The sequence below is a fragment of the Somniosus microcephalus genome, chromosome 11 (genome assembly GCF_052327205.1).
Source record: "Somniosus microcephalus isolate GS21.2 chromosome 11, FLI_Smic_1.0, whole genome shotgun sequence".
Lineage (NCBI taxonomy): Eukaryota > Metazoa > Chordata > Chondrichthyes > Squaliformes > Somniosidae > Somniosus > Somniosus microcephalus.
Window position 1 is genome coordinate 192629936 of NC_140997.1, and position 102207 is coordinate 192732142.

Consider the following 102207-nt stretch of genomic DNA (forward strand, 5'->3'; position numbering starts at 1 on the left):
TATCACATTCTTATTTTGTTTAAATTTGTAACGGTCAGAAGCTTCGATTAAGCTCTGGTCTTTGTACCATCTGACCATCTTGGGAGTAAGTGTAAACTCACAGCTCAAAATAGCAGAATGCTTCTCTTCCACTGTAATGTTCTGTAGTTCTTTGACTACCTTTGACGGAGGCTCTTTAATAGTCAGCCTTGCCTCAGATTTTGATTTCCCTGCAATAAACTGCAGCAAGCCGGTCATCTTACAAGTTGTTTTTTTCAGAGTGAGTCGATGAATAGTGCCACTATGCTCAATGTCCACATCTTCAGAAGCATGAAGAATTGCACCATTTAGTATCCATTTTGGAGACTTCACGTCAGCAACTGAAAGCTCACACTCAAAAATGGCGTCACTTGGCGCTGACACTTCCACATCACAAATGGTTTTAATGATGGCAATTGATTGCTCTTCTACATATAACTTTGCTGTGCTTTGGTCATCTATGGCGTCGCACATGTAGTTGCCTTCATCTTCAAAAGCGACATTATTAATAACGAGCTTCCTGTACACATCTTCACTCACAATCTCATATTTATTACTGGGATGAATCTCTTTGTCTTTGTAATACCACTTGACAGCAGCATTTGACCTGGAAACCTTGCATTCGAAAATGACATGATGTTTCTCCATGTTAATCTTCTCTTTCAAGGGTTTCACAATTTTAACTGGCAATTCTTTAATTCGAAGCAAAGCTCTGGAAGTAGCGCTTCCAGCAACAAACTTGATCTCTGCAGCATCTTCAGGTTTTGCCTCTGCACCCAATTCCCTGAGTGGCTTATTACTGCTGACACTGCTCACAAAAGGGTGCTCTTTCTTCTTAGCTTTCAACTGCTTGATGAATTCGACATATTCCCTTTCTTGCTCAGCTTTGATTCGTTTGGCCTCCTCGCGCAGACGGTTTGTGTGTTCCTGCTCCATTTTCTCAATCAGCTGCCTCAGCTGTCTTTCCAGATTCTCCCACTCTGTGTCAAAGAACTTTTTCTTTGCATTCATCTCTTGCTCAAAACGGTGAATCATTTGTTCCAATTGCTGTTGTAGTTTGAAATTGAGTTGAGTTCGAGCCCGGTGTTCCTCAGAAATGTGCATGTCTGTAGACTGGACAGACTCAGAATTCTCTGTCAAACTATGTTGTTGTTGTTCAGTGGAAATCTGTTCTGATACTTTGTTCTCTTCTGAAGCATTTATGCACTCCTTCGTTTTCCCATCATTAGTCTGCAAGTCCATTTTAGACTTGTCTTTTGCACATGGGCTGGTCTTACCATCATCGGTTCCAGAGTCTGAGCTGATTGTCTTCACCGAGTTCTCACTCTCTGCTTTGTCACTGTCACTGTTGCATATGCCCTCATCCAATATTCTGGACCATCGTGCAGGTTTGACATTTTTCTTTCCGGAATCTACTGTTATTGCTTTTAGGGAGTGCCAGTCCATATTTATTTTCCTGATCCACTCCCGTCCCAGAAGTGGTGGACCTCCCTCAGGTAGTACATATAAGTCCATTCCTTGGTGTTCTTTGCCCTTGTGTCTCACCTTGACTTTTATCTTTCCGATGGGGTATACTCTTTGCCCCGTGTATGTTTGCAATACTATCTTCGTATCCCGTAGGGGAATATGTGTGAATAACTTTTTGTAATCTTGTTTATTCATGACCGTCAACGCCGATCCGGTGTCCAAGTCCATCTTCACGTGGACTCCTGCTATCTGCAGTGCGACCCAGATAGTTTGTCGGTCAGCTTCCTTACTCACATTGTGAATTCTCAGACTACCCAGTTCCTTGCTGTTGGAGTCTGAATCCGAATTCTGTTCATCCGAACTCTTCTCAGCCACCTTGTGTACCTTGCTGTACTTTTCCTGCGGTGACTTTTTTTTGTTGCTGGTCTTCTTTCCTGACCGGCATACTTTAGCTATGTGACCAAGCTTGCCACATTTTCTACATTCCTGGTTTTTAAACCAGCATTGGTTCTGATCGTGTGTTGTCTTCCCACAACAATAACATTTCGTTGTACCCGAAGCCATTTGATCCACGCTGACTACCGCTGCCTTCAGCTGCATTTGTGCAGTGCCCCTCGCTGCGGCTTCGTGCGATGCTGCAATAAGGACAGCCTTATCAAGTGTAAGATCGTTCTCTTCGAGTAGTCGCTTTTGTGTTCCTTCCTTCGACAACCCACACACGAACTTGTCTCTCAGTGCCTCTGTCAGATTTTCCCCAAACTGACAGTATTTCGCTAGTCTACGCAGTTCAACCAAGTACTCCGCGTTGCTCTCCTCTTTCAGTTGCGTTCTCACATAAAATTTAAACCGTTCCGCTAACACCCTTACCTGGGTCTCTGGGACTTTTATAGCCCCGCTGCTGCTGCTGAGTTCCCGCCGATGCACTGAGGCCTTACCTGGGTCTCTGGGACTTTTATAGCCCCGCTGCTGCTGCTGAGTTCCCGCCGACGCACTGAGGCCTTACCTGGGTCTCTGGGACTTTTATAGCCCCGCTGCTGCCGCTGAGTTCCCGCCGACACACTGAGGCCTTACCTGGGTCTCTGGGACTTTTATAGCCCCGCTGCTGCCGCTGAGTTCCCGCCGACGCACTGATCCTCTGCCTGTAAACCCTGTGTTGGGGGTATCTCCTGCAGCGCGGTGCAGCCCTGCGCTGATGGCCTTTGCCCTGTGCAGCATCAGGTGGTTGAGGAGAAGGTTGGCACTCCTGTTGTTGGTGCCGATGGTATGCCTGGTTCTGCTGCTGCCGCGGCTGCTCTTCCTCCGATTCTGACGACCAGGATGAGAGGGTATAAATGGTTCCCATTCTGCTGGTACATATGTCATTTGAGGAAGAGATGTTATAAGCGCTCAGTCAATGTGGGGAGAGGGTATTCCAAGGAGGTCACAGTACATATGGATCTCAGATTAAACACTTACAACCTCAGTACACCTGCAAAATGTGTTCCAAAACCTCAAAACACAAAAGTTCTGGCATCGAAAAGTGAACTCATGTTGCAGGTCAGCTTATATGCTGCAGTTGCTGCTGTCAACTATTCAGCTAGTTGCTGAACCCGGCACAATCAGCTGGCGGGTTTGTCGCACGACATGCAACATGCTGAAAATGTTGCAAAATAGGAAGAGCCTCTTAAAATCGGATTATCCAGGCAGATAACAAGCTGTTAACTGCCTTAAGCGGCTCTCCCGTCGCTTGGTGTCGGGTCTGATTGGGACTCGCAGACCCGACACTCTGTAAAGTTGCGTGGAGGCGGGATGGCGGCGGGTTCGAAACCCGCCGTCAATCATTTGAACTTTAACTCCGGATCCGCCTCCAAACCCGCCCTCTGAGCGCCGGCAAAATCGCAGTCGGAGGATAGAATGTGTATACACATAACAGCATTATAAATTTTGTCAAAGAGAAGAATCGTTAGTGCTCTCAACAAGCACTGTGCGAGGCTTGCCAATAAACACAACCAAATTGCACCCTAATAATTTTTACACTATCAGAATTTAGCTCTTAAAGTTTTCCGGTGACATGAGAGGATGAGAGAGATGTGAGCAGTGAGATTGTTGCCACACCCTGTTAAAGAATGGAAAGGAAGAATTTGCACTTATGTAGTACTTTTCATATTCTCAAGACAACCAAAAGCACTTCACAGCTAATTAATTATTTTGAAGTGTGGTCATTATTGATATAGTGGGAAACACGGCAGGGAAACATGGCAGCCAATTTACAGCAAGGTCCCACAATGAGATAAATAATCAGATAATCTCATTTTTGGTTGAGAGATAAATGCTGACCAGGGCATTGAGAGAACTCCCCTGCTCTTCTTTGAATAGGCTCTACCAGGCATTCAGCGGGCGGAAGTTGGGCAAATAGCGCAACTCTCCACCCACAGAGGCCCATCTCCCGGGGATGCAGAGGATCTGTCACGAGAATTCTTGACATCGCAAGTTCCGGGTTTTAGTGCATACACTTCGCACACACCTCGTACGCACACGTAAGGGTCGCAAAATACGGCCTAATATTTTCTTTACAGTAATCAGCAAGTGGGAGGCTTGTTCAAAAGTCCCCTCTGAAAGATCTGTGCTAATACAAGATACATGAATGGGTGTAAGGAAGTCAGTGTTCTTGTTTCTTTTATTCAATCTGGCAGATAGTTTCACTACTGTATTTGGTCTCGAGTGGTCGGGGTTAAGGAACCAATACAGTGCGGAATTACCCTAAGGAAAGTTTCCTTTTTCAGTTTCAACCTACATGTAAATTTTATTCCCTTTTTGTATTTGACATATAATTGTTAAACTTGGAAACTATCAGTAATCACAACTCTTCTTGACCACAGCCTACTGCGGGTGGCAAAATAAGTTTGTATTTATTTCAAATTTGTGCCATTATTCAGAAATGTGCTTGTATTTCTCTAACAGTTTCTCTGAGCCTGTATTTACACTACAGGATTAGCATTGGTGCAAAGCAGTTTGACTTTGCCCTAACACTAAACTTGTTGGGGAAGAAATTGGTGCCATTCGCGCCTGAATTCTTGGCAGAACAAGGGTTGGAGGACCAATTTCTGGGTGCAATCGCCTGCGTCTAATCCCCCCCAGAAATTGCCAAATTGGCAGATGACGACTTGCGAGTGCCCAGGGCAATTCAGGGGCCTAACACCTGTTTTATGATCCCATTGGCAAATTTGGCAGAAACTGGACGCTCATTTTTTGGGGTCTACAGTGGCCTAACCAGCAGTGCTTAAAGGGACCACTGGAGGCCACCAAAGAAAAGTAAGTTCTCTCTTTTTTACTTATCTTAATATTTAGCCAAGAGGAGCAGGAGTGTTTAGCAGGAGGATTAGCCTCATGCTAATACATACATGCTAATGGTCAGTGTTTTCATAGAGTCATAGAGTTATACAGCACGGATAGAGGCCCTTCGGCCCATCGTGTCCACGCCAGCCATCAAGCCCTGTCTAATCTAATCCCATATTCCAGCATTTGGTCCGTAGCCTTGTATGCTATGGCATTTCAAGTGCTCATCCAAATGCTTCTTAAATGTTGTGAGGGTTCCTGCCTCCACAACCCTTTCAGGCAGTGAGTTCCAGACTCCAACCACCCTCTGGGTGAAAAAGTTCTCTTTCTCAAATCCCCTCTAAACCTCCCGCCTTTTACCTTGAATCTATGCCCCCTAGTTATTGACCCTTCTACTAAGGGAAAAAGCTCCTCAGCATCCATCCTATCTATGCCCCTCATAATTTTGTACACCTCAATCATGTCCCCCCTCAGCCTCCTCTGCTCCAAGGAAAACAAACCCAATCTGCCCAGTCTCTCTTCATAGCTGAAGCGCTCCAGCCCTGGTAACATCCTGGTGAACCTCCTCTGCACCCTCTCCAACGCGATCACATCCTTCCTGTAGTGTGGCGACCAGAACTGCACACAGTATTCCAGCTGTGGCCTAACCAGTGTTTTATACAGCTCCATCATAACCTCCTTGCTCTTATATTCAATGCCTCGGCTAATGAAGGCAAGTATCCCATATGCCTTTTTTACCACCTTATCCACCTGTTCCGCCGCCTTCAGGGATCTGTGTACTTGCACACCCAGATCCCTCTGACCCTCCGTCTTGCCTAGGGTCTTACCATTCATTGTGTATTCCCTTGCCTTGTTAGTCCCCCCAAAGTGCATCACCTCGCACTTTTCCGGGTTAAATTCCATTTGCCACTGTTCCGCCCATCTGACCAACCCATCTATATCGTCCTGCAGACTGAGGCTACCCTCCTTGCTATTTACCACCCTACCAATTTTTGTATCATCCGCGAACTTACTGATCATACCTTTTACATTCATATCCAAGTCATTAATGTAGACCACAAACAGCAAGGGACCCAGCACCGATCCCTGTGGTACCCCACTGGCCACAGGCTTCCAGTCACAAAAACAACCTTCGACCATCACCCTCTGCCTTCTGCCACTAAGCCAGTTTTGTATCCAATGTGCCAAGGCACCCTGGATTCCATGGGCTCTTACCTTCTTGACCAGTCTCCTGTGTGGGACTTTATCGAAGGCCTTACTGAAATCCATGTATACCACATCCACTGCGTTACCCTCATCCACACACCTAGTCACCCCCTCAAAAAATTCAATCAAATTAGTCAGACATGATCTTCCCTTGACAAAGCCATGTTGACTATCCCTGATTAATCCTTGCCTCTCCAAGTGGAGACAAATTTTGTCCCTCAGAATTTTTTCCAATAATTTACCTACCACTGATGTTAGGCTCACTGGCCTGTAATTCCCCGGTTTTTCCCTACTTCCCTTCTTGAATAATGGTACTACATTAGCGGTTCTCCAGTCCTCTGGCACATCCCCTGTGGCCAGAGAGGTCCTGAATATATGTGTTAGAGCCCCCGCAATCTCTTCCTTTGCCTCACACAGCAGCCTGGGATACATTTCATCCGGGCCTGGGGATTTATCCATTTTTAGGCCAGCTAAAACCGCCAGTACCTCCTCCCTCTCGATGTTAATATGTTCGAGCATATCACAGTCCCCCCGCCCTATTTCTATGTCTACATCGTCCTCCTCCATAGTGAAAACAGATGCAAAAAATTCATTTAGAACCCCTCCTACATCTTCCAGCTCCACACACAGATTGCCACTTTTGTCCCTAAAGGGCCCTATTTTTTCCCTAGTTATCCTCTTACCCTTAATATACTTATAAAACATTTTAGGATTTTCCTTTATTTTGCTCACCAGTGTTATTTCATGGCCCCTGCTTGATCTCCTAATTTCTTTTTTAAGTATCCCCCTGCACTTTTTGTACTCCTCTAGGGCTTCCTCCATCTTTAGCCTTTTGTATCTGCCAAAAGCCCCCCTTTTTTTCCTAATCCATTCTCGTATATCCCCTGACATCCAAGGTTCCCTGTGGTTTTTGGAACCACCCTTGACCTTTACGGGAACATGTTGCCATTGTATGATCTCAATCTCCCTTCTGAAAGCCTCCCATTGCTCCGATGCGGATTTTCCTACAAGTAGCTGATCCCAGTCCATTTTGGCCAGATCCTGCCTTATCCTATTAAAATTGGCCTTCCCCCAATTTAGAACCTTTATTTCCGGCCCATCCCTGTCCTTTTCCATGACCACCTTAAATCTCACCATATTATGGTCACTGTCACCAAAGTGCTCACCTACTAGCACTTTTTCCACTTGGCCGGCCACATTCCCTAGAATTAGGTCCAGTACCGCCCCCTCTCTTGTAGGACTTTCTACATGCTGGCTCAAAAAGCTCTCCTGGATGCACTTTAAGAATTCTACACCCTCTGAGCCTTTCACACTCTGACTATCCCAGTTAATATTGGGGAAGTTGAAATCCCCCATTATTATTACCCTATTATTTGCACATTTCTCTGAGATTTGCCTACATATCTGTTCCTCTATCTCCCCCTGACTGTTTGGAGGCCTATAATACACTCCCAGCAAAGTGCTTGCCCCCTTTTTGTTTTTAAGCTCCACCCATATGGCCTCATTAGAGGAACCTGCTAATATATCATCCCTCCTTACTGCAGTAATTGACTCCTTAATTAATATTGCGACACCCCCTCCTCTTATACCTCCCCCTCTGTCTCGCCTGAAGGTTCTGTACCCCGGAATATTGAGCTGCCAGTCTTGCCCCTCCCTCAACCATGTCTCCGTGATAGCAACAATATCATACTCCCATGTGTTTATCAACACCTTCAGTTCATCCACCTTATTTGCAAGACTCCTTGCATTAAAATAGATGCCATCCAGCCTTGCCCTTATATGTTTGCCCTGTCTACCAAGCTGACTTGTTTTTTTCTCTATAATTGGCAGCACATCACCCCCTATTTCAGCTCCCCTCTGTATCCCATTCCCCTGCCAAGTTAGTTTAAACCCCCCCCAACCGTGCTAGCAAACCTCCCCGCAAGGATATTTGTCCCGCTCTGGTTCAGGTGCAACCCGTCCAACTTGTACAAGTCCCACCTTTCCCAGAAGCAGGCCCAGTGATCCAGGAAAGTAAAACCCTCCCCCCTACACCAACTCTTTAGCCACGCATTCATCTGCTCTATCCTCCCATTCCTATACTCACTAGCACGTGGCACTGGGAGTAATCCAGAGATTACAACCTTTGAGGTCCTGCTCTTTAATCTGTTACCTAGCTCCCTAAATTCTTGATGCAGGACCTCATCCCCCTTCCTACCTATGTCGTTGGTCCCAATGTGGACCACGACCTCTGCCTGCTCCCCCTCCCCCTTAAGAATGCCCTGTAGCCGCACAGTGACATCCATGACCCTGGCCCCAGGGAGGCAACAAACCATCCTGGAGTCACGTTTGCGGCCACAGAAACGCCTATCTGTTCCCCTTACGATAGAATCCCCTATCACTATTGCTCTCCCACTCTTTTTCCTCCCTTTCTGAGCAGCAGAAGCGTCCCTGGTGCCAGGAAGCTGGCTGCTGCTGCCTTCCCCTGGTGAGTCATCCCCCTCAACAGTATCCAACTTGGTATACCTGTTTGAAAGGGGGATGTCCGCAGGGGTTCCCTGCACTTCCTGCCTGCCTCTGTTGCTCCGCCTGATGGTCACCCCCTGTGCAGCCCTACCCTGAGGCGTGAACAACTCGCTAAACGTGCTATCCACGACCCTCTCAGCATTGCGCATGCTCCAAAATTCATCCACCCGCAGCTCGAGCGCCGCAATGCGGTCTACAAGTAGCTGCAGCTGGATGCATTTCCCGCACACATGGTTGTCAGGGACACTGGCAGCGTCCCTGACTTCCCACATGGAGCAAGAGGAGCAGAACACGGGTCTGAACTCTCCTGCCATGACTTACTCCTTTAATTAATTAAAAAATTTATTCAATACCCCAGTTACAGGTACACTCTAGGGCGCTTTATTTACCAACTGTCCCCACTGCACCACAGAGACCCTAGAAATTTAACACCACAGAATTCAAGCTTGTATTGAAAAGAGAGAAATACTCACCAACCAATCACTTACCTGCTTCCTGCTGACGTCACACTTGGATTACTTTTTACCTCTCTCCTGGAACCTGGATTGGTATGCCTCTGACTGCTCCCTCTTATACTCAGCCGCCTCGGGCTGCTCCCGCGCAGGTCCGCTGCTTCTCCGGTCTCGGGGCTGTGGGCCTCGGTGCCTCTGACTGCTCCCTCTTATACTCAGCCGCCTCGGGCTGCTCCCGCGCAGGTCCGCTGCTTCTCCGGTCTCGGGGCTGTGGGCCTTTAAGCTGACAATCACCATTTCAACCTACGTGGTTACATTTCTCAAGAAAAATCTATTTTCTTACTGGTATTAGGGGCTAGGGTTTTTCAATGTGAACTAATCAGATCAGGTGGAAGGCAGGACTGGGGCTGTCAAAGGCAATCAACTAGATATTATTTTCTTCCATTGTTGACTGCACATGAAATTGAGGCAGGAACATTTTAAGATGAGCTGATGGTTGCTGAGAGTCTGTTTATTTAAGGTTTGTCCCCAAGGAAGTCACATACAAAGTTATAAATAAGGTAATAAATTGCAGCTTTTAATTTTTTTTTACATTTTGTGCAAAAGAATTTTTGAGTTATTGCAGTTGTCTTATTTGAAGATTTACTTTCTTCAAGGCAATCATTTCTTTCCAGATGAACATCTTCCCTGGTGTTATTTGAACATTCCTGTCAATGTGCTTGCAGAAATAAGATAGGGACTGGGGTTGGATTGGTGATGAGTTTTACAGGATGATCCTGGAGTGCAGTGTTGGCAAAGGAGAGTGTGACTTGAAAGTGCTTGATGTAATCCAACCAAATTCTAGTGATGGATGGCTAAACCAGTTGTGCGCCAGATGTGGTAAAGTCTGAGGCCTCTTGGAGTTGAGGGAGCAAAGAGGAGGGGGATCAACCAGGATGGGAGAGAGTAAATAATTTGCTGGGGACAAGGGCATCAAAAGTGGAAGTGAGAGAGTGGTTAAGCAGATCAATGGCTGCAGAAATATTGTGGTGAATGGAGGGCCAAAGGCTAGGCTAGGCGTTTAGAAAGTGCAGTTGTAAGTGATTTGGGGGAGAGTTCTCAGTAGTACATGTAACTTTTTTTTAACTTTAGATTTTTTTTGTCCTCATTAAGCTGACACCCTTGTATACTAATATTTATTTATAGTGCACAGCCAATGCAGAAATTTCACTGGAATGTTAAGTCCATAGTTGGGAACTGTCAGTTTCCAAGAAATTCTTGTTTCTGAAGCCACTTTCCACCGTTACCTATTTTGAGTGTGTGGTAAACCACTGTTATACCTGTCTGTATGTGTATGTGTATTCCACTAGGTACAGGTCTGGACATGCCTCGGCTGACTCCTCCCACTATTCCAGGTATATAAGTGACTACCTCCCAGTCCCTTAGTATTCTGGACGGGTCGACCACTCGAGACAAGACCTTCATTCTTTAGTTAATAAAAGCCTGGTTGTTACTCGCTTAACCTCAGTCTTTTGAGTAATTGATGGCGCATCAATTTTATTAACTAAATTTTTTATAATGGAGAAGATCCTCACACCAGCATGCCTGGACCTGGACAGTCGGGAAGCGGACGCTTCCACCAAGTTTGCTCTCTGGCTCACGTGCTTCGAGACATTCCTGACTGCCTCCACTGCGGTCGTAACAGATGTGGACAAACTGTCTGTCCTGATCTCCAAGGTGAACCACCGAGCGTACTCAGTCATCCGGGACGCGACCTCGTACACAGCCGCCCTCCAGCTCCTCAAGACCCAGTACACGCGCCCTGCGAACGAAGTATACGCCAGGCGCCTTCTGGGGAGTCGCAAGCAACAACCTGGGGAATCGACTGAGGAATACCTCCAAGCACTGTCCGTGCTTGGCCGGGCCTGTGGGTGTAAGGCGGTAACGCCCGCTAAGTACACGGAGGAACTGATCCGGGATGCCTTCGTAGCGGGCCACAGGTCCAACTACACCCGACAGCGACTGCTGGAGCAGAGTGACCTCACCCTCGACAAAGCCTCCGAAATCGCACTAACGCTGGACGCAGCCTACCGGGGCATGGATGCCTACTCCTCTGCACCGTGGACGCCGCGGGGAACGACAACCTGGGACACGGTAGGACAGCCCCATAGCACCGTGCCACCCCAGCCACAGCCCAACAACGGCCCAACTACCGCAGCAGTGTCCCAAAGCCAGACAGCAGTATCCCAAGGCCAGAAATGCTACTTCTGTGGCCAGGCCAAACACCCCAGAGCGCGCTGCCCGGCGAAGAATGCGACCTGCTCGGGCTGCGGGAAAAAGGGACACTACGCCAGCGTCTGCAAGGCCAAAGCCACCCCGAACGCCAGCAGCGCCGCGTGTGGGCCAGGCGAGCCGCCATCTTGGGCCCCCAACAGCGCCGTGTGTGGGCCGTGCGGGCTGCCATCTTGGGCCTCCCCAGCCATGTGCGAACCACCGCAGCAGCAGCCATCTTGGACGACTCCAGCCACATGGGAATCATGGACGCCGCCATCTTGGACACCAGCCGGGACGCAGCAGACCGCCAACCCCCCCCCCATCTGATACCCGCAGCGACACACCGACCCCTACGCTGGCCTCTGTTACGCTGGACCAAACGAGACCGCACCAACTAGCTCGGTCCAAAATGGATGTTAAGGTAAACGGCCATGCAATAAACTGCCTTTTTGACTCCGGGAGCACAGAGAGCTTCATCCACCCCGACACGGTGCGGCGTTGCTCTCTCCCAGTCCTGCCTGCGCACCAGCGGATTTCTATGGCCTCCGAGTCCCAGTCAGCGGATATTGGCGGCTACTGCGTGGTGACACTAGTAGTAGATGGGACTGTGTTCAATAATTTTAAACTCCTGGTCCTGCCCGACCTCTGCGCTGCCGTCCTACTGGGGTTGGATTTCCAGTGCCACCTCAAAAGCGTTACGATGGCGTACGGTGGCCCCCTCCCCCCACTCACAGTCCGCAGCCAGCAGCCTCCAAATTGCCCGCCGCGCACCAGATGCAACCTCTCCACACTCAGAGTCCCACCCCCCCCACTGTTTGCTAACCTCACCCCCGACTGTAAGCCCATCGCCACAAAGAGCAGGCGATACAGTGCCGGGGACAGGGTTTTCATCAAAACCGAAGTGGAGCGGCTCCTGAAGGAGGGGATTATTGAGGGCAGCTCCAGCCCCTGGCAAGCCCAGGTTGTGGTCGTTAAGACCGGCGAGAAACAACGCCTGGTCATCGACTACAGCCAAACAATAAACCGCTACACCCTGCTGGACGCCTACCCACTCCCCCGCATAGCTGACATGGTCAACCAGATCGCGCAGTACCGCGTCTTTTCGACCATTGACCTGAAATTAGCATACCACCAGCTCCCCATCCGCCCTGAAGACCGCCAGTATACTGCTTTTGAGGCAAACGGCCGCCTCTATCACTTCCTTAGGGTTCCCTTCGGCGTTACCAACGGGGTCTCCATCTTCCAAAGGGAGATGGACCGGATGGTCGATCAAAACGCGCTGCAGGCCACTTTCCCTTACCTAGACAATGTGACCATCTGCGGCCATGACTTGCAGGACCATGACGCAAACCTCGAGAAATTCCTCCGCACCGCCCAACTCCTGAACCTGACATATAACAAGGAGACGTGCATATTCCGCACAGACCGCCTCGCCATCCTTGGCTGTGTTGTGGAACACGGGGTCATCGGTCCCGACCCGGACCGGATGCGTCCCCTTATGGAACTCCCACTGCCCCACTGCCTAAAAGCCCTGAAGAGGTGCCTAGGGTTTTTTTCCTACTACGCTCAGTGGGTCCCCTACTATGCAGACAAAGCCCGTCCGCTGATCAAATCCACCTCTTTTCCCCTGATGGCAGAGGCCCGCTTGGCCTTCCACCGTATCAAGGAGGACATTGCCAAAGCCACCATGCACGCAGTGGACGAATCCATCCCCTACCAGGTGGAAAGCGATGCGTCCGACTTCGCTCTGGCCGCCACCCTTAATCAGGCGGGGAGACCTGTGGCATTCTTCTCACGAACCCTCCAGGGCCCGGAGACCAGACACTCCGCGGTCGAGAAGGAGGCCCAGGCTATTGTGGAGGCTGTGCGTCATTGGAGGCACTACCTGGCCGGAAAACGATTTACCCTGCTCACTGACCAGCGTTCAGTTGCTTTTATGTTCAACAACAAGCAGAGGGGCAAAATCAAAAATGACAAGATCTTGAGGTGGAGAATCGAACTTTCCACCTACAACTACGAGATCTTGTACCGGCCTGGGAAGCTCAATGAACCCCCAGATGCCCTATCACGTGGCACCTGCACCAGCGCACAGATCGATAGGCTGAGGGCCCTCCACAATGACCTCTGCCACCCGGGGGTCACCAGGTTCTTCCACTTCATCAAGGCCCGCAACCTGCCTTACTCCATCGAGGAGGTCAGGACCATGACCAAGAACTGCCAAGTCTGCGCTGAGTGCAAACCGCACTTTTATAGACCAGACAGAGCCCACCTGATAAAAGCCACTCGCCTTTTCGAACGCCTGAGCGTCGATTTTAAAGGGCCTCTCCCCTCCTCCGACCGCAATGTGTACTTCCTCAACATCATTGACGAGTACTCCCGTTTCCCGTTCGCTATCCCCTGCCCAGACATGACCAGTGCCACGGTCATTAAATCTCTGAACAGCCTCTTCACCCTGTTCGGTTTCCCCAGCTATATCCATAGCGACCGGGGCTCATCGTTTATGAGCGACGAACTCCGCCAGTACCTGCTCGCTAGGGGTATAGCCACAAGCAGGACCACCAGTTACAACCCCCGGGGGAACGGACAGGTGGAAAGAGAGAATGCAACAGTTTGGAAGGCCGCCCTACTAGCCTTAAAGTCTAGGGGCCTTCCGACCTCCCGCTGGCAGGAGGTGCTCCCCGATGCGCTCCACTCGATTCGGTCACTGCTCTGCACTGCCACCAATGCCACCCCTCACGAGAAAATGTTTGTCTTCCCAAGGAAGTCCGCATCGGGGACATCGTTACCGCCATGGCTGACGTCCCCAGGGCCGGTACTACTGAGAAGACACGTGAGGGCCAATAAAACGGACCCCCTGGTCGAGAGGGTCGACCTCCTCCACGCCAATCCCCAGTACGCTTACATTGCGTACCCGGACGGGCGGGAGGACACAGTCTCCATACGAGACCTCGCACCCTCGGGGACCGCTGTAGGGCGGGAGGACACAGTCTCCATACGAGACCTCGCACCCTCGGGGACCGCTGTAACCCACTACCCATTACCACCCCCCCCCCACGACCCGATATCCAACCCCAGCAGCCGGCTCGCCTTGGACCGTCACCCACGAGGACTACACTCCAGGGCCCCAGCCTACACGGGACGCGACGCCGGAAGCTCCACCACCCCTGCCGTCGCCACGTCGATCACAGCGGCAGACAAGACCTCCGGAGAGACTCCAATACACGAACTTTTAAATACACTTCACCCCGCCGGACTCATTTTTAAACAAGGGGTGAATGTGGTAAACCACTGTTATACCTGTCTGTATGTGTATGTGTATTCCACTAGGTACAGGTCTGGACATGCCTCGGCTGACTCCTCCCACTATTCCAGGTATATAAGTGACTACCTCCCAGTCCCTTAGTATTCTGGACGGGTCGACCACTCGAGACAAGACCTTCATTCTTTAGTTAATAAAAGCCTGGTTGTTACTCGCTTAACCTCAGTCTTTTGAGTAATTGATGGCGCATCAGAGTGGGGTAGAAAAAGGTTGTTTGCAAAGGTCGTGGCTTACATCTTGTAACTGAGCTTTGGTAAGTTTGAATAAATACAACTAAATGTTGATTGGATGTTTAACCCTTGGACTGCCTGCTGTCAGGGCCAGCCAGTTTTAGAAATATTCAGCTCCTGCAGTATGATGCTGAAAAATCCTCTGATATTACAGAAATAATACTACCTGGCTGCCATGAGCAGTCATATTACTGTAACGTTATTGCTACACATTGCCAAAATTTACAGCCTCTTCGTTTTTTTTGACCTTGTCTCTTGACCTTGCCCACTCTCTCTTCCTTTTTCACTATTTTTACATTTTTTATTCCTTAAGCTATGTGTTTTCCCTTATCTATTACTTATTTTACTTTTAAAATTCAATAGAATCATAGAACCATACAGCACTGAAGGAGACCATTCAGTCCACCATGCTTGTGCCAGCTCTTTGATAGAGCTATGCATTTAGTCCCACTCTCTGCTCTTTCACCATAGCCCTGAAAAATTTTCCTTTTCAAGTATATATCCAATTCCCTTTTGAAAGTTACTATTAAATCTGCTTCCACCACCCTTTTGGGCAGTGCATTCCAGATCACAACAACGCGCTGTGTAAAAACAATTCTCCTCATCGCCTCTCTGGTTCTTTTGCCAATTAATTTAAATCTGTGTCCTCTGGTTACCGACCCTCCTACCAGTGGAAATGGTTTCTTCTTATTTACTTTATCAAAACCGTTCATAATTTTGAACACCTCTATTAAATCTCCCCTTAACCTTCTCGACTCTAAAGGAGAACAATCTCAGCTTCTCTAGTCTCTCCACATAACTGAAGTCCCTCATCTCTGATATCATTCTAGTAAATCTACTCTGTACCCTCTCCTTGGCATTTTTCCTAAAGTGCGGTTCCCAGAATTGAACACAATACTCCAACAGAGGCCTAATCATGATTTATAAATCACAATCATTGCCCCTACACAAACCCAACTCCACTCCATCACACTTTTGCTGGCAGAGAAGGGCCATCAGAATTCTAGCTCCACGTTAGAGATTTGGTTTAACTGGTTGGAAAGAGCTCAAAAAGCTGATTTTTTTTACACAATTAATGAGCTGAACAGGCACCACTAATTAGGAGCAGTCTAATTTTCAGTACCATTTTGGTGGATCATTCAGTAGAAAGCTGGTGGATTTTTGTCTTCCCAAAATGTTCAAAATCCAGTCTATCAAAGCTGCCTTTACAAGTCCGTAACATGCTCGCAAAGACAAAGTCCACACAGTTTAATTATAAAATGCACTGTGTCAAGTTGTCTATGCATCTACATAAGAACATAAGAAATAGGAGCAGGAATAGGCCACTTGGCCCCTCGAGCCTGCTCCGCCATTCAATAAGATCATGGCTGATCTTGGGCTCAAAGCCACTTCCCTGCCCGCTCCCCATAACCCTTTACTCCCTTATCTTGCAAAAATCTGTCTATCTCCATCTTAAATGTATTTAATGAACCAGCCTCCACAGCTCTCTGGGGCAGAGAATTCCACAGATTTACGATCCTCAGAGAAGAAATTCCCCCTCATCTCAGTTCTAAAAGGGCGACCCTTTATTCTAAAACTGTGCCCCCGAGTTCTAGATTTCCCCACAAGGGGAAACAACCTCTCTGCATCTACCTTGTCGAGCTCCCTCAGTATCTTATATGTTTCAATAAGATCACCTCTCATTCTTCTAAATTTCAATGAGTATAGGCCCAGCCTGCTCAACCTTTCCTCATAAGTCAACCCCCTCATCTCTGGAATTAACCTAGTGAATCGTCTCTGAACTGCCTCCAATGCAAGTATATCCTTCCTTAAATAAGGAGACCAAAACTGTACGTAGTACTCAAGGTGTGGTCTCACCAATACCCTGTACAGTTGTAGCAGGACTTCCCTAGAAGTAAACATACGTCAATGGTGAAACAGCAAACATAAGAAAAATAGAAAACACCACAGTTCAACTTTTGTACTTTAATAAGATAAACGGAAACAGCTTGAAAATGAGTTTGAACTCAAACTTCCTCTTTATTGTGAGTTTGCAAAGACCAGCAGGTTCACAGCATCTCACCATCATCCATCTTTGCAATGTGTCACAGCACATTTACAACTGAAGACTGCAGACAAATGGGTTTGTTGACTGCTGGTTACATTGATGGTATCTATAGGACAGCAGTGAGGAAACTGCATTTCTGGTTGTGTTAGTTATGCTATAAAGAAATAGCTGAACCAATATTAAATTTGAATTATGCTATTGAACCTGATACTAACATTTATGCTTTCAATATGAGATACAAATTCTACTACAAGGAATGTTTCTGTGTGTTATATATATAATAAATAAATAACTATTTGGATTGGTAATGTCATGTTACTGCACATAAAGCATAACTGGCATTTAGCCCTCAAGTCTTAAGTCGATCTGTTCTATGAATAACTCATTTTCACCATTAGATATATAACACTCAAGGAAATTGACTGGGATGAGTTACTAAACCCAACAGACAGAGCCACAGAGCCATTCAGCCTCAGCTAGCTCTGTGGGTTGGTGTGTATGTTTTTTGGCACCAAATGCTGGCATGCCAACCCAGTCCCCCAAAATGCTGACGTTTGGCAGGTCTACTGCTGGCGTTCTCCAGGATGCATTGGAACATTGACCAAACTCTACGAGAGCAACACATACCAAATTACACTTGACGTTGAACCTAACCTGATACCATTTGCTTCAATGAAAGTACCCAGGTTAAAAATCTAAGTCCAAAAAAGGTGCAAAAACCCTTCCATTTAATGAAAATGCTGACATTACTCATTATTTCCATTGTGTAATAATATAGCTGATACACTCTGCTTTGGTAGAATTATTTTCATCTGATATAAATCAATTAGTGTCATGTAGAGTGATTCCACTCTGTGTTTCTTTGCTTCCTATTGCTTTCCTCTGTTTTCACTTCACCTGCCAATGAGGGCAGGGTATGCCAAGGACCCGAGGAAACAAAAAAGGAAATGCGTATCGATTTTCGAAGGAGAAAGTACTGATAATGGGATGTAGCCTTGAGAGAGAAATTGCTGAGTGCAGAGAAACATGACAAAAACAAAAAGTTCTGCTTGGACTGAAAAGTTGCAAAACAGGCTGTTGTAACCTCTAAGGAGGTTGAGTGACCCACACCAAACAGCCAACCGTCCAACATTAATGCCTCGCAATGGTGGGTAATTGGACAAAACGGATTTTCCTCTAACTTTTACTTATGCCTCAACTGGCAGAAACAACATAAAACTAAGATATCGTGGCAGGTCTGGGGCTGCAGTCAATGGGCACGCCAAGGTGCTCACCTGAAGAAGGATCCACCCACAGAAGGAGAAGTGACTCTTCCCCTCAAGTAGACACACTGGTACTTGTCAGAGGGATTGAAATTAAATTCAGGGTTGGGTTCCTTTGAGTTACCAATGAAATTGGGACAATTGAGGGTTAGGGAGAAATAATACTTAGCAAGGATTATCCACAAGATAATCTGATCAACCAGGTCCACTTGAAAATTCCAAGGCAGGTTGTATGTGATTACTAATGTGTGATTTGTGATTGCTAAATAAACATGATTTCTGTGTGAAATCAAGGTGTACTGATGTTTCAGGTTCACAAGCCACTCTCTGTGCACCCTCTGTGGGAGGTGCGGAGTTTAAAAATCCTACAAATTGTGCCATTAAACTATGTGATGCTGCTACAAAAAAAGGAAATGATGTTGTTTGTGTCATTTTTACTAAACAACAGATTGATGCACATGATTTACTGAGATTGTTTTAAAAACTTAATCATAAATTTTGGATCAAGACATTATAAAAATATACGTCACTGTAAAATACTATTTGGACTTCTCTTTGTGTCTTCTCATTGTTCCCTTTGGGGAACAGTGTGAAGTACTGGAAGGATCCATAGGCTGATCAACAGTCTAACTGGCTGCATTAACACTTCTTCCATGGCCGTAGTCATCTTTATACCAGCCAATAGGTTGGTTATTCCTATACGGTGGGAGGGTTTTATGGGCTCCCACAACCCATATGAGGAGGGGGGTGGGGGCACCCACACCAACCAGACATGAGTATCCTGCTGGATACTATATTAAACCCATACTAATAATTCTAACCTATGGGTGTGGTCCAACATTATAAACCATCTCCTACCATGCATGATTCAGACAGAGAAAATCATAGTACATCGTACAGAAAGCTACAGCGTATTATCAAGAAATCATGGACTTAAAAGGTTCTCCAGCTCTCCCTTTACTCTCCTCCATTTTGTGGATAATCCTTGCTAAGTATCATTCCTCCCTAGTCCTTAATTATCCCAATTTCATTGTTAACTTAAAGGAACCCAACCCTGAATTTTGTAAATCCAAATCTTGTGTCCCTCTTTTCTTTAATTTCAATCCCTCTGCTGACAGGTACCAGTGAGTCTAATGCTATCCTGATTGTTTCATCAATTACAGGAAACTCTCGTTTAAACGGCACCTAAATATCCAGAATTCTCTATTAACCGGCAAAATTCATACTCCGAAAATAACACCTCAATAACCGGAAATGTTGCCGAGTCCGAGTCTCCCGCAGTGGCCGAGTTAGTCAGTGGGGGTAGTTCTCCAAACTGCCACTACTCGGCTTCTTGGCACTGTCAGAAGTCCGAACACCTCAATAACAGGAGTCTGACTCTCCTGCGCTGCCGGTAGTCTCTTCCGATCTGCCATTTTTCTGTTTACTGTATAAGTTTTGTTTTACTGTTAAGTAATTAAAGAGTTATGCATTACCCTCAACTGGCAGTACTGTACTTAATCAAGCATCTTCCATCATCCATTTAACACAACATTCTGTAGGTAAGTACCCAATTACTGTATACTGCACATTTCTTGATTTTTTTCAATTTTTGTTTGTTAAAAATAGCCTCGGTAGATATACCTCTCCGTCATCTGGAATTTTTAATCAACCGGCACCATCCCGGTCTCGTCGGTGCCGGATACCAAAGAGTTTCCTGTAGTCGGTTTCTCTATGGAGCACGTGTCAGTGCCTTGATTTAAAACATTTTCTCACTCTCCTAATGTCAGGCTGTAGTCATCAACTGAGCATGTCTAAGACCTGTTCTTCAGTGCATCTTTAGAAAACATTTCCACACGTCAGTTGCCTCACATGCAGCAAATCACATTTGCTCACATATATATCCCAATATCATGGCACACGTGACATTGATACTAGTCATTCTTGGGCTTTCAGGTGATCTTATCAAAAGATCTGAGGCCGGGGGGACAGGGTGTCTGGAGGTCTTTGCTTATCTCCCCCTGTATAGTCCCAATGTCTAGGGTAGTGTCCAGGCTATCAAATACAGTTTTCTTATTGTTCAGTATAAACAAAGACACAAAAATCTCCAAGAGAAAGCTATCAATTAATTATTCTTACCTACATTTTCCTGACATTCACTAGAATGTATATTGTGCCCAGGTTGATATCTTTTGGTGAATTGTGCCCAGGTGATTTATTTCAATTCACCTAAGGATTTTAGAAAAATTCCCATTTGGTGGAGTAATTTTCCTATTTCTATCTTATATCCTCAATCACTTCCTCTTATCCAATTTTACACAGTAATTACCATTTCATCTCATTCATGAGCCCTGGAGGACCTTTCCTGTCCAATACAATATCATAATATCTTTAAAACATAGATCAAACATTGCCACTTGGTCCAAGTGATTAACACATCTTGTTTGTTATTTTACTTAACCGAAACTCTTCTTGGACCTTTTATTTCCCAAAGTAACCCATTATATTGTGCCTGAGTCCATTTTATCATTTCAGAATTATCCCAAATTCAAAGAGTAGTATTGTTGGACTAACAGATCTTGTCAATGTTCAATTTTATTTCCCCAAAACCTTCTTCCTTGATACACAGGGACCACCAAGACTACACCCCTCTCTTTTCTTTTAATGAAAATTCGATTATCACCTTAAACTTCAGGTAAATTTTCCCTTCTTGCGTGCTTGAAACTGCAACTCATATCAATTTATCTTATCAATTCCAATTTCAGAAACAAATGATGCCCAGGCTTGATGGTTTTACATTAGAGACAGAGGTGCTTGCAATTAATTTTGGAGGTAACTCCCATACCTCCCCCTCTTGAGCACTCTGTCTCAGAAGATAACAAATGACCCTGAATGGGTTAAGGCCGAGCCTTTGAAAGGTAAAATCTTAGTCTAAATCATCACCATGGTGTGACATTTGATATCTGCCGATGTATGTAGATACGGTCTTAAATTCTTAAAACTACTGGATCTCTTGCTGTGCCATCAACATCCATGCGGTCCAGAAAACCATGGTCCCCTGTTTAAAAGAAAAATAGAGAATCCATGTTACAGTGGGGAGATATCCACTCAAATTAAGAAGCTTAATGTCCAATATATGTTTACATTCAGCAAAGTTGTGTGGTGAATTAAAACAGCTGTCAGTGGAAAATGTTAACTTCTTTGCATGTGTTTAAGATATCGTCAGATGCAAAATTAAAATTTTGCAGAAGGCAAAAGAACCAAACTGCATTTTTTTCCCAAAGTCTTTCTACCTTTTAATGGCAGGGCCTCATTTGCATTTGGAATCACTGTTTCCCACCTGCAGCCAGCCAGATGGAGAGGCTGGCTGGCTGGCTGTCGGGCAGGTAGGCCTGCAACACCAGGCCGCAGAGAGGAGAGAGGGAGGACTCGGGGAGGGTCGGAGGCCGGAGCTGAAGGGGAGAGATCAGAAGGTCAGAGGTGATCAGGGGCCAGAGGTGGGAGGTCGGAAGTGGGAGGTCAGAAGGCCGGAGGTGGGAGTTCAGAAGTCCAAAGGTGGTTCAGGGGCTTGAGGGAGGAAGTTGGAAGGCCGGAGGTGGGATTGGGGCTGGGGGTTGGAAGGCTGATGGGGGATTGGGGTGGGAGAGGGGATTGGGGGCCGAGGATTGAATGCCGGAGGGAGATCGGAGGCCTTGCGGGGGGTGGGAGGTTGGAGATTTCGGGAGGATGTCGAGAGGGAGATCGGAAGCGTCAGGGGGCATCCGATCTGGGGGTTTGGCAAGGCAGGAACGGTGGATCCAACAGGTAAGTGGAAAGGCTGCTGAATCTAGCAGTCCTCACCTCCCTTTAGCTGGCAGGTTCTCCAAGGCCAGAGAAACCTGGCCATCCACAGTTAACTTTAAAATAGTGGATCATCATGAGGCAAGCAGCCTCATTATAATGGCTCGGAATTTGCAGTGAGTAATAACAACGAACGAACAGCGTTCGCTGTTATTACCACTTTGAAACTGATCGCAACTTTTAGCGTATCCTAACACGGGAATCCTGAAGTTGTGGTCAGTCATTCACTGTTTCAACACTGGCTGCGCATTGGCCCCGCCCACTTAGCCGGCAATCAGTGTAATCTGTGAAACTGACGAAAATGTTGGCTTTTCCGCAGTAACATCGCAGAAATATCCCATTAAAAGTGAGACCTTGTTGGATTTGGGTTTTAACAGCGTACTGACTGCTAAACAAAAGTTATGGCCCTGAAAACCTCATTTTAATTTTGTGGAGTGTCAAATTTATCCATTTTAATAAAAATGACAATTTTTAAGAAACTTTAAAAAAGATTTTTTTTTAAAGTTTGTTCATATTTATTTCAGGTTTACTTTTTCCCCATGCGAGAGCCCCAATTTCTGTTTTGCTCTCTAACATTTTTAAAAAGTTAGAATAAAAGGAGCTTCTTCACTTCCTGGTTCCCTGTCTGTGAGAATTCTGCATTGTGATTGGCTGCTTAGACAGCTTGTTGAGGTCACAGCAGCTCGCGCTATGGGATTCCCACTAAACTGCACTGATCTCCATTGAACGTCGGAAATGTAACATTTGCATACTGAATTATCATTGGCCCGTAGGCATCTGCAAGGAATACCTATTATATTCACATGTGATCACATGCTGAGTTGTCAGTGGCCTGCAGGCATCTGTAAGGACTGCTATTGTTCAGAAGACCCGGGGGTCCTAACTCCATCTGGTCCACACGGTGCTGTATTGATTGAGAAAGCTTACAGACCTGATGCTTCATTAAAAGCATTTAAACTGCAATACTCCTTTGTCCTGCAATTTATTATTTTTGTACAAAGTGTGCAAAACAAGACATGGTGTCAGAACAGGGATTTGAAATGGACATCGTTGGAGCTCCCTTACCCCGAATGAATTGGGAATCTTTGAACTTACCTAGAGAATGGAGCAAGTTCAAGCAACACGTGGAGTTGATGTTTTCGGGTCCACTGAAAAGCAAAGGGGAGGAAGAAAGATGCAACTACCTACTCCTGTGGATCGAAGAAAAAGGGAGAGACATTTTTAACACATGATCTCTGTAGGGGTTGTTGGTTGGGTGGTCGGTTTGGCCCGGGCCTGACCCAGTGGACGTTTTTGAGGCGTCCCCACACTCCCACTCAGTTCTGACACTGGGATCCTACCAGGCAGCTGATGCGCAGAATAACAAGCTCGAGACAGACAAGCAGGTGAAAGGTTCAAATAGTAACGGTTTTATTGAGAGAAAAATAAAACAAAACAAGCAAGCGGAGAAATTAATTGGTTCAACGATACTAAACCAAGGCTACAGCTCTATACACTTTAAAAAGAGGGAAAAAAAGGAATACTATATATTCAAAACAGAGGGCACGCGAGTGCGGGAAGGAGTACGACACATCGAGGGGTATCACACATTAACACTCCCCTTAGCCTTATCCCCACCTCCTACACTATCCCTAACCTAGGTCGAACTAAAGGGGGGTCAGACTCTCATGCTCACCCAATGCATTGGAACAAAGGCCTTTAGGTTGCCCTGGGACTGCAGCTTTAGTTGGTCTGGCCTGGTAAAGTTCAGTGTGCACTGGCCACACACTCTCCCGTCAGTCAGGTAGTGGATCTTCCTCCTTGGCTGGGCGAAAAAGCTTCCCTCCTGGGTCGGGCTGCGCCGTTTAGCGAGGCCCGCTCTGGGCTCCGGTCCGTACCGGGATGGTGCACTCCGTCCCGTGTCTTCCTGGTTCCACTCTGAATCCCTGCCTGAGGTGGTGGGCACGGGCGGGGGGGAACAGTCAGGTTTAAATCGGGAGGCAGTACGGACCGGGAGCTTCACCTGCTTACCAAAGCATGGGCCTGCTGCGCATAGCCTTCCCCGTCTTGGAGACTGCTTCTCCCAGTAGAGTCCTCAAAGTTTCCCTTTTGCAGCGAAGTCCCAGGATGAAATCGAAGTGAAGTGTAGAAGCTGTCTCTCCCGAAGTGTGTTCCAAGTCGAAGTGTCTCGAACTGCCCTTTCTGTCTGCTTGCTAAAAACAGTTATACTCTCTCGACCTGCCTTGCCTCCCCCAGATCGAGAGGTGTCCCAGGTTACTTCGTTAACTGTAAATGGCTGCAAAACGGCCGATTTCCCACTAACGGCCTTATCACCGGCCCTCATTGTTTTTGGTTTCAGTCACACAATGGTGTCTCTGGTGCCTAGTCCTCTAAAACGGTTTCTGATATGATTGGATCTGTTAGGATGGGCCCGATGATGGTTTTAACTAGCTTAACCCTAATTGCAGTGCAACCAGGTTCATTGTTCTTACCGGCCTACTGGCGACTTGCTATTACATATTCAATTCCATGTCTGGCCTGGAATCCACATAGGGACTGTGGAATTCCAGGCCCTGTCTCCAGTCTTGTTGCTGGGGAGAAAAATGACTCACTTCCAGCAGCTTTCTGGTCACGTGTCCCAGAACTCCATTTTGTACGTTTAAAAAGTGGCCAACTTTGTTTGATTCGGAAAGCAGGCGAGGTGGGGGAATTTTGCAAACTCCCTACAGTCTCTCACCGCGGATGAAGCAAAGGTACTGAAAAGTTATTTTGACAGTTTTGAATCATATGTGATGCCCAAGACAAATACGATATTTGCTAGGTACACGTTTCAGGAGAAAGTGCAAGGAGCTAGTGAATCGTTTGAACAGTTCGTGACTGAGTTAAAACTGCTGGTAAATGACTGTGAATATGCAGATAAAGATGAGATGGTCAGAGACCGCATCGTGTTTGGAATACATTCAGCTAAAGTGAGAGAGAATGTTGGGTCCGGGCTAACGCTGGACAAAGCTATGGACATCACGAGATAGCCCAAGCACAGTTGAAAACCATAACCGGCGCCACGAGCAGCTCGAGTGAACAGACAGTGCAGGCAGTTAATAGATACACACCAAAGAACACTGCCCAGAGAGCGTGTTCCAGAACAGAAAGAACAGCGAGAGTTCTAAAAATGGGCGACACAGACATAAAACGCTTCAAAAACTGTGGATATTGTGGAAACAAGATGCATGGAGAAAAGGTGCAATGCCCTGCCAAAGGAAGGCAATGTGCTACATGTGGTAAACGAAACCACTTTGCTAAAGTTTGCAGGACTGTTTTCGGAAAAACAGTACACACAGTGAGTGACAGCCAAATGCCAGATAGCGAGCCAAATGCAGAGAACTGTTTATTGATTCTGTGTCACAGAAAAAACAGATTTCAGGGACTGAGCAAGCCTATGCTGATATTGAGATAGGAAAACAGGGCAAAGAGCTTAAGTTTAAACTAGACACTGGATCTCAGGTTAACATAATTCCTCTGAGTGAGTATCACAGATTGAAGGATGAGTGTGAGCTACAGCCCACCTCACGCAGACTGACCGGCTAGGGGGGTGAGCAGCTCATTGTAAAAGGCACATGGGTGATGAAATGCAAGTACAAAGAAAGCGACATGATGCTGGTCTTTTACATTATTGACACTCAAGCACCTCCAGTGCTAGGTCTAAAGGCATGTTTAGACATGGACCTCGTCAAGCTAGTACTATCATTGACAGCACCAGTTGAGAAGCAGGCAGTCATGGAAGAGTTTGCTGATGTTTTCAAAGGAATCGGACTATTCCCAGGTGAATGCACTGTTCACCTTGACCCAGCAGCAACCCCTGTGGTTTGCCCACGGAGAAGGATACCCCTTGCTCTATGTAGTCACCTGAAGGAGGAGTTGCAGAGCATGGAGAATACAGAAATCATCGTCCGGGAAACAGAACCGACAGAGTGGGTCAACATGTTAGTAGTGGTTGAGAAACCACGTACAGGCAAGCTCAGAGTCTGTCTAGACCCCAGAGATTTGAACAAGGCTATCAAACGCCCTCACTACCCTCTACCAATGCTAGATGGCATCACACCCAAGCTAGTGGGAGCACGTTACTTCAGTGTAATGGACGCACGATCAGGATACTGGAATATCAAGCTCACGGAAGAGTCTTCTAAGCTAACAACGTTCAACACACCATTTGGACGCTACCGATTTCTGCGTTTACCATTTGGTCTTATTTCAGCTCAGGATGAATTCCAGCAGAAGATCGACGAAACCTATGAAGGCCTCGACAGAGTAGTCACAATCGTAGACGACATCCTCATCTATGGCAGGAATAGAGAGGAACATGACAGGAACCTCCGTGCGATGTTACAAAGGGAGAAAGGTATCCAGCTCAACCCCGAGAAAAGCATAATCGGATCCACTGAGATCAGTTATTTCGGGCATCGCCTCTCAACTGATGGCATTAAGCCGGATCCAGAGAAAATCTCCACCATCAAGAAGATGGAGCCGCCGAAGAACTGCGCAGAGCTAGAGACAGTACTAGGCATGGTTAACTACTTAGACAAGTTTGCTCCGAGCCTCTCCGAAATCAATGCACCCATGCGTCAGTTGCTCAAACAATCCAATGAGTTCCTGTGGGACAAACAACATGACACAGCATTTTAGAAAATGAAAGACCTAATCACCAGAGAACCAGGACCAGTTCTTGCCTATTTCGACCCCAACAAAGAGCTCAGACTACAAGTGGACGCGTCAAAGTACGGACTAGGCGCAGTATTACTGCAAGAAGGAAAGCCCGTCGGCTACGCTTCCAGATCTCTCTCAGACAGTGAAATCAACTATGCTCAAGTCGAGAAAGAGCTATATGCAATTCTGTTTGGATGCAAGCGTTTCCACCAGTACGTCTATGGCCGACAAGTCATTGTGGAATCCGACCACAAGCTCCTTGAGTTAATCATGAGGAAACCACTAGCCGCAGCTCCACCAAGGCTACAGAGAATGATCCTTCAGCTACAGAAGTATGACTTCACAATCATTCACCGTCCAGGCAAAGACATTCCTGTCGCAGACACGCTCTCCAGAAAGTCTCTTAGCTACCAGGACAGCAGCCTCAGTGAAGGCATGGATGTGCAGGTGCACATGGTGTACAACAGCTTACCTGTGAGTGACTCAAAACTGAAGGAGATCCGAGCAGAAACAGAGAAAGATGCACAACTCACACTGCTGAGCAAAGTCATACATGAAGGATGGCCTGAGGAAAGGAGGAAATGCCCTCAGAGCATATCTGAATTCAGGAACTACAGAGACGAACTGTCACAAATCAACGGAATCGTCTTCAAAGGGGAGAAAATCATCATTCCTACCAGTCTCAGAGAAGAGATGTTGACAAAAATTCATGCTGGACATATGGGCATGGAAAAATGCAAACAAAGAGCACGTGACAAAGGCCCAGTAATTCCGGGCACAACGCGTGAGTACGGACAGGGTACTCACGCATGTGCCCGGAGGAATTGCCGGTTTTCAGCATGCACAGCGCATGCGCTGAAAACCGGCATTTCCTGTCCTCTGACCCAAGGGGTTAAGAGGCAGAACGCGCGCGACTGCACAGGCAGCGCGTGCGCAGTGAAATTCCTTTCTTTTTTCAGAGTTGTGCGTGTGTAAAGGTCTCCAGTCTTTACGCATTGAAAAACCACACGTAAGTACTTAGTTTTTCAGGTAAGTGGGCTTTTAGTACAATTGACAATTTTTTTTCCCTCAGGTTTGTTATTTTTAAAGAATTTACAGTAAGGTAAGTTTAGTTTTAGCCCCGATTTTTTATATAAATTTTTTTTTCAAATTTTAAAATTATTGTTTAAAATAGTTTTTCAGAGTTCTTTATTGTTCATTTACGTAGTGCAATGTTTTTTAAAATTTTCTTTCAGGATTAAGTAGTGTTTTGGGGCCAGGAGTTTTCATGAGTTTGACAGCTCTTACTGTCAAACTCATGAATGAGTTTCCCCTCCCCTGATTGGCTGCACAGTGCTCACCTGATCCCAGCCGGCACATCGCACTAACTACGCCGCTGGATCAGGTAAGCACATCGCGCCGACATCTGAACCGAGCCAGTGACAGGAAATGCAAGCAGGCCCGGGCTTCAGATGTCGGTGCGCAGGGTGAGTGCACATCGGGGGCTTGCACGCGCGGCAACCTCCCGATCCTAATTTCGGGGCCATTATGTTTTGGCCCGGAATGTGCAAACACATTGAGGACATTGTCGGAAAATGTTCCATTTGTCTAGAACGCCGCCCATCAACTGTCAAAGAGCCAATGATACCTCACCGTATCCCAGACAGGCCCTGGCAGGTCGTCAGCTGCAAGCAAGTGCAGGCAAAACGTGTACAGAGACAGCAACACCAAAAGAGATACTATGACAGGTCAGCTAGAATACTGCCACCGCTGCACAATAGAGTTATCCTGGACTTGTGAACTGTCAAAGGGTGTAGACGGATCACTACCCTAAAAAAAACTGTACATCGTTATTGAAACGTTGAGATGTTTTCAGTGCTAGTTAAATGTTGAGTTTACTTATATGTTGATGCTACTAAGAACATTACGTAGAAGAAAGGTTCAAAAGTAATGCATAACATTTTTCTTTTAAAAGAAAGGGGATGTAACATTTGCATACTGAATTATCATTGGCCCGCAGGCATCTGCAAGGAATACCTATTATATTCACATGTAATCACATGCTGAGTTGTCATTGGCCTGCAGGCATCTGTAAGGACTGCTATTGTTTAGAAGACCCGGGGGTCCTAACTCCATCTGGTCCACACGGTGCTGTATTGATTGAGAAAGCTTACAGACCTGATGCTTCATTAAAAGAGTTTAAACTGTAATACTTTGTTGTCTTGTAATTTATTATTTTTTTACAAAGTATGCAAAACAAGACAGGAAAAGCTGAACTTCTCGCCATAGAGATTGCGAGATGTCTGTGTGCTTTTGCTTCATCGCTGACCGCAAATTATGGGCCAATATTTAAAATACCAACCCGCCTCCTGTGAGTGGATTGGCTACCCGCCCCCGTCCCGCCTCCGTTAAAACCAGAAGTGGGCGGGTTTGGTTGGGATTCAGATATTTAACTCTTTACCCTCCCACTTGACCCCAACCAACCCATTTTTGGGGGTTAAAATCCCCCCTCCCCGCCGATCGTCTCGGTCATGCTCATACTTACTAACCGCCTCCGCTAGTTCTCTAGATTTTACCTCTCCCTTATCGTCACATTCACCATCGCTACCTTCACCTCTGTTCATCATACAGATAATCCCTTTACCTGTTCCTTCGAACGATCAATAATTTTGTAACATTTGGTGTGGGAGATGTCAACCGTTCGCCGCGGCTGCTTGTTATCCTGCATCTGATGTTTCTGTGCTATCTTTAACTCATCTGACTGTTTGATACTCTTTTCGCGAAGCAGATTACAGGCTGCCTGCCACAGCATTGAATTAATCGCAACCAGAGCACACATTCGGTCTGACTACTCAACTTATCAACCAGAGCACACAGCTCGGTCTGACTACTCAACTTATCAACCAGAGCACACAGCTCGGTCTGACTACTCAACTTATCAACCTGAGCACACAGCTCGGTCTGACTACTCAACTTATCAACCATTGCACACAGCTCGGTCTGACTACTCAACTTATCAACCAGAGCACACAGCTCGGTCTGACTACTCAACTTATCAACCAGAGCACACAGCTCGGTCTGACTACTCAACTTATCAACCAGAGCACACAGCTCGGTCTGACTACTTAACTTATCAACCTGAGCACACAGCTCGGTCTGACTACTCAACTTATCAACCTGAGCACACAGCTCGGTCTGACTACTCAACTTATCAACCATTGCACACAGCTCGGTCTGACTACTCAACTTATCAACCAGAGCACACAGCTCGGTCTGACTACTCAACTTGTCAACCTGAGCACACAGCTCGGTCTGACTACTCAACTTATCAACCAGAGCACACAGCTCGGTCTGACTACTCAACTTATCAACCTGAGCACTCAGCTCGGTCTGACTACTCAACTTATCAACCTGAGCACTCAGCTCGGTCTGACTACTCAACTTATCAACCTGAGCACACAGCTCGGTCTGACTACTCAACTTATCAACCAGAGCACACAGCTCGGTCTGACTACTCAACTTATCAACCTGAGCACTCAGCTCGGTCTGACTACTCAACTTATCAACCATTGCACACAGCTCGGTCTGACTACTCAACTTATCAACCTGAGCACACAGCTCGGTCTGACTACTCAACTTATCAACCTGAGCACTCAGCTCGGTCTGACTACTCAACTTATCAACCTGAGCACACAGCTCGGTCTGACTACTCAACTTATCAACCAGAGCACACAGCTCGGTCTGACTACTCAACTTATCAACCATTGCCACACAGCTCGGTCTGACTACTCAACTTATCAACCAGAGCACACAGCTCGGTCTGACTACTCAACTTATCAACCAGAGCACACAGCTCGGTCTGACTACTCAACTTATCAACCAGAGCACACAGCTCGGTCTGACTACTCAACTTATCAACCAGAGCACACAGCTCGGTCTGACTACTCAACTTATCAACCAGAGCACACAGCTCGGTCTGACTACTCAACTTATCAACCAGAGCACACAGCTCGGTCTGACTACTCAACCTATCAACCAGAGCACACAGCTCGGTCTGACTACTCAACTTATCAACCTGAGCACACAGCTCGGTCTGACTACTCAACTTATCAACCAGAGCACACTACTCAACTTATCAACCATTGCACACAGCTCGGTCTGACTACTCAACTTATCAACCTGAGCACACAGCTCGGTCTGACTACTCAACTTATCAACCAGAGCACACAGCTCGGTCTGACTACTCAACTTATCAACCTGAGCACACAGCTCGGTCTGACTACTCAACTTATCAACCTGAGCACACAGCTCGGTCTGACTACTCAACTTATCAACCTGAGCACACAGCTCGGTCTGACTACTCAACTTATCAACCAGAGCACACAGCTCGGTCTGACTACTCAACTTATCAACCAGAGCACACAGCTCGGTCTGACTACTCAACTTATCAACCTGAACACACAGCTCGGTCTGACTACTCAACTTATCAACCTGAGCACACAGCTCGGTCTGACTACTCAACTTATCAACCAGAGCACACAGCTCGGTCTGACTACTCAACTTATCAACCAGAGCACACAGCTCGGTCTGACTACTCAACTTATCAACCTGAGCACACAGCTCGGTCTGACTACTCAACTTATCAACCACAGCACACAGCTCGGTCTGACTACTCAACTTATCAACCAGAGCACACAGCTCGGTCTGACTACTCAACTTATCAACCAGAGCACACAGCTCGGTCTGACTACTCAACTTATCAACCAGAGCACACAGCCCGGTCTGACTACTCAACTTATCAACCTGAGCACACAGCTCGGTCTGACTACTCAACTTATCAACCATTGCCACACAGCTCGGTCTGACTACTTAACTTATCAACCTGAGCACACAGCTCGGTCTGACTACTCAACTTATCAACCTGAGCACACAGCTCGGTCTGACTACTCAACTTATCAACCTGAGCACACAGCTCGGTCTGACTACTCAACTTATCAACCAGAGCACACAGCTCGGTCTGACTACTCAACTTATCAACCAGAGCACACAGCTCGGTCTGACTACTCAACTTATCAACCACAGCACACAGCTCGGTCTGACTACTCAACTTATCAACCAGAGCACACAGCTCGGTCTGACTACTCAACTTATCAACCACAGCACACAGCTCGGTCTGACTACTCAACTTATCAACCAGAGCACACAGCTCGGTCTGACTACTCAACTTATCAACCAGAGCACACAGCTCGGTCTGACTACTTAACTTATCAACCAGAGCACACAGCTCGGTCTGACTACTCAACTTATCAACCATTGCACACAGCTCGGTCTGACTACTCAACTTATCAACCAGAGCACACAGCTCGGTCTGACTACTTAACTTATCAACCAGAGCACACAGCTCGGTCTGACTACTCAACTTATCAACCAGAGCACACAGCTTGGTCTGACTACTCAACTTATCAACCTGAGCACTCAGCTCGGTCTGACTACTCAACTTATCAACCATTGCACACAGCTCGGTCTGACTACGTAACTTATCAACCTGAGCACTCAGCTCAGTCTGACTACTCAACTTATCAACCAGAGCACACAGCTCGGTCTGACTACTCAACTTATCAACCTGAGCACACAGCTCGGTCTGACTACTCAACTTATCAACCATTGCCACACAGCTCGGTCTGACTAACTTATCAACCTGAGCACACAGCTCGGTCTGACTACTCAACTTATCAACCTGAGCACACAGCTCGGTCTGACTACTCAACTTATCAACCAGAGCACACAGCTCGGTCTGACTACTCAACTTATCAACCACAGCACACAGCTCGATATGGGAGGCTTAGAGGTTCATTTCCAAGGACCTCAGTGCAAAGAAATGACAGAATAAGCTCAGTAATACACAGGGATAACACAGAAATTCTGATTTTCATATTCATCTGGTACAGCTTAATGCCACTTGATGTCCCAAGCAGAAGTTTTTTTACTGTGACGTGTGAGACTCTTTACTGCACCTGAAATAGCACCAGCTCTAATATTGAATAGCGCGAAGGTAAGTTCCCCCGTATCAGAGCCTGTGGGCACATGTTTGCCTTATTACAGGCCAGCCACACCTTGGTTAGGCACTAAATAATTTCCAATAAAATACTGCGTAGATTATACTTTCAGTTTATGGCACGCAATTCATTTCATAACAAGATATAGCTTGTCTCTTCCCAGTTTTACATCACATTATTAAAGCACTGCCTTAAAACATGATTTAGTTGCGGTCTGAAGTATCAGCATGTATGCAAATCACTTCTCCATTCCAAACTTACAACCTCTGCCCATTGGCTAACAAAGCAAAGGGAGGAAGGAACAGGGTAGTACTGTCAGTGCAATAAAGTGAGGCAGTTATAAGGGAGTTCTCATCACACCAATACGCTGCATTCTGAAGAGTATAGTAACTAGTCGGTGTCACACCCTGATAGATGAAGATGGTAAATATGCTGTTTCTCCATGGTGTTCTCTTTCTTGCCAGTTTTCATGGGATTCAGTCTCTTAAAATCTGTTCCTTTAATGTGAGGACATTTGGAAAATCAAAGGTTGCCAACGAAGGAATCCTGGATGTACTCGTGAAGGTGAGTTACAGACATTTCACTTTAGAGATTCCTGAATTTTTATTTTGTGAATCTCCTCAATATGATTTTAAGTTGATTCAATTTGTAACAGATTTTACTGATCTTGACTGAGCCAGATTAAGTCAGTCCTGTATCCTTGTGATATGTACAGAATTCCTTTATTGATCTTTCAAAGACTATCATATTCCAAAGCACAGGCTGAATTGTGAATGGAGAATCACTTATGATTCTGTCCAATTATTTCTGTATAAGAACCCTATAAATTATAGTAGAATGAAGAAAATGAGTTATTCCCATACTTTGGTTGGATGAGAGTAATGATGAAAACTCAAACTGGCATTAGTGTGTGATGTAAATTAATCCCTTTACCAGCACAGGTCTACACTGTTAACTGAAAAATACTTGCACACCAAAGGTTTAGTGAATGCTAAAGTCTCAATATTGTTAACGGCTAAAAATATCTCTAATTTCAGACTGTATTTCAACTCCTACTGATGAGGTAATCATTTTTATTGCTAGTTTCCCTGAATTTTCTCCCTGGCTCTCCTGAAGGCGCTGCTCTTGTTCTGGTACAGTTTCTTGGGTTCAAGAATTTCAGAAAGCTGTTCAATTGCAGAGAGCATCACAGCCAAATCCAACCCTCTATTCGCCTGCCACCCACATATATGCACCTTCCAGTCACCGGCTAGCAACCAAGAGTCCCAGATGATTTTTTGTTCTTTTCCAGCTTCAGAACCCTGAGAGTAAATAGAACATCTCAACTGCGCAGCTAACTCACCAATAAATGGGAATCCAACCTGGGTTCGACCTTCCGTTCGGAGTGTAATCATTTTCAATCCAAAGTTGTCATAATTCAATTACGTAAATAGAAAAGTTGATGAAATTTGTGGCAAAACAGGGCTCACAGTATCAAATTTACGCTTGAAGAAAACGCCTTGTGAAATCTGGAGTCTGGGGAGCAGTCGCACGCTTTGTTTGCACACAGCTTTCATGTTTTGCTCACTTGATGAAATGCCCCTCATGGGGCATCACGTGAATGGAATGCCTGGGGATGATTTCAACAGGAAGCTTAGGAAATCCAAAAAGAATGATCAGAGAAGCAGCATTTAAAAATAACCTCCATAATAATAACTACTTAAGTGGCACACTGACAGATTTTGTTAGGAAGTTTAAAGATTCAGGTTTTACAGCCGTTTGAGATCCCATATGCCCACGCTGTTCTTGAGTTGTGAGCTGCACAGCTGCAATTCTAAAGATTACACATACAAAATTGATAGACGTGGTGAACAGAAAATAATGGGCCATAGTTTGCTGTAGGAGTGTCTTTTTTTTATTTGTCCTGGGACCAGCATTTATTGCCCATCCCTAATTGCCCTTGAGAAGGTGGTGGTAAGCCGCCTTCTTGAACTGCTGCAGTCAGTGTTGTGAAGGTACATCTCTTTTTTTTAAATGCTAAATTCGGGTTGGAGGCTTCCCGCGGGTGCAAGCCCCCGACCTGCACTTACCTACCGCGCCGGCCGTTGAGCTGTGGGCCTGTGTGGGATTCCGATCCTGGGCCTCCTCCAACTGCTCACGCGCAGTGCTTGCGTATCCCAGCGGCGCAGTTAGTTCGAAGCGTCCCCTGGGATCACGTGGGCCATGGAGAGCCAATCGTAGCAGGGAATCTCTATTCATAGATTTGACAGGAAGACCTGTCAAATCTATGAATTAGAGATCGGCCCCAAAACCTAACTAAAATTTCAAATAATTTTTTTTTTTAAATCACATTTTTAAAATAACTATAAATTACATAAAATAACTATTTTAAACAATAATTTAAATTTTTGAAAAAATTAATTACAGTTTTTAACAGAGCTAAAAATAAACTTACCTTTTCTTAAAGTATTTAAAAATAATAAACCTGTGGAAAAAATGTTTTCATTTTACTTAATTCACCACTTGCCTTGTTAAAAGCAGGCCTTGCGACTGCTTTTTAAAAGCGTAGCTGCTGGAGACTTTATCTCCCGGAGAATCCTGTAAAAAAAACAGAAGTTCCAGGCGCACGCGTTCAACCTGTGAACCCCTTCCTTTAAGGGAACGGAAGTTCTGATTTCCCGTGCATGCACGAAACTGGCACTTTCGTTGGGCCTACGCGTGAGTACCCAGCGAGTACTCACCCGTGGGGACCCGAATTTCTGGCCCATGGCTAAAAAAAAGAACATGGCTTAGAGGTAATACTCACATCTCTGGGTCAGAAGGTTAAGAGACATTAAACTGAGGCCCCGTCTGCCCTCTCGGTGGGCGTAAAAGATCCCATGGCACTATTCGAAGAAGAGATGGGGAGTTATCCCCGGTGTCCTGGCCAATATTTATCCTTCAACCAACATCACTAAACAGGTTATCTGGTCATGTATCTCATTGCTGTTTGTGGGACCTTGCTGTGCACAAATTGGCTGTTTTGTTTCCAAACAACAGTGATTATACTTCAAAAAGTATTTATTTGGCTGTAAAGCGCTTGAGGATGTCCCAAGGTCATGAATGACACTGTATAAATGCAAATATTTTCCTTTATATAAATGCAAGTTCTTTCTGTTTCACGTGTCAGCTGTGGCTCAGTTGGTAGCACACTCGCCTCTGAGTCAGAAGGTTGTGGGTTCAAGTCCCACTCCAGGGACTTGAGCACATAAAGCTAGGCTGACACTCCAGTGCAGTGCTGAGGGAGTGCTGCACTGTTGGAGGTGCCATCTTTCAGATGAGACGTTAAACCGAGGCCCCATCAACTCTCTCGGGTCAACATAAAAGATCCCATGGCACTATTTCAAAGAAGAGCACGGGGAGTTATCTCCGGTGTCCTGGCCAATATTTATCCCTCAACCAACATAACAAAAATAGATTATCTGGTCATTATCACATTGCTGTTTGTGGGAGCTTTCTGTGCGCAAATTGGCTGGTGCGTTTACCACATTACAACAGTGACTCCACTTCAAAAAGTACTTCATTGGCTGTAAAGTGCTTTGAGACATCCGGTGGTCGTGAAAGGCGCTATATAAATGCATGTCTTTCTTTCTTTCTTACTTGAAATAGAGATGTACATCTAGGTGGAATCTGTCTGGAGATAGAGGAACTAAGCAGACAATGCACAGCTTGTAATGACTCAGCCCAGCAGTGACAGTAAATCTCTCCCCAAAGTTTCTTTTTGCTTTTCACTATAGTCTTAATGCAGTCTATTGACTTTCTTCTGATCCCACTGATGGTCCTGTTAGGTTCTCCATTTCCTTGCAGAGCCAGGGCCTGGTAAGTGCTCTTGTGATGTGCTGGCCACATTGCACAAGCAGTAAGTCAGTTAGGATGCCGGTAATCATTGGTAACCTTTTCTGCCTGCACTACCACTCTACATTTTTGTCAGAATGTCTTCCAGGACATATTCAACAAGCGTCATACTAGAAAACCTCAAGCCAATTTCCCCATGGTTTTGCCACATCTGAGCCACAAAGGTGGGTCTATAAATCTCTAAGACAGCAATGTAGTGCCAACTCCTTTTTATCCTCCATATTCCTTTTATAATTAATATCCAGTATAAGCCACTTAGCATTACGTGTCATTTTCTGCAGATAATCTCTCGTTGTGATCTGTTGTTGATGATGGAAATCAAAGACTCAAGCAACCAAGCCTTTCCTAAACTAATGAAAAGACTGAACAAGTAAGATCACAGAGATGCTATTGTTTATCTAAATAGTGCAGGAGTGCACAGTGAGTATGGACTGGCCTTTTACCTTCAATGCTGTCCCCTGTAGAAATTTCTAGGCTTGTGTTCCTTCAACTAGGGGATCAACAGGTGGTGGTGGATTGGAAGTCCATGTTAGAATCCATGGGTTTTGGATGGAGCAGACTTAATGGGTGGAAAGCTTTTTTCATTCCAGAATTTCTTATGTTCTTACAATGCTCCCTTCCTGTTCCTTTAAATGGAGTCAGGGTTTGAATGCCAAGTGCATGGTTGACATTCATTCTAGGAAATAATCAGTTGAACCGTCCATCGAGAGCAGACAATAGAAAACAAGTACAATCAGAAAATAGAAAGTATACACACTGAGCATAATTTAGTATTTAGATTGGGGATTTACTTTCTAATGTAAAATAAATATGCTTCCTAATAATATACTGAACCTGAATAATAACTGTAATGATATCAGCAAATAGTGATGTTATTTGCCTGTTTGATTATGATGCCTTATCAGCATAGTTGCATGTATTGATTACTTATGCCTGACCAGCAGAGGTCATGTGAGAGACAAGCAGTTGAGTTTAGTTTCAGTTTCGTTTTAGATGAATCTCAAACATGATGTCTCCTGTAATGCTGTTAAAAGAGTTGAACAAGACTTTAGATTAAAATACATTCTCTTTCATAAATGTCTCGTCATTGAACCCACAAAGAAATCAATACATGGTGTCAGAAGTGATTGAAAGAGATGAAGAGAAAGAATCTGAAGTTAAATCAGCTCTCCACAAATTAGCAAGCCAAAAGAGAACATCGTTGCTTACCATTGGAGAATAGCTAACGAAGTGAAAAAATGGAAGGTTTACACCCACTGGCGATGCTTCAGATGACAGGTAATGTGGCTGAAAATTGGAGGAGATTCAAACAACGTTTAGAGTTGTATTTAGCGGCAATCGGAGCTGACGAGAAAAGTAATAAAAGGAAATCGTCACTGTTCTTACATGTCGTGGGTGATGACGCGCTGGAGGTGTATAATAACTTCACATTCGCTGTTGATGGAGACAAAATGAAACTAGATAAAATAATGGAACAGTTTGAGGCCTACTGCATACCTAAACGTAACGTGATGTTTGAGAGGCACAGATTTTTCACATGTGTACAGAAAACGGGAGAGACTATTGATCAGTATGTGACTGAACTGAGAAACAGAAGCAAATCGTGTGAATTTGGGGGACTGACAGACTCGCTGATAAAAGACAGACTGGTGTGTGGTATTCCGGATAATGGTCTAAGGGAAAGACTGCTAAGAGAGCAAAATCTAGACCTGGGAAAAGCCATAGCACTGTGTAGGGCTACAGAGACTGTGAAGTTGCAGGCAAAGGAGCTGTTCAGTGACAGTAGTTGCAACGTGGATGCAGTGAGAATGAACGGACACAAACCGTTTAACAAAAAGAGCGCCAATGTGAAAAAAGAGGCGTGGCCAGCGAACGAAAATGAAAGGGACAATCGAAAGTCATGTAGTCGATGCGGTACACAGCATCCACCAAGAAAGTGTCCAGCATATGGTAAAACATGCAATAGTTGCAACAAAAACAACCATTATGCCCGTTGCTGTAAGAACCAAATGCAACAAAGCAAGGTCCATGCAGTAGATGAAAGCAACATAGAGGAGTTCTATGTAGATGTTGTGTCTGAAAACAAAAAAGAAGAAAGAGACTGGATGTTGACACTAAAAGTGAATGACATACACATTCCATTTAAATTGGATACTGGAGCACAAGTTAATGTGATATCAGAGACTGATTTTAAGAAAATTAGACCCAGACCAAAGATACATGGAATAAAAGTGAAAGTGACAGGATACTCAGGTACTGAAATACCAGTGAAAGGAAGATGCATTGTCAAAGTGACACACAAGGACAGAGAGCACACGCTAGCATTAATCGTGGTGCCAAAGGATGTGCAAGCCATACTAGGTTTAAAAGCCTGTGAGAAACTGAACCTGGTAAAGAGAGTCCTCGTTGTGGAAAGCGAAGGAGAGACAGTCTATGATGAACTCATGAAAGAGTACAAAGACCTATTTAAGGGTCTAGGCTGCATTCCAGGAGAACACACGATCAGAGTAGATAAAAGTATGACACCGGTCATACATCCATGCAGAAAAGTTCCGTTTGCTCTTCAAAAGCAACTGAAGGCAGAGTTGGACAGAATGGAAAGCCTGAACGTGATTCAGAAGATAGATGAGCCAACTGAGTGGGTGAGTTCCCTCGTCGTAGTGGACAAAAAGAATGGAAAGCTCAGAATTTGCCTGGATCCAAGAGATCTAAACAGAGCAATAAAGAGAGAGCACTTCAAGCTTCCTACACGTGAGGAAATCATGGCACAGTTTGCAAATGCAAAATATTTCAGCAAGTTAGATGCATCATCAGGATTTTGGCAGATGAAGCTGGACGAAGCAAGTTCAAGACTGTGCACATTCAACAGTCCATTTGGCAGATACAGATTCCTAAGGTTACCATTTGGCATTGCCTCAGCTCCTGAAGTGTATCACAAGACTATCCATATGATCTATGAGCACCTGGAGGGAGTTGATACATCAATGGATGACATCATAGTATGGGGAACCACGAGAACTGAGCATGACGAGAGACTGAAAAAAGTGCTGGAAACAACAAGGAAAACAAACCTGAAGCTGAATAGAGAGAAATGCCAGCTCGGGGTGACAGAACTGACATTCGTGGGAGATATCCTTAGTGGTGAGGCATCAGACCAGATCCCAGAAAGGTGTCCGCCATTGAGAATATGCCAAAGCCACAATGCAAAAAGGACGTGCAGAGGTTTAATGGAATGATCAACTACATGGGTAAATTCATATCCAACCTCTCAGAAAAGATGGCGCCACTGAGAAGACTAACTGAAAAGAACATAGAATGGGAATGGAATCATGAGCATGAGAAGTCATGGAGTGATCTAAAGAAACTGCTCACAGAGGAACCAGTTCTGAGGTTTTATGACCCAGCAAGACCCATCAAGATATCATCAGATGCATCACAGAGTGGGCTCGGTGCCGTTCTTCTGCAACAATATGACTACTGGCAACCTATTGCATATGCATCGCGCTCAATGACAGATGCGGAGACGCGATATGCTCAAATAGAAAAGGAGCTGCTCAGCATCACATACGCCTGTGAAAGATTTCACCAGTTTGTGGCAGGACAAGCAATCAGTGTAGAGACTGACCATAAGCCCTTGATTGCATTGTTCCAAAAGCCACTGTATAGCTGTCCGCTTAGAATACAAAGAATGATGATCAGGCTGCAACGCTATACACTGAATGTTGTGTACACACCGGGTAAGCTGATGTATACAGCAGACACGTTGTCCAGAGCTGTTGACCCAAGTGAGCCCGCTAAAACCACAATGGATGAAAAAGTGAACGCCTACGTGGACATGATCACAAGTGCACTGCCCATAGCAGATGCAAAAATGGAGCTCATAAAGACTGAGACAAACAAAGATGAAACAATGAGACGACTGAGGAAAAGCATCTTGGATGGATGGCCCAACATGAAGCAAGACTGCTCACCTGACATGGCAGAGTACTGGAACTGCAGGGCGGAACTATCAGTGGTCGAAGACATCATCTACAAAGGAAGTAAAATAGTTATCCCAAATAGTCTGAGAAAAGAGATGCTAAAAAGGATCCATGGAGGACATCTGGGAATCGAAAAGTGTAAGAAAAGAGCACGAGAGGTGATGTACTGGCCACGAATCAACCAAGATGTGACAAATGAGGTGTCAAACTGCACAATATGCCTGAAATATTGAGCAAGCAATCCGGTAGAACCACTAAAGCCACACCCAGCACCAGACAGACCTTACCAGAAGGTAGGCGCTGACCTATTCGTATGTCAAGGGAAGGACTATCTTGTAGTCACAGACTATTACTCCCTGTATCCAGAGGTTTGTAGACTGCACACCACCACTGCAGATGCTGTGATAACATGTATGAAAGCCATATTCTCCAGACATGGCATGGCAAGCGAGGTCTTCACAGACAACGGACCTCAGTTTTACAATGCAAGTTTCCGACACTTTGCCAAAGAGTGGGACTTTGTCCACACAACGTCAAGTCCTCACTGTCCACAGTCCAATGGACTAGTGGAAAAATCGGTCCAGACAGTGAAAAGACTGATGTACAAGGCAAAAGACAGTGGAACTGACTTCTACCAAAGCATGCTTGTATACCACACAACGCCGCTCGAGTGTGGTAAGTCACCAGCCCAACTCCTGATGGGACGTCGGCTAAGGTCAAACCATCCCGGAGAACCTCCTGAAAACAAAAGAGGGGGAGAAAGTGAGGAAGTTCAAAGAACAACAGAAAGAAAAGCGAAAGTACTACTATGAGAGAGGAACACAAAACCTACCTGAACTCCACACTGGTGACCAAGTAAGGTTCAAAGACAAAACAAACACATGGACTCAGAAGGGAACTGTCCTGAGTGAAGTTCAACCAAGATCATACACCATTCAGATGGATGAGGGTGCTGTTCTGAGAAGAAATCGTCGAGATCTTCTCATGGGACCAGCCACAGCAGGTCAAGAGACTGATACTGTTGAACAACCTGATCACACAGCTGAGAACACATCATCTGAGGCAACAACTCAGATTCAAGGACAATCAATCAGAAAATCCTCAAGACACGTGAAGCCTCCTGAGAGACTCATTGAGCAAATTTAAGGACTATTGTTATAGAAGGAAGTAATGTTATCTTATTCTTTCTTCAAGTTCTAGTGTATTGACATATTTCATGTGAACACACAAAGCAAGGTTAAAAAACCTTGATCATGATAATGATAATGTAAGTTCATTAAGTGTTACAGTTAAAATGCAGATTAATACAAAGAAAACATGTTGTTAGTTAAAAGTAAAATACTTTTGTTTTAAGAAAAGGAGATGTAATGATATCAGCAAATAGTGATGTTATTTGCCTGTTTGATTACGATGCCTTATCAGCATAGTTGCATGAATTGATTACTTATGCCTGACCAGCAGAGGTCATGTGAGAGACAAGCAGTTGAGTTTAGTTTCAGTTTCGTTTTAGATGAATCTCAAACATGATGTCTCCTGTAATGCTGTTAAAAGAGTTGAACAAGACTTTAGATTAAAAGACATTCTCTTTCATAAATGTCTCATCATTGAACCCACAAAGAAATTAATACAATAACTATTTAAATATTCTACCTCAGTCAAGGCAACAGTGAATACGAATCTATCATCAGCGAACGTTTGGGACGAAAGATCTACAAAGAACAGTATGCTTTTATTTACAGGTACTCTTCCACCTCATTTCTATATTTCAATTGTACATGTTCTTGCAGGAGGTATGAATAATACAGAAAAGAATGCCTGGATTTTAAAGGTGCAGGCGCCTAACGACTTCAGTACACAGAGCCCACCTCCAGTATTTAGCCTGACTTTTTAAACGTTCCATCTGTTCATTTAACGCAAGTTTCAGAGTTGGATTTATTTTCTGATATTTTCTACTGAGCGCAAGTGCTAGACGACCTCAATTGCAAACTTAGTTCAGCTGAAAATTTCTGTAAATAAATATTCTGCCTGCTGTAATATTTGAGCAACTTTAGTTCATTGCAGCTTTCCTTTTTTCACTTTAGAAAATGTTATAAATCTACAATCAGTCACAAGTAATGCCGAGAGTAAACTTGATTACTAAATCTTTTCACCTTCCAAAGTATGTTCATCTTTTTAACATATATAGAAATGGGAATGTATATCATGTTTTGAGTGCAATAACCACAGATGATGAACGCACACATTTCTTCATTTAGAATAGTCTCTGAACAAAGTTAGGAACTTTAAACTTTTAAATGTCTATAATTTGATTTACAAATGGTACCATAGTCTTCAAAGGGTTAAAGAAAATGAGAGGCTACACACCTTTGATGACTCCTGTGCTCACTCCTCTTTAAGAGAAATTAACAATACCCTGAAAGAGGAGCTTCCTTCTCAGCCAGAGAGATTGGAGTGACATGGGAAGATGACTAAAAGAGCCTGAGAGAAATATTCATTGAACAGCAAAAGTGAAGGATTTAAACTAAAAATATGTCTGGGTAGCTTCCTCTTTTTCCTCTATCTTTTTTAATTTATATCTTTCGGTGAACTTTAGCACTCACCAACGTGAAGAATCGTCCAGTATGTGTGTAGAGCTGGAAGATGTAGGTGAGGTTTTAAATGAATATTTTGCATCTGTGTTCACTATGGAGAAGGACGATGTAGGCATAGAAATCAGGCAGGGGAATTGTGATATACTTGAACAAATTAGCATTGAGAGGGAGGAGGTACTAGCGGTTTTAGCGGGCTTAAAAGTGGATAAATCCCCAGGCCCAGGCGAGATGTATCCCAGGCTGCTGTGTGAGGCAAGGGAGGAGATTGCAGGGGCTCTGACACAAATTTTCAGAACCTCCCTAGCCACAGGGGAGGTGCCAGAGGACTGGAGAACAGCTAACGTAGTACCATTATTCAAGAAGGGTAGTAGGGATAAACCAGGGAATTACAGGCCAGTGAGCCTAACATCAGTGGTAGGGAAATTATTGGAAAAAATTCTGAGGGATAGTCAGCATGGCTTTGTCAGGGGGAGATCATGTCTAACCAATTTGATTGAATTTTTCGAGGGTGTGACTAGGTGTGTGGATGAGGGTAGTGCAGTTGATGTAGTCTACATGGACTTCAGTAAGGCTTTTGACAAAGTCCCACATGGGAGGCTGGTCAAGAAGGTAAGAGCCCATGGGATCCAGGGCAATTTGGCACATTGGATCCAAAATTGGCTTAGTGGTAGGAGGCAGAGGGTGATGGTCGAAGTTTGTTTTTGTGACTGGAAGCCTGTGTCGAGTGGTGTACCGCAGGGATCAGTGCTGGGTCCTGTTACGTCCGTGTAATAATAAGAAAAGGACTGCAGAGAACGGTACAACAGGTGTTTACTCAACGTGGTTCAAACTGCAACTGAAACAACAGATTACTACTCAGCGTTATATACAGGTGTGGTCACTGCCGGTACTACAGTATACATGAGCTGTAGAAAGTAGTTCCCCCCTTAAAGGTACATACATTACAATTCCTCCCCTTTTAGATTAACAGTACCATAACACTCATTTAACAATTAAATATCAAACTAATTACAATTAACACTTTTAACATGCAACATTAGCTGAAAATAGTCTATTTATAAATTCAGTCTTTGGGGAGGCTTCCTGATCCTTTCTGGATAGCGCCTTTCCCGAGTGTCTTGCTCTTGGTGCGGAGGCGATTCTGGCCCCCTGTCGTCGGTTGGTTCATCAGCTTCCGATGCTACTGTTTCTGGGGTAGATGCTACCTGTACGTCGGGTTTATCACCAGGTACGTATGGGCGAGGCATGGGGTTGACTTGTTCCTGTGACTCTAGGATCTGGTCAGCATGGCGTCTCACGATGCTCTCCCCAACGTCCACTGTGTACATTAGTGGGCTCTGCCGTGTGCATATCGTTCCTGGCTGCCATTTTTCTGTTCGGTAGTCGCGGGCCAAGACTGGTTGCCCTACATTGAAGCTCCTTGTTGGCTTCTCATGGATGTGCTGGAATTGCTTACTCTCAAAATCTCTTCGTACGTTTGGTCTGAGCAAATCCAGGCGAGATCTTAACCTTCGGTTAAAGAACATCATGGCTGGGGCCTGGTTGGTGACTGCATGTGTCGCATTCCAGTAGGCGAACAGGAAATTGTCCACCTTGTGCTGCAGCGGAATGTTGTCATTGTACATAGCCTTTATTGCCTTCTTAAAGGTTTGTACGAACCTCTCAGCCAATCCATTTGTGGCTGGATGATACGGGTCGGATGTGTAATGCCTTACCCCATTCTTTTTCAAGAACCTCTGGAACTCTTCGGACACAAACTGTGGTCCGTTGTCGGAGCAAATCTGTTCTGGCAAGCCATTCCTGGCAAAAATGGTCCGTAGGACTGCAATCGTTTTCTCCGTGGTGGTGGAGGACATTTTGATGACCTCAGGCCATTTCGAGTGCGCATCCACGGCTATTAAACACATTGAGTCCATGAATGGACCAGCAAAATCAATATGCACCCGTTGCCATGGAGATGAGGGCCACTCCCATGGGTGTAGAGGGGCCTGTGGTGGTGCATTTTGGACTTTCTGACATCCTGAGCAGCTCTTGGTCAGGTCCTCGATTTGTTTATCGATTCCCGGCCACCACACATAAGCCCTGGCTAGGCTTTTCATTTTTACCCCTCCCAGATGACCCTCATGAAGCTCATTGAGCACTCTCTCCCTTAACTTGGGTGGAATTATCACTCGGGATCCACACATCAAGGTCCCCCGGCACACTGGCAGCTGTTCTCTCCTTGTCGAGAATGCTGGCAACAGTGAGTCGCCATATGCTGGCCATCCCTTCACCGTCAAATCATATACCCGAGAAAGTGTCGGGTCATTTCGGGTTTCCTTTTTGATACAAGCGTTAGTTACCGGTAGGTATTCAACTATAATCGAATGGAATATTTCAACAGGATCCACTGCTGGTTCTTCCTCCGCAGTAGGCAGTGGCAGGCGTGATAGCCCATCAGCATTTCCATGCTGTTTCGTGCCCTTATATTCAATCTCATAGTGGTGCGCCCCTAGAAAAAGTGACCATCTTTGTAGTCGTTGCGCAGTCATCACCGGAACGCCCTTCTTCGGATTAAAAATGGAGACAAGAGGCTGGTGATCCGTCAGCAAGGTGAATTTCTGCCCGTGCAGATAGTGATTGAACTTTTTCACTCCCCACATTAGGCTGAGTGCCTCCCTGTCAATCTAGGCGTAGTTACGCTCGGCTGAGGTTAGTGATCGTGACGCAAAGGCTATTGGCCTCTCTGAGCCGTCCGAGAATTTGTGCGACAGCACCGCTCCAATGCCATAGGGTGACGCATCACAAGCCAACCGAATTGGTAACGCTGGGTTGTAATGGGCCAATAACTCTTTCGATGTGATTAGTGTTTTGCTCTTCTGGAAAGCTCGTCTGCATTCGTCATTCCACTTCCATGGCACCCCAGTTTGCAGTAGGGTGTTCAGTGGGTGTAGTATTGTAGACAAATTTGGCAAGAACTTATGGTAGTAGTTTACCAGCCCGAGCAACGACCTCAGTTGTGACACATTTTCCGGTGCTGGAGCCTTGACTACTGCCTCAATCTTCTCTGGGGACTTATGTAACCCCTCTTTATCGATAACGTGGCCACAATACAAGATCTGTTTTCTAAAAAACTCGCATTTGGGGCGGTTAGCTCGGAGCCCATATTCCTGCAATCTAGTGAGCACCTGCTCCAGGTTGACAAGGTGATCACTGTCATTTTCACCTGTGACCAGGATGTCGTCCAAATAACACTGGGTCCCTGGGATCCCTTGCAGGACTTGTTCCATTGCCCTCTGCCAAATAGCCGGAGCTGATGCTACCCCGAATACCAGCCGGTTGTATTGGTAGAGACCTTTATGGGTGTTGATTGTGAGGTATTTTTTTGATGCTTCTTCTACCTCCATTTGCAGATACGCCTGGGCCAGATCAATCTTAGTGAAGCGTTTCCCTCCAGATAGCGAGGCAAAAATATCTTCAATCCGCGGAAGTGGATATTGTACGGTGTGAAGGACCGGGTTCACTGTTACCTTAAAGTCCCCACAGATGCGAACCTTCCTTGGTTCCCAAGGCGTGCTGCTCAACGACTTTTTCATCACAGGGACGATGGGTGTAGCCCACTCGCTCCAGTCTACCTTGGACAGTACACCTGAACGTTCCAGACTCTCCAGCTCTGCTTCGACGGCTGGGCGGATCGCATAAGGTACCGGTCTGGCCTTAAAAAATTTTGGCTTGCGTTTTCTTCAATTTTAATTGTCGCTGTCATGCCTTTTAGTGTTCCGAGTCCTTGCTGGAACACTTCTTTCGCGTCAGTTAAAATCTTTGACAGTCGCCCAGGTGTGATGTCGTCATCCTTTTTGTCAGCCACAGTCAGTGCCTGTATGGAATGCCAATCCAGTTGTATTTTCCGGATCCATTCACGTCCCAGTAATGGTGGTCCTCCATCTTGCAATACATACAGGTCTAGTTTTGGTGTTTCCTTACCGTTATATATAACGGTCACCCTTATTTTTCCTTTGGGGTAGACTTTTTGCCCCGTGTACGTCTTCAAAATAATTTTTGTGTCTCTCAAGGGTATGTGTGAGAATAGCCGCTCGTAGTCCCGTCGGTTTATGACTGTTAGAGCTGATCCTGTGTCCAATTCCATCTTTACCTGGACTCCTGCTATCTTGAGAGTGACCCAAATGGTTCGGTGATCCTCCGTTGTGATCACATTATGTAGTTTCAGACAACTCAGTTCCCTGCTTTCGGAGTCGTTATCACTCTTTTGTTCGTCTGAACTATTCTCTGTTATCTTATGTACCTTCTTGTACTTCCCTTTGGTCGGTTTCTTATTGCTGGTTTTCTTTCCCGACCTGCAGACTTGTGCTATGTGTCCTACTTTTCCACACTGTCTGCACACTTTGGCCTAGAAATTCACTGGCCTTAGCGCCGCTTTTGAGGCGCTAGAGGGCCTAGCGCCGAAGTTATGGCCAGTTTAGAAATTGACAGGGGCCCTAAATCGGCGTTAGGCCGGTAGCGCTGCGCCGGCACCGATGACGTCATCGGTGTGCGCAGCGTCCCGGTTGCCATGGTAACCCGCCCGAACTCGGAAATTGAGTTGCGGCCGCCTCGCCCGTGGCAGCCGCAAGCAACGTTGTGGCAGAGGTGCCTTACAGAACTTTGCCCCGGCGCATTAAAGGCCCCGCGGCGGCCGGCCGCTTTCCCGCCGGCCGCCTGGCCGCAGCTCCCTCCCCGGACTTCCCCCCTCCCCGGACTTCCCCCCCCCCCCCAGAACAGAAGCAAGCCCGGCACTTGTCCGAGGTGCCGGGCTCTTTTTTAAAAAGATTATCGCGGGCCGCGGCCGGGTGCAGGCAGCTCCTCCTTAACGGAAGGAGGAGGCCTGCACTTCCCGAGCCTGCCGCACCGCAGCGGGTGCCGCAGCGCCGGAATAGCGCCGCAATGCGGCACGTGGCGCCAGTTTTGAGGCGCTGAGACCCCTCAGTAGCGCCGGCAGCCGTTTGGGCGCGGCGCTACTGAATTTTTGGCGCGCGCAGGGGGACTTAGCGCTGGCACTAACTTCCGGCGCTAAAGCCCTCGCTGCGCCAAAACCGAATTTCTAGGCCTTTGTGTTTGAACCAGCAATCATTCTGGTCGTGTGTTGTTCTGCTGCAGCGATAGCACTTCTCTGTTCCATATGACATTTCGTTTGTGCCATATTCTTGCGGTCTCTGTTGTATCTCTACAGCGCCCCGTGCTGCTGCTTCATATGATACCGCAATGCTGAAAGCCTTTTCCAGCGTAAGGTCCTTTTCAGATAAAAGCCATTTCTGGGTTCCTTCACTTTGAAGCCCACACACAAACTTGTCCCTTAAGGTATCTGCCAGTCCCGCTCCAAACTGGCAGTGTTTCGATAGTTTGCACAGTTCTGTTAAATAATCAGCATTGCTTTCATCCTTATGCTGGTTCCGTTTGTGAAACTTGAATCTTTCTGCTATCAACAGTCATAAACCGACGGGACTATGAGCAGCTATTCTCACACATACCCTTGAGAGACACAAAAATTATTTTGAAGACGTACACGGGGCAAAAAGTCTACCCCAAAGGGTTTAAGTGGTCCTGTAGGATTGACACTATGTTTTCAAAATCCTTTTCTACTGGCTTCTCTGGGGTTACTAGGTTTCGTAGTAAGCCATACGTTTTTGCACCCATTGAATTCAACAATACCAGCGCTTTCTTGTCATCTGGCACTTAATTCGCCTTGCAGTATACTTCTATGCATTTGACATATGTCGTCCAATCTTCGACTTCATTGTCGAACGCTGTGATACTGCCACTCTTCGGCATTTTTGGGTGTGGTTAGACTGCCTTAAAATGGCGTCTCCCGCGCTTTCCTTTCTTCCCCGCTGCGGCTTAAAATGGCGTCTCCCGCGCTGCTGCCAACGCCGCTCTCGGCGGTCCTCGTGGCAAATGGCGACGCCCTGTGGGTTTCGTGCGCTGCTCCTGCGCTGCTGCCAACGCCGCTCTCTGCAGTCCTCATGGCAATGGCAGCGCCTCGCGTTTTCCTGCGCGCCTCTCTCCCCCGTTGACGCTGCTCGGCCCTTGAACACCGGCTGCGCTCTGCTCTCTCTCACCTCTCTCCCCCGTTGACGCCGCTCGGTCCTGAACACCGGCTGCGCCCTGTGCACTCTGCCCTCTCTCTCTCCCCCGTCGACGCTGCTCGGCCTTTTTCTGTGCCATTCGGTCGGGCTCTAGCCCGTCGCTGTCCGGGAAGGGTCTGCGCAGTACCTGTTGCCAGCCCGTTTCGCTGGACCACCGTGACTGGAAAGCCAAGCCTGGCTCTCGACAGCCTCCCCTGCGATGCTCAAATCTCCGCTGGATGACTGGGCAGTTGCCCGTGGTCGACGCCCGTGCTTCTGGACTCGACCTTCTTCCACTGTTCTCCAGGAGCGAATCCCTGGGAGGTGATGCAGAGTTGCAGGTAGGTTCGAACTTGCTCGTCGCCACTGTTACGTCCGTGTAAAGGACTGCAGAGAACGGTACAACAGGTGTTTACTCAACGTGGTTCAAACTGCAACTGAAACAACAGATTACTACTCAGCGTTATATACAGGTGTGGTCACTGCCGGTACTACAGTATACATGAGCTGTAGAAAGTAGTTCCCCCCTTTAAGGTACATACATTACAGGTCCTTTGCTGTTTGTAGTGTACATTAATGATTTAGATATGAATGTAGGAGGTATGATCAGTAAGTTCGCAGATGACACGAAAATTGGTGGAGTGGTAAATAGCGAGGAGGGAAGCCTCAGGCTACAGGACGATATAAACGGGTTGGTTAGATGGGCAGAACAGTGGCAAATGGAATTTAACCCTGAAAAGTGGGAGGTGATACATTTTGGGAGGACTAACAAGGCAAGGGAATACACAATGAATGGTAGGACCCTAGGAAGGACAGAGGATCAGAGGGACCTTGGTGTGCATGTACATAGATCCCTGAAGGCAGCAGGACAGGTAGATAAGGTGGTTAAAAAGGCATATGGGATACTTGCCTTCATTAGCTGAGGCATAGAATATAAGAGCAGGGAGGTTATGATGGAGCTGTACAAAACGCTAGTTAGGCCACAGCTGGAATACTGTGTGCAATTCTGGTCGCCACATTATAGGAATGATGTGATTGCATTGGAGAGGGTGCAGAGTGATGCGCTATCAATTACTCATAAAAGACTGAGAGTTAAGAGAGTAACTAAAGGCTTTTATTAACAAAAGAATGAAGGTCTGCCTCGAGTGGTCGACCGGTCCAGAAATACAAAGGGCTGGGGAGCAGTCACCTTTATACTAGGACTTGTGGGAGGAGTCAGCCGAGGCATGTCCAGGCATGTACACAGTGGAATACAAACAGTGGTTTACCACACAGAGGAGATTCACCAGGATGTTACCTGGGCTGGAGCACTTCAGCTATGAAGAGAGACTGGACAGGCTGGGGTTGTTTTCCTTAGAGCAGAGAAGGCTGAGGGGGGACCTGATTGAAGTGTACAAAATTATTATGGGCATAGATAGGGTAGATAGAAAGGAACTTTTCCCCTTAGTAGAGGGGTCAATAAGCAGGGGGCATAGTTTCAAGGTAAGGGGCAGGAGGTTTAGAGGGGATTTGAGGGAAAACTTTTTTACCCAGAGGGTGGTTGGAATCTGGAACTCACTGCCTGAAAGGGTGGTAGAGGCAGGAACCCTCACAACATTCAAGAAACATTTAGATGAGCACTTGAAACGCCATAGCATACAAGGCTATGGACCAAGTGCTGGAAAATGGGATTAGAATAGACAGGGCTTGATGGCCGGCGTGGACACGATGGGCCAAAGGGCCTCTTTCTGTGCTGTATGACTCTATAACTTTATGACTCTATGAGTATCAAACATGTGCAGGTGAAGTATAATATGGTTTAAACGCAGAGTAAAGCTGTCTCTGTATTGTACTAATTAGCATCACTTACAACAGCCATTTGATTCAGTATTTCTAAACCATGCATCAGCCACTTTGAGTACTTTCTGAAAATAATTGTCAATTCACTAACAACTAGTGCTGAATTATGGGTCGTTTTGTGTTGTGGGTTGAAACTGTCAAATTTATTTTATGTTACAGCAGGCAAAGAGAGTATGTCCTACATTTTATTGTAGGTCCTAGAGGTTGAAAGGGCGCTGCACCAATCCAAGGCGTCATCTATTCTCCCAAGACTCTTGTTTATTAAGATATTTTCTCCCATTCATTATCTTGAGTCCCCTCATCTCAGACCTTTCCTTGCCTTGGTTGAACTGCTCCCAAGCTTTCACAAATGCCATTCTGAAACAGGCTTCTAAAAATGTACTTGTGGCCTCGGGTAATATGCCACCAATCTGCCTTTCCTTCCAATGGGTATTTCTTTCCTCTTCTCAACAGCGACCCTGCTGAGATTGGAAACTCAACGTGTGGAAGATTGTGCGCCCAAACTAAGGCCTTGATTTCGCAAGCCGTGGCGAGTTCGGTGCGGCCGGATCAGACAGCGGCCACAAACTCCGCACCTGTCTTCATCTTGCCTACTCCGAGTGATTTTCCCGATTAAGCTTGTTAAGCCCACCCTGCGAGGTTCCCGGCCGTGATTTCACCTACCAAGGCTGGGTCAGTGCGGCCGAGGTAGGTGGCAGGTGGCAAACCCGCTCCCGGCTCCATCCCACTCTGTGAGAAGAATTTTCCCCTGATTGGGCTTGTTAAGCCCGCCCTGCGAGGTTCCCGGCCAATTAAATGGAAGCAGGCCTGATGACGTCATCAGCCGGTTTCCTTAAAGGGGCCATGTCCAAATTCATTTTGACAGTTGTGCTGTCAGTGTTCTACAGCATTGAGGTGCTGCAAACACTGACAAGAACTGCACAGAGGTGCACAGCTGCACCCAGGCTCTTTCATGACTCCCTTCATATGCTTATGGGGGGAGTCACAGCCCACAGGGAGGTCCTCTTCCCTTCCAATGGGCGGAAGAGACCTCCCCAGGAGATCAACGCAGCCTGGTTGCACATTGCACAGGAGGGCACAAGCAGGGATGTTGTCAGGAGGACCAGGCTGCAGTGGCGCAAACCTTTCAATGATCTCAGTAGATCACGAAATGTTACTGCAAAGCCACACTCAACCTCATCCTGCTGTGCCACTCATCACATCTCCATCACTCTGCCTTCCCTACCCTACTCCTGCACATCCTTACCCACACCAACTTACCTTGCACCTCCATCCATCCCTCTCTATCTACATTATCACTTCCCCATCTCACTGGCCACTCCTCACACTCACCCTCATCCTAGTCCAACCATTAGAACTAACAGCACACAAGGGTAGGCACTTGGGTGTTTTAGCCAATGGTCATGTGAACTTTCTGGTAATGTGCTGTCAAGCATTGAAATCCTTCTTGTCACCACTTTGCCTTCTTGGACAGATTTGTGTGCACCTTTGAAAGTGTCCTGGTGAGTTGCAGTGGATGGAGAGACATAACATTGCCACGCCCCCTCCCAATGGTGATGAGTGTGAAAGGAATGGCTTGGACATAATAGGGATGCTTTATGGTGCTGGTGTGGGGTGGTGCCAACCTGGTGCATCATGTGGCAGCCAGGGTGTACAGTGTTAAGTGAAGCTAATCTGGACATGATGAGGACATCGCTGGCGTCCCGGGCAGCAATGTGCCCGGGTGATGATGCCCTGTATCCAGTGCAGCATCAGTTGATTGCGGAGGAGGTTGGTGTGGATGTTGGTGCTGCTGGTGTGCCCGGTGCTGCTGGTATTGGGGCTGATCGTTTTGGGATTCTGAGGAACAAGGTGAAATTTTTTCAAGGGCACCGATGTTGATGGAATAGATGGCAGGTGAGGTTGAGATGACAGAAGTAATCTGTCAATGTTGAGATAGGCTGTTCCAAGGAGGTGACAGTGGATAGAGAGATTACTCCAAACACTTCAAAAGTGGGTTCCAAACACTGAAGGCTGAAGCTTCTGCGATTGGAAAGTGACCAACTGTAAAATGGCAGGTTTTAAACCACTTTTGCAGCTGTTACCTATTGAAAGAAATGGAGAGTTGTTCAGAACCCAACATACTTACCTGACGAGATCCCCGAGAGCCGTGAAACTCGTTAAACAGCTGGAAAAATGGTAAGTACATGGTAAAATGTTGTTTAAGTAGGTCCAAGAGGATGGGAACCTCGTGGAAAACTTGGCAAAATGTTTTGGAGCTGGGAAAACGGGGATTTAATTACTTTAAGCACCCTCCTAACAAGCACAATTGAATGACCCACCGCTTAGTGTCGTGTCTGCAAAGCGCAGGCAGAAACGGCACTTGGGAAACTGACAAGGAGGCGGATTCAGAGCGGGATAACAGCCCGCTGTCAATCTTTCTGATTTTGACAGCAGACCCGCCTCCAAACCTGCCCTCTGAGCACCGGCAAAATTCAGCCCCAAGTATCGGACTGCTCTGTAGCGCAGATAACCCTAGTATTGCCATTAACGTGGAGTACTGTGATAAATCATTTTTAATCACACATTAAATATTCAGTAGGTAGAGCCACATTTTTAAGCAAACACCAAGAATTAGATATTTTTATGAAGTAACTTTTTTTTAATATACAGGAGGAATAGCAGCAGTCTCCAGTTCAGGAGGTGATGTTTTTTCGAAGTAAAACTGTCAAATGATAATACAGTCTACTCAGTTTATTACAACAACAACAACTTGTATTTATATAGCGCCTTTAATGTAGTAAAACGTCCCAATGCGCTTCACAGGAGTATTAAAAGGCAAAATATTTGACACCAAGCCACATAAGGAGAAATTAGAGAAGGTGACCAAAAGCTTCGTCAAAGAGGTAGATTTTTACGAGTGTCATAAAGGAGGAAAGAGAGGTAGAGAGGCGGAGAGGTTTAGGGAGGGAATTCCAGAGCTTAGGGCCTAGGCAGCAGGAGGCTGCCGAAGGTTAAGTGATTATAATCAGGGATGCTCCAGAGGGCAGAATTTTAGGCCGGAATTTTGCCAGCGCTCAGAGGGCGGGTTCAGAGGCAGGTCCGCTGTCAAAATAGAAAAGATTGACAGCGGGTCGGGATCGAGCAGGCTTGAGGGACCGTATGGCCTACTCCTACTCCTATTTCTTATGTTCTTATGATCCCACTTCTATGTCAGTTTCCCAAGTGTCTGTCTAGGCTTTACAGACCCGATACCAAGCAGTGGGGGAGCCAATTGACATAGTTAAAAGATTGTTAAAAGTTATTTAAACAGCATTTTACCATGTACTTACCATTTTTCCAGCTTTTTGATGAGTTTCATGGCTCTCGGGGATCACGTCAGGTAAGTAGGTCGGGTTTTCAATGACTCTCCATTGCTCTGAATAGGTGACAGCTACAAAAGTGGTATAAAAGCAATGATTTCACAGCTGTTCACTTTCCAATGTTAGAAGCCGGAGCCTTCAGGATTTGGAATACACTTTTCAGCTTTATGCAGGTTGGAAGTGTTTGCAGTAAACACTCTATCTACTGTCACCTCATTGGAACAACCTCTCTCACCATTGACAAATCGCTTCTGTCATTTCAACTGCAGCTGCCATCTATTCCAGCAGCATCGGTACCCTTGAAAAAATCTCACCTTGGTCCTCAGAATCCCACCACAATCAGCCCCAACACCAACATCACCAGGCACACCAGCATTACCAACAACAACACCAACCTGCTCTGCAATCACCTGATGCTGCACAGGACACAGGGCATCAGCACCCGAGCACATTGCTGCCCAGGAGGCCAGGGATTGCCTCACCATGGCCAGATTTACTTCACTTGATGCTGTACGCCCTGGCTGCCACATGCTGCGCCAGGTTGGCACCACCCCACACCAACACCATAAAGCATCCCTACAATGCCCAAGCCATTCCTTTCACACTCATCACCATTGTGGGGGTACCGTTATGTCTCACCATTCACTGAAACTCACTAAGCCACTTTCAGAGGTGTACACAAATCTGTCCAAGAACTCTAAAAGTGTTGAAAATAATGGTTTCAATGTTTGACACCATATTAACAGAAACTTAACATGAACATTGGCAAAAACGCCCAATTGCCTACCCTTGTGTGTCGTTAGTTGGTATGATTGGACAAGGATGAGGGTGAGTGTGTGGGGTGGCTGTGAGATGGGGATATTTTGATGTAGATAGAGAGGGATGGGTGGAGGTGCAAAGTAAGTTGGTGTGAGTAAGGATGTGCAGGAGTAGGGTAGGAAAGGCAGACTGATGGGGATGTGATGAGTGGCACAGCAGGATGAGGTTGAGTGTGGCTTTGCAGTAACATTTCGTGATCTACTGAGATCATTGAAAGGTTTGCACCACGGCAGCCTGATCCTCCTTACGATATCCCTGCTTGTGCCCTCCTCTGCAATGTGCAACCAGGCTGTGTTGATGTCTTGGGGAGGTCTCTTCCGCCCATTGGAAGGGAAGAGAGCCACCCTGTGTGCTGTGACACCCTCCATAAGCATATGGAGGGAATCATGGGAGAGGCTGGGTGCAGCCGTGCACCTTTGTGCAGTGCTTGTCAGTGTTTGCAGTACCTCAATGCTGTAGAATACTGACTGCACAACTGTCAAAATGAATTTGGACATGGCCCCTTTAAGGAAACTGGCTGATGACGTGTCATCAATTGATGTCATCAGAACCGCTTCCTTTTAATTGGCCGGGGACCTTGCAGGGCGGGCTTAACAAGCCCAATCAGGGGGAAATTCTTCTCAGAGCGGGATGGAGTCGGGAGCGGGGTTGCCACCCGCCACCTACCTTGACCGCACTGAGCCCGCTTCGGTAGGCGAATTCTCGGCCAGTGGTGTGCAGATATCTCGGGGGGGGGGGGGTGTTGTGGGGTTGGAGGAGATTACAGAGATAGGGAGGGGTGAGGCCATGGAGGGATTTGAGAACAAAGATGAGAATTTTGAAATCGTGGCGTTGCTTAACCAGGAGCCAATGTAAGTCAGCGAGTACATGGGTGATGGGTGAACGGGGCTTGGTGCGAGTTAGGACACGGGCAGCCAAATTTTGGATGACCTCAAGTTTACATAGGGTAGAACATGGGAGACCAGCCAGGAGTGCATTGGAATAGTCAAGTCTAGAGATAACAAAGGCATGGATGAGGGTTTCAGCAGCGGATGAGCTGAGGCAAGGGCGGAGACGGGCAATGTTACGGAGGTGGAAATAGGTGGTCTTAGTTAAGCCATGGATATGTGGTCAGAAGCTCATTTCAGGGTCAAATATGACACCAAGGTTGCGAACAATGTGGTTCAGCCTCAGACAGATGTTAGGGAGAGGGATAGAGTCAGTGGTTAGGGAACGGGACCAAAACAATGGCTTCGGTCTTCCCAATATTTAATTGGAGACAATTTCTGCTCATCCAGTATTGGATGTCCAGTTACCCAAAAGACAAGCTTTAATGTTTTTCCTAGCTTGTGTTTAACGTGAGATATTAGCCTGTTGAGTGGCACTGTCCTTATTGTACATGTTTCTACATTTATTTTAGACATAAACTATTATCAGTGAAAAGAAGTTATCAATATCCTGATAATCAGGCAGGTGACGAGGATGCTTTTATAAGAGAACCATTTGTGGTATGGTTTTCATCTCGTTATACCAGTAAGTTACTCTCTTTCTTTCATATATAAAATAGTTACATTCCCGTAGAAGTTAAAGGATAAGAAATCTCTCTGGGGCAGATCAGGGTGATTGCTCACTAGCACCCAAAGTATTTCTGTTCTTGATTGTAGAGGAATAAATAACATGGTTTCCTACACTGTGCTATTTTCCTGCAGTGTTTCTTCAGGTGTAATTTACTAGCTGTCCAGATAAGGTGAAATTCTGATGTCATGTCCAAATCTGACCTGATTTGAAGATAGCTAAATTCACCCAATTCAGGTTCGGAAAGGACTTCAAAACTCACATTTTCGCAGGAACTGAGGTAAAAGCAGCCAGTCGGGGGGAGGCGGGTGGGTCATCACAACCAAACTGAATTCGATCCTCACCCAATGTCGCTATGCATTCACGTTCCAGCAGAAGTCACTGGCCTTTGGTTAGGAGCAGATTCTTCCCCACTCTCCCAACCTAGAGGAGCTAAGTGACGTAAGAAAACTCACTAAGCACTTGGTTGAGTATAAAACAAGGCTTTAATGCACTGTTTCACAACCATGAGATTCTAGTTACATCCCTAGTTCCTGGTTACAAAAACGCCCTGGGCAAGCTGGGCCCATGCCCGAGTATTTATATTCCTTGGATGGCACCACCAGCTGGCTGCCCAGTGTTATTTCATGAGTCATTTCTTCATGAATGATAAGATTCATGACACTAAGTCCTATTGTAGGACCCCTACTGCCATCCTGCCCAAGACCAGCTGACTCAGTACAGACCTGGAACATAAAGCTGGGACCTTCTGGGTCTGTATGGGTCAGGCCGCACCACGCAGTGCAGTTGCTCATTGAACCAGTGGGTTGCTTGTAGCAAGGTTATCACAAAGTTATTAAACCATTCAGTTTACATAGTTAGGATTTTGAAGTTTTGTTAATTATGAAGTACTATGTTAGTACTGTGCATGTATATCTGATTTGTTAAATCCTAAAATAGTACCAATTTATTTATTTATTACTTAAACAGAAATAAATGATATTGTTTTATGTTCACAGTTACATCATTTGTGTTAATTGAATGGATGAATTAAATGTGACAGAATAAATTATACATTAACCCATAATTGTGAAAAGCTGGATAGAAAGCAGAGAATAGAACTGATTACTAAGCACAGTGAGACCAACCAGTCATAGAATCAGCACATGCCCCATTTGACACGATGAAAGATTACTTAACTAAACCTGGGCTTCACACACTTGATTATCATTTTCGTTCCGAAGCTCTGCCACATTAATGGGTTAGATTATTCCCTCTTATTTCAATGACACATTTGGGTAAATCGAACTACACAAATCTAAAAATATGTATTGAAAATAGACGAGGAATTCTTGTAATAATTCAATTCCTTTGACACTCCTTCAGCTGTAAAAGACTTTGTCATTATCCCTCAACACACAATGCCGGATTCAGCAGTCTCTGAAATTGACGAGTTGTACGATGTTTACATGGAGATGAAACGCCGCTGGAGAGCAAAGGTACTTGCAGACTGTTTCTAAAGTGGATTAGTAACAATGCGCACGATGCGGTCTCCTCTACATTGGGGAGACCAAACGCAGATTGGGTGACCACTTTGCGGAACACCTCCGTTCAGTCCGTAAGGGGGACCCCGAGCTTCCGGTCACCTGTCATTTTAATTCACCGCTCCATTCCCACTCAGACCTCGCCGTCCTTGGCCTCTTGCATTGTTCCACAGAAGCTCAACATAAACTCGAGGAACAGCACCTCATCTTCCGATTAGGCACTTTGCAGCCTTCCGGACTCAATATCGAGTTCAACAATTTCAGATCATAACCTCGGCCCCTTTTACATTTTTACTTATATTTTTTTCCACCCCTTTGTTTTGGGTCTTCCCTTCCCCCCCCTCCCATTTTCCTTTTTTCTCTCTCTCCTACATGGCAGCTGTCTCCTATCCTGCCAGTACACTTCACACCTAATCTCAGCCATCTTTTGTCTCCACTGTCCTATTACCATCTCGTCTGGTTTTGAATACCTCTTAATGTCTCTTTTACTCCTTTTGTTCTATCGCAGCCCTGCCTTCGATCTATTTTATTTCCTTTCCAGTTTTGAAAAAGGGTTTCGACCCGAAACATCAGCTCTAATTTCTCTCCACGGATGTTGCCTGGCCTGCTGAGTTTTTCCAGCATTTTCTGTTGTTATTTCGGATTTCCAGCATCTGCAGTATTTAGCTATCATAGTAACAATGATTGTTGCACTTTGACCATAATATTCGTAAGAACATAAGAACTAGGAGTAGGCCATTCGGCCACTCGAGCCTTCCTCAAAGCCCTATATAATTGCAGCAAGACTTCCTTACTCTTATATTCCAACCCCCCCTGCAATACAGGTTAACATACCATTTGCCTTCCTAATTGCTTGCTGTAACTGCATGTTAACATTCTGTGATTTGTGTACAAGGACACCCAAATCCCTCTGAATGGCAACATTTACTAGTCTCTCACCTTTTAAAAAATACTCTGCTTTTCCATTCTTCCTACCAAAGTGGATAATTTCACACTTCCCCACATTATACTCCATCTGCCACCTTCTTGCCAATCTCTTAACCTGTCTATATCCCTTTGCAGTCTCTTTATGTCCTACTCAGTTTACTTTCCCACCTCGCTTTGTATCATCAGCAAACTTGGATATATTACGATAGCAAAATACTGCAGATGCTGGAAATCCGAAATAACAACAGAAAATGCTGGAAAAACTCAGCAGGCCAGGCAACATCCGTGGAGAGAAATTAGAGCTGATGTTTCTGGTCGAAACCCTTTTTCAAACTGGAAAGGAAATAAAATAGATCGAAGGCAGGGCTGCGATAGAACAAAAGAAGTAAAAGAGACATTAAGTGGTATTCAAAACCAGACGAGATGGTAATAGGACAGTGGAGACAAAAGACGGCAAGATTAGGTGTGAAGTGTACTGGCAGGATGGGAGACAGCTGCCGTGTGAGAGAGAGAAAAAAAAGGAAAGGGGGGGAAGGGAAGATCCAAAACAAAGGGGTGGAAAAAATATATAAGTAAAAATGTAATGGGGCCGAGGTTATGATCTGAAATTGTTGAACTCGATATTGAGTCCGGAAGGCTGCAAAGTGCCTAATTGGAAGATGAGGTGCTGTTCCTCGAGTTTACGTTGAGCTTCCGTGGAACAATGCAAGAGGCCAAGGACGGTGAGGTCCGAGTGGGAATGGAGCGGTGAATTAAAATGACAGGCGACCGGAAGCTCGGGGCCACCCTTACGGACTGAACGGAGGTGTTCCTCAAAGCGGTCACCCAATCTGCGTTTGGTCTCCCCAATGTAGAGGAGACCGCATCGTGAGCAGCGGATATATTACACTCGGTCCCCTCATCTAAGTCATTGATATAGCTTTATCTTCATTTATCTTCAACAGGTAATGAGCTCCAATGCATTTTCAGCTCAATTCTTTCCCCTCTCTTCCATTTGAAAAGGCAGCCTGGTGACCTATTTCCAAGTTTCTGCCAATGCCACAATAACTGGTCATTAGGATGTGTATGGCAGAATCATGGGTCAACTCACCCTCAATTTCCCCCCTTCTCCTGGGTGGGTTGCATCCACCTGGTTCTTCCCGATAGCTTAGGTGAAAAACTGCAAACTTGTCACAAAGGGAATCATGTGTGTCAACCCTGATTGCAACTTTGCAAGGCACGGTATATTGGCAGCAAATATGATTAAAAGTTTAACCTTTTTTATGGAATTATCCTTTGCTGACTTCAAAATCAACATTTTACGTTGTTTTACAATATTAATAAAACTGTGACTTTCAAGTGGTATTATAAAAGTGATCAGGAAGCAAAGAAAGTTTCTTCTATGTAGTGCCCTTCAAATAAATAAAAAATATATAAACTCGAGATTATTTCAGTTCTCATACCTTTGGTTACTCACATGGACAAGTCCCAGCTCCCCATACCTTCCAGAGTGCCTCTCCTAGCCTTGGTATCCAGGGATGGTCTTGGTTACACACCCGGGATCACTAAACACAAAACCCAGCCTGTTAATAACTTTCAGCTACTGGACTTAGCGTGTGTCCCACAGCATCTGTCTCACCTTCGATGTGAGAATAGAGCATCACGCCTGCAAACCTGCTTTCAATTTAAATTTGAACCCACTCAGCAAGTGTATTGAAAAAAATATGTACAAGTAAACAGATCACATCAAATAATTGGCAAAGGTTTAAAGTCAACAAGATGAACAAGTGAACACATCACGGCCTAATACCCCAGCTCTATATTCACAGGAGAAAGTCTGTTATCTAACTCCTCGAGTGGACAGAATAGAGAAAGATCCCAACTCTAAGAACATCTAGAATCTGTTGTAAATATCTTTCAATTCCTGACTGGTCCAATCTGTCGGTTTCCTTTCAATTGAAGTGAATGGAAGATGAGAGGGGTGTTGGCATATGGACCTCGGTTAATTCAGCTTCTGAAAGGTGTTCATGTTTAGTTCATTCGATATCGGGGAAAATGTGGTTGGTATCATTAGAGAGAGAGAGAGATTTCACTGAGCAACAGCTGGTGTTTGCAACCAACTGGCCTTGGATATTTTCATCATAGAATGTTTCGATCGCTAGAATCTATTCGCTAGAGTTTAGAAGAATGAGAGGGGATCTCATTGAAACTTATAAAATTCTAATAGGACTAGACAGACTAGATGCAGGAAGGATGTTCCCGATGGTGGGGGAGTCCAGAACCAGGGGTCACAGTCTAAGGATAAGGGGTAAGCCATTTAGGACTGAGATGAGGAGGAATTTCTTCACCCAGAGAGTGGTGAACCTGTGGAATTCTCTACCATAGAAGGCAGTGGAGACCAATTCATTAAATATATTCAAGAAGGAGTTAGATATATTTCTTAAGGCTAAAGGGATCAAGGAATATGGGGAGAAAGCAGGGACAGGGTACTGAGTTTGGATGATCAGCCATGAGCTCATTAAATGGCGGAACAGGCTTGAGGGGCCGAATGGCCTGCTCCTATGTTTCTATGTAATTGGCTCTTGGTTTTTGGTACAAAAATTCTGCCATTAATCTCATTTATCTCATGAGAAAGTGACAGTGAGTAGCTGGTTGCAGAAGGTTAACTAGAAACAGTAACTTGAGTTTGTTCTATATTTCATTGTGGATCTAGGGCAAAGTACAGGAAAAGCACACTCATGTTGTGTACAAGAGGAGTCTATTATGGGATCACAGCCAACATTAATTACACTAGATGACAAAGATTAAAACAGACAAGTGAAAGTTCTCTCCCCTTTATTTTGTTATTTTTTTTTGCTCCCCCTCTTCCCTCTCCACAATTGGTGTGTCTTTTCAGGTCATGGTAGAATATAGATTACATGCTGCTTTGTGGGTTAGGGAAACTTTAATTTGAACAAACATTACGTTCAGAATCTGTCTGTAGAAAACCAAAGTCAAAGTAACAAAAGAACAAACAAAATGTTCTCCAGTTGGCTCCACATAGGAGCGGTATTGTAAAGTCATAAACTGTGCAAATCCAACCGAGCCTTACTCTCATCTCCTTCTTTCTATTTTGCCATCCCATATTTAGCTCCCACATTTTGAAACTTAACTGCTCTTTCTTTTCATCGAGCTTATACCTCAATGCAGGATATTTGTTAATTGTGATTAGTTTCCTGTTTAAGTTAAATGAGATAAAATACCATGGGCCAGAAATTTGGGTCGGAGGCTTCCCGTGGGTGCAAGCCCCCAACCTGCACTTACCTAGCGCGTCAGCCGTTGTGCTGTGGGCCCGCATGGGATTCCGATTCTGGGCCTCCTCCAGCTGCCGGCACGCAGTGCTCGCGTATCCCAGGGGCGCAGTTAGTTCGAAGCGTCCCCTGGGATCACGTGAGCCATGGAGAGCCAATCGTAGCGGGGAATCTCTATTCATAGATTTGACAGGAAGACCTGTCAAATCTATGAATAGAGATCGGCCCCAAAACCTAACTAAAACTTCAAATAAATTTTTTAAAAACCATCACATTTTTAAAATAACTATAAATTACATAAAATAACTATTTTAAACAATAATTAAAATTTTTGAAAAATTAATTACAGTTTTTAACGGGGCTAAAAATAAACTTACCTTTCTTTAAAGTATTTAAAAATAATAAACCTGTGGAAAAAAGTTTTAATTTTACTTAATTCACCACTTACCTTGTTAAAAGCAGGCCTTGTGACTGCTTTTTAAACGCACGGCTGCTAGAGACTTACCCTCCCGGAGAAACCTGTAAAAAAACGGAAGTTCCAGGCGTACGCGCTGCCTCTCCGGTGCACACTTTTGACCTGTGAACCCCTTCCTTCAAGGGAATGGAAGTTCCGGTTTCCAGCGCATGCACAGTGCATGCACGAAACCGGCACTTTCGTTGGCCCTATGCGTGAGTACACAGCGCGTACTCACCCGTGGGGACTCAAATTTCTGGCCTCTTATTAAAATTATGTACTCTAAACCAATTCTATAAAATACTGCATAATTCATATACCTTTTAATCTATTTTACATTAATTTATGTATTTCAAACAAGCACTCCCTTTATTCCTAAACTCCTCAAATTATACATGAAAGTTTTTTTTTAGATAAATCCAATTTATTTCTCCATATTAATGTATTGGCCATGGTCAGTTGATTAATATAAAATGTACAAACATATATATAAATAAAAAGATGGTGATGGAGTTAGAGGACAGACTTCAGAATCTCATTCTACAGAGCTACATGAATGACAGTTGACAAATGCCAAAATGAATGGGAACTGTGGATATAAAATTATATTAAAAGTTGCCATAACAGATTAGGCCGACAGGAATTCTGTGCTGTATATAGATATAAAGAAAAATATATATGTATTAAAGGGCTTGCCGCTAGCACATGTCTGTCATACCTCAAAGTTACACTTGAAAGTGACACATTTTACCATACAATGCAAAGTGTGTGTCATACTTATGACAGATCCAACAGTCATCATATTCATAAAACAACAATAAGTCACAAATGTACAGGTACGGAATCTATTAATAACCAAGAAACTAGTGGGAATAAAAAACTAACAATTCCCAAGAAGGTACAAAAACTACTAATCAAGAATCAGCAAATGGCTACAAATAATACAACTAACAAGGAGAAGGGAACCATTGAATTCTCCTTGAATATTTTTGAAAATCTTTTCACCAGCATTAAGAACAACAAAACAAAGTAAAGCATGAATTTTTTAACACCATCTACAGTCACTTTGACTGGAAAAAACAATGGGGCAGAATTTGCGGTCGGTATGACAGCATACTGTAAGCGTACGCCGTCATACCGCCTTTGAAATGGACAGCACCGTGTGAGGGGATACCTCCTGACAAATCCAAGTATATATTTAATTTTAAATGCTTAAACTACAAGCCAGTCTTTCAAGCTTACCATCAGGTGGGTGGTGTTCTGAGTGAGGCTGCTATCTTTGAAATTCTGAGGCTGCAAATGGAAGCATTTACATATGAGCCACAGGATTGTTACAGTTATATTTCTTGTCCATGAAAAGTATTTATTGTCCATGAGAAGTAAAGTACTGTCTTCCAATAGATTTTTGAAGAAACCATTATTCTCAGGTTTCTAAAATGGTTTGCTGGGAGGAAAAAAATGAAAATGTAGATGACTTACAAAATAATGCATTCTGTACACACCCAGACCCTAAAATCACAAATTTAAGTATATTTTTGACGTTACGAAGTTTAAATAGAGAATAGTCCTATGATCTCTAATAGTATTAATGAGAGACCTTCTGTTTGCTGATTGGAGCACCGGCCCACGTGATCCCAGGTACACTTACACACATGGTGCGCCCCTGGGATCTGTGGGCCGTTACGTTGCCCTGCACTCCGCAGCATCTGACAGCAACTTCTCGGAGGAGGGTTCCCAGCAGCTAAGTGTGCATTCGCTTAATCCTTAGTTACGCCGCCGACCGCAAAATCCGAGCCAATGTGACTAACTATATACAGAGGTTTGTAATATATGTAGTAAACAATAGCAGTGCAAATCATGCTATAAGTTAATACAGAAACTGGCCCTATCAATCTCACCAGCATCTGCTCCCAGAAATGTCTACACACTTGGCCCAAACCCTGGAACATCACCTCTCCTGGCCGCAGCTCCAGGAATCCCGCTGCTTCTGTCCTCAACCACAACAATGCCTCTATCTACCTAAAGCCCTGGTCTCTGCTGTTCCCAGTTGCCAAATAACAGGAAACTGAACTTACTCTATCCCAGCTTCAGCTCAGACCTTGTTTCCTGCCGCAGCTTCCACTTCACCCAACTGCTCCCATGGTTGGGGGTAATATATTAGCATGGATAGAGGATTGGTTAATGGACAGAAAATAAAGAGTAGGGATAAATGGGTCATTTGGTCAGTTGGCAGGCTGTAACTAGTGGGGTGCCACAAGGATCAGTGCTTGGGCCTCAACTATCTACAATCTATATTAATGACTTAGATGAAGGGACCGAGTGCAATGTATCTGACGTAAGAAAATTACTAGGCACTTGGTCTAAGTATTAAACAAGGCTTTAATCAAGTGTTTTTCAACATGGAGATCTAGTTGTGTCCTTCACTAGTTCCTGTTAAAGAATGTCCTGAGCAAGCTGGGCCCATGCCCAGAGAGTATTTATACTCTCCCTGGACAGCGCCACCAGCAGGCCGCCCAGTATTATTTCATAAGTCATTTCCACATGAATGACAAGATTCATGTCAGCATCTAAGTTTGCTGATGATACAAAGCTAGGTGGGAAAGTAAGCTGTGAGGAGGACACAAAGAGCCTGCAAAGGGATATAGCCAGGTTAAGGGGCAATGTGTAATGTGTAAGGAGTATAATGTGGGGAAATGTGAGGTTATTCACTTTGGTAGAAAGAATAGAAAAGCAGAATATTTTTTAAATGATGAGAAACTATTAAATGTTGGTGTTCAGAGAGATTTGGGTGTCCTCGTACAGGAAACACAGAAAGTTAGCATGCAGGTACAACAAGCAATTAGGAAGGGGTTGGAGTACAAGAGTGAGGAAGTCTTACTACAATTGTACAGGGCTTTGGTGAGACCACACCTGGAGTACAGTGCACAGTTTTGGTCTCCTTATCTGAAAAAGGACGTACATGCCCTGGAGGCGGTGCAACGAAGGTTCACTGGATTGATTCCTGGGATGAGAGGGTTGTCTTATGAGGAGAGATTGAATAAATTTGGCCTATACTCTCTGGAGTTTAAAAGAATGAGAGGTGATCTCATTGAAACATACAAGATTCTGAGGGGGATTGACAAGATAAATGCTGAGAAATTGTTTCTCCCGGCTGGAAAGTATAGAACTAGGGGGCATAGTCTCAGGATAAGGAGCTGGCATTTTAAGACTGAGATGAGGAGGAATTGCTTAATTCAGAGGGTTGTGAATCTTTGGAATTCTCTACCTGAATGGGCTGTGGATGCTGAGTCGTTGAGAATATTCAAGGCTGAGAGAGATAGATTTTTGGACACCAAGGGAACCAAGGGATATGGAGATCGGGCAGGAAAGTGGAGTTGAGGTCGAAGATCAACCATGATCTTACTGAATGGCGGAGCAGGCTCGAGGGGCTGTATGGCCTACTCCTGTTCCTAATTCTTATGTTCGTATGTGTGGTGATTATTCTTGTTTTATAAGAAGCATTGTAATTGGTTGCCTGTTTTCCTGCCTTGAGATATATGCTGTAAACTTATTGGTTAGTTGATTCCATGTGACCTGTGGTGGCCATCTTAAATTCAGTTTCTACAGTTTGGTTGAGACTGGGTGCTCAACATGTACTGCTGGTTTTTTAAGGTTAATAAAGCCTAGCTTTTGAAAGGCAATCTACTCCTTATCTCAATTTATTAACCTTTTGCTATAATGGAACGATATCTTCGACCGGAACGATTTAATGCTGACCCTAATTTTGCAGGAGTGGATGATCAATGGAAACATTGGTATCGTACATTTAAAAACCTTTTGGGTGTGTTGGATCAGCAATCTCTGAATAAGCTGGATATACTAATCAACTACATTGCTCTGGATGTGTATAAGTATATTTTGGACTGTGAAACTTATGAATTGGCTATTGCTACGTTGGAATTTTTTTTTGTTAAACCCAAAAATGAGGTATTTGCACGTCACCTTTTATCTGCCCGTAGGCAGCAGGCGGGAGAATCCTTGGATGCTTATTTACAAGCACTCCGGCGCCTTGGTGCTAACTGTAATTATAAGGCCGTGTCTGCAGAAGAACATAAGGAAGAGTCGGTACGGGATGCATTTATTAATGGATTACTGTCTAGATCAATTCGTCAGCGGATATTAGAAAATAAGACCTTGGATCTTAAGAGTGCTTTTGAGCAAGCCTCTACATTGGATTTGGCTCAGAGAAGTTCGGATTCTTATGCTCTTTTTGATCGGCCTGCGACCGTGGTTTCGGCAGTTCCGGATGAAAGGGAGTCACGTGGATTTAATAGGAGTGGTTTACCAGATTCCGAAACAGTTTCTACTTCGGCAGCTGTTGCCTCTAGGATTCAGAAGTGTTATTTTTGCGGGAACGCCCGGCACCCCCGTCTGAAGTGCCCTGCTCAGGAGGCTGTGTGTAGTAAATGCGGCAAGGGAGGTCATTATGCACGTGTTTGCAAATCGGTTGCCTCCTCTGCGACCATTCAGCCTTTAGATGGGGCGTTTATTGCATCAGTTTCTGCCGCCTTTTCCCATGGCCTAAACAAAGCTATAGTTATGGCCCAAGTTAATGGGTTAGAAGTGAAGGCCCTTATAGATACAGGCAGTACTGAGAGCTTTATAAGTCTTCAGTTTGTGAGGGAGAAGCGTTTGAAAATTTCGCCTGCTTCCTATCAGGTGTGTATGGCTCAGACGACTCTCACCTCACAAGTAGCTGGTTGTTGCCTTGTGAAATTAATTCTCCTAGGTAATACGTATACTGATATACGCCTATCCGTTCTGCCTAATCTCTGTGCGGACATTTTGATTGGTCATGATGTGCTTCAATTACATGAGTCTCTCAGTCTTTCTTTCGGAGGAACCAAGCCACCTTTGTCTATTTGTGAATTAACTTCTTTATTCATTTCTCCATTATCACTTTTTTCCAATTTGATGCCGGACTGTAAGCCAATTGCTACCAAGTCAAGAAGGTATAGCAGTCAGGATAAAGAATTTATTAATTCTGAAGTTCAACGTCTTTTATCGGAAGGAATCATTGAACCTAGTTTTTCGCCCTGGCGGGCACAGGTAGTTGTCACCACTAATGAGAGACATAAGAAGCGAATGGTGATAGACTACTCTCAAACTATTAACAGGTATACTCAATTAGATGCGTACCCCCTGCCTAAGATTGATGAGCTTATCAATAAAGTATCTCAATATAAGGTTTTTAGCACTATTGACCTAAAGAGTGCTTATCATCAGATTCCTATCGCTAAGAGAGACAAACCATATATGGCCTTTGAAGCTGGCGGAAAGCTGTACCAGTTTTGCCGAGTACCATTCGGTGTTACTAACGGTGTCGCCTGTTTTCAACGGGCAATGGATGCTTTTATAAGTGATAACTCTCTCTCTGACACCTTCTCATATTTAGATGACATCACGGTGTGGCAAATCAAGGGTGGAGCACGATTTTAATCTAGAAAGATTCCTTCAAGTTGCGGAAAAAGTTGGCTTAACTTTCAATTAAAGAGTGTATCTTTTCGACCACCGAGGTAAATTTACTGGGGTATATTATCTCGGGAAACAAGATTAAACCAGATCCAGAACGGCTGCGACCACTGATTGAGTTACCTTGCCCTACTAATTCTAAGGCCTTGCAACGAGTTGTTGGACTGTTTTCTTATTATTCTAATTGGATTGCAAACTTCTCGCAGAAGATCCGGCCCCTTATTCGGGTTACGACATATCCTCTATCATGGGAGGCCAGGATGTGTTTTGATAATCTTAAAAAGGATATCCTTGGAGCAGTTGTGCATTCTATTGATGAGCAGGTTCCCTTTGTGATTGAGATGGACGCTTCCGATTTTGCAATTGGGGCTACCCTGAACCAAAATGGAAGACCTGTGGCCTTTTTCTCACGTACTCTGAGCAATAGTGAGCAGAGACATTCATCAATAGAGAAGGAGGCGTACGCAATAGTAGAAGCACTGCGTAAATGGAGACATTATTTATCTGGGCGACATTTTACGTTAGTAACTGATCAAAAATCTGTGTCCTTCATGTTTGATGTCAAACATTTCGGAAAGATTAAGAATGATAAAATAATGAGGTGGAGGATTGAGTTGGCATGCTATCATTTCGATATAGTCTATCATCCGGGGAAGGATAATGTTGCCACTGATGCGCTGTCGAGGGCTTATTGTTCTGTGCTTCATGGAGATACGCTTATTAATCTTCATAATGCTTTGTGCCATCCTGGTGTTACGAGGATGATACACTTCGTACGCAGTAAGAATTTGCCCTTTTCAGTTGAAGACGTCAAGCGGATGACTTCGTCATGCTCTGTCTGCGCCCGGTGTAAACCGAATTTCTTTAAGCCTCAACGAGCTCATCTTATAAAGGCTACTTCTCCCTTTGAACGCCTGAGCGTTGATTTTAAGGGGCCTCTTCCTTCAACGACTCAGAATCGATATATATTTACTGTTGTGGATGAGTTTTCAAGGTTCCCTTTTGCTTTTCCTTGTGCAGATGTATCAGCTGCTACAGTTATTAAATGTCTGACTCAACTTTTTGTCATCTTTGGGATGCCTGCGTATATCCATTCGGATCAGGGAAGTTCTTTTATGTCTTCCCAGTTGAAGGAATACCTTCAGAGTCGGGAAATTTCTACTAGTAGAACTACTCCGTATAATCCCCAGGGTAATGGACAGTGCGAACGATACAATGGGGTGATCTGGAAGGCAGTTATGTTGGCTTTGACATCTCGGAACCTTAAGAATACACAGTGGGAAATGGTACTGCCTGATGCCCTGCATTCCATTGCTTTCAACAGCTACTAATGTGACCCCCCATGAAAGGCTCTTCAACTATCCGCGGAGATCCACTACGGGATATTCGGTACCTTCATGGCTTACTATGCAGGGACCTGTGCTGCTCCGACGCCATGTTAGACTGTCAAAGTATGATCCTTTAGTGGAGGAGGTGGAGCTATTGGAGGCAAATTCCCAATATGCTCACATTCGATTCCAAGATGGGAAAGAAAGTACGGTTTCAGTTAAAGACCTAGCTCCTTGTGGTGGCCAGCCCTCTCCTGAGGACATTAACAATAGCCATAATTCAGATAATGTTGATGTCGTCACAGATACTACGAACATTTCCAATCCTATTGCAGACACTTACAATTCTCTTAGTCTGCCCCCGATGGATGTTCATGACCCTCCCAGTCTACCTTCTAATGGGACTTCCAATCCGGAAACCGTTGATAATCGGGATATTGATAGCCTCCCTGCAGAAGATATTTCTGTGTCTCCTGGTGTGGGAGGGCAAGGAACTCCACCAAGGCTAAGAAGGTCGACACGAACAAGATATCCGGTCGACCGATTAAAAATGGGCTTTTAAAATAATTAATAATTTAATAGTAAATTTTAAAATTGTTGAAGGCATTATACATGTATTGCTCTAGTCATAAATAACTAATTGTAAACTGTAAAGGCTACCTAGGTTGAAGTATATTTTAAAAGGAGGGGTGAATGTGGTGATTATTCTTGTTTTATAAGAAGCATTGTAATTGGTTGCCTGTTTTCCTGCCTTGAGATATATGCTGTAAACTTATTGGTTAGTTGATTCCATGTGACCTGTGGTGGCCATCTTAAATTCAGTTTCTACAGTTTGGTTGAGACTGGGTGCTCAACATGTACTGCTGGTTTTTTAAGGTTAATAAAGCCTAGCTTTTGAAAGGCAATCTACTCTTTATCTCAGTATGTAAGTCCCATGTTGTATTCCTCAGCTTGTTTTGTTTTCCAATACTGATCAAAAGGAGAAGGTTGATGCTCAAAAATATAGATTATAAAATTATATTTGTTACTAAAATGCCTATTCCCTGTGACCATTTCCATTTTAAGTAGAAAAAACTAATAACTAATAACCTAGACTTGTGTTGGACACTAAATAATTACTCACAAAGGCCACATGCAATTTACGTGTAAAAGCCAATGGGATTATCTTGTGGGTGCTCATAACTTCATTAGGTGCAAGTAGTAGTTATTGCTGTTACACCATAACAATCTTCCAACAACTGGAAATTAAAAGCACTTTAAAGAATAATGAAATATCTGAACTCAGGCCTGAATGAATTAGCCAATCAGACTTTGAATTCAGACTTCCTGTTCGGGGCCTCCCACATCATTCAGGCGCACCTCCTGTTAAGCCAAACAAGAAGCAGAACAACTGTGTGCCTGCAAGTTCATCGGATTGCAGCCTCACCATCAGGCAATGATGTAATGGTATCTATGGAGATACTTACAGGTTGCAGTATTATACCCTCCAAACTATGTCAGTCGGTGCAGGGGTGTCCACCTCACCAAGATGGATACTATGAAAGCAGACAGAGTGGAAAGAAAGGAAGAAGAAAGTGCTCCAAAGGTTCAGTGCTTTTTCTGGAACACCATTGTACGAAGGTAGTTCATTTTCGTTATTGTTATCGCCACAGAAAATTTGCAAATTCTGGGTAGCAGCCTAGCATGAATTGATGTTTAGAAATGATTGGTGCTTTTCTTCAACACAAACACTCATAGGGAATAGTAACAATTTACTTGAACATTAGGACATAGAATTCCCTCAAAACTTTCAACATTAAGACATTACTAACAGGTGCATGTGACTAAAAATGATCAGTGAAGCATGGTTGCCTTAGCATTCAGATTGAGTTGTTCCTGTCTTTGTAAAGCCATTTCTGTTTGCCTCCAACAGTACTTCATACTCATGGGAGACTTCAATGCAGACTGTGACTATGTCCGCAAGAAGCAATGGAAAAATATCAGACTGCGAAATGATACCAATTTCGTTTGGCTAATTGGAGATAAAAACGACACAACAGTAAAAGAAAGCACACACTGTGCGTATGACAGGTGAGAAGATAGATGAACTTGGAAAGGAGTGGGCAGCAAAGGGATTCTTACCATGTGAGAAAATGTTTCAAGTGCAACCTGGATGACAAGCACGTTGGAGTGAGGGAGGCATATGTTATAGTACAAAAATACAGTCATGGAATGTAGCACTGTCTACAATGGGTAGTGATTTATGATTTTTCTTCATTCCCTTTGTTTTTACTAAGAACAATGCAAACCATTAAACAGACTATTTAGTAACAAACCATAACAATACCCTAAAAAAGGAACAAAGGTATCGCGACAAGACAAAAGGCAAGTACATGCAGTTAACCAAACCAACACCTAATCTAAAATCCAGCAACTCGAAGAGCATCAAGCATGGCACACAGTTGCATCGAAACAATAAATTGTACCGTCTCCTCCACTTAACGGGATCTTCAAAATACAGCAGTATGCAACAAAGGGGAAGGGACGAAACTTTGACCTTCTGTAGCAGTCATCAGCAACAGGGGAGAAACCATCTAATTTCACCCATATCAGAATCCTTAGAATGAGGGTTAGGCACACACACATTAAATAAAATAATCCTACTAAAGTTATTGAGAAGTGAAAAAATTTGTATTGCTAAAGAATAATACCTTGTTCCCTGCCACTAATTAAAAAGAATATCAATAAAGTCAGTTTATTGATGAGCGATGCCAGTCAGGTCATCACTAGATCCTTCCCTTCTTCCTGTCAATATCTAAAATAGCAAAAATAACCTAGCACATAAAAACAAAACCAGGCTGACAAATTCATCATCAATAATTGATACACATTACAAACAAATAAAAGGAAGGAGAAAATCATCTGATCCTATAATAAAACTGTATATATATCTGATCTGTACTGAATGATCAGGCACAGTGAGTTTCAAAATCAGCAAAAGCCTCTTTATTGATTCTTATGCTTAAAATAAGGAATATGCACAAGTGAGTGAATCAGTTTTGTATCACGCATGTGTGATCAGACTGATTGTACAAACACACGTGTGATCAGACCGATTGTACACTCACACGTGTGATCAGACCAGTTTCACACTCACACATGTGATCAGACCGGTTTCACACTCACACGTGTGATCAGACCGGTTTCACACTCACACGTGTGATCATACCGGTTTCACACTCACACGTGTGATCAGACCGATTTCACACTCACACGTGTGATCAGACCGATTGTACACTCACACGTGTGATCAGACCGGTTTCACACCTGCACGTGTGATCAGGCCGGTTTCACACTCGCACGTGTGATCTGACCGGTTTCACACTCACACATGTGATCAGACCGATTGTACACACACACGTGTGATCAGACCGAGTGTACACTCACACGTGTGATCAGAACGATTGTACACTCACACGTGTGATCAGACCAGTTTCACACTCGCGCATGTGATCAGACCGATTTCACACTCGCACGTGTGATCAGACCGATTTCACACTCACGTGTGATCAGACTGGTTTCACACTCGCACGTGTGATCAGACCGGTTTCACACTCACGCGTGTGATCAGACCGGTTTCACACTCACGGGTAATCAGGCCGATTGTGCACTCACACGTGTGATCAGACCTGTTATACACTCACACGTGTGATCAGACCGGTTTCACACTCACACATGTGATCAGACCGATTTCACACTCACGTGTGATCAGACCAATTTCACACTCACACGTGTGATCAGACCAATTGTGCACTCACACGTGTGATCAGGCCGATTGTACACTCACACATGTGATCAGACCGGTTTCACACTCGCACATGTGATCAGACCGTTTGTACATTCACACGTGTGATCAGACCAGTTTCACACTCACACGTGTGATCAGACCGATTTCACACTCACACGTGTGATCAGACTGTTTGTACACTCTCACGTGTGATCAGACTGGTTTCACACTCACACGTGTGATCAGACTGGTTTCACACTCACACGTGATCAGACCGGTTTCACACTCGCGTGTGATCAGACCGGTCTTACACTCACACGTGTGATCAGACTGGTTTCACACTCACACGTGTGATAAGACCGCTTTCACGCATGTGTGATCAGACCGGTTTCACGCACGTGTGATCAGACCGATTTCACACTCTCACGTGTGATCAGACCGGTTTCACACACGTGTTATCAGGCCGGTTTCACGCTCACACGTGTGATCAGACCGGTTTCACACTCGCGCGTGTAATCAGACCGATTGTGCACTCACACGTGTGATCAGGCCGATTGTACACACACGTGTGATCAGACCGATTGTACACTCACACGTGTGATCAGACCGGTTTCATACTCACACATGTGATCAGAGCAGTTTCACACTCACACGTGTGATCAGACCGGTTTTACACTCGCACGTGTGATCAGACCGGTTTCAAACTCACACATGTGATCAGAGCAGTTTCACACTCACACGTGTGATCAGACCGGTTTCACTCACGCACGTGTGATCAGACTGGTTTCACACTCACACGTGTGATCAGACCGGTTTCACACTCACACGTGTGATCAGACCGGTTTCATACACACACGTGTGATCAGACCGATTTCACATTCACGTGTGATCAGACCGATTGTACAAACACACGTGTGATCAGACCGGTTTCACACTCGCATGTGTGATCAGACCGATTTCAAACTCGCACGTGTGATCAGACCGATTGTACACTCACACGTGTGATCAGACCGGTTTCACACTCACACGTGTGAGCAGACCGGTTTCACACTCACACATGTGATCAGACCGGTTTCACACTCACACGTGTGATCAGACCCGTTTCACACTCACACGTGTGATCAGACCGGTTTCACACTCACGCGTGTGATCAGACCGATTGTACACTCACACGTGTGATCAGACCGGTTTCACACTCACACGTGTGATCAGACCGGTTTCACACTCGCGCGTATGATCAGACCGATTTCACACTCGCGCGTGTGATCAGACCGATTTCACACTCGCGCGTGTGACCAGACCGATTTCACACTCGCGCGTGTGATCAGACCGATTGTACACTCACACGTGTGATCAGACCGGTTTCACACTCACACGTGTGATCAGACCCGTTTCACACTCACGTGTGATCAGACCGGTTTCACACTCACGCGTGTGATCAGACCGGTTTCACACTCACGCGTGTGATCAGACCGATTGTACACTCACATGTGTGATCAGACCGGTTTCACACTCGCGCGTGTGATCAGACCGATTGTACACTCGCGCGTATGATCAGACCGATTTCACACTCACACGTGTGATCAGACCGGTTTCACATTCACACATATGACCAGACCAGTTGGGTGATCAGACCGATTTCACACTCGAGCGTGTGATCAGACCGATTGTACACTCACACGTGTGATCAGACCAGTTTCACATTCACACATATGACCAGACCAGTTGGGTGATCAGACTGATTTCACGTCATGCATGAGTGATAAGCAGTTTTGTGTTTTACCTGCACATTTGGACCGATGTTGATGTGCAGAGTGGCTTTTTTAAATGCCCAATCTGCTTCCTGTTTTTGATTTGTCCTAAGCTGACCATCCTCACTGTTGGAGGTGTACATACACCTGTAAAGTGTTCCCAGCAGTGTATGTTAGAATTTTTATAACCACTTTTCTATTCTTTAAAAAAAAAATAGGATTGTACTTCGTGGAGAAAAATTAATAAAGGCAGTCGTTCCAAATTCAGTCAAGATATTTAACTTCAAAGAAGCTTATGGCATGACTGAATTAAAGGTAATTCTATGGTATTTTGTCTGTTCAGCAATTCTGTACATTTTCAGGGCAACACAGGATTGGCAGAGATAGGTTTTTATAACTGTCTCAACATTTGAAAATACACCAACTGGCTGAAGGTGACACTTTCAAATACATCTGAGGATGTACTCATTAAACAGTCAGGCACGTAGCAGGATGTCTATCTGTAATAATAATAGCAAAAACAACTTGAAATTTTATAAAAACTTCAACATAATTAAAATGTCCCAAAGTGCTTCACAGAGGTTAAAAAAACCCAGCCAGACACTGAGTAGCGGTGAGAGAGTGTGGGGGGGGGGGCGGGGGGGTTAGTGGCTGAAGGCAAGATCAATGTAGAGTTTGAAGTAAGATAGAGAGGTAGCAAGGTGGAAAGGTTTAGGGGAAGCATTCCAGAGTGTGGGGCCGAGATAGCCGAAGACTCTGCCATCATAAAGTGGAGCCACAGGAGGGAGGATACAAAAAGGAGGCTCGAGTCGAAGGAGCAGACTCTGCCTGCTGGAACATAGGAGTGAATGTGTTGTAGAGGTGGCGAGGGTGAGGCAGGAACTTGTAAATGAGGACAAGGATTTTGAACTCAAAGAGTTGCGAGATGGGGAGCCAGTGAAGGTTAGTGAGTGATAGGGCAGTGGGGATTAGTACAGGATAATAATTGGGTGGTGGGGTTTTGAATGAGGTGACAAAAGGCATGAATAAAGCTTTCATTGGCAGAAGGGATGAGATAGGGGCAGAGGTGGGCATTGTTGCAGTGGTGGAAGTAGGCGGCTTTGGCTGTGGTTATGATGTGCAGTTTAAAGCTCAGCTCAGAGAAACAGGACACCATGGGTATGCACCATTGGGCTCAGCCTTAGTGGGCAGCCAAGGAAAAGGATGGAGTCGGGGGCTAAAGTGCATAATTTTTAGGAGGAACTGAACAAGCTGGATTCCTAGTTTTGAATTGAAGAAAATTCTTCATCATCCAGGACTTGATGTTGGCTAAGCAGTAGGACAAAACAAAGGCATTTGTAGAGTCAGGGGTGGCAGATCATTATATTTGGGTGTCTTCAGTATAATTGTGAAAGCTGACCCCATGTCTACGAATCATGTCGCCAAGGAGTAGCATGTTTGCAGGGAACAGCAGAGGGCCAAGGATGAAGACTTGGAACATACCTGAAGTGACAATGCAGTGGTGGGAGGAGCAGCCAATGTAGGAGATGTGCTCCTTTATGGGACAGTAGAAGTGGAACCATGCTAGGACAGTGCCACGGATGTGGCTCACAGTAAAGAATGAATGTGTCAAACTTGTGGAGAAATCAAGAAGGATGAGGAGGGATAGCCCAGTCACAAAGGATCTTCATGACTGACTTTGACCAGGGCTGTCTTGGTGCTATGGGAAGGTTGGAAATCAGATTCAATGGCGTGATGGGAGAGAGTGAGTGAGGAGAGGAAAGAAGGAACTTGGCTAAGAAGTTTCAAGGGAACATGGAAGGATGATGACCAAAAAAGGAAGGACATGCATCTACATGGTGTCAGTGGAAGGGGAATAGTCACTGCTACGGTTTAAGATTTTGGTAGCTGTACAAAGAGAACAAAAATAAAACACAACATGCTGGCTTAAACTGAGAGTACATCGTAATAATGGATTTACTCACAGTATTGTATGAGTGCTTGAGTATTTTTAAAGACTAAGACACTGATGGATTAATATTCTAACTTGGCAATTGCATATTGAATGCGCAAGTAATTGGCATTTGCCATGTGCTGCTTGTAAGATCTGCTAAATCATATACAACAGCAGATATTGCTTTCTCACAAATGTCTTAAGTTGAGACTCCCTCTTTTATAAAGAAAAAATATTTCTCTGAGCCATACAGACCAGAAAGAACCCAGGTTGATTTAGTGAGTTAGCAGATCCTAACCAGAGCAGCAAGAGACCACAAATGACCACAGCACCCGTTGTTTGTTGGTGGGGGGGGGGGGAGGGGGGAGAACGGCTGGGGGTGGAATAGGCTACTGTGACCCCTACTGGAATTGCACATGTATGGACACTGGATGAAGACAGGATTGGTCTTGGCTGTGAGGTCCTCCACAGCCAGACAGCCTACTAACACTCAATGTCAAATCTCCCACATGAATAATAGCCACTTTAGTGAGATACTGGAGAGTTAATGCCAATTGTGGAACTGTACCCCAGTGGGAAATCAAGGCTTTCACAAAGGATAACTCTCCCTCCAACTGTCCTTCCCTCCCTTTGAGAAAGTGCCTAGTTTCCACTTAGCATCTTCATACAGCACCATGGTCGAGATCAGGAAGTCATTATGAGAGGGATTGTGGGCAAAATCCAAGTCCTATTACTCTATTGCACAGCTCATTGGTGCTCCAACATTGCTAAACCACTGTGTCACCCCATATTACAAGTTTTTAAGCAAGCTCATTGGGCTGATGACAGAGAATAAAGCACAAGTCAGGATATGTTTCTCAATCACACTTAAACCAAAGCTGACAGTCTCCTGTTTTTCTAACTTCTCAGGCCCTGAACGTGAGCGACCACTTTCCTGTGGAAGTAGATCTGCAGGAGTCCCGAGGCTCTTTTTCCTGGTTAAAATCTTTCAAAGGTCCAAAAGGGTAGAAGAACACTTAAGTACTGGCTCCATCAGTTATAAATGGAATGACAGCACATTGCTTCTGTTATCAGTTTTAAACTGTACAATAATTCATTATTTGCTTTAGCTTTAAGTTACATTATGACCTCCAAACTTTATTGCAAGTGTTATATGAAATTTGTATAGCTTAAAGGGGCCCTTCAGAGCTGGATGTTGATTTCTTTCTAATCTACACCTTCGTCATCTCAATGATAGATTGTTTTCTTTGCCAACATCGCCTCATCCACCTTTCATAAACTTCAAGCCAGAACTCTGCGGGATGCAATGTCCTTTACAACTACCTGTCCTTGCAAGGTTCTATTAGCTCTCTATTACCCAGCATTGAGATTGCAAGGTTCTTCTCATCCTAGTTTTCAAATACCTCCACAGTTTCACTCCACATAATCTGACTGACCCCCTCCAGTGATATGTCCCAGCCCACACCTCTTCTAACTCTGGATTACTGCCTGTCCCTTGCTCCCTCCACACCACCATCAGAAGCCAATCTTTTAATTACTGTAGTACCGATTCCAACGGAGCAGGATTCAGGCATCAAACCCCCCCAGACCTCAGCAGTGAAAATGCCAGCGATTTTTAACTCCAGCGTCTCATCTGGATGCTGCTGATTAACTGCCCGCCTATATTGGGTGGGAAGCAGCTGCTGGCCAATGGAAGTTTGGACAGCATGGACAATTTTGACCAGTACTAAGGGAAAATTGTGTGGATAACTGTCATGTAGACCCTAGTGCCTGATCAAACCAGGGACCAGGTTCAATGACAGGAGAGGAAGTATATATTGGGCATAATATCAAAAAATTGTGTTTTAACTTGTTGCATGTAAGTCAATACAACTCATGGCATGCTTTGGAAAGAAATGGCTGTTAAAATATATACATCAATAATAATAAATTGCTGCAAATGACTGATAAATTGACAGTGCTATATTGAAATCAAAAGGATTGAACAATGCTGTCAATAATTTTTTTCAAGTCATAAAACGCTGAAATTCTTCAATAAGCCATGTAACCTATAGCGGCAGTGCTGCCGCACAGCATGCATGACGTGCTTTCTGTTGAATGAGAATATACCAAATACAATTGAATAAAATAAATCACTATTATTACTTGCTGTCAAGACAGAGATTTTCTATGATTGTCAAAAGCAAATCCACCTTCAGTTGATAATGACCAACCACACAGAACAGACCCAGAACCAGAAGCATTTTAACTGAAGAAGATGAACACACACCATAGTGCAATGACAATCTGCCGCTCTGGCCTCAGCGGTCTCTATATTCTGATTCAATGGTTGAAATCCCAGCTTATATTTCATGAATTTTACAAATCTCACACAGAGAACTGTATGTATATGTGACAGAGGAACAGTCTGTTCATGAGTGAGAAATAGAATGACAGATGGAGATCTATTAAGACAGAGGTTGATGACTTGGGACATAGAATGCTATTGATAGAGTAAAATGTTGAAGAGCAGAGAGAAAGAACAGTAGTGACTGTAGTGATCAATAGCATGTCATTCTATAGTGGACACTAGGTGGAGCCGTAGAGCTGTATATAGCTGTATGTATATAAGACTACACTACCCAGCTGTATAGATATTAAGACTACATTACCCATGAGGCACTAGGCTACCCACAAGGCAACAGTCAAGATGGCAGCCTGCACACAGGAGCACACAGGCTGCATCTCTACAGATACTGTACCGAGAGAACGTGTACTGAATAAATGACTAGCTAGAAGCTAGCTGTGTTCATAATAAGAATGTCTAGTTATTAATGAACATAACATGGTACCAGGGTGGTGAAGATCTGCTGAAAATTGTGAAAAGCGACATGGAGAATTTGAAGCCACCAGAGCGTTTGAATCTCGAGGGAAATGTCGACTACAATTGGCGGATTTTTAAACAACAATTCGAACTCTACATTGCAGCCATCGGATTCGGTACGAAGCCAGACGCAAGGAAGATAGCGTTGCTGCTTATGGTTGCAGGCCCACAGGCGATAGAGGTATTTAATACATTTGTATTTAATCCAGAGGAGAACAGAGAAAAATTAGAAGATGTGCTAAAAAAATTTGATGCACATTGCTCTCCCAAAAAGAATGAGACGTATGAAAGATACATCTTCCGTTCTCGGACACAGCAACAAAATGAGACTTTTGATAGCTTTATAACTGATCTGAAACTGAAAGCACAGACATGTAATTTCTCTGAGCTCAAAGCATCCATGATTCGTGACCAGATTGTGTTTGGTATTCATGATAAAAAAGTCAGGGAACGTCTGTTGAGAGAAACCGAACTAAATTTGGAAAATGCGGTGAAAATATGCCAAGCCAGCGAGCTAGCTCGAAAGCACGCGAAGACTTTCAGTGAAATCAATAATGATGCGATTGTAATGAGTGATAATGCTGCTGTCGGTGCTGTGTCCTACAAGGGGAAGAAACGTGGGCAGAACAGAAATGAAAAGCAATCGGAGGATGAAATTTTTCATTGTAAACGCTGTGGTTACAAACACCAGTTAAGACAATGCCCAGCGTTTGGAAAAATGTGCACAAAGTGTAATGGAAAGAATCACTTTGCCAAACAATGCTTTTCAAAAGTAAAAACTAAGAAAGGGCAACGAGTTAATGTAATTGAGGACACTGATTTAAGTGAGACACTTTTTGTCGGAATGGTGTCATGTGACGATATCAAAAAAGATACAGAAAATGTGCAGCCCTCAGAAATGGACAATGCTGAACGTAAAGTCAATGCAGTAAAAGTGGACAAATGGATGATCCCACTGCAGGTAAATGGAGCATTAGTTACCTTGAAACTAGACACTGGGGCAAAAGCAAACTTAATCAGTATGAGTGACATTAACAATATGAAAGAAAAGCCCAAAATACAGAAAAAGTCAGTACTACTGAAGAACTATAATGGACAGAAAATAGATAGCTTAGGTGTATGCAGACTTAAAGTGACAGTCAAAGACAAAGTGCATCATCTCATGTTTTCTGTTGTGGCTGAAAGACTTGATTCGATACTAGGTGACAAAGCTTATGAAGACTTAGAACTGGTCAAGAGAGTCTACCGTATAAACTGTGCCATAAGCAGACCAGATGACTCAGGTGATGAAGCAGAGAGCCCATCAAGGATGAAAAGGCCAAAGGGTATCCATGTCTTCAAAAAGCCTAGTTTCTCCAAGAAGAAAGAAAAAGACTTTAAGCACAAAGAGAAAAAACACAAGGAGAAAAAGTCCAAAGATATAACCGCAGCAGATGTTGTTAAGCAGTGGAAAGAGAAAAAGAAAAAGAAGAAGCCTGCACCAGAGCAGGAAGCAGCAGTCAAACACACGATTCAAATATACAGACTCTCTGATTGGCTCAGTTAAAGATACGAGTGCCTGTTATGATTTTGAATAACACTGGCAGTTACATATTTCTAACAACCCTTGGCAACAAGTAAATAAGTATAAAAAAAGAGCACTGAGTTCCACACTTCTACCACCCTTTGCGTGAAGAGGTGTTTCCCAACTTCTCACCTGAATGGCCTGACTCTAATTTTAAGGTTATGTCCCCTTCTCCTAGACTCCCCCACCAGCAAAAAAAGATTTTCTCTATCCTATCAATTCCTTTCAAAATCCTAAAAACCTCAATTAAATCACCCCTTAACCTTCTATATTCCAGGGTGTGGAGATGCCGGTGTTGGACTGGGGTGGACAAATGTAAGAAGTCACACAACACCAGGTTATAGTCCAACAGTTTTATTTGAAATCACAAGCTTTCGGAGCGCTGCTCCTTCGTCAGGTGAAGTGGAGAGATGCATAAAGACACAGCTTATATAGTCAGAGAATAATGCCAGATGATTACAGGTAATCTTTCTAACTGCCATTTATCACACCTCGGCAGAGAGATAATCACAGCAATCAAACCTGTTTGGACACCATTCACACCTGTAATCATCTGGCATTATTCTCTGACTATATAAGCTGTGTCTTTATGCATCTCTCCACTTCACCTGACGAAGGAGCAGCGCTCCGAAAGCTTGTGATTTCAAATAAAACTGTTGGACTATAACCTGGTGTTGTGTGACTTCTTACATCTATATTCCAGGGAATACAAGCCTAGTTTATGCAATCTCTCCTCATAATCAATCTAACCCTTGGAGACCTGGTAACATTCCACTGAAACTCACCAGATCATTACATGTCTACATTGGACGTTTCAGTTGAGAGGTCTGAGTTGGTGTGATGAATGAAGGTGCACTCCTGAGTTGTGGGATTGAACCACATTGAGAGGCAGAGAAGAGCGAGCTTACTGTCACCCAACCAATGGGACACCTGAGTTGTCAGTCCTTGATACTGACAATAGGTGTAAAAAATGATTCCATGTCATAGCACTAACAATTATCACACAAAATTTACAGAAAATATAAACTTTTATAATTTTGCATTTATAGTTACCATTTTTTCTTAAAAGGCTATAAATATTTTTCTGTCCCAGAAGAACAAATCACAAGGATGAAAGGATTACGGAAATGAGACAAGGATCTTTGTACTTTGATGGCTGACACATTTTATTCTAAAGAATGTTATCATGTATATTATAAGTTGTAGAGATGACAGCACTAGATTCTTGAGATTAAAAACTCCTTAAACAGCATGTGTATTCCTTTCAAACGACACCTTTTTTGGCAAACAGTGGGTAAATTTTCATTGAATTAGTTGCCTGGTAATTTGGTTGACATGCTGGAATTTCCCCATTGGAGAGCATGCGGGTTTGGGGGTGGGTGGGTGGTTAAAAGCACGGAAATTGACAGCGCGTCGAAAGCCCGCCGTCATCCCTCTGACTTCCACATTTAGCTCGGGCGCGTTTCGAGGTGCGCCACGGACCCACTTGGAAGAGGTGCGCGACCTCATTGAGGTACTTAACTGCTCGTTGAAAGTCCCTTAACTGCCTTTTTAACCACAGGTTTGGGCTTTAACTGGTTGCGCACGGGATTCATGCACCTCGAGAACCTCGCCTGTGAAAGGGAGACGGAAGCTCAGTGGCCATTGTGCGAGTTCATTAATTGACAGCTGGAAAAATAACATAAATACTCCCACATTAAACCTGCTTCCTTGCCTAAGGGAAAGGCTCCTGCTGACATCATTTTGTGCAGAGATTTAGCTTTCAGGAATTTGCAGGTGATTTCTGCAACCTCGGAAGCCACTATCACCCCATTGCTAGTCACTCTCAGAACATTGGAGGATTGTGCCTCTGATCTCCACTTTATTTGCCATCTATTAGATCAGCATGGGTGCCACTTATGCTGTCTCACCTTGGACCTCAGAATCAGACCAAGATGAGTCCCAGCACCAATACCAGCAGCACCTTCTCCTCACCGACCTGATGCTCCACAGGAGGGGGTCAGCGCAGGGCTGCACCGCACCACTGGCGATACCCCCAACACAGGGTATACAGGCAGAGGCTGAGCTTCCTGGACATGACTGAACAGCAGTGCTTCAGGAAGCTCAGGCTATCGTGCCAGGTCATCGCAAACATTTGTAGCTTGCTGGATAAAGACCTGCTTCCCCCAGGACCTGGTAGACACGTCTTACCAGAGGCCGTCAAAGTCACCACCACCCTCAACTTTTTTGCCTCAGGCTCCTTCTAAGGAACTGCAGCAGACATTTCCAGGATCTCGCAGTCGGCCACCCACAGGTGCATCACCCAGGTGGCTGATGCCATGTTTCACAAGTCAGCCAATTATGTAAACTTTGCCACTGATGAAGCCATTGTTACTGAGTGCTCGGCTTTGCAGCTCTGGCTGGCTTCCCACAGGTACAGGGCATCATCAACTGCACAAATGTAGCCATCAAGGCACCCCATATCACCCAGGAGTGTTTGTGAACCGCAAGGCCTTCCACTTCCTCAATGTGCAGCTCGCCTGTAACCATCAAAAGATCATCATGCATGTGTGCGCCAGATTCCCTGGCAGCTGTCATGACTCTTTCGTGCTGTGCCAGTCTACCCTCCCTCAGCTCTTCGCACCTCCCAACAGACTTACCAGCTGGTTGCTTGAAGACCAGGGCTATCCACTGAAAACGTGGTTGATGACACCATTGAGAAGGCCAAGCAATGAGACCGAGGAGCGCTATAATGACAGCCACATGTCCACCAGGTGTGTCATAGAGCAAGCAATCAGCATGATGAAGATAGGCTTCAGATACCTTGACAGATCTGGAGGAGCCCTTCAGTATGCACCAGCCAGGGTCTCCAGAATCATCATTGTATGCTGCACACAGCTCAACATAGCACAGTAGCGAGGATTGGAGCTGCAGGAGGAGCAAGGCACGGGGCATACAGCCTCTTCGGAGGAGAACAGGTGGAACACGAGGAGGAGGAGGAGGAGGACCCTGAGGCGGAGATGGCACCATCAGCGACACACATTTCTGCCTGGGAGGGCCTCATAACGGCCCAATTTACTTAACTTACACCAGTGCCCCCATATGGCTCCCAGATGCTGTACCCCCCAACAACACCACAAAACAGCCCTACAATGACCAAGCAATTCCTCTCACCCAAACCCCCATTGCTCGAGGTTAAGTAATGTCTCACCATCCACTCCAAGTGACAAAGCCACTTCCCAGGTAGCAGGCAAAAATGGACAAGACGGGAAAGTTGTGCTAAGAAATAAATTTATGTGCGGCAGAAATAGAACTGAAACTTAACATTAACATTTTACAAACACCCATGTGCATATCCTTGTGCATCTACGATTGTGCCTTTTTTCGCTTCCATATGCTTTTACGAGGTGCAACCCTTGTGGCTTCTGCAGAGGTAGTTGCAGTCTGCTCACTTCCCTGCTGTGACTGCTTTGACACTTTTGGCGGACGTCCTCTGGGTTTTGGAGCCTGTGAGGGCACCGCCAAAGACTGCTCCTCCTGTGACTGTGCAGGGGCACACTCAGCCATTGGGATCTGAGGCAGCAGGTGGGGCTCTGACTGAGGGGGTGGCAACAGGGGAGAAGTGGCAGCACTTTGAGAAGAGCCCCCACTTCCATGTCCCCACTCGCCATCATCCCTCTCATGGGCCACCCGCACTTCTCTGATAGCAAGGAGCTGGAGAGTACCTTGCTGGACATCAGTGGGGCGATGAACGCCCAAGTCTATGTTGACATCCCTCCTCGGGAGGAGGTCAATGAGTGTCTGCAACCTGTTGTTCACCACAAGCATGTTCTCGTTGGACTGGTGCAGTTGCTGCTCCATGCAGATGGCCATCCTTTCCATGGACCAGCACATTGTCGCTGTAATATATGTGGGTAGAACAAATGAAGGACAGACACGATGAGTTGCTAGTCCACGTGCTTGCTTTATTAGGCCAGAGCAAACTGAGCATGCTCATACCAAACCATGTGACAATACATTACATGCTTTCCCACTTTAAAAAAATGTATGTATTCCCCTCTCAAATACAACAAAACTATGGTCTCACCTTTCCCAGTATTACGTGTACCACATAACAAAAACTCCTGGCTTTTTTTCTTTTAAATGAACTACACATCCAGTTTAATAATAGGTTTGCGGAGCCTTCCTGATCTCCTTACAGAAGGTTTTGGTGTTGAACCAATTTTCGGGCTGTTTTGTTTTGGTTCCAAACTCAAAGATGATCCTGTTTCTATCTCAGACTACTTTGAACCTGGTACGTCAGTTACTGAAGTCTGAACTGAGTCAAACTCATGTATGTATTCATGATCAAGTGGTTCACGATCATTGTCCAATCCAGGCCAGTAAATAAAGCTTCTTGCAATTGATTTCATACTGACGATCCCTGGATGTTCAGTATGAAGTTCGGTCAGAATTCTCTCTCTCAAAGAAGCAGTGTTCTGGACTTATGGACCATTTTATATGCAGATAGCACCCTCTGATGGTGGTTATGTGTTAGCAGTGTTTGTGTGGGAGGAGAGGTCATTTGACCTTTCTACCTTTCTTCCTGTGACCCAGGAAGTAGAATCCCAGGAACAACCTGACTTGAGTAATGGAGAATTCCATGAGGGATTTTCAATCCAATGTAATCTGATATCATATGTTAGGCCAAGCGCAATATCTGTGAGTATCTTTGTCTATTAGCATGATAGCAACTTTGTCAGTGTAGTATTTTGATAACACTATGTTATAAAAGGTTAATATTTGATAGTTACAGAAGTTAGTCCAAATGTTAGTTAGTTATACAATTAGTCTATTCTACTGTTGTAAATATGTTTATATCTTATGTAATATCTAATGTATATTACTCAGTTTTATGTACAAAACATACTTTGTCTTTGTTTACAGTTTCACAAATTTGTTCAAGTAAAGCTTCAAAACAGCAAACAGCTTCACGAGGAATTATTTTGAATAAGTGTTTAACTTGCTGGATAACTAGATAGGAGCACGTCTAGCGAGGCCAGTACAAGCAGGTACCACCACTCTGTTTCCCCACTTGATACAACCTTGCTCACAAAACAATTCAGTACGATGGTTATGGAATTCTGTGTCCATACACTGATCAGTCCATCCATTCAAGGTGTTTTCATACATTCTTTTCAGTACTGAGTCCTTTTGAGTCACATCTGCAATCTCAGTTGCATTCACGGGAAAGTCTTTGTCAACTGCACCTAGTGTGGAAATCTCACCTTCACTCCCAACATGAGTCCTCATGGCAACCTGCACAAAATGTAATATATGTGGGTAGAACAAATGAAGGACAGAGACACGATGAGTTGCTAGTCCATGTGCTTGCTTTACTAGCTCAGAGCGAACTGAGCATGCTCATACCAAACCATGTGATAATACATTAGTCGCCATCACCTGTGAGATGGTGGTGCTCATGTTGGTGATGGGCTCCCCCATTCTCTGTACAGTCGCACACATCGCGGCTGCAAAAGCTGCCAGAGCCTCGCGCATTTGTTGCTACTCCTCCAAGATCACCCTCATTCTCGATGGCCCCCGAGGTTCAGCATCTACATACAGCTGAGCAGAGCTAGGAGCATCCTGTGCTCTCTGGCGAGGAGTAGTCTTCCTCCTCCAGCTGGACAGTGGAGCGGGGAGGCACTTGATGGATCTGTGGTAAAGAAATGAATTAGAAGTCTTATGATAAGAATGTATAACGTTACCATTATGCACATGATGACATTTCACTGGCTACTGACATTAAGTCACCATGAGTGACTGTCGTATGCTATGTGGTTGTATGAGATTTAATTCTGTCACCAGGTTGCTGGGAGGTCCCCCTCTCTCCATCTCCCACCGCCAGCAGCTCTACAACTCGAGATTCCAAGCACCTCCTCCTCTGCTAGAGTCAAGTTTGTGAATATTGGAGGACCACCTCCAGTTCGCTGCCTCTCTCTGTTGCTCTGTGCGCTCTTCTCCTGCAAGGAGGGAAAGAAGAGAACTTTGAGTGAGAGCAATGGAATGAGTGTAAGGAATGGATAGGCTACATCTGTAGAGGGTGACTATGAGAGAATGGTGTGACATTGCCAAATTACCTTCTTTTGTGGTGTTACTTCTATGATTGCATTAGAATGAGGGTCAGTGTCAGTGGTGGTTAGTCAGATGGGGATGTGAGTAGGTGCATAGACAGAGAGGGATGGGTGCACCTGCAAGGTAGGTTGGTGTGAGGAGTGATGTGCAGGAGTAGGCTGGGGAAGGCAGAGTGATGGGGTTGGGGTGACACGCACAGCAGTCTGAAGGTGAATGTGGCATTGCACTCACCTTTCCTGACCTCATGAGATCATTGAATCTTTTTTGCGGCACTAGATCCACATCCGCCTTACAATATCCCTGCTAGTGACCTCCTCCCCGAACTCCAGCTATGCCCCTTGGTGTCTCTGGCTGATCTTTTGGGGCCATCCACAGGGAAGAGGACCCCCTGCATGCTCTGACTCCTTGGACCAGAACTTCCAGGGAGGCATCAGGGAATCTTGGCACAGCCTTCTGTCTCCACACAAATCTCAGTGACAAGCTGCAATTTCCACCTCTCCCAAACACCTTTATCTCCGACAACCACCTTCAACTGGGATGTGTGCAAAGCTACTTTAAATATCCATGCTGAAAATGAGTCAAGGGTGACGTCAGCAGATCCACCCTGTTTAATTGGGCCAGGAAACCTGTATGACTGTTTCAATTGATGTAACGGAGTTAACTGCGCAGTGCAGAACGCGGTTAAAAAGTTCGGGATGGTGACCCGCTACGTGGTCCGCACGTACCCGCCCCGACGTTCGGGTAAAGATTCCGGCCATATTGTTCAATAGTTTCTAAATGCATATACCCCTATAGCAGGCTATTTTCTCCTTGGGTGATGCACCAACATGGCTAGCAGTGTGGTTTATCTGCTGTGTGAGTTGGCTGCTGGGCACTGCGAGAAACAGTGATAACCCACTTTCTCACTCTTCCATTTTCCCTCCTCATAGAATGGTTACAGCACAGAAGGAGGCCAGTCGAACCCATGCCGGCTCTTTGCAAGAGCCCTTCAGCTCGTCCCATTCCCCCGCCCTGTCCCTGTAGCCCTGCATTTTATTTTTCCTTCCGGTACTTATCCAATTCCCTTTTGAGTCTGCCTACACCACCCTTTCAGGCAGTGCATGCCAGATCCTAACCACTTGCTGCGTAAAAAAGTTTTTCCTGATGTCACCTTTGCTTCTTTTGCCAATCACCTTAAATCTGTGTCCTCTGGTTCTCAACCCTTACGCCAATGGGAACAGTTTCTCTCTATCTACTCTGTCTAGACCCCTCATGATATTGAACACCTCTCTCAAATCTCCTCTCAACCTTCTCTGCTCTAAGGAGAACAATCCCAGCTTCTCCAGTCTATCCACGTAACTGAAGTTCCTCATCCCTGGAACCATTCTCGTAAATCTTTTCTGCACCGTCTCTAAGGCCTTCCCATCCTTCCTAAAGTGCGGTGCCCAGAATTGGACACAATACTCCAGTTGAGGCCGAACCAGTGTTTTATAAAGGTTCATCCTAACTTCCTTGCTTTTGTACTCTATGCCTCCATTTATGAAGTCCAGGATCCCGTATGCTTTTTTAACCGCCTTCTCAACGATTTGTGCACATCTACACCCAGGCCTCTCTGTTCATAGAATCATAGACTGGTTACAGCACGGAAGAAGGCCATTCGGCCCGTCAAGCCCATGCCTTCACCATGCACCCCCTTTGGAATTGTACCCTTTAGTTTATCTTGCCTCTCCTGGTTCTGCCTACCAAAATGTATCAATTTGTACTTTTCTGTGTTAAATTTCACCTGCCACGTGTTCGCCCATTCCACCAGCCTGTCTATGTCCTCTTGAAGTCTATCACTATCCTACTCACTGTTCACTATAATTCCACTATACTTGTTGGGAAGCATCTGGCACGTTCCAACCATAGCATCTCTAACATTCAGCAGTGTGCACCGTGGGCATAAACCCATGCCTCACCATTGTATGGTGCTTGCATTGGACCTCCAATACGTCACTGAACTGTTTAGAATTTTATCAGAATTAAGATAATGCTAATGCATAGTAGCTACAGCCACACCTTAAAACCGCAAAGAGTAAGCACAATAAGTAAAACTCTCCTTGTATTTACAGATAGTTAGTAAAAGTACAGCCAACAAAAAACTACTTCTAGGTGTTGCAATTAATTTTAAGACTTTTAGTAATTGTGAGATCATCAAAAAGACTGATCCAAAGTTTAAAAGAGATGAGGTATGAGGAAAGGTTATAGAAGTTTAAGCTTTATGGTCTAGAAAGAAAAGACTAAGAGAGGACCTGAATGAAAGACACAGTTGGATGTTGTGATAGGAGATAAGTACTGAAGGGTGCAAGAACACCGAGTTTCCGTATCCCAACAAATATATGCCAAGGAACCAGAGGAATCCTTAACTCCTCACCTTAACTCCTCACTAAGAAACTGTCTGTGGTTTACCACCAGTTTAAGGACCAACCCTGAAAGATGCCCAAGTGGTTCACCGAACCGTCTTACATTAACTAGTTTGGATCGTGTTTGTGTTTATTTCACCAACCCTCTACCCATTAACTAGAGTGAATGAATTAACCCTTTCTTGATGAATCAAGGAAGAAGTCAGATGACAAATCAGGCACTAACAATTATTTATTGACTACAAAATCACATTTTAAAGTAAAATATCGAGTATACGAGCAATAAATAGATATCACAGGTGTAATCAGGATCATCTAGCAGTTCAAATAGCATAATGGACAGATATTTAACAACGAGTAACAGAGGTTGTAAAGACAATTCAGCGCATCACTGTAATTCAGCTTCAACTGGATGCTGTGTATTAAACCCTAAATGAAATCATTGCCTGAGACTACTAAATTCGTGAAGTAAAATTTGGATTAAATCCCTAGATAGCTGACTAGTTAACCGCATTAGACAGCCAGTATACTGGAGAGATCGATTAGCATTGTTTCCAGAGGTTATGTGACCTTATCCTTACGAGTGGCGAGGTTGAGTTAACCTCCTTCCTTCTCTGGGATGCCAGCATTAGCTTCTGGAGCATTGAGTCGATGAGCGCCTCTGGCGACAGGATTATCTCTTCCACTTGGATCCTCAGTTCCGGCTACCCACTTCTGCACAAACAATGATATCTGCTAGCTAGTTTAACACTCGCCTCTCCTGATCTCAGATATTTGCACAGTTAAGTGACACACTTATCTCTGCCAGTAACCGATTTGTATAGCCATAATTTAACTTCTCCCTCTGATTCTCTGTCCCGAGATACTTTGTGCTTGTAAAAGTACCTTTTTGCATCTGCTAGGTAGAGATCACTTACAGAAGATAAAGAGAATCTTCTTACTACAAAGATAATTGAAGAAATATAAAGACTCTGTTCTATTATTACAGACTACAAAAAAAGAAACCTTCCTTTTTTTATATCGTAACTTCTAAGAGAAGCTTCCAAGATTCCCTTGACACGTGTATCAGAAGGTTTCATCCCCATTTCCGCCAATCACCTCCAACAAATGTGGAGGCTCCTGGCAATGCCCTTGAGCAACTGCAGCATGGCCTATGAGTTAGTGAAGCTTGACTACCTTGGGCATGCCAGACTCTATAGGCTGGATTTTTACTTGGTGGTGAGGAGGGATTGAGGTCAAGGCCCTGCCGAATTTAACAGCAGGGCCTGATTAACATTCATTTTCTCAATTTCTTGGCCGCAGCCAGCTGGATTGACAGGGTAGGCCTTTGGCACCAGGCCGCAACTGGGGAGTGGAGAGGAGGTAGAGAAGGATCAGAGGCCGAGGCCCGAGGGGTCGGAGGCCAAAGCGGGGGCTGGAGGTCGTGGGGGGGTCCGAGATTGGAGGCCACGTGGGAGATTGGAAGGATCAAGGGGGGTGTCCGATCGTTAGGGGGTTGGTGAAGCAGGTACGCTGGATCCAGCAGGTAAGTGGAAAGGCACTTACCTCCTGGATCCAGTAGTCCTTGTATTCCTTTAGCACCTGGCCAGCTGGAATTAAACTTGAAATGGTGGATCAATATGAGGCACACAGTCTTATTATAATATTCAAATTGCCAACCCTCCTCCTGGGAGCGGGTTGGTTGCTCGCCCCCTGTCCCACCGCCGTTAAAACTGAAGTAAGCGGGTTGGGATTCAGATTTGTAACACTTAACCTACCACTTGACCCAAACCCACCCATTTTTGGGGATTAAAATTTCCCCCATGCCTCTATTTTACAACCCACCTTGCCTATCCATCAAGGTTACTCTCACAAATGTGAGGGTATGCGATATCTTTATGTCTAGGTGCCAATCCCTGGGTTTGTCCACAGCTTCCCACACAGGACTAGATGAGGCATTAAATGTTTGTCACCTACAAGGGCTATTCCTTGGATTTGTCTCCCAAATGGCTTCCCAACACAAGCAAGGAATGTCCCGTTTGTATACACAAGCCTTTGTAGCTTTCAGCTTAGAAACTTGATAAACTCATTAGCTTAAAAATCTGTGGTTCAATTAGCTTGGAAACACCTGTGTTTGACTAGCTGAGAACCTTGCATTCCAGCCACTTCCCAGCATTCAGTTCAATCACTGACTCCATCTTGTGGGCAGCTTTCAAGCTGAAACTCCATTTTGAACACTGTTCTGGCAATTTACAGGGCATTTCCCCTACAAATCTTGAAGGCCCTCTTCAGGTAATCTACAGGGTACTTTTCCTACAAGGGCTGAGCTTTGATGGGCTGAATAGCCTCTCTCAACCTGTATTTTGTTCTTAGCTTATGTAAAAGTGCATTATAATTGCTATGTGATACAAAGCAGCAGGTCATTCTCTGGCAATTTTCATTATGAAAGAAACTGCTTTAAGAGCTGTAAATCACACATAATACACAACACATTTTGAAAGAGCAAAAGCAAAACACTGCAAGTGCTGGAAATCTGAAATAAAAACACAAAATGCTGGAAACACTCAGCAGGTCAGGCAGTATCTGTGGAGAGAGAAAGAGTGTTAACGTTTCAGGTCAATGGCCTTTCATCAGAACTGGAAGAAGTTAGAGATGGAATGGGTTTTAAGCAAGTGCAGGGGCAAGGACAGGGGGGAGGGCAGGATAGAACAAAAGGGAAGGTCTGTGATAGGGTGGAAGGCAGGAGATTAAATGACAAAAGGGATGATGGTGCAAGGCGAAAGGGGATGGTAATGGGACAAGTAAAGAAACTAAAGATGGATCTAGAGGAGCTGTAAATGGGAATATCAGAATTTAAAAGAGGTCTCCTTAAACTACATATTCAGTTTGATATTAAAATGTATGTTATATTACACAGCATCACAAGACTGCAGCATTTGAAGCACACCAAGGACATGAGATTGGCAGACATATTAAAAAGAAACTTACAAATGCTGTAGTTTAGTAATGAATGGTTTCAGCAATGAATCGTAAATCAGAAATATTGTAGAAAATGCCACTGATCAGAAGCTCTATGGGATGATTTCAATAATAATCCAAAGAGAGAGAGAGTGCAGTGTGTTACTTCAAACATCATTGGAAGGATGCTGTCCCCATTCTTCAGTTTAGCTTAGCAAGTGCGTCAGTTGCGGATAGCTTGTAGAAGACACCATTTCTTGAATAGAAAGTATCATTTACAGTCCTCAATCGACCGTGAACTGGTAACTGAAGTTCCTCTATAACATCACCTGGACAAACAAGTTTGATAATAAGCATTTAAATATTGTGTGTGAAAATTCAACCATATGGTTTTGAATTTTAGTTAACAGTGAACTTAAAAGTAACATTTTCAGCTACAGATTAAATGAGCTATACATTCCAAAAGGTTTATAGGAACTTAGAATGGGACTGCTCGTTTATAGGAAGATATTAACTAGCTGTAAAATAGATTAATTATTGAAAAGTGGTGCAGCAAACAGAAGAACAACAACTTGTGTTTATAGAGCCCCTTTAACTTAGACAAACATCCCAAGGAATTTCAGAGTGAGAAAAAATGGACGCTGAGCCAAAGAAGGAAAGATTAGGAAAGTGACGGGTGGGTTTTAAGGGGAAGCTTTAAAAGAGGAGGGGGAGGTGGAAAGGTAGACTGTTTTAGGGAACGAATTTCTCAGAGTGGGACCTAAGCAGCTGAAGGTACATTTGCCAATAGTGGAGCAAACAGAGAGGGGGTGTGTATAAAAGGCCAGTTAGAGTCACAGAAAGAATGGGGTTGGGGTTGTAGGGCTGGAGGGGTAAGGTAACATAGTGGTTATGTTATTGGACTAGTAATCCAGAGGCCTGGACTAATAATCAGAGGACCTGAGTTCTAGTCTCACCACAGCAGCTGGGGAATTTAAATTCAATTAATTAAATAAATCTGTAATGGTGACCATGAAACTGCCGGATTATCAAAAAAAACCATCCAGTTCACTAACGTCATTAAAAAAGAAAAAGAAAGAAAGACTTGCCTTTATATAGCGCCTTTCATGAGCACAGCCAATGAAGTACTTTTGAAGTGTAGTCACTGTTGTAATGTGGGAAACGCAGCAGCCAATTTGCACACAGATGTTGATTGCAGGAGAGATATTGGCCAGGGTACCGGGGATAACTCCGCTGCTCTTTTTTGAAATAGTGCCATGGGATCTTTTACATCCACCTGAGAGAGCAGACGTCAATGACAAAGGCCATTGGTTTAACGTCTCCTCTGAAAGACGGCACCTCCGACAGTGCAGCACTCCCTCAGTACTGCACTGGAGTGTCAGCCTAGATTATGTGCTCAAATCTCTGGAGTGGGGCTTGAACCCACAACCTTCTGACCAGAGGTGAGAGTACTACCAACTGAGCCACAGCAGACACTGCTTAATTACTTGATTATCACATTGCTGTTTGTGGGAGCTTGCTGTGTGCAAATTGGCTGCCGTGTTTCCTACATTCCAACAGTGACTACACTTCAAATGTACTTCATTGGCTGTAAAGCGCTTTTGGATGTCTGGTGGTCGTGAAAGGCGCTATACAAATGAAAAAAATGTTTTTCTTTTTTAATGACATTAATGAACCAGATGGGTTTTTATGATAATCTGGCAGTTTTATGGTCACCATTACTGATACTAACTTTTTATTCCAGATTTATTTAATTAATTGAATTTAAATTCAATTAAGAGAAGGAAATCTGTCGTCCTTACCCGGTCTGGTCTATATGTGACTCCAGACCCACAGCAATGTGGTTGACTCGTAACTGCCCTCAAACGGCCTAGCTAGCCATCTCAGTTGTACCAAACTCGCTACGAGAAACAATAATAAAATTGGACGGACTACCTAGCATCAACACAGGCACAGGGTCCGACAAAGGCACACCCAGCCCAGTCAACACTGCAAAGTCCTCCTCACTAATATCTGGGGACTTGTGCCAAATTTGGGAGAGCTGTCCCATAGACAAGTCAAACAAGAGCCTGACATAGTCATACTCACAGATCCATACCTTTCAGCCAACATCACAGGCTCTTCCATCCCACTGGCTGGACAGACCCACCAGAGGTGGTGGCACAGTGGTATACAGTCGGAAGGGAGTGGCCCTGGGAGTCCTCAACATTGAAGTCTCATGGCACCAGGTCAAACATGGGCAAAGAAACCAGCTGCTGATTACCACCTACCTACCGCAGCTGATGAATCAGCCCTCCTCCATGTTGAACACCACTTGGAAGAAGCACCGAGGGTAGCAAGGGCACAGAATGTACTCTGGGTGGGGGAGGTCAATGTCCATCACCAAGAGTGGCTCAATAGCACCAATACTGACCGAATCCTGAAGGACATAGCTGCTAGACTGGGCCTGTGGAAGGTGGCACCTAAAAGCATTTGCAACCACCTTCAGCTAGAAGTGCTGAGTGGATGATTCATCTTGGTATCTGTGGTCCCCACCATCACAGAAGCTAGTCTTTAGCCAATTTGATTCTTTCCACGCGATAAAGAAACAGCTGAGCGCATTGGATACAGCAAAGGCTATGGGCCCTGACAACATCCCGGCTATCGTGCTGAAGACTTGTGCTCCAGAACTAGCCATGCTGTTCCAGTACAGCTACAACACTGGCATCTATCTGACAATATGGAAAACTGCCCAGGTATGTCCTGTCCACAAAAAGCAGGACAAATCCAATCCGGCCAATTACCGCCCCATCAGTCTACTCTCAATCATCAGCAAAGTGATGGAAGGTTTCATCGACAGTGCTATCAAGCGGCACTTACTCACCAATAACCATAAGAGCATAAGAAATAGAAGCAGGAGTCGGCCATTTGCCCCTCGCGCCTGCTCCGCCATTCAATAAGAGCATGGCTGATCTGATCTTGGACTCAACTCCACTTTCCTACCCGCTCCCCATAAACCTTGACTTCCCTATAGTTCAAAAATCTGACTATCTCCACCTTAAATATATTTAATGATCCAGCCCCCACGGCTCTCTGGGGTAGAGAATTCCAAAGATTCACGACCCTCAGAAGAAATTCCTCCTCATCTCCGTTTTAAACGGACGACCCCTTATTCTGAAACTATGCCCCCTAGTTCTAGATTCCCCCACGAGGGGAAACCTCCTCGCTGCATCTACCCTGTCAAGCCCCCTCAGAATCTTATATGTTTCAATAAGATCACCTCTCATTCTTCTAAACTCCAATGATTATAGGCCCAACTTGCTCAACCTTTCTTCATAAGACAACCCCCTCATCTCGGGAATCAACCTCGTGAACCTCCTCTGAACTGCCTCCAATGCAAGTATATCGCTCCTTAAATAAGGAGACTAAAACTGTACGCAGTACTCCAAGTGTGGTCTCACCAATGCCCTGTACAGTTGTAGCAAGACTTCCCTACTTTTATACTCCACCCCCCTTGCAATAAAGGCCAACATTCCATTTGCCTTCCTAGTTATTTGCTGTACCTGCATGTTAACTTTTTATGTACAAGGACCCCCGATCCCTCTGTGTCACAGCATTTTGTATTCTCTCCATTTAAATAATAATTAGCTTTTTTATTCTTCCTACCAAAGTGGATAACCTCACATTTTCCCACATTATACTCCATCTGCCAAATTTTTGCACACTCACTTAACCTATCTATATCCCTTTGCAGATCCTTTGTGTCCTCCTCACAACTTGCTTTCCCACCTATCTTTGTATCAGCAGCAAATTTGGCCACATTACACTCAGTCCCTTCATCCCAGTCCCTTCATCCAAGTCATTAATATATAGATTGTAAATAGTTGAGGCCCCAGCACTGATCCCTGTGGCACCCCACTAGTTACAGTTTGCCAACCTGAAAATGACCCATTTATCCCGACTCTCTGTTTTCTGTTAGTTAGCCAATCCTCTATCCATGCTAATATATTACCCCCAACCCCGTGAGCTCTTATCTTGTGCAGTAACCTTTTATATGGCAATTATCAAATGCCTTCTGGAAATCCAGATACACTACATCTACTGGTTCCCCTTTATCCACCCTGCTTGTTACATCCTCAAAGAACTCTACCAAATTTGTCAAACATGATTTCCCTTTCATAAAACCATGCTGACTCTGCTTGATTGTATTATGATTTTCTAAATGTCCTGCTACTACTTCCTTAATAATGGACTCCAGCATTTTCCCAGTGACAGATGTTATATAGTTTCCTGCTTTCTATCTCCCTTCTTTCTTGAATAGGGGCGTTGCATTTGCGGTTTTCCAATCCGCTGAGACCTCTCCAGAATCCAGGGATTTTTGGTAGATTATAACCAATGCATCCACTATCTCTGCAGCCACTTATTTTACGACCCTAGGATGCAGGCCATCAGGTCCAGGGGACTTGTCCACCTTTAGTCCCATTAGTTTGCCTGGGGTAGTTTTTCTCTAAGTGATAGTTTTAAGTCCCTCCCTTCCTATAGTCCCTTATTATCTATTACTATTGGGATGCTTTTAGTGTCTTCTACCGTGAAGACCGATACAAAATATTTGTTCAAAGTCTCTGCCATTTCCCTGTTTCCCATGATTAATTCCTCAGCCTCATCCTCTAAGGGACCAATGTTAGCTACTCTCTTCCTTTTTATATACCTGTAGAAGCTCTTACTGTCTATTTTTATATTTTTTGCTAGTTTACTCTCAACCTATCTTCTCCCTCTGTATTATTTTTTTTAGTCATCCTTTGCTGGTTTCTAAAAAATGTCCCAATCCTCTGGCCTACCACAAATCTTTGCAACATTGTATGCCTTTGTTTTCAATTTGATACCATCCTTAGCTTCATTCTTCTCTTAGGGTCTTTCTTTCTCACTGGAATATATCTTTGCTGAGAGTTATGAAATATCTCCTTAAATGTCTGCCACTGCTTATTTACCATCTACCTTTAATCTATTTCCCAGTCCACTTTAGCCAACTCTGTCTTCATACCTTTGCAATTGCCTTTATTTAAGTTCAGGACACTAGTTTGAGACCCAAGTTTCTCACCCTCAAACTGAATTTGAAATTCTAATATGTTATGATCACTCTTCCCTAGAGGATCCTTTACTATGAGGTCATTAATTAATCCTATCTCACCGATGCTCAGTTTGGGTTCCGCCAGGACCACTCGGCTCTAGACCTCATTACAGCTGTGGTTCAAACATGGACAAAAAAGCTGAATTCCAGAGGTGAGGCGAGAGTGACTGCCCTCGACAGTCAAGAGAGGTGGCAAAGTTGAACTGGATGTCATTGGTATACATGTGGAAGCTGACCCCACATCTGCAAATTATGTCACCAAGGATAAGCATGTAGATGAGGAGACCAAGGATGGAGCCCTGGGGGAGGCTGGAGGTACCAGTGCAGGGATGGGAAGAGAAGCCATTGCTAGAGATACTCTGGCAGCATTTAGTCAGGCAAGAGTGAAATCAAATTAGGGTAGTCCTGTGGAGTTAAGACAATAGAGAGATACATTGGAGGAGGCTGGTGTGGTTGACTCTGTAGAAGGCTGCAAAGTGGTTGAGGAGGGATAATGTACCGTGGTCACAAGCACAGATAATGCAATTTTTGACGTTAGTTAGGACTGCTTTAATGTTGTGTGAAGGATTCAAACAACATGTTGAAAGAAAGAAAGAAAGAAATGAAGACAAGATAGATCAGAAAAAAGGAACATATGTTGCACATACTCAGGAACCCCCAAGATGCAAACAATAGTTTACTTTAGAAATAGTCACTGTATCTACCATAAGTGCAGGGGAAATAAAGAACAAAAATCATTAGGTTAGATCCCAAAACTAGACAGAGCATCAAGTTGGATAAGCTAAATGGGATGTTGTCTTTCTTACATTTTTATGGTTTACAACGAGTAGGATAATTTTGAATATATTTTACATAACCTCCTACTATTAACATGCAAAAAGAACACGTTTAGATATACTGGGCGAGTTGTATATTCTAGCACATTATGCAAACATGTTATTAAAATAGGTTAATGGGTTCATGCTTCCCATCGTCTTCACAGAAGTACCTGTAACGGCCAACTATCCTACCTCAGGCATCACTATAGCCTTTAGGGTCAGGTATTGAGGGAGTAATGGTCTTGCATGATAAGACATTATTTATCAACCTTGGTTGACAATATTGACTACTAGTAACTGCAGTTCTTATTTTAAATTTGGTGACAATGAAAGCAGTTATGCTCGGGAACAATCAATCAGCTTGAAATTGCTATTACAATTGAGCGGTTTCAAGAGGGAAAGGTAATTTCCAGCAGGAACTGATCTCAACAGGTTTCCAAGTTTTTGCTATAATGATGAAAGTTTAAAAAATAGCTGGAGAGGTATTTAGTATTAACTAAATTCTCAAGTAAAATTCTTGCAACAGATCGAATATCTTAAAAGATAAGGGAAAGCACTACATTTTAAGAATTGAAATCACTGTGATTGAATCAATCATTAAAGTGTTTCTATTTTAGAAGAGCTGATCTTAAGTAGAATTTACTGGGTCATGAATGTATTTCACTCACCCAGCCTCCAGCCATACTCCCAGGAGGATAGAATAGGATATTGGAATTTTTCTTCTGGGTGTTTTGCCTTCCTCATTTCCAGGTACAGGTGCCTGCCTTTCTGCTCTTTAGAAAAGCCATCGTATAGCAAACGTCGAATCTGAGGAGTTACTGGCCGCATCTCCTGAAACTGATCAGGTTTTGAAGGTGCTTCCTGAACAGGTTTCTTTCTTTCTTTCTGTTGTTTTGGAGCATGAATTACTGGAAGGATACAATTCCTGGCAGGAAGCTTGGGAACTTCACACTGGTTCTTGGGAACGTCACACTGGTTCTTGGGAGCAGTAGGTGGAATCCTGGCATGTTTATTCCCATATTTCTCTCTCCATGCTATCCGAGTATAAGCTTCTTTATCAATAAGTTCTTTCCAGCACTTCTGACTACGAGCGTCAATCAGGCCTCTCATTTTTCTTAATTACTTTGATAAAGGAAGCAATTAAAAATCTGTACAGAATTAGCTTTGTTTTTGAGCGCTGTAGTATATTGTAATTGTCCTCGTACAGGCTTATGTCCATCACCACAGCAACAACCATGGTTACGATCAACACATTTCTAAGAACTTACAAAGTCCCAAGAAATATTTGACTCAGAAATCCCTGGGGACCTCTACTGGATGGAGGACTTTTCTATGCCAGCAATTTAAGTGATTCTGAATGGAAAGCTTTGAACAATGGAAAAGGAGCAGAGAACTCAATTTGTAGCAATGCCAAGAATGGCATGCTCTGTTACCTCAACTAAAGCTTGCTACCAGTAAAGGTAAGTGATCCTACACCAGCTGCAGTATGTGCCTTTACAGGGTCATTTCCAGATCAGTTATTTTAAGCAGCAGACTTGCAGGGACATCATTAGTTAACCAATCATGTAATCAAACTTCCCCAGTTACAAACCTATTGGAAGACAATTTACCATTTGGGAATGTCCTTTTAATATCAAACTCTGAAAACCAACAACAACTTGTATTTATATAGCGCCTTTAACGTAGTAAAACGTCCCAAGCAATGTTCCCCCTAATTTTTTTTGCATGCGCAAAACTTAACATTGAAAAAGCCAGTCCCAGGCTGTGTGGGACCGGCAGAGAACTGTGCGGCCACACGACTGCGCAGCTTAAGGGAACATTGGTCCCAAGGCACTTCACAGGAGCGTTATCAAACAAAATTTGACACTGAGCCACATAAGGAGATATTAGGGCAGATGAGGTAGGTTGGGCAGATGAGGTAGGTTTTAAAGAGAATCTTAAAGGAGGAAAGCCAGGTAGAGAGGCGGAAAGGTTTAGGGAGGAAATTCCAGCGCTTAGGGCCTTGGCAGCTGAAGGCACGGCCGCCAATGGTGGAGCGATTCAAATTAAACCTGCAGTTATTTAAGTATTAAAGAGGCAATGTTTTATATGGAGAGCAAGCTACCTTATTTCCACAACATCCTCCCCACATGAAATGATTAAATTCATAATCCCAGAGTTCGAGTTCAAGCATTGTAAAGGATGCATGTTAAAATGGATTTAACCATCACATGAATTACATTTTCTTCACCATAGTAGCACAAGCCATCATTTCCATATATAGCGTGCAGGCTGCAGTGGTGGTAAACTCAAAAGCATAAGGTAATAAGACACAGGTAATACTTTTAACCATTACTACATTCTTTCATGTCTGTGTAGGTCTTGCACTGCTACTTTACAGTAGCTTGGGCCTTACTTGTTCATCTGTAAATCAGCTGACATTTTACAGACCTCCAAAAGCCAGTTCTTGAAGAAGTTACATGACTTAAGTAAGAGCACAAAGGTAAAGCATGAAATATTACTGTAGTATAGCAGCATTGGTGATACATGGAAATGAAGGAAAGTAATACAGTAATTATTAACAATACTAGCTGTAGTCTGAGGATTGGTAGTCTGGGATCTGAAGTGCAGTTTATGATGTGTGGGATTGGGCACATCACATCACCAGTGACATCAACCTTGGAGACCTCAGTTACACAGGCCATAAGCACTGCAGGAGCACCTCTTGTGAATCCTTCACTGTTGCTACGGGATCCAAACTCCAACACAGTCATGGGCTGGCTTCACCTTGCTTAGAGAAGAGTAAAGACCATGACAGAGATCCAATGTTCCAGTCGCACAGATCAGATCAGTAGAATTCATGAGGAGATGCCCTTCACCAGTGACATTTGTGGAATAGTAGTCAGCTGACATTCATGTCAGCCGCAGTTGTCCGCCATCGCGCAGCTCTGCACAAGTGACAGGCATCATCCCTTAAAGCAATAAGCTCACAGTGAATACAGTAAAGGAGGACCCCTGGTACTGATGCAGATTTATTCAAGGGTGGTTACAGATACATTCTGTATTCTTTGCAGCTCACCTGTTGGCTAGATAGACATGCACAAGTACTGCCCTTAATAATGCACATTCACAACTAAGACAGTACAATTTAAACAAATTTACAACAGATAAATGTAAATAAGTTAGACAATATATTGCCCTGAATAGTTTTTAAACAATGCCATAGCTTATTTTGGGGCAATAAGCAGCTATTACTCATTAAAGTAATTTAAATATGTCAGATTAGCAGTTTAAGCAAGT

At 44.6% G+C, this 102207-nt stretch overlaps 2 protein-coding genes across 4 annotated transcripts; one reads left to right on the plus strand and one right to left on the minus strand.

Annotated features, from left to right (window-relative positions):
• The first annotated feature begins 32952 nt into the window (after positions 1–32952).
• On the plus strand, positions 32953–82842 carry LOC147111072 (deoxyribonuclease gamma-like). 3 transcript variants are annotated; one of them, XM_086001564.1, is made up of 8 exons: positions 32953–33172; positions 36763–36851; positions 42117–42200; positions 56549–56661; positions 58069–58181; positions 71628–71785; positions 75451–75547; positions 82662–82842. In XM_086001564.1, exons 1-8 carry the CDS (start codon positions 33023–33025, stop codon positions 82704–82706), a joined length of 849 nt encoding a protein of 282 aa, XP_085857690.1. In that variant the 5' UTR covers positions 32953–33022; the 3' UTR covers positions 82707–82842. The 3 variants fall into 3 exon arrangements, with proteins under 3 accessions (XP_085857690.1, XP_085857692.1, XP_085857689.1); XM_086001566.1 differs by having other exon boundaries at positions 32954–33172; positions 82686–82842; XM_086001563.1 differs by lacking the exon at positions 82662–82842 and adding an exon at positions 78075–79309 and having other exon boundaries at positions 32955–33172.
• Positions 82843–90285: 7443 nt separating this feature from the next.
• Positions 90286–100281, minus strand: LOC147111073 (protein SPMIP1). Its single transcript, XM_086001567.1, has 2 exons — positions 99597–100281; positions 90286–93332 (listed from the first exon to the last, which is right to left on the minus strand). Exons 1-2 carry the CDS (start codon positions 100036–100038, stop codon positions 93205–93207), a joined length of 570 nt encoding a protein of 189 aa, XP_085857693.1. The 5' UTR covers positions 100039–100281; the 3' UTR covers positions 90286–93204.
• Positions 100282–102207: the final 1926 nt, after the last annotated feature.

Coding starts and splice junctions, on each gene's coding strand:
- LOC147111073 (XM_086001567.1), bottom strand. CDS start 100,038: ATGAGAGGCCTGATTGACGCTCGTAGTCAGAAGTGCTGGAAAGAACTT. Junction 93,333..99,596: donor GGAGTATGGCTGGAGGCTGG/GTGAGTGAAATA, acceptor TTGTTTGTCCAG/GTGATGTTATAGAGGAACTT.
- LOC147111072 (XM_086001563.1), top strand. CDS start 33,023: ATGAAGATGGTAAATATGCTGTTTCTCCATGGTGTTCTCTTTCTTGCC. Junction 42,201..56,548: donor CAGTATGCTTTTATTTACAG/GTACTCTTCCAC, acceptor CATTTATTTTAG/ACATAAACTATTATCAGTGA. Junction 71,786..75,450: donor ACACACTGTGCGTATGACAG/GTGAGAAGATAG, acceptor AAAAAAAAATAG/GATTGTACTTCGTGGAGAAA.